Here is a 144,179-nt window from a genome sequence, read left to right as displayed (position 1 = left end):
TCTCTAAAAGTCAATAAAGGTTCTGAAGAAGCATCTCTTCAAAACCCAATCATTCAAAAAGAAAAAAAAAGGATTCAACCCCCACAACTCCTATAGTTGAGCAACCTGAATCTACACCCACACCTCCTTTCCCTGAGAGATTACAAATTGACAAGGGGGTGGAAAAACAAATCTTGTTGGTTGATTATGATTTCCTATATGAATTAAAGAATGTTCTTATCAAGATTCCCTTGCTACAAGCCATTAGAGAGATTCCCATTCTAGCAAAAACAATAAAGGAGCTGAGTATCAAAATACCAGGTAGGAAACCAAAAGGCACAAAAGGAATCCACCTGGTAGGAAAAATAGTAGATATCATGATGGGAAAGATTACCATGTAGAAATATGTGGATCTAGGTAGTCCAATTATCAAGACACACATAAATGGAATAGAAATTCCAAATACATTGATTGACTTAGGGGCTACTATAAACATTATGAGTAGACAGACTATGGAACAACTTAAACTTCCTAACCTTGTTTTTACACCTACCTTACTGCAACTTGGAGATAGGTCAGTAATGAAGCTAGATGGTGTACTGGAAGATATTTTGGTCTCCTTAGATTCTTGGGAATATCAAGTGGATTTCATGATTTTAACCCCCCAGAATAATCTAGGAGGAAACCCACTCATTTTAGGAAGACCTTGGCTAGCCACAGCTGATGCTTTTATTAGTTGTAGATTTGCTGACATGTACATTTTTTATGGTAGTTCAACAAAGAAATTTACTTTGTATCCCCCAACAAAAGCAATTATAGAAGTAGGAGACAATGAATGGGTCAATGATGAAGATACTATACAACCCATCTTTACTCTCTCTGAAGTTAGTGAAGACAATCAAATCCTGAACACATTAGAAAACTTTGAAACATCTTCAAAATATGACCACACACAATTTCAGTTAGATTCTGATATTGATACTTATCATCAACGCAAATGTCTCTCTACTCTATGGAAGAGTTTGGCAGTTCTGCAGTTGAATTTTTTCCAGGTAAAACATTGAATATCAACAAAAATTTGGAAAAGTTACAACAGGAAGAGCTGACCAAAATCTTACAAAAAAATTATGTTGCATTTGCATGGGAGTCTATTGATATGAAAGGAATTGGCCCTAAGACTTGCATCCATCATATCTATATTGAGGAAAACAGTAGACCAATTAGACAACCTCAGAGAAGGATGAATCCAAATCTTAGGGAGATTGTGAAAGAAGAGCTCGAAAAACTACTCAACGTAAACTTTATTTACCCAATCTCAAATACCCGATGGGTTTCCCCCTTGGTGATAGTACCAAAAAAGAATGGTAAATGGAGGGTGTGCATTGATTACAGGGAATTGAATAAATCAACCTTAAAGGATCAGTTTCCTTTGCCCTTTATCGATCAAGTATTAGATACATTAGCAGGCAAAAAGTACTTTTCATTTCTGGATGGTTTTAGTGGTTATAATCAAATTCAGGTAGCACCTGAAGATCAGGATAAAATCACATTTACTTGTCCATGGGGAACTTTTTCCTATCGAGTGCTTCCTTTTGGATTATGCAATGCACCAGCAACATTCCAAAGAACATTACTAGGAATTTTTTCTGATCTAATCCATGATTTTGTAGAGGTATATATGGATGATTTTACAGTATATGGTAATACATTTGAAGAAGCATTGGAAAATTTGGAAAGAGTCCTTATAATATATAAAGAACCAAACCTTTTATTAAGCCATGAAAAATGCTTTATGATGTTTATTGAAGGTATTGTCTTGGGACATCACATTTCAGAGGATGGGATTAAAGTAGACAAATCAAAAGTTGAAGTCATCTCCAAGTTACCAATTCCAAATTGTCAAAAGGATGTTAGGCGTTTTATGGGATTTACTGGATATTATAGAAGATTTGTAGAAAACTTTACCAAAATAACATCTCCACTCTTCAAACTACTTACAAAAGACTGTGAATTCAAGTGGAGTCCTGATTGCCAATCAGCATTTGAAGCTTTGAAAACAAGAATATCTGAAGCACCTATCTTGAGAGGACCAAATTGGAAACTTTCTTTCCATATTTCTACATATGCTTTAGATACAGCTCTAGGAGCTATACTGGGACAAAAATACTTGGTTCCTTACGCCATTTAATATACCAATAAAAATTTGACTTCCACAGAGTTGAATTATACTGTGACTGAAAAAGAATTCTTAGTTGTTGTTCATGCAATTAATAAGTTCAGACATTATATAACAGGCTATGAAACTTCCATTCATACTGATCATTTTTCAATTAGATATCTGATGAAAAAACCTATTATTATTGGCAGAGTTACAATATGGCTCCTACTTTTACAGGAATTCAATATTACTATGTTAGATAGACCAGGGAAACAAAACACGGTTGCTGATTTCTTATCTAGAATTTAAAATATCAAAGAAGATTTTCCTGTAGAGGATAAGTTTCTTGATGCATACTTGTTTGCAATAACTACTACAACTCCTTGGTTTGTAGATATGGCTAACTATTTGGTTACAGGGAAACTACCTCCACATTTATTTCCTAGTGAAAGAAGAAATATTATTCAGGAAAGTTCAAGATATTCGTGGATTTCTAACGAATTGTTTAAAACAGGGCCAGACTTTGTGATCAGAAGATGTGTCAGGGAAGATGAAATGCTTGATATTCTCAAAGCATGTCATGATGAACCATGTGGTGGACACTTTGCTGACAAGAGGACAGCCTATAAAATCCTTTCTTTGGGATATTATTGGCCATCCCTCTTCAAAGATGCAAAACAATACGTCAAAAGGTGTGACAGCTACCAAAGGGTAGGGAAACCTACACCCTCAAATGAGATGCCATTACAACCCCAGGTACTCATCGAACCCTTAGAAAAATGGCTTTAGACTTTATTGGACCTATTAATTCTCCATCCAAACAGAAAAAGTATATATTGGTATATATTGATTATGTCACTAAATGGGTAGAAGCTAAGGCATTATTTTCTGCTACTGAAAATACAGTAGTTAATTTTCTTTATAAGGATATTTTCACTCGCTTTGGTGTTCCAAGAGAAATTGTAATAGATCAGGGAAGTCAATTCACATCCAGAATGATGGAGAAGCTGATGGAAGAGTACAAGCTCAAGCATAAAAAATCTACTCCTTATCATCCGCAAGCAAATGGTCAAGTAGAGTCCACAAACAAAGTAATTGAAGGCATCATTACCAAGACTGTGCATCTACACAGAAGAGATTGGGCAGAAAGGCTTCTTGAAGCCTTATGGGCCTACAAAACTACAAGGAGGAACACAAAAGGACACACTCCCTATGAACTTGTTCATGGGAAGGAAGTTCTACTACCCACTGAGTTCCAAGTCAAGACCTTCAAGATGGCAGTCGAATTGGGAATGGATCTATCAAAAGCCCAAAAGCACAGATTAGAGCAGTTGAATGAACTAGATGAGATCAGACAAGAAGCAATTCAAAGAACTGATCTAGTTCAACATCAAAGAGCTAAATGGCATGACAAATACATCAAGGACAAAAAGTTTCAAGAAGGAGATTGGGCATTGCTATTTGATTCAAAGTTCAAGGATTTTCATGGTAAATTTAAGAATCATTGGCTTGGGCCACATGAGATTGAATTTTTTTTTAGCAATGGAGCAGTAAAAATCAAGACAATTGATGAGCATCAAACTCCTCTCATTATGAATGGTCACAGATTGAAGATCTATCATAAGCCACTTTCAAAGGATGATTTTATCAAAATCTTTCAAGATAGTTCTATAATGAGGCTGGTGAAGAAGAATCATTCTTCTCCACGAGTCTAGTCTTTGTTCTTTTCATCATCATCTAGAAAAAAAAATGTATAAGCCTGAAAACCAATCACCGATTGGCAGTCTTATACATAAAATTCAAGGCGAAAATCAGAAGCTTCTGACGCCCTATATTTTCCAAAAAAAAATCTCTCATTTCACTCATAGTTGTTTTCATTTCATTTCACTCCATATCGCCACCACATTCCATCAATAAAATTTCTCTCAGTTCATCTTCATATTCACCTTTCCATATATCATTCATATAGTCACTTTTAATTTCCATTCATTTCCATTCATTCGCCAAGTCATATGTGATTCACTATGTCAGTTTCCGCAGCTGATTGCTGATTCCGTAGCTAATCCTCTATTACTCTGTAGTGATAGTCAAGTGAGTAGCCAAATAATAATAAAAGCAAGATGTAGGTATGGAAGAAGATTTTTGAAGACATCAGCACCTGAAAAGCACCTACAGAGGCAACCAATTAAAAGTTAGAAAAATGAAAGAGGTATGATTCCAAGGTATGAACAAAACCATTTTCAAATAGCATTTCAAACGCATGATTTGTATAGTTTGTAGATCACAGGCTCCATAATTTGTAATGATTTGACTTGATGGCTGCCTTAACTCCACCATCCTCCACATCAATCCTAATGGTCTCATAATCTACTCCTGAGTTTAACTCATACTTAGTCATACATCCGCATTACACTTGTTAAAATGGCTAATCATGTAGATGTGAGCTGATTGAATATGGCTCTCTTCCACTGATGTTCCACTCTGCAGCCTTTTTATGAACCCTCTGACATCCACTCTACAACCTTTATGAACTCAAATTTTGTTTAGTTCCACAAGTTTTATGAGTAATCCTATGTCTCCACACTTTCACATCAGATTTTACAATTTACGGTTCAGGGTTTGTTTACACAGACCTCTGCTTCAAGAACCCACTCTCATTTCATGCTTAGTATTCTTCCCCTTTCCTAATCAGTGATTTTCTTCACAGCCCTCTTCCACTGTCCACTCACATAACCATTTTTCTCCCATAAAACTATCATATACAGAGGTATTTTCGTAGTAAGAAGGAGGAATGGGTCTTATAGTGAGAACAGAGCCTAAAGGAGCTAAATTTATGGAGGGATATTCACAGCTAAAGAGCACGTTGAAGAAGGAAAGATGGTTGCAGTTTATCAAGAAGTTCAAGGGTCATAACAAGGAAGTTACAAAAACATTTGCAAGATCTTTCAATGGTGTAGAAGTCGAAATTGGGGACATCAAATTTTCAGTAACAGAGTCATCCATTGTAGGAGTAACAGAGCTTCCACAAGAAGGAGAACAATGGTTTAAGAATAAGGACTTTGATGAAAAGGTTTGGAGGGTTATTCTTCGTAATCCAAGTATGGATGTATAAATTTTTAAACGAGGAATTCCTGTTTTAGCCTTAAAGGAAAAATGGACTAGTCTGTTGTTGATCATTCAAAAATTCATTACATGCGAGGGTAGGTATGGCTCCATGCACATGTATCATATAAGATTATTAATGAATTTCTTGGAGAATGAAACCATCAATCTTCCTTATTTCTTGTTGAGTAGTTTGGAAAAAATGTCTATTACTGTGCAAAAGAATATAGATGATGTGGAGCCTCATCTCTATCATCATGGCCTTATTAAGATCTTGTTTGAGAATCAATTGAAAAAGGGGAAGGATACATGGGAAAAATTCCTAGTTAGGAATTTCTTCCAAGACCCTCCTGAAGTGCCTGAAGGAAGTTCAACAAAGAAAATTAGGAGAAGAAGAACAAATTTAATAATCGAAGATACTCCTACTAGTGTGACCAAGGAAACCAGTAGAGAAGAAATGCTTTCTGAAAATTTGACTGAAATTAGAAAACAAGTAAAACAGAAAGGGTAGAGGAATATTGAAGATATTTGCCAGAATCTTGAGCCTTCCTCAGAAGAAGAGCAAGTCCTTACTGAGAGATTAATTCATCTTAAAGAATAGTCAAATAAGGCAAAAGAAAAAGGAAAGGAGAAACAAAGCATAGAAAAGGGAGATACAAGCTCAAAAGGGTTAAGAAGAAGCTCTAGATTAAAGGGCAAATTGAATAAAACACAAATCAAAGGAGCTCACTTCATAGACCTAGAAGGTGAAACTCCAGATCAGTCACCATAAAACACTCCTCCTGATCAAAGTCCACAGTATTCTCCTTCTCCTCAATTAGATTTTAAGACCAATCCAAGGAAGACAACACCAGAAATTGATCAAACTCAGCAACAGATGTATGATTTCATTGAAACATTGGAAAAGACTGCAACAGAACAAGGAACTTCATCTAATCAGCCAGGTACAGATCTGGAAGCTTTGATCCAGTCACTAAAACAAGAAATTTATGAGCTGGAAGTCTTGAACAGACATATTCAAAGGGAAAATGAGACATTGAAAGAGCAAAACAAATTGGACAAAGTTATCCATGACAACACCATGCTGCATTTAGGATTATGGCACAAGAAGAATAGAAAACTGAAGAAGAATAGGAGGTTGAGTAGAGCCCTCATCAATCTCAAATACAGGTGCCTTATGATGAAGCCCAGGATGACAGTGACAGCAAGGAAGAAGAAGAAAAGGTTAGATGTCTTAGTAGAAGTCTCAGAATAGATGAATTGAAGGAAGGATAGTTACAGTTTTGGTTGCATGAGGACATGCAACATCTTCACAGTGGGGGTATGTTGAGCCCCAGAACTACCTCTTTTCTACACATTTTCCTAAACCTTTTCTCTTCTATTTTCCCATATCAGTGCCTCATAAGCTATCAAAATTTGTTACATGTTGACTTTTGGAGTACATTTGAGTGATTTTCAAATTATATTATTGTGTGTGCTATTTGATCTAGGTTTTGTTTATCAGCGACGGAATGTAGCCACTTTCCGTAGCTAACTCGCAATTCCGTAGTCGTTTCCATTGTTCTATAGGTTACAGGTGTCGGTAGGAGAAATGAGACACATGGACAGCTCAGGAATGATCCACACATGGGCGAGGTCCTATCTGCTTAGCCAAATTCGTGAAGAAAGGTACCGGTAAAAGGGTGGTCAACAGAGAGTGCTATGTCAACTAGGACTCTGCTCCTACACGTAAAAGAAACTCGATGCCATTCCTGAACTCGTGGATTCATTTTTTCCACTTGCAATCCATCTCCATAACGCAATCCAACATCCATTTTGCGTAGATTTACTGCTCATGGAAACCGAGAGGCTGAATCTTCAGATTTTGACCTGTTCACGTGTCCATTGTTGAAGAATTTCCTCTAGAATGCAGTTATCTATTTTCCTCTATCAATATAAGCATTTGCAATGCAAATACAGAGTTTGTAGTTTTTGATACTGTTGTTTTAGCATTACTTTGTTGTTGTGTAACCGAGAGACATATCCTCTGTTTCATAATACAAAAACTCTGTTTTCACATGATTGCTTAAGCGTAGTTTAAAGTGACAACGTGTTAATCCAAAGTTGTGAAGAGGGCCCCTGCGTGGCTGAGGTTCTTCTTTCATTTTGTATAGTTTCTTTCATGTATATTTTCTCTTATTGGAGCTGTACATTTCTCATGTTTTGTTTGTGGTTTTAATCATTCTAAATCCTGTACATGTTTTTGCAGCTTGTTATATTTGCTACTAACACTAATCAGTGCATTTTAGAATAGGTTATGCTCGAACTTTTTAATGTAGTTTTTGCATCAAGTGGTGATCTGAGACTTGCTTCCTCTACTAAACTTTAGTTTTCAATTTCAGTTGTTTATGCTTTTATTTAGTGAGATTTGTTTACTGCAAGTAGATAGTTTAAATATCAATTCTTCATGCTATATGATGATATCTCTGGAGCCTTTAGCTTAACCCTGTTTTAGAAGTTAATTGGTGAGCTATTGTGATTATAGGTGAAGTAATTGATTTTGCTTTCATTAGTTTGCAAGTAGATAGTTTAGATGTTAGTTCTTTCATGCTATATGATGATATTTCTGGAGTCTTTAGCTTAACCCCGTTTTAGAAGTTAATTGATGAAATATTGTGATTATAGGTGTACTAATTGACTTTTCTTTCATTAGAGTGCAAATTAGATAATTTAAATGTCATTCTTTCATGACATATGATGATATTTCCAGAGTCTTTAGCTTAACCCCATTTTAGAAGTTAATTGACGAAATATTGTGATTATGGGTGAAATCATTGACTAGTTTCCAGCTTCTTTACTTTTTGGTTTTGAGTGTAGTAGTTTATTAGATTTCAATTCTGCAATTAGAATGGACAGCAGAGATAGTAACCTCATTTTTAGTATTTCATTTTTCTCTTCATTTATATAGTTGCATGTTTTTACTCTTGTTCAAGTTCTGATTTTGTAGACAACATGTTTTGAAATTTTATGAGAAAATTATTCGGCATAAATCACATGATCTTACATTTTTCGATGCGTTTCGAACCAACCAGTGTGGTTCATCGCCAGGACAAGTTGAAGAATCATATCTAGGATGCAAGTTAAATAGTTAGAGCAGGACCTTCAACAGCTATATTTGACCAGGCACTGGCTAAATTGACCCACTAACAGCTATTCTTGACTTGGAAACGGCTAGCAGGATAGGAACACCTTAATTAAAAATTAAAATAGGTTAAAGTTAAATTCAGATTTGAAGTTCTAAGTTTTGAAATTAGCATAAGAAGTATAAACCTTGTCTTCAATTCTACATCCACACTTGATCTGTAAAAGTATTCTTAAAACTTTAGACTAGAATTTCCATTTGCATTAAACACTTTAGGAGACCAACAAGAACAAAACCCTAAAAAAGGATTAAAAACTAAAAACAGTCAGGTAAGAAAAGGGTTGTCTAGCACATACAGTGCACTACACTTCATCAATTTACGACTCCCGGATTGATAATTTATGTAGAAATTTAGGACACACTAAATTGACTAAACAATGATACCCATAGAATCTATCAGTGAATGAATACGCTTCTTGGTCACCAACATTAGCGAGGACTTCATTGGTGAACAGGGTTAGGAAGGGATCATGCATGCAGGGATCATTCAACTTCCTGAGATCTATGCATATCCTTATTTCTTCCTTATTCTTCTTTTCCTGAACCACTATAGGGATTACCCAATCTGATTCTTCCACCAGTTCAATAATACTTGCCGTGAGCATCTTATCTTAGAACTCAACGTAGACCATTTCCTTATACTTGGATTGAGGTGGTAAGGTCTTTGTTTCACAGGTTTTGCATCCGGTTTTAGGGTGATTTTCATGACACCCATGTCTCTTATTATCCCTTTTAGATCGGAAAAATTTATGGGGAACAAGTCTTGATATTCGTGGAGCAATCTGACAACCTTATCTACTATCACGTCATCCCAATAATCCCCAATCTTTGCAAACTTCAATTATACCTTCGTGCCAATGTTCACCTATCTTGTCTTGAGTGGCTCAGTTATGTATGGGTTCTCTACCTGTGGTCCTTCAACTCCACAGTGACCTTCAGTCTCCGGGATATTAATCTTTCTCAGCTCTTCATCTTCTTCTTCCATTGTTACATTGTAAAACTCCAGCACATGGCTCAGCTTGGTAGTCCAATCAAGTTGAATCTGGTCTAGAGGATCCTGGGGTATCCTAAAGATAGTTGTCTTCACATCCTACAACACTTCATCAATAGATTCAAATCCATCCTCAAATTTGAATGTCACCAGGAATCCTTGGCCTAAAACATCTCATTCCTCAGTGCCATGATAGAGTTCTATCTCCAAGTACCAATTCATTGGTATAACATCCAAGGTATGAAAAAATAGATAGACCCACTATGGCTAAGGCTTCGCTCCATATACATCAATCCATTTGGCCAAATGATCATGCTGATCATTCTACCTGTCATACTTTTCTGTTAGTCATCCCTTCGGGTGGCAAAAGTGTATCCTCATCATCCTTCTATATTCATGCCAATCCTCAAAACTATCCTTGTGTGTACCCCACCATCTTGCAGGTGTAGTGCGCAACACCCAACCTAATTCCTAGAAGCGATGCTTCTCCGGCACTTCCCTTTTAAATGCATCCAAAAAATGATCAACGTCAGTTAACCGATCATAGTGAGGAAGCTTTCTTACCTCTGATGGTATTCAGCACAACTTGGTCATCATATTACAGCATACCGTAGATACTTCATGCAGTCGGTTCTGCCAGTGCTCTAGTTCTTTGTCTGAATCTGATGTGTAGGAGCTCTCATGGTCCCATGAAATACATCTGTCTGCTGTCAGATTCACCCAATCTTGGTCTCGCACTGTTATATTGTAAATCTGGTCCAAATCGTCATCTTTCATAATCGTGGACCAGTTCTGTATAGTGCAATCCTTCTGTAGGATCCAATATCACAACTACACAAAGCGATCTCTTCTCAAATATCATCTTTCGCTTGTTCAAGTTGGTTACCCCATTCATGTTAGTGGTCCAATCGATCCCAAGGAGTGCGAGGTAGGGATTGTTGTCATCCACAATCTCTATTACTTCAAAATCCACCAGTTCACTCGTGCCTTCGATGTCAACTGTTACCTCGTACAACCTTCCCATTGGGATGATTTTCTATTGATTCGCCATCCTTAGCTGGATTCAAGACCACTCGAACGCAAGTCTCCACATTCTTTCCCATGTTTTTTTTGGAAACACATTCACGTCGAACCCTATATCTAAGATAACCTAGCCCATTTCTTATTCCCCTATCTGCGCGGTGAGTCTCATCTCACATCTAGTCCTTGCCTTATTCATACCAAGCTTTCTGTCTAAACACAATTCACCAATAGCTCTGTCCTTCCCAGCACATTGATTGATTAGTTCCTGCAGTCCCTTACCAGCACACCAATTGATTAGTTCCTGCAGTCCCTTCCCAGCATTACTATCATCGAGTAGTTTCATGCAAGTCTCTAAGAATGTAGTAATCATGGATGGATCCATCTCGTCAACCAGTTTATCATACTTCCTGAGGTAGAGGCCTCAATGAAATTTTTCTTTGCTTCCATAAATGTTTCTTCTATGCATTCTAGATCAAACCTGGTATCCTTTTCCGATGCTTTGAGGACCCACTCACCCTCTGTAGGCTGCTTCCCCTTATCCTTACTAGTCTCCATTCCACTCTGTAGCATAATGTTTACCTTAGGGTCTTCCTCACGAGACTCAACCCTCATCATGTGTAGGTTCTAAGTCAGCTACGGAGGCTGTACCCCCTTTGCATGAATCTTAGCCAACAATATAGGGCAATCCTCAGTGGCATGGTCAAACTGAGTACAATAGCGCATGATAGTCACGTTGAATTCAGGTAGTCTCTTGCATAGTGTCCTAGTCCTCGACAATTGTAACAAATAAGTTTCCCTTGGCCACTACCTGGCCCTCCTCCACCTTGGCCTTGGTTGCACCCCTGATACTCACCCCGGACTCCCCCAGCGCCTTGGTTCGGAGGCTGCATTTCTGCCTACACCCTATATGTAGGTGTCCTATCCATAATTAAATTGTAACTATAATAATTGCACTCATCATCACCTACTAATTGAAATAAATTGCAGAAAATATGTTTTGGCATCCATACGAATTTCTGCAGCAAATGGAAATTGTCGGTCACATGTTTCCCAGCTACCTGGCATATAGCACACCATAGCACGGGGCATGTACTTGGCCCTGCTGTAGCATTTGGCCTTAGAGGCATTGACCCCCCACTGCAACATAATTCGCCAAGACTGGACAGTGATCCTTGTCATGCCCCTGACCTTTGAATTTTAAGCACCAGACTTCTTCACGCACCTCTAGCCGAGCTGTTCTGTCTTTCTTCAAGCTTTGCATTTCAAGGCAAAGTTTCTACAACTGCATGTGAATCTTCTAAACCCCTAGATCAGCATCCTACATTGGTGTCTCATGTAGTCTCATCGCAATTTCGAGACCTTCTGCCTAGGTCCCAATCTTTTGTTGTGATAGTGCAACTCTTAGGTGGGGCAGGAGTGAGGTCACAAACCATTCACGGTGCTACTCATTAGTTAGGTTCATGTTGGCTTCACTGATCGTACACTTCAATCTTTGATCCAAATCTAAGAGTGTCTCCCCAGTCTTCATCATGATCTCCTTGAATCGCATAATGGATTGCGCTTGAGACTTAGGTCTAATAAATTCCCTATTCATTGCAGTCTGGATATCTACCAATGCAGACGTCGAGTTATCGGTATTGTACTTAATGTACCATGTTAGTGCACGGTCCTGTAAAGAACTAACCAACGCTTCTTTGTTCATTTGATCGTCTGTGATACCCTGAGCTTCCCATACAACCTTTGCAATGAACCAAAACTAGTCTAGGTCCTCATTTCCTATGCCTTTGAACACAGGTAGCTTTACGGAGTTCGCCATGTTGAATAGTGGTGGAGGTGGCGGAGGTGTGGGTGGTGGGGTAAGTGGTGGAGGTGAGGACAGAGGCAATGTGGATGGATGGGATGAGGATGGAGGTGGTGTAGGTATTTGTGGGAACCCTTGTCTTATCAACTCAATAACACTCAGTGGAGAAGCCGACGCTACTCCTTCGTCGTCACTCAAAGGAGGCTCAATTAGTGTGCTATACTTAGGACCTCTTCTTCCTCCGTCTGTGAAATACCTTCCACTTCCCATAGCTTGAAACATCAACGTAACTACATGACCCGCTTTACTCACAAGAGCATCTTAATCCAAGTATTTAATGACTTCAAGTACTTACCTTGCGACCCCTTGAATAAGCGGCACTATGCTTCGATGTAGCTTACTAAAGTATCAACCGCGAACTATGTCACAAACCCTCCTATGATACGGTCGAGCCAATGATTGACGACATGCACGACCTTATATTCTGAAGCTTCCAATCTCCACACTAACTCCAGGTTCTAGACAATCAGTTTGTCAAGCCTCCATCTTCCTTGGTAGTCTGCCAACTTCTCGATCCACTCATATAATTCAACCAAGAAAGAACAAAAGAAGGTTTCGTGAATTTCTGTGTACAAATAAATGTCACAACTGTTCCTTTGTCAATCGCAGATTCCTGTTTTCTTGTGCTGCGAATTCATGGAACTTTCTATCCAACTAGTCTTCAATCTCCTTCTTAGTTGCATTCCAATGATGCGACATCACACATATCATTATGCAAATCCCAGTCCTAGCAACTGAACCATTTTTTGGCTTAGTGGACCATGACCCAGGTTCAATGTTAGTAAGCCAATCAAATCCCTACACTAATGGTCATTTCGGTATCATTCCACAGACCTATTCCCAAAATTTACCCCAAGGGACCTGTTCCCAACAGGGGTACACTCCAGTTTTAATCAAGAGGATAGGATACGGATTATTTCCCTTGATATTGAGGTTATAGGTTATGAATTGCTTTTGTATCATCTCAATATTTCTCCATGAGTCACTAGATATACTGCACCCTCAAACTTCACATTTGTATAAGATAATAGGGATGACGAGAGTTTCAAAGAGTAACCTTTGTTTTACTCCAAATGTAAAGATCAACTAACTTACAATTGTTTTCAAGATCATAATGAGCTTTCCAACTATCTCTATATATTTCCTAACTAAATTACATTTCTTAATTTGTCACAAGAAATTTTGGGAACCTCCTAGATTTCGTATTATAAAGCTTCTTCTTATACATCAGATATCTAATATTTCTCCACGACCCTCTCGATATACTGCACCCTCCTGGTTTTTACTCCAAATGTAAAGATAGGTTGACTTACAATTCTTTTCAAGCTCATAATAGTCTTTCCAACTATCTCTATATAACCCCAATATGTAACTAAATTAGATTTGTTAATTTGTCACAAGCAATTTTGGGAGCCTCTTGGATTTTGAGATTTGGAAATACTTTTGACAATTATATTTTATAATAGGAGGATAAATTATTTGTTCACTGGATTGGTGTTCCCGAAAACTTGTACGTTTAATATAAAGGAGATTTTAAAATAATATTCTTTCTTGAAATATTTATGATGGATGGTCTTTTTGTTTTTAAATGTAGAAATAATTTTATCTGTAATGGATGGTATTTTCATTTTAAATTTTGATAATTAATTAGAAAAGATTATAAATTAAATAATCATTTGTATTTGTTAATGTTAGTTACAAGTCTGGTTATAAGTTAATTATATATGTGTTTTTTATTTCCCCCCTTTTAAAATTATTTTTTTTTTAAACTATATATTTGTGTATACATCAAACATTTTTATATGTTTGTGGTAGTACATAAATGTCTAGAGGTTGATCTGTAGCTTTTTTCTTCGTATAAATTAAATATTAATGAAATTCAAAATATATTCATTGGCAATTCTTATTAATTCACTTTTTTGTCTTCACATTCCTTTTTCCTTTCATATTAAATATTAAAGATAAATAAATTTAATATATTTTTGTTTAAAAATTAAAAATTAAACATTACTTTTCATTTTTAATGCATCAAGTAAATAATTCTTTAATAAAAATAATAAATTGAATCTCTTTATTGATATATTCTTAGTATTTTACTTATTTGTAAATTTGTATTTATAAAATTGTCTATTTAAAAAATTATAATTGGATGCATATTTTTATTTTTATTTTAATATTTATGTTATATATATTGAATTTTTTAATAAAAATTTTGGAAATATGAGTTTATTTAACTTTCGAAATTTTATGTGAATGGAATTATTTTCAAGGATTAATTATAAGTTTAGGTTATTTTTAGGGATTAATTATAAGTTTAGTGTTTGAATCTATAATTTCTAATCATACTTTTTTCAAGTTTTAAGTTGTTTTTCTTATATTGATTTGTAAAATAAAGAATACGATTTTAGATAAGTAAACTTTGGAAAAATTTTATGAAGTGGAATTCTCTAAAAAATTTAATATATGTTTAATGTTTGAATATAAAATATATGATGTCATTTTCTTTAGGTTTTAAGTTGTTTCTATTTACATTGAATTACAAAATAAAACTTGTAAGAATATGATTTTTTATAAAAAAAACTAGAAAAATTATATGAAGTGGAATTCCTTTAAGGATTTATTGTAACCCCCTTATAGTACCTTAGCTTCCTTTTACACTGGAGCTCCTTAGCATATGACATCTTCTCCTTAAAAATGGAGGTAATAGAATCTTTGATATTGTCCTTGCTTCCCATGATGATCTCCTCCTTAATCCCCCAAAGGTTAAGTTAATCCCCCAAAGGTTGAGCAAAGACTGAGCATCGTGATGCTGCCCATGCTTGTAGCGAAGGTGGAGGTTTTGACTAAAGATAGCAGAAAATTTTGGTAGTCTCTTGGATTTCGTATTGTAAAACTTCTTCTTATACATCAGATATCTAAACATAGTCATACTTTCAATGGGAGCGGTCCATATTCGATCAAGAGTATATGATAGAGAGTATTTCCCTTGATCTTGAGGTTATAGCTTATGGATTTCTTTTGGATCATCTCAATCTTATATCTAAACATAGTCATACTTTCAAGGGGGGACAGTCCATATTATATCAATAGGATAGGATAGGGTGTATTTCCTTTGATCTTGAGGTTATAGGTTATGAATTGCTTTTGGATCATCTCAATCTTTCTCCATGACTCGCTAGATATATTGCACCCCAAACTTCACATCCGTATAAGATAATAGGGGTGACCAAAGTTTCAAAGAGGAACCTTTTTTTACTCCAAATGTAAAGATCGTCTGACTTACAATTGTTTTCAAGCTCATAATAAGCTTTCCAACTATCTCTATATATTCCTATTATGTAACTAAATTACATTTCTTAATTTGTCGCAAGCAATTTTTGGGAGCTTCTTGGATTTCGTATTGTAAAGATTCTTCTTATACATCAGATATCTAAGCATAGTCATGCTTCCAATGGGGGATAGGCCAGGTTCAATCAAGAGGATAGGATAGGGAGTATTTCCCTTGATCTTAAGGCTATATTTTATGAATTTCCGTTGGATCATCTCAATATTTCTCCACAACTCGCTAGATATACTGCACCCCCAAACTTCACATTTCTATAAGATAAGAGGGGTGACCAGAGTTTCAAAGAGGAACCTTTTTTTACTCCAAATGTAAAGATTTACTCACTTACAATTGTTTGCAACTTCCTTCCCAATTTCTCAATCTACGAGTTTATTTTCATTGACAATTCTATGAGTTTGATTTTATTGATAATTGCATCCCAGATACATCAGATATCTAAGCATAGTCATACTTTCAATTGGGGATAGACCAAGTTCAATCAAGAAGATAGGATAGGGAGTATTTCCCTTGATCTTGAGGTTATAGTTTATGAATTTCTTTTGGATCCTCTCAATATTTCTCCATGACTCGCTAGATATACTACACCCCCAAACTTCACAGTAGTATAAGATAAGAGGGGTGACCAAAGTTTCAAAGAGGAACCTTCTTTTTACTCCAGACGTAAAGATGGACTCACTTACAATTGTTTGCAACTTCCTTCCCAATTTCTCAATCTAAGAGTTTATTTTCATTGACAACTCGAAGAGTTTGATTTTATTGATAATTTCATCTCAGACGAGACCTCCTTTATCTTTCATAGTCTTATCCAAATTAAACCCTTAACCCTCATATGATACCTTTGTCTTTCATTGCCTCAGCCAAACTGAACCCTTTATCTCATATGGTAATTGTCCCAGATCAAATTTATTTGTGAGTAATCTCTGGAGGCATTTCCATTTATACACATTGTGCCTAAAACATGGACCAATCTCCAAGAAAAGAAGCCAAATATGTGTGTTGAAAGTGAATGGAACAAGTTAATCCTTCTTTCTTCTTTACAGCCTCAATGTGGTCTATCGGACCTCAAGAAAGGAGAGTCTAATTTCCATTCTTCAGAATCTTGATTCTGTTATCAAAGTGTAGGGAAAGAAACATTCCAAGATCGCTATAGTTGGGTTGGATTAATGAGTCAAGAAGATTAGAGGTGTGGCTAATGATAGGGAATCGAGAGCGGATGTAGGAAAGAGTCTTGTAGTCTAAAAGGAAGTGTTTTTCATCTTCCACATTCTTAGTATCACAAATCTGACAAATTCTATCGTCCCAGGGAGTCTAGGGAGTAGACCACCACCCACTGTCACTCTGAAACTCATGACAGTTAGTTCTAATCCAAGCAATGTTGATTTTCTTCTTAGTGCTAGTCAACATAAAAAGATAATTCTTGTTATCGAGTGTGGGGTTGATCACATCCTTATAGTACTTTAGCTTCCTTTTAGCCCGAGCTCCTTCGCATCCAACATCTTCCCCTTAAAAATGGTGGTAATAGTATCTATGATAGTGTCCTTGCTTCCCATGATAATTTGCTCCTTAATCCCCCAAATATTGAGCTGAGATTAAGCATGTTGATGCCACCAACACTTGAGACACAGGTGGTGGTTTTGGCTAAAGTTAGAAGCAATTTTTGGGAGACTCTTGGATTTCGTATTGTAAAGCTTCTTCTTATACATCAGATATCTAAACATAGTCATACTTTCAATGGGGGATAGTCCAAATTCAATGAAGAGGACAGGATATCGATTATTTCCCTTGATCTTGAGGTTATAGGTTATGAATTCCTTATGGATCATCTCAATGTTTCTCTATGACTCTCTAGATATAATGCACCGCAAAACTTCACATCCATATAAGATAACAGGGGTCACCATACTTTCAAAGAGGAACGTTTTTTTTACTCCAAATATAAAGATCGGCTGACTTACAATTGTTTTCAAGCTCATAATAAGCTTTCAAACTATCTCTATATATTCGCAATATGTAACCAAATTACATTTCTTAATTTGTCACAAGAAATTTTGGGAGCCTCTTGTATTTTGTATTGTAAAGCTTCTACTTATACATCATATATCTAATATTTCTCCATGACTCTCTAGATATACTGCACCCCCAAACTTCACATCTGTATAAGATAATCGACGTGACCAGAGTTTCAAAGAGGAACCTTTTTTTACTCCAAATGTAAAGATCAGTTGACTTACAATTGTTTTCAAGCTCATAATAAGATTCCCAACTATCTCTATATATATTCCCAATTTGTAACTAAATTACATTTCTTAATTTGTCACAAAATAATATACTTACTCTATATTAACATCCTTTGTCTTCATTTCTTTTTATTTTTTCTCTATTTCCTCTAAAATTAAATATAAATATCATTGGTGATTTATTTTGACAAAACATAGGTTATTCGCAACTTTTATATTTACATCGTAACTAGTTACCTCACAGAAGAAGTGCCTTCCATTCCACCTGTACCATTGTGGAACTTGATTGTTCTATTAGATGATTAAAATAATGACTACCATTTGATTCAAGACCGGTATTGTGAGTTATAGTTTTGTACGACTTCCGAGAGGATGATATGCTAATCTGAATTGTTTTTCTCCATCCTATTTTGTCAACTTATTTTGGTTTTCTAAAGGTTGAAGGTCCTACAAGGCTAACTTCACTTAGGAATTCCAGAATGATTCCTTTTATCCTCTGCAACTCCATTATTCAAGGTTAGCTTATTCATTTTAACACTCTTCAATTTCACATTTATTATGTTTTGCTTAAAATCAGATGAAGGGCCAGAATTTTCAACCATCTATGGAAATCCATTATAATTATTTTCTTCATGGTGTGCATTTTATTCTATTCACACCGTTTCATTATTAAGGAGTCTGATTATATCGAATGAATCTATTATCACTGTTATTATTATTTTATTTTAAATCAATTTTCAAGTAATTAATTTCGTAATTTTCAGCCATGCATTCATGGGTTTGGTTGTGCATGTCATCCTATGTTGCATGGGAAGGAGGAGATATGCCTCAACTCCAAGTCTTAAGTATAATTGGTTGCAAGTTATTGAATAGATTTCCAACTAGAATATAGAGGATTTCAAATTCGAGAGATATAAAATTTGAGAAAGATTGGAGGGAAAAAACAAATTGTGAGATGGATAATGTACAAAATTTGTTAAAAGAAAAATTAGTCATTTATTAAAGATAATTATAGATAAGGTATATTTTTTGTTAAAAGGAAAATTAGTCTATTTAATAAAGATAATTATAGATGATTTATAATTTTTATGACCAACACTGTGTATTTTTAGTTTTTTGAAATTACTCTACTACTCATTATAAATTGTTATTGGAGTATAGTAATGTCATAATTATATTAGTAAAATTGAAAAGATAAATGTGTTACATGTATATATATGGTATTGTTTGTTACTTGATCATTTGAATGGTAATTTCATAATTGTTGTCATCCGTCTCTTTTGGGTTGTTTAGGTTAGAATATAGACATAGGAGAAGATCTATGTAAACAATGGAAGAATGATGAGTATCATGTTAGATGCCCAATTGCGTAATGTAGATAATTTATAGCATCTCTATTTTCAAATTGGCAGAAATATTACATTGGTCCATTTCATAAATATAAGCCCTATGAGGCACCCTTTCATGAAGAGTTTCCTAGGCTACCTATACCCAATTTTTCTACACTCTCAAGGATATTGTATTTGAGGCTGCAAATAAGAAAGAAGGATTAACTTGCTCCATTCACTTTCGACACGCATATTTGCCTTCTCTGCTCGGAGATTGGTGAATGTTTTAGGCACACTGTGTAAATGGAGGCGTGTATAAATGGAAATGCCTCTAGAGATTACTCAAAATGAAATTTGATCTGAAACCATTACGATATGAGGGTGAAGGGTTTAGTTTGGCTGAGATGATGAAATACAAAGATACCATATGAGGGTGAAGGGTTTAGTCTGATCGATACTATGAAATACAAAGGAGGTCTGGTCTAGGATGTAATTATCAATAATAAAAAAACTCTTACAATTGTCAATGAAAATAAACTCTTAGATTGAGCACAGGGAAAAAACAAATTGTGAGATGGATAATGTACAAAATTTGTTAAAAGAAAAATTAGTCATTTATTAAAGATAATTATAGATAATGTATATTTGTTTTTAAAAGAAAAATTAGTCTATTTATTAAAGCTAATTATAGATAATGTATATTTGTTTACAAAAAACACTAAGTGTATTTTTATTTTTATGAAATTACTTTACTACTCATTATCAATTGTTATTTGAGTATAGTAATGTCATAATTATATTAGGTAAAATTGAAAAGATAAACTTATTACATGTATATATATGATATCATTTGTTATTTGATAATTTGAATGGTAATTTCATAATTGATTTCACCCATATCTTTTGGGTTTTTTAGGTTAGTAGAGAGACATAGGAACAGAACTATGTAAACAATGGAAGAATGTTGAGTAATGTGTTAGATGCCCTCCTGCCTAATGTAAAGAATTTATAGCATATATGTCTTCAGACTGGGGGAAATATTACATTTTTCCATTTCATAAATATTAGCCCCATGAGACACCCTTTCATGAAGAGCTTCCTAGGCTACCTGTGCCCAATTTTTACTACACTCTCAAGGATATTATATTTGAGGCTATAGAGAAGAAAGAAGGATTAAATTCCTCCATTCACTTTCGACACATTGTGTATAAATGGCGACGTGTATAAATGGAAACGCCTTTAGAGATTACTCATAAAGAAATATGATCTAGAACCATTACCATATGGGGTGAAGGGTTCAATTTGGTTGAGGCAATGAAAGACAAAGGTACCATATGAGGGTGAAGGGTTTAGTCTGGGTGAGACTATGAAATACAAAGGAGGTCTGGTTTGGGATGCAATTATCAATAAAAATAAACTCTTAGATTGAGAAATTGGGAAGGAAGTTGCACATGCCTCTTTTTTGAGTAGATTGTTTGATTGTATTACATTTAGCATTATTTATTTTTCACTCAAATTGTGCTATAGTTAGATCATGTAACAGATCACATCTTTTTTCATCTATGCTCTTCTTCCATACACACTACCGACTTATGACGTTTCCTTTGCAACATTTAGTCCAAATGTTATTTTATAATAATTTTATATTTATTTATGGAGAATTGGTTTTTAAATGAATTTGTTAAATTCTTATTTTGTTTTATTAGTTTTATATGTCTTTAGTTTTAACATGCGATTTGGTTGGCTGAGTTTGACTTTTAATACAAATTTTTTATTTTTTTATTTATTTTATTTTATTTTGAATCAATTTTATTTATTAATTAATACATTTTTGAACGCTAGTCGAAATAATATTTGAATATTTATTAATAATAATTTGTATTCATGGTATGATCATTTTATTCCATTTTTGAATTTTTTCTGCATCATTTTTATTATTTAAACTCTTGCTAAGATCATTATCTTCATCTTAGTTTTGATGATGAGCCACATTAGATGGTTCAAAACGTGTAGATAAGATAATTCTAATATGATTTTTACCAAAAGAAATAGATGAAATATGTATCACAGAAACTTGAATTCAGAAATCAATACACTAGAAAACATTATTTGAGAATGTGACAAAATAAAGAATATGAGAAGTGATGTGTTTCTAGAAGTGATGCAAATGTTTCAAGATTTGGATGGCTCTTGAATTGATTACAAAAGATATGCTTAAATTTTAATTGGAAAACATAAAACACTCAATGGAATGGAAAAATAATTCAATGATATAACTAATTTTACTTCAGAAGAAATTAGTGAATGGTTAGTTGGCTTTATTAATATTAATGATGAGAAATCTACGTTAACTACATAGTTATAATAAGAGGTGATGGAGATCTAGTTAGTCAATCAACATGTGATGCTAGAGCTTACAATGGGACCAATGAAAGCATTCATTCAAGCTAAGTTGAAGATATTTGTTCAACATGCCATGTATCTGCAAGACAGTTGATAGTGAAACAATTAACATATATGCATTTACATATTGTAACTGTCCTTAAATATTTGCATATTTGTTTTCTATTTACTAGTATTTAATCATTGTGATTTATTAATTTTATTAATGTCACATAATCTAGTTTCTTCCTTGTTTTCTTTTGAAGTTCCCTCTATCTATATTATGATTGATGCATTTACTTTTCCTAAATGCAAAAGCAAGTAGTTAAAGATAAGATACCAGAACAACATAGTGAATGAGCCAATGAACTGGGCCATTGAGAATTTTTATTGCTGATATAAGTGATTCTCACTGAGAATTAGTGTTCTTAATGCTTTGTATATGACCTTTTATGCACTTTTATTATTTTTATTTATTTTAATCATAGTTATGGTGATTGAAATTCGAAACTTATATATTTCTTGTTAAACAAACTTATGCTCTGAGCACCTATATTATGTCATCAATACATATATGGTCAAAGTGGGTGAATTTAATGCAATCTCATCAAACATTTTGCGCTTCACAATGAATTTCAACCAAAAGATAGCAGTTTTGTCCTTGCGCGTGGTTATCTTTTACTCAAACTATGGCATGAAAATGAAAAGGATTATTGTAGATCATTGGATTTGTTAGTTTTGTTTACGTGTTGGTTGAGATTTAGAAATACTTTTTATAATTAAATCACACTCAAAATTATATTTTATAATAAGAAGATAAACTATTTGTTCACTGGATTGGTGTTCTCGAAAATTTGTATTTTTTTAATATAAAGGTGATTTTAAAATAATATTCTTTCTTGAAATATTTATGATGGATGGTCCTTTTGTTTTTAAATGTAGAAATAATTTTATTTGTAATGGATGGTATTTTCATTTTAAATTTTGGTAATTAATTAGAAAAGATTGTAAATTTAATAATAATTTTTGTTTGTTAATGTTAGTTACAAGAACATTTTTATATGTTTGTGGTAGCACATAAATGTGTACAGGTTAATCGGTAGATTTTTGTTTGGTATAAATTAAATATTAATGAAATTTAAAATATATTCATTTCCAATGCTTATTAATTGATTTTTTTGGCTTCAGATTCCTTTTTCCTTTCATATTAAATATTAAAGATAAATAAATTTATTATACTTTTGTTTAAAAATTAAAAATTAAACATTATTTTTTGTTTTTATATGCATCAAGTAAATAATTCTTTAATAAAAATAATAAATCGAATCTCTTTATTGATATCTTCTTAGTATTTTACTTATTTGTAAATTTGTATTTATCAAATTGTCTATTAAAAAAAGTATAATTGGATGCATATGAATATTTTTATTTTAATATTTATGTTATATATATTGAATTTTTTAATAAATTGTTTGAAAATATGAGTTTATGTAACTTTGGAAATTTTATGTGAATGGAATTCTTTTTAAGGATTAATTATAAGTTTAGATTCTTCTTTTTAAGGATTAATTATAAGTTTAGTGTTTGAATCTATAATGTATAATCATACTTTTTTCAAGTTTTAAGTTGTTTTTCTTATATTGAATTGTAAAATAAAGAATACGATTTTAGATAAAGAAACTTTGGAAATTTTTTATGAAGTGGAATTCCCTTAAAAATTTAATATATGTTTAATGTTTGAATCTAAAATATATGATGTCACTTTCTTTAGGTTTTAAGTTGTTTTTATTTATATTGAATTATAAAATAAAACATGTAAGAATGTGAATTTATATAAAAAAAACTTTGGAAAATTTATATGAAGTGGAATTCCTTTAAGGATTTAGTGTAACCTCATTATAGTGCCTTAGTTGTACCTTAGCTTCCTTTTACCCTCCAGCTCCTTAGCATCCCACATCTTCTCCTTAAAAATGGAGGTAATATTATCTTTAATACTGTCCTTGCTTACCATGATGATCTCCTCCTTAATCTCCCAAAGGTTGAGTTAATCCCCCAAAGGTTGAGCCAAGAATAAGCATCATGATGCCACCCGCACTTGAGTCGCCGGTGGGGGGTTTGACTAGATTTAGAAGAAATTTTTGGGAGCCCATTGGATTTGATATTGTAAATCTTCTTCTTATACATCAAATATCTAAACATAGTCATACTGTTAATGAGGGAAAGTCCATATTCAATTAAGAGGATAGGATAGGGAGTATTTCCCTTGATATTGAGGTTATATGTTACGAATTTATTTTGGATCATCTCAATCTTATATCTAAACATAGTCATACTTTCAATGGGGGACAGTCTATATTTGATCAAGAGGATCAGATAGGGAGTATTTCCCTTGATCTTGAGAGTATAGGTTATGAATTTCTTTTGGATCATCTCAATCTTTCTCCATGACTCGCTAAATATATTGTACCCCCAAATCTCACATCTGTATAAGATAACAGGGGTGACTAGAGTTTCAAAGAGGAACAATTTTTTTACTCCAAATGTAAAGATCCACTTACAATTTCTTTCAGTCTCATAATAATATTTCCAACTATCTCTATATATTCCCAATATGTAACTAAATTACATTTCTTAATTTCTCACATGTAATTTTTGGGAGCGTCTTGGATTTCAGATAACTAAACATAGTCGTACTTTCAATGGGGGACAGGCGAGATTCAATCAAGAGGATAGGATAGGGATTATTTCCCTTGATCTTAAGGTTATATTTTATGAATTTCTTTTGGATCATCTCAATATTTCTCCATGACTCGCTAGATATATTGCACCCCCAAACTTCACTTTCTTATAAGATAAAAAAGGTTACCATAGTTTCAAAGTGGAACCTTTTTTTTACTCCAAATGTAAAGATCGACTCACTTACAATTGTTTGCAACTTCGTTCCCAATTTCTCAATCTAAGAGTTTATTTTCATTGACAATTCTAAGAGTTTATTTTTATTGATAATTGCATCCTAGACCAAACCTCCTTTGTCTTTCATAGTCTCAGCCAGACTAAACCCTTCACTCTCATATGTTACCCCCGTCTTTCATCACCTCAGCCAAACTGAACCATTCACCCCATATGGTAATGGTTCCAGATAAAACTTCTTTGTGAGTAATCTCTAGAGGTGTTTCCATTTATACACGTCTCCATTTATACATAGTGTGCCTAAAACATTCACCAATCTCCAAAAAGAGAAGCGAAATATGTTTTTCGAAAGTGAATCGAGGAAGTTAATCCTTCTTTCTTCTTTGCAACCTCAATGTGCTTTATCGGGCCTTAAGAAAAGATAGTGTAATTGTCGTTCTTCAAAATCTTGTTTCTGTGATCAATGAGTGGGGAAAGAAACATTCCAAGATCACTATAGTTGGGTTGGCTTAAAAATTCAAGAAGATTGGAGGTGTGGATGATGATAGGGAATTGAGAAAGGATATGAGTGAGAGTTGGGTAGTCTAAAAGGAAGTGTTTTTCATCTTCCACCTTCTTAGTATCACAAATCTGATAAATTCTATCATCCCAGGGAGTCTTGGGAGTAGATCATCGTCCAATATCACTCTAAAACTCATGATAGTTAGCTCTAATCCAAATGGTGTTCATTTTCTTATTAGTGCTAGTCAACATAAACAGATAAATTTGGTTATCGAGGGTGGTGTTGATAACCTCCCTATAGTATGTTAGCTTCTTTTTACCCTCAAGCTCCTTAGCATCCAACATTTTCTCCTTAACTATGGAGGTAATAGTATCTTTGATACTATCTTTGCCTCCCATGATGTTCTCCTCCTTAAACCCTCAAAGGTTGAGTCGAGACTGAGCATCTTAATAGCCTCTTGGATTTCGTATTGTAAAGCTTGTTCTTATACATTCGATATCTAAACATAGTCATATCTTCAATGGGGGTAAGTCCAAATTTGATCAAGAGGATAGGATAGGGAGTATTTCCCTTGATCTTGAGGTTATAGGTTATGAATTGCTTTTGGATCATCTCAATATTTCTACATGACTCGCTAGATATACTGCACCCCAAAACTTCACATCCGTATATGATAACAGGGGTGACTAGAGTTTCAAAAAGGAACCTATTTTTACTCCAAATGTAAAGATCAATTGACTTACAATTGTTTTGAAGATCATAATAAGATTTCCTATTATCTCTATATATTCCCAATATGTAACTAAATTACCTTTCTTAATTTGTCACAATCAATTTTGGGATCCTCTTGGATTTCGTGTTGTAAAGCTTCTTCTTGTACATCAGATATCTAATATTTCTCCAAGAATCTCTAGATATACTACACCCCCAAACTTCACATCCGTATAAGATAACATGGGTGACCAAAGTTTCAAAGAGAAGCCTTATTTTTACTCCAAATGTAAAGATCGGCTGACTTACAATTATTTTCAAGCTCATAATAAGGTTTCCAACTATCTCTATATATTTCAAATATGTAACTGAATTACATTTCTTAATTTGTCACAAGAAATTTTGGAAGCCTCTTGGATTTTGAGATTTGGAAATACATTTGATAATTAATTTACAATGATACTTATATTTTATAATAGGAGGATAAATTATTTGTTCACTGGATTTGTGTTCCCGAAAACTTGTATTTTTAATATAAAGGAGATTTTAAAATAATATTCTTTCTTGAAATCTTTATGATGTATGATCTTTTTGTTTTTAAATGTAGAAATAATTTTGTTTGTAATCGATGGTATTTTCATTTTAAATTTTGATAATTAATTAGAAAAGATTATAAATTTAATAATATTTTTTGTTTTTTAATGTTAGTTACAAGTTTGGTTATAAGTTAATTATATATGTGTTTTTTATTTCCCCCTTTTTAAAATTATATGTTTTTAAAACTATATATTTTTGTATACATGGAACATTTTTATATGTTTGTAGTAGAACATAAATGTCTAGAGGTTAATCTGTAGCTTTTTTCTTCGTATAAATTAAATATTAATGGAATCTAACATATATATTCATTGGCAATTCTTATTAATTGATATTTTTGGCTTCAGATTCCTTTTTCCTTTCATATTAAATATTAAATACAAATAAATTTATTATATTTAAAAATTAAATATTAAACATTATTTTTTATTTTTATATGAATCAAGCAAATAATTCTTTAATAAAAATAATAAATTGAATCTCTTTGTTGATATATTCTTAATATTTTACTTATTTGTAAATTTGTATTTATAAAACTGTGTATTAAAAAATTATAATTAGATGCATATTTTATTTTTATTTTAATATTTATGTTACAAATATAGATTTTTTTAATAAATTTTTTGAAAGCATGAGTTTATGTAACTTTGGAAATTTTAGGTGAATGGAATTCTTTTTAAGGATTAATTACAAGTTTAGTGTTTGAATCTATAATGTATAATCATACTTTTTTCAATTTTTATGTTGTTTTTCTTATATTTAATTGTAATGTAAAGAATACAATTTTAGATAAAGAAACTTTGGAAATTTTTTATGAAATGGAATTCCCTTAAAAATTCAATATATGTTTAATGCTTGAATCTAAAATATATGATGTCACTTTCTTTAGATTTGAAGTTGTTTTGATTTATATTGAATTATAAAATGAAACTTGTAAGAATATGAATTTATATTAAAAAAAGCTTTGGAAAATTTATATGAAGTGGAATTCCTTTAAGGATTTATTGTAACCTCCTTATAATACCTTAGTCTCCTTTTACCCTAGAGCTCCACATCCACATCTTCTCCTTCAAAATCTAGGTAATGATATCTTTTATAATGTCCTTGCTTCCCATGATGATATCCTCCTTAATCCCCCAAAGGTTGAGCCAAGACTGAGGATCGTGATGCCACCCACACTTGAGGTGCAGGTGGGGGTTTTGACTAAAGTTAGAAGAAATTTTTGTGAGCCTCTTGGATTTCGTATTGTAAAGCTTCTTCTTATACATCAGATATCTAAACATAGTCATACTTCCAATGGGGGGCAGTCCATATTCAATCAAGACAATAGGATAGGGAGTATTTCCCATGATCTTGAGGTTATAGGTTAAGCATTTCTTTTGGATCATCTCAAACTTTCTCCATGACTCGCTAGATATAATGCACCCCAAAACTTCACATCCGTATAAGATAACAGTAGTGACCAGAGTTTCAAAGAGGAACATTTTTTGTACTCCAAATGTAAAGATCGACTGACTTACAATTGTTTTCAAGCTCATAATGAGCTTTCCAACTATCTCTATATATTCCCAATATGTAATTCAATTACATTTTTTAATTTGTCACAAGCAATTTTTGGGATCCTCTTGGATTTCCTATTGTAAATCTTTTTCTCATACATCATATATCTAAACATAGTCATACTTTCAATGGGGGATAGGCCAGATTCAATCAAGAGGATAGGATAGGGATTATTTCCCTTGATCTTGAGGTTATAGTTTATGAATTTCTTTTGGCCCATCTCAATATTTCTCCATGAATCACTAGATATATTGCACCCCCAAAATTCACATTCGTATAAGATAACAGGGTTGACCAAATTTCCAAAGAGGAACCCTTTTCTTACTCCAAATGTAAAGATCGACTCACTTAAAATTGTATGCAACTACTTTCCCAATTTCTCAATCTAAGAGTTTCTTTTCATTGACAATTCTAAGAGTTTAATTTTATTGATAATCGCATCCTTGACTAGACCTCCTTTATCTTTCATAGTCTCAGCCAAACTAAACCCTTCACCCTCATATGGTACCTTTCTATTTCATCGCCTCAGCCAAACTGAACCCTTCACCCAATATGGTGATGGTTCCAGATCAAATTTCTTTGTGAGTAATCTCTAGAGGCATTTCCATTTATACATGTCTCCATTTATACACAGTGTGCCTAAAAAATTCAGCAATCTCCAAGTACAAAAGCCAAATATGTATGTTGAAAGTGAATGGAGCAAGTTAATCCTTCTTTCTTCTTTGCAGCCTCAAAGTGGTATATCGGACTTCAAGAAAAGAGAGTCTAATTATCATTCTTCAAAATCTTATTTCTGTTATCAAAAAGCGGAGAATGAAACATTCCAAGATCGCTATAGTTTGGTTGGCTTAATAAGTCAACAAGATTGGAGGTGTGGCTGATGATAGGGTATTGAGAGTGGATGTGGGCAAGAGTTGTGTAGTCTAAAAGGAAGTTTTTTTCATCTTCCACATTCTTAGTATCACAAATCTGACAAATTCTATCATCCTAGGGAATCTTGGGAGTAGACCACCACCCAATCTCACTCGGAAACTCATGAGAGTTAGGTCTAATCCTAACGATGTTTATTTTCTTCTTAGTGCTAGTCGACATAAAGAGATAATTTTGGTTATCGATTGTGGGGTTGATCACCTCCTTATGGTACCTTAGCTTCCTTTTACCCTCGAGCTCCTTAGCATCCAACATATTCTTCTTAAAAATGGAGGTAATAGTATCTTTGATACCATCCTTGCTTCCCATGATGATCTCCTCCTTAATCCCCCAAAGGTTGAGCCAAGACTGAGCATCCTAATGCCACCCACACTTGAGGCACAAATGGGGGTTTTAACTAAAGTTAGAAGCAATTTTTGGGAGCCTCTTGGATTTCGTATTATAAAAATTCTTCTTATACATCACATATCTAAACATAATCATACCTACAATGGGGTACAGCCCATATTCGATCAAGAGGATAGGATAGGGAGTATCTTCCTTGATCTTGAGGTTATAGGTAATGAATTGTTTTTGGATCATCTCAAACTTTCTCAACAACTCGCTAGATATACTGCACCACCAAACTTCACATCTGTATAAGATAACAGGGGTGACGAGAGTTTCAAAGAGGAACCTTTTTTTTACTCCAAATGTAAAGATTGGTTGACTTAAAATTATTTTCAAGCTCATAATAAGCTTTCCAACTATCTCTATATATTCCAAATATGTAATTAAATTACATTTCTTAATTTGTCACGAGCAATTTTGGGAGCCTCTTGTATTTTTTTATTGTAAATCTTCTTCTTATACATAAGATATCTAATATTTCTCCACGACTCTCTAGATATACTGCACCCCCAAACTTCACTTCCATATAAGATAATATGAGTGACCAAAGTTTCAAAGAGGAACCTTTTTTTCACTCCAAATGTAAAGATCAGCTAACTTACAATTGTTTTGGAGCTCATATTAAGCTTTCCAACTATATCTATATATTCTCAATATGTAACTAAATTACATTTCTTAATTTGTCACACAATAATGTACTTACTCTATATTAACATGCTTTGTCTTCATTTATTTTTATTTTTTCTCTATTTCCTCTAAAATTTATTATAAATATCGTTGGTAATTTGTTTTGACAAAACATAGGTTATTAAAAACTTTTATATTTACGTGGTAAGGCATTACCCCGTGAGAAGAATTCCCTTCCATGCCACCCGTATCATTGTGGGACTTTTATTGTGGTGTTAGATGATTAAAATAATGACTACCATCTTATTCAAGACCAATATTGTGAGTTACAATTTTGTACCAATGCTGAGAGGATGATATGCTAGTCTCAATTGTTTTACTCTTGTCATATTTCATCTCCTTGTTTTGGTAGTCTAAAGGTTGAAGCTCCTGCAAGGCCGACTTCACTTAGGAATTCCAGGACAACTCTTTATATCCACTGCAGCTCAATTATTCAAGGTTATATTATTCATTTTAACACTCTTCAAATTCATATTTATTGTGTTTTGCTTAAAATCAAATGGAAGGGCCAGAATTTTGAGTTGTCTATGGAAATCCATTATAATTATTTTGTTCATGGTGCATGTTTTATTCAATTCTCATCGTTTCATTATTAAGGAGTCTGGTTATAGCCAATGAATCTATTATCACTATTATTATTAGTTTATTTTAAAATCAATTTTCAAGTTATTAATTTCGTAAGTTTCAGCCATGCATTCATGGGTTTGGTTATGCATGTCATACTATCTTGTGTGAGAAGGAGGAGTTATGCCTCAACTCAAGGTATTAAGTATAATTGGTTGCAAGTTATTGAATAGATTGCCCATCGGAATATAGAGGATCTGAAATTTGAGACATATAAAATTTGAGAAATATTGGAGGAAAAAAAAAATTTGTGAGATGGATAATGTACAAAATTTGCTAAAGTAAAAATTAGTCATTTATTAGAGATAATTATAGATAAGGTATATTTGTGGTTAAAAGAAAAGTTATTCTATTTTATTAAAGTTAATTATAGATGATGTATATTTATTTACGGCAAACACTATGTGTATTTTTATTCTTTTGAAATTACTATACTACTCATAATCAATTGTTATTTGAGTATAGTAATGCCATCATTATATTAGTAAAATTGAAAAGATAAACTTGTTACATGTATATATATGATATCGTCTATTATTTGATAATTTGAATGGTAATTTCATAGTTGATGTCATCCATCTCTTTTGGGTTGTTTAGGTTGGCAGATAGACATAGGTGCAGAACTATGTAAACAATGGAATAATGTTGAGTAATGTGTTAGATGCCCTCCTCCCTAGTGTAGAGAATTTATAGAATATCTATCTTCAGGCTAGGGGAAATATTGCAATGGTCCATTTCATAAATATCAGCCCCATGAGGCACCCTTTCATGAAGAGCTTCCTAGGCTACCTGTGCCCAATTTTTACTACACTCTAAAGGATATTGTATTTGAGGCTGCAAAGAAGAAAGAGGGATTAAATTGATCCATTCACTTTCAACACACATATTTGGCTTCTCTGCTTGGAGATTGTGAATTTTTTATTCACATTGTGTATTAATGGAGACGTGTATAAATGGAAATGCCTCTAGACATTACTCACAAAGAAATTTGATCTGGAACCATTACCATATTGGGTGAAGGGTTCAGTTTGGCTGAGGCGATGAAAGACAAAGGTACCATATGAGGGTGAAGGGCTCAATCTGGCTGAGACTATGAAATGCAAAGGAGATCTGGTCTAGGATGCAATTATCAATAAAAATAAACTATTATAATTGTCAATGAAAATAAACTCTTAGATTGAGAAACTGGGAAGGAAGTTGCACATGCCTCTTTTTTAAGTAGATTGTTTGATTGTATTACATTTAAATTTTTTTTATTTCACTCAAATTGGGCTATAGTTAGATCATGTAACATATCACATATTTTTTCATCTATACTCTTCTTCCATATGCGCTACTGACCTACAACGTTTCCTTTGTAACATCTGGTGCAACTGCTAGTTTATAATAATTTTATATTTATTTATGGAGAATTGGTTTTTAAATTTTCAAAACGAGTAGATACGATAATTCTAATATGATTTTTACAAAAATAAATAGATAAAATGTGTATCACAGAAGCCTGAATTTAGAAATCAATACACTATAAAACATTATTTCTGAATGTGAGAGCATAAAGAATAGGAGAACTGATGTGTTTCTAGAGGTGATGGAAATTATTCAAGATTTGGATGGTCCGTTTGGTCATCATAACAATATCAAAAACTCAATAAATTAAACCACCTATATGTTTCTATGTTGAGATCCTGTAAAAGATCTAACTATCATATTTATTCTTGGAGAGTCTTTTTGATTCCTTAGACATCATGAATGATGTTGTTGTTGTCTTGAACCTTCCCTTTGATATCAATGACACCTTGTCATCATCAATGAAAACACTATGTGAAAAAAATGACATTTAACATGCAATCATATGCACAAAATTTAATTAGATTATTTCCTTAAGTCTATAGCAACCTTGAAATTTCAAAATATTTCTAATTAGTTCAAGAGGAACCCTCCCACTTGCATTCTTATTCAAATATTTTACCTTAGCTATGTGTAATTAGTTATTAAATCTTATAAACCTATCATAGAACTTTCATTAAGTTCTTAATTATATTGTTGAGCATTTAGGGATCCTCCCTCATTTCTCTTATCCTCATCACCAAAAGCAGGTAACTAATCCTTCTTAATTTCTCTAGGCACAATGAACTCCTAGCAAGCTCTACTACCACTATTAGGGGTTCTTCCTCCTAATTTTCCATTGTTGTACCAACCTCTAACACACTTATGTATGTTTTGTTCATTGAGGTATTCTCTTGGACATCAAAGATTTTCGTGCCCTCATGTTATTTATAAGGGAAATAACAAAGAAGGTTTTCCCTTTTGTAGCCCCAACATTTCAAGGTTTATTTATTTCTATATTGTTGGTAGCTAGCCTGCGTATCTCGAGTTTAAATGATTTATGTTTATTTTTTGTGGGTGAGGGCATTCGTGGAGTAGGTGTTATCCTCCACAATCCCAACATTGCAATGACATTTACTTTTTCCAAACCTTATAGGGTTTTACCTCAATTTCTAACTATTTATAGCAATTTTTACTTTTGAATGATGTCATCAAGTGTCTTGGCCTCCTCATACTTTATGTTGTCCCGAAATGACCTTTCTAATCCATTGAGAAAATACTATATTTTCAACTCTTCATCTTAGAGAAATGACACATATTCCAACGGTGCTATGAACTCATTAGCATAGTCAACCTACTGAGTTGTTGCATTTTTATTTCATATAATTCTTGGATCTTATCATTGTGATACCCCTCTATATATCCAACTGTTGGTCCATGTTACGACAACCTTAGCATGTATGACATGTTTAGATTGCTCTACTCTTCTTGTTCTCTAATGAGTCTTCGATTATCTACTTTGCAACTCCAAATGTCTTCCTCCAAACCGTTCTCCCCCATTTTTCTCCAAGGAGACCATTTCAATACTGAGTTGTGTCCTTCTGATGGACATCCTTCTCTTTCTTTTCACTATTGGAAAATATTATTTGCTAAACTAACACACAACTATTAATCAAGCCCATCCAGGTCCAGTGTTGAACCATGTTTTGTTACCAGTTTGCAATATATTATCAGAGCTCCCATTTCATCTGTCCTTTAGCCCATGTAGGTCTAATGTTGAACAATGCTTTGATAGAACTTTGTAACATACCCAATTCTTCAACGCTCGATTAAATATTTGTGTTATCAATTTGTTTTCTTCTTCACTAGCTTAACTATCAACTCTGGTACAAATTTGTAACACACTCATCCCCATTCCTTCAGTAGGGTTGTGGGGCATCACATTTTCCTTAAGACATTATATCAAATAGTTCCCACACATTAATAAATATCCATAAAAAGACATTTTGTTGGAACATTTCCTCAAATAGTTTGTAAGAACTATTTATTTTGGAAGGAAGCTAAGCATGTTCTATGGTACTTGAGAGGCACTACCCAGTTTGGACTGTGGTACAAACAGACAAATGGACTGAAGTTGTATGGTTTCACAGATGCATATTGGGCAAGGAGTCCATCAAACCAAAACAGTACATCAGATGGAATTTTTATTGTTGGTTTTATAGTTGTTTACTAGTACAACAAGAAGAAAAGATTTGTGGCGCTCATCTCAGGAAAATAAAAATGCATGCTTGCAAGTCAACCAGCATGTGACATGATCTGGATGACAAAGATAGTTATTGGATTATTTGGTCATATAATGGATCCAAGTGTGATCTATTGTGTTAATCATAGTTGCATCAAGATCTCTAAGAATATTTTTTTTCACAATAGATCCAATCATATAGATATCCAGTATCACCATTTATGAGACTATGTGGAGAGGTGGATAATGTTGCTACAATACATTCCTACAAAAGAACAAGATGCTGACATTTTGATAAATTCATTTTCAAGAGGGAATTTTGATTTCCATGGGTAAAGGATATGGGTGATCGATAATCCCATTCTTGGTCTCTACCTCTGCCTTGCATTTAGCAATTAGTTCTTGCTACTCAAAAATGATTTGTATGGATGTCCATACTTCCATTATAAAGTGTTTAATATCTAACCAGATGTCTTCTTTGGCTTGGGACAAAGTGTCTACCATTAGAGTCTTTTCTTCTAACTGTTTAACCTTGAGCTCTAATCTATGTGACTTTTGCATTTCCTCTACATACAGGGTATCATTTTTTACCTTCTGTGACTCCAGGGTATGGAACTTTTGGAGTAACTTCTCATTTTGTTCTTTTTGTGCTTGTAGCTCCTGTGATAACCTTGTTGTTTCACTTGTTGCTAAAGATGAATCAATGTTAGTAGGAGATGAGCTTAAATATGCACCTGTCATTGGAATTATTGTCACTCAGGTCACAGCAAGTTCTGTTGTCTCTTTTTCCTTGAGCAGTTGTTCTATTTGCTCCTCCATTTTTCTTGATTTGTATTTTTTTCTCAATCATGATTTTTAACATTTCCTCCCTATTTTGTTCATTTTCTGCCATTTCCTTGGACTGTGGATCCTTAGTTGAAGGTAGTTTCAACTATTTCTTCAAGGTTGTAATCTCTACATTCTTCTTTTGCATAATTTCTTCAATGGCTTCGTAGTCCTGGGGATCATATCCAATCTTGGTAATGATACCTTCTAAAGACTTTATTTTGGTATCTTTAGAAAAGGATGATAACTTTTCAATCTTAAGTTGTGACTGTACATTTGACAAAGTAGTTTTGAGCTTGGAAAGAGACATGGTAGTTGTAGTCATTGTTGAAAATAACATCTCACCTGATTGCCTATGCAAATCCATTTATCAATGGGATGTATCTAGTTCACATCAAATGAGAATATGGTCTTCTTGTAGTCTGTTGTGGATTTGGGAAATGGAATTTAAGCTTGCAAAAATTCCATTTGCATTCTTCCTCTTTCACTGTCAAAGGCAGAGAGAAGTCTATGCTGAGAGGTGGATGTGTGTTTCCAAAACTGACTATAAACCTGTGATTTAAGACTTTCATTATTTTGTTTGATTACTAAAAATTTCAAGAAGATATTAATATCTCCTGCTAAGCTAGTCTCAGTTGATTGGATAATCTCCATAGGTTCAGTTGAAAAAGGAGTTGAAGAAGTAGAGTGTCAGGTCCCTATAATACTAGTGATTACCCCATTACTATTGTAGTTGTATCCCTTATTAATATTGTTGTGCCCCTATTGTCCCCATATTGTTATTATTGTGCCCCATAGAATTCCTCTATTGTTATTTTTGTGTCGTTATATTATTATTGTTAGGTCGGTTGGGTTATATTATGACTCCTTAGACTCCTATATATAGAAAGGAGGTTTTTCATTTGAATCATCAAAGAATCATTCATTTGTGTAATGTAAAGGAGGTTTCCCCCTCGAAGAGGCTGAATTCTAAGGTGTTGATCTATCTTTTCTATCTTTTTGTGAGCTAGTTTTCTAACATTTGGTATCAGAGCTTTGGATTCTAGGGTTTTGCTGCTCCAAATAGGTAATCGTGGAATTTTCGCTATAACTTTTTTTCTGTAACATTTCAGAAGCGAAAAAAAAACCATTTGAGATGAAATCGCACTGAACCTCAAGTCTAAATTTCAGACCTTTTCGCGCTATATTTACGGAGATATGATCTAAGGAAGTTGGTCTTTTTGCAGACTCTTGAATTACATTCCAAATAGGTGACCTAAGGAAAATTGTCATAACTTTCTCTTTGAGCATTGGATTGAAATTTCATAAGAAGGTATAGAAAGAGGATGGATTGTAGTTTCTTGTATATATCTTTCAGAGCCAAAGGTTGTAACAGGGACACGTGGCACATCGTACAAGTTCGCTCTACTAAACTAGTCTATAATCAGGTCACTGTGAGAGATTTGGCATAACTCTTCTTTGAGAATCCAATTGGGATCATACTGGTGGAATTGGAAAGAGGACATATAGGGCTACTATAGGTTGCAATTTTAGAACTGGATGATCTAAAATTACAGAGATACATCAGAGGCAATATCAAGCTCCTACAAAGTGAAAAAAGGTGTGTAGATTTTTTTAAATTTTTTCTTAAGCTTGGTGTGAAAAAATTATTTTGAAGGAATTCAAAGGGCATAGTAGAGCATTATTATCGGTAACTCGTGCCCTGAGAAAAGAAAATGCAAACACCTAGTAAGCAACCTGAAAACTTTAGCATGACTCATGAAGAAGAGGAAGAAATGCTACATGATATATCAAAATTACAAGACCAAGTGCAACAAATTTCATTCTCACAAAAGCTAACATAAGCTAAGATAAATGGCGTGGAATCTAAGATAAAGGACATGGAAGCTAAGATTGACGATTTGAAGATAGATTTGAAGATAGATTTGACAAAATTTCTACAAGAAATACTTACTAATTGTGAAAGGGTAGTAAAGGAAACTCATGATGCGAACAAAAGAAATGCTAATCATGATTTCATAGACTCTAATGTTGAATCGAAGACCCACCATATTCCAAAAATTGATATGAGGAAGTTTGATGGCAAGGATCCCGCAACATGGATATTAGAGATGGAGCAATTTTTCAATCTCAATAATGTGCAAAACACACAAAAGGTATGTATTGCAACTTTATATTTGGAACCAGATTATTTTAATATGATATCAATGGCTTTTCTCTCGTAAACAAATTATCACTTGGGCAATTTTTATGAAAGAATTGACAGCACATTATGAGGATACAAAAAACAACACTTTTTTTAGCCAATTGATAAGTCCCAAACAAAAGGGTTCAGTAATGGGGCACATTTAGGAGTTCCAAAAATTGAACATAAGGGTAAAAAATATTCCATAGGAGCATAGGATTGATGTGTTCATAGGGACTTTAAAGGATAATATCCAACATGATGTTCGCCTTTGGGAACTTGATTCATTAGAGAAGGCATTCAGGTTAGCAAGAAAAATGGAAAGCAAAATTATGGCAACCACGAAGCATACCACTCACAACTATAAAGATGTAAGTGTTGTTTGCCCTAGTCTTCCACAACCTATAAGGTTGACACTAAAACAATTGGAAGAAAAAGGAGTAAAAGGGCTTTGTTACAGTTTTGATAGCAAATACACTAAAGATCATAAGTGTGCTGAGAAGAAATTATTCTACATAGATTGTGAAGAGGAAGAAGAAAAGGAGCAAGAAAGGTCAAAAGAAGAGGATATACTCCAGGAACAAAGCCTAGATAAAGAATAAATGAATCCAACCATATCTTGTAATGCATTGGCTGGAATTATCACTCCTCAAACCATCAAGAAAGAAGGACAAATCAAGAAGAAAAAGGTAATAGTGTTGATTGATTCAGGAAGTACCCACAATTTTATTCATTGTAAGGTAGCAAAATAATTGAATTGCTACCTATATCTAGCACCAGAGTGTCAAGTGATGGTTGCAAATGGAGGAACAATAAATTGCTCTAGAAAGTTCCATAATATCAAGCTATCCATGGGAGAATATGTATTGACTAGCCCAATGCTTTCCATTCCAATGGGAGGTGCTAATGTTGTACTAGGAGTCCAATGGCTACAATCCTTGGGTATAATAGCTTTTAATTTTCAAGAACTTTTCATTAAATTTTTTATGAAAGAAAAGGAAACTAAATTAAGGGGTATTGCAAGGAAACCGGGAAAGATAATCAGCTCTAACGGCATGACAAAGCTTCTAAAAAAGGAACAAAGAGGTGTAATTGCACAATTATGTTCGCTAGATGTTTCCGCATTGAAATCATCTATTTCTCCATATCTCCAAAAATCCTTGGACAATCATTCCAAGGTATTTGAGACTCCCAAAGGTCCCCCACCTATTCGTGATCATGATCATGCTATTCATCTGATTCCAGGAAGTGTTCCTCCAAACAATTGGTCGTACAGAAATCCCTATGCCCAAAAGAGTGAAATTGAATGTATGGTTGCAGAAATGCTAGAGGCTAGTATAATTCAACCTAGTCAAAGTTCTTTCTCTGCTCCAGTAGTATTGGTGCAAAAGAAGGATGGATCATGGCGCATGTGTCCAGATTATAGGGAACTCAACAAGCTCACTATTAAAGATAAGTTTCCCATTCCTGTCATTGATGAATTACTGAATGAATTGCATGGATCAATTTACTTCACCAAGTTTGATCTTCGTTCAGGATATCATCAAATTAGAATGAAGACTAAAGACATTCCAGAAATAGCATTTAGAACTCATGAGGGTCATTATGAATTTTTGGTCATGCCTTTTGGCCTTACCAATGCACCTTCTACATTTCAAGGTTTGATGAATTCCATTTTCAAACCCTTCCTTAGAAAATTTGTGTTGGTATTTTTTGATGATATACTAATCTACAGAAAGTGTTGGAAGGATCATGTTGAACATGTTGACAGGGTGCTACAACTATTGGAGGAGAAACAATTATATGCAAAAGGATCCAAATGTTTCTTTGGAGTACAAGAGGTGGAATATCTAGGTCATATTATATCTCATGAAGGAGTTAAGGTAGACCCCAACAAAATTAAAGCCATTAAGGAATGGAAAATCCCCACATCCATAAAGCATCTGTGAGGATTTCTTGGGTTGACAGGGTATTATCACAAGTTTGTTAAGAATTATGGGAGAATAGCAGCACCTCTAACAACATTATTGAAGAAAGATGCATTTTCATGGACCCCAGAAGCAACAAAGGCCTTCAAACATCTTAAAGAGGCAATGTGCCAAGCACCGGTCTTAGCTACAACGGACTTCACAAAAACCTTTATTTTGGAATGTGATGCTTCAGGAAATGGAATTGGTGCTATTTTAATGCAAGATGAAAGACCCATTGCTTTTGAAAGTTGTCCAATCAAGGGAAAGTTTTTACACAAAGCTATTTATGAGAAGGAAATGTTGGCAATACTACATGCACTTAAGAAATGGCGACCCTACCTAATGGGAAGACACTTCAAGGTAAAAACGGATCATGATAGCCTTAAATACTTTTTAAAACAAATACTATCCTCTGAATAGCAACAAAAGTGGGTCACAAAGATGTTGGGTTATGACTTTGAAATCATCTACAAAAAAGGGAAGCAAAATGTGGTGCCAGATGCACTCTCAAGAAAGGATGAGGATGTGGAAGCATTGTTGTGTGCTATTTCTATTATCCAACCAGATTAGATAAAAGAAGCAATGGAGGAATGGAAGAATGATGAAGAAATTTGGGCACTTATTTGAAAGTTACAACAAGATCCCAGTACATCTGATACATTTAGATGGAAAAATGATTCATTATGGTATAAATATCGCTTATACCTCTATAAGAATTCCCAACTCAAACAAAAGATTCTTATGGAATTGCACACTTTTCCCTTAGGAGGGCACTCAAGATTTTTAAAAACTTACCACAGGGTTAAGAAGGAATTTTTTTGTGATGGCCTTAAATCAGATATTCAAAAGTTTGTGGCAGAATGTTTGGTTTTCCAACAAATAAATTTGAAACAATTAAGACCCCAGGTCTATTACAACTTTTATCCATTCCAAGCCAACATTGGGAGGAGGTTTCAATGGATTTTATCACAGGTTTACCCAAGTCTGAGGGAAATAGTGTCATCATGGTGGTAGTTGACAGACTTACCAAGTATGCACACTTTTATGCATTATCACATCCATTTAAAGCCAGTACAGTTTCTACTGAATTTATGGAAACAATTCAAAAGCTACATGGAAGCCCAAAGATTATTTTAAGTGACAGAGATCCCATTTTCACTAGAAATTTTTGGACAGAATTATTTTCGTGTCTCAGTACTTAGTTAGATCATAGCTCATCTTATCATCCTCAATCTGATGGGCAAACTGAGATAGTAAACAAATGTTTGGAAGGATATCTTCGTTGCTTTGTATCTGATAAACAAACACAATGGGTCAAATGGTTGCCTCTGGCTAAATGGTGGTATAACACTTCCTTCCATATAGCAACAAAAATGAACCCATTTATGGCACTTTATGGATATCAGCCACCATCCATCACATCATATTTAAGAGAAAATTCTAAGGTTCAAGCAGTGGAACATCACATCAAGCATCAACAACAAGTCCTCCTACTCTTAAAGGATAACATCATGTTGGCGCAGAATTGAATGAAACAACAGGCATATCAACATCGCAGCGAAAGAAGTTTTGATGTATGTGATTGGGTATTCCTACAGCTACAACCATCTAAACAAATGTTCCTGAAGCAAGCTAAGAAGGATAATAAATTATCACCAAAGTGTTATGGTCCGTACAAGGTGTTGCAAAAGATTGGTACTATGGCATACAAATTGGAGCTTCCTACAGCTTCTCGAGTGCACCCAGTTTTCCATGTTTCATGTTTAAAGAAGGTTATAGGAAACAAGCTCCCAGTTCAAACAATATTTCCAAAACTTGATGAGGAAGGAAAAATTATATTGGAACCGGAAGCATTCACAGAAACAAGAACTCGACAGCTACGAAAATGATCAATTTCAGAGTATCTCATCAAGTGGAAGAACTTATGCACTGAAGATTCCACATAGGAAGACAAGAATTTTATACAGAAGCATCCAAAACTACTCAAGCGTTGAGGACAACACTTTTCTGAAGGAGAGGAGCATGTTAGGTCCCTATAATACTAGTGATTACCACATTACTATTGTAGTTGTATCCCTTATTTATATTGTTGTGCCCCTACTGTCCCCATATTGTTATTACTGTGCCCCATAGAATCCCTCTATTGTTATTTTTATGCCTTTATATTATTATTGTTAGGTCGGCTGGGTTATATTGTGACTCCTTAGAGTCCTATATATAGAAAGGAGGTTTTGTCATTTGAATCATCAAAGAATCATTCATTTGTGTAATGTAAAGGAGTGTCTAGTCAATTTAACGTCTTAAATTGCTCTACATAAATTATCAATCTGGGTATCATAAACTAATGAAGTGTGGTGCACCATATGTGCTTAGTTAACCTTTTTTCTTACTTCGTTGTTTTATAGATTTTATTTTTTTTGGGGGTTTTGTTTTTGTTGGTTTCCTAAAGTGTCTAATGCAAATGGAAATCCTATTCTAATGTCTTAAGAATACTTTTAAAGGACAAGTATGGATGTAGATTTCAAGACAAAGTCTATGTCCCTAATGGTAATTTCCAAAACTTAGCACTTCAAAAGATCTTAAAACATGTTATTGATGGAGTTAGTACTTAAACAAAAGTGTAAATATGCAGCTACTTCAATCAAAATAGAATGCAACAACCAAACAATGAGCTAGTGACTATGAAACCTAGTATCCTTGCTGCTGTATAAAAAAAAAAAAACTGAACTTAAAGCAATTCAAAAACTATAAGCAAAGTAAACTAAATCATATTACATCAACTCATATTCTGACCCCTCACCATTCCACTCACTCTGGCTATAGGAGGTAATAATAAACAAATTGAGCAATCTGATATCTAATTTGCATAAAATGAAACTAATATTAAAGTACACATTCATACTTCAATCCCTCACCATTCGACTCGCTCTGGCTATAGGAGGTAACTGAAAATGACATGAGCAATTCAATAACTAACTTGCAGAAAAATAAACTAATATCAAACTACACATTCATACTTCAATCCCTCACCATTTGAGTCACTCTGGCTATAGGAGGTAACTGAAAATGACATGAGCAGTCTAATATCTATCTTGCAGAAAAGTAAATGAACAAAACAAAACTGAAAGAAATAAACAATGCTGGAATTAGAACTCATAAAATAAATCAGCAGAAGGACAAGATGATTCCATCATGTCATTAGTCATTAAAAAACTATGTGCATTACTAATCTACAATCAACCAGTTGAACACACTTGCATGAATTAAAATTGCATGAATGAAAAATCTAATCTATCAAACTTGAAAGCAATCAAATGACATAATGAAATCAAAGCAAAATTTACAAAATGAAATCTACTCTACCTTACATTCTAATATGCTCCATGACATCTACTTCACATCTCCTTCCATGTTGAGAACATCAAAGCTTTATTCAAATTCTTCAAAATTACAAAGTACAACAAAGCTCTCCAAAGCTTTCAAAAGCCATCAAGGAAGAACTACAAACTCCAAGCTAAAGACTCACAAGCTAAAAGACTCAAGAACTAAAAACTAACAAATGAAGGAGAGAGATCTCCTATTTATACAAAAAGATGAGAGCCATCTCATTAATGAGAGTCCATGAATCTCTCCCTCTACCTCTAGAGTCCTAATCAAAATAGGAAGTGATAAGACACATGTCTTCTTAGAGTTATAATACAATTAGGAGATGTGACACATATCCTCATGATGCCATGATTCTTTTCACTCAAATTCGAATTTGGCCTTAGAGTGCCACATAAGGGTCTTCTAGAAGTCTCCTTTCAACCTACACATGTCAACAATCTCAACCCACTTGTTAAGTATAAGCATATGCACATTATTTTCTAATTTTTAACCACAAATTCACTTAAAAGGCTTAGAATTAATAAAGATTGGAAAAACATAAATGTGGCCCAATGATAATGAAAGTGGGATGAATTTGGTGACATAGTAGTGAAATAGAGGTGAAATGGAGGTGATATAATGGACATAATAGTGAAAGTGTAATGGAAATGAATGACATTTTCAATACTCAACAAGGAGGCTGCCCCCTCAAAGAGGCTGAATTCTAAGGCGCTGATCTATCTTTTCTATGTTTTTGTGAGCTAGTTTCCTAACATAGAGGGAGGCTTGGGATCAGTGGTCCCTACTGATGAAACATCTTCCAATTCTCCAAGATCAATTATCTCTGGTGGCTTGCTTCCTGATGACATTGACAGCCCAGTTTTCAACTTCTTTTGTAAGATATAGTACTCTTTACCTGGTTCTGTAGCTGACTGAGTTTCCTCTCTGGCTCTTTTATGCTGAGTACTCTGTGTAGCTAGAGTCTTTTTCTGAGGAGTTGATATAACCTGTTCATTAGCTTCTATGAGAGTACCTTCAGACCATTGCTCCTGGTTCATGAACTTCTCCAATTCTAGCTTAGGAGTATGGTTGTAAGGCATTGCCTTCAACTGCACTCTAAGAGCTGAAATAAGCCCAGAAGGATCATAAGACCAAGTGAAGCTTGGCTGGAGGTTCATGTTCTTTAGCAATCTGTCTATTTCTGTACCTACAAACCTAGCGTTACAGATGAAACTCCCTACTTTGTCTTTGAGTTTAAACTGTGATTTCTTCTTGCTTGAGACAAAATGGACTTCATCCATAGTTATCATCTACCCAATGTATTCAAGTGAGAATATTCTCATAGGAACATACTTAGGTAGTTTGTATGGAGCCAACTCACTGCCATAGATCCTAATCTCAGTGTAATTCTGGTATAATTACTAGCCACCAGTCTCGGTTTGCTCTGATAGGGGCAATGTCTTTTTAATTTCTTCTCCAATTTTAGGCTCTACCTGGCGGTTGAGTAATTGGAGAACTAGATGTATGAAGGAATCAATGAACTGAGAGAATGTAAAATTTAATGATCCTGCTCTTACTAGCTTTGTCTAGTGAATCACTGACTGATTCACTCCTTGCTCATCTTTTCTATTCAACTGAATGGGCAATAGATCTCCCTGTTAAAACAAAATTATATCAATTATAACTGAACTGTACCTGAAAACTCCTTTTGTGGTCAAATTCATAAATTGTTCATGTATATTATCAGCCAGAAAGTGTTTATAATTATACATGAAGGCAAGTTGACATTATCTACTAAAAATAGAAAAGAATCCAAGGATGGATTTATCAACAGTGTGGTCATTTTCATAACCTAGGAGGTATGATAATAGAGAGATAATGCATCTAGTAGCTTCAGGGAACATGGAAGATGAATATGGTGGATTTCTCTTAGGTAATTCGACATCATTTGATAGGAAAAGTTAAGAAATGAGGCCTATTTGTGGGAAGGTAAGTTTGTTGTAGAGGTCCATGAGAGTTGTAGGTGAGAAATGGCTAAGGGAATTAGATGGAGGTATCATTAGAATCTGGTTTATTCTCTAAGCAGTGATGGTAATCAGGATTTTTCCATCCTAAATCATTATTGTTCTTTGCACAGGGTCATACTTGGCTTGACACCAAGAGATTAGATTAGGGAATTGATGAGTCTTAGGAAAGGAAAATACTTGCAGAAGTGTCTCCCAGAAGTGAATGGAATTCTCCTTATTGGTATATTTCAGTTTTAACCATGTATGTAATTCATAAAAATCAAATTCACATTCACAGTCACTGATCTTGAAAAGGGAGTCTACAAGTGGCATATGATCCAGATCAAGGGAGACTGTGGAGGGATTCCCTTCTTCAGCATTCCTCTGTATCTTTTCTTTAGGAGCCATCACTGCTTCAGGGGAAATTCAAAAGTTTTTGTAATCTAAAATTGATGACAGTGACGAAAATACACAGAGCGAAAAATGGTGCTTTTGGTTTATCGATGGAAGCAAAAAGTGGCAAAGATTGGAGCCATGGAGGATTTATAAGTTCAATTGGGCTCAATTGACTGTTTAGATCTAGCCGTAGGCATTCAATTTTTAGGGGAAATTCCAATTAATGCTTAACAGATGTTTAAACAAATAATCAGGCACAACAACAGCTTTGGAGCATATGGGCAACGATATTATAACATGGCGGGCGATGAATGGGTAAGTGAAAACATATGGATGATGTGGAGGTTCATTATTGGATGGAAGATAATAGATGCACAAGGCGCAGGAGAAGTCAACGGTTGGATGGGAGAAAAACCAGAAGTGGATTTCGGGGGAAGGGGCATAATGGTTTGTGGTTTTGGGCCTTGGTGATCCAAAACAATTTGGAGGTGCCACGTTGCAAAAATTGGCAGCCATGAAAACTACTTTTCGGATCCCCACCTCACGTTAATGGGAAAAGTACGCATTAGTTATTAGCACCTGATGTGTCATTTTGTCATTTCCACCAATATGACAAAAGTGTCATTTATCACTTATTTTATAAGGTCATCAAGCTTTATTACAACAATTAAATCGAAATTAGAGAGCTTAAGCATGATTGATCAAAAAGGACATTTTTCAAAGGTGCATTTGAACTAGCAACCTTAATTTATTTTCTAAAGAAAATATTTTTCTTTTGTTTCTTATCTATCATTTTCATTTTGCCATACTTTTTTAGACAAACTACCCTATCATTTTATTTGATATGGACCTACAATAATAATCACTCCTAAAATTTTTATTTTCCATCTTCTTTTTGGTCCATATCCTAACTTATCATTTTTTGTATGGCATTTTGATTTTTTAATCTAATAGCTAACTTATCAAAAACAAGAATGTTACAACATATTGAAAACCTAGAAATTTGAACAATTCCTTATGGATGTGCTTAAATCTAAATCAACCAGTCAGAACACTAATTTATTTGGCACTAGAAAAAACTACTGCAACAATAGAACTCCACAAAATAAACAACTTAAACTTATAATTCTTAAACTCTCTACAAAATTTCAGGTAAAAAAACTGTTTCCTCCTACAACAATTAAACCTAGCATTGAATCATTCGAAGCATTCATTTCCCTATACTAGCTAGCAAGAGAGAATAGTAGAGTGCAATGAATGTGCCATTATTTGTTCAGTTTATATCTAAGGAAAATTATCATGACTTGTCATAATTAAATATTGATTACCAACCAATCCTCAACCCGATGTTAACTACTTCCTTCACTTGGCATCCCTGAGTAAGATTTTTATCCATGGCACATTCAAAAAATGGCTCACTATATTATTCTTATTACCGAGGCCACACGAATATCTTTACATGCAGAGAAAGAGGACCCACAAGTCAATTTTGTTGTTTCTTGTTCAATCTGTGAGTATGACACCCTCAAATCTAAAACACTTTAAACCCCAACCATGGATTTGTTGTCATAATATTCTTATCCATCCACCCATGTTACAAACAAAAACTTGTAGGTTCAACGAACTAAATCCAATGGAGATGGTAGTTTCCAGCTTTTGAAAGAAAACAACATACATCTACATTAATACATAATACATAGATGTTTTTTAAAGATATGGTAGTCTCCAGCTTCCAAAAGAAAACAATATTCATTTATCTAAATATATAGATAGTTTTTAAAGAAAATGAATAGCTAATTGTGTATATCTAACTCGAGTGGTTTGGTGAACAATCCATTTTCCAACATTATAGATTCAAGTATCCAGAAACCCTTTCCCCAACTCCAGAGGTTCAATCTCCAAAAACATGTGATATTAGATATTTGACATGTGATATTATCATCACAATTGTCATCTAAAAGATGTTAGAGATGATGTCTGAAACTAAATTTAAAGAGTCAATTTTTATGGGTGTCTACTATAATTTAGTTGTAGGAATGTGCCTATGTGTCCTTTTTAGAGGATTAAAAATTTGGGACTGAACCATGCCAAGGTACTTGGATTTCAGATCTTTTTCCAATGATTCATGCAGTAAAAAATGAGTCAAAATTGTTCATTTTGATTTTACAGATGGATTCACAAATAATAAATCTATAGAGTATACAAATCATGTTGTTTCAATCCTTGAAATTCTCACTAGATTCCAATCAAAAATATGTCAATAAGCCCTTCCATAGAAAAAAACCAGTGTGATGTGGGCATTAATTATGGGTAAATTTTAGGTATACCACTGGAAAGTCATAATATTACAGGGATTTATGGTTTTTTGTAAATGCATAAAACCATAGGCTTGTGAAATTTAGAGTGTCTGCACTGCAGTACAAGAATGCACAGGATTTTACATGACATGATTTGGGGTCTAGTCCTATGGAGCTTTCTTACATTGCATTGCCTATTTTGTATTTGAACACTTGGCTACACCACCTCTATGAAAAATATCTACATTCCTTCTATTGGAACTCAAAAGAATTTAATTTCAATGAAATCCTTTTCTGGAATACTTTCTGACACATTTGTCTCAAGGTTTATCCATTTTTCTACTGGTGTGTGAATAGACATAGAGAGGATGGATGAGGCTGAGCAGTGCATGGAAAACATCCTAGTCCTAATTATTCTAGATAGGAAGGTGAGTCACTTGAAAAAGAAGCAGAGTTAAGATGAAAACTTGACCCAAAACGAAATCCAATAAATGGGTATGATTTACTAGTGGCATTTGAAAAGGAAATAATAGGATCTGAACATAATGATGTCGACCCTTTATATGTATATCAACACTGAAAAATTAGGACTAGGTAATGAACTCTAATTAGACTGATATGCATATGCAATTGTAGTGATAACTTGATGATATGTCTTGTCATTAAAATGCAAAGGTATTGTAAATGGTTGAAAGGCATCTCTAGCAGAAAAACAAGATGATGTATTGAATAAATCGACCTTCATTCTCAGGTCAGCTATAGGCTGGGAAGATGAGATGAAATTATAAAGTATAAATTCATCTTCACCATAATCAAAAGTGGGCCCATCATTCAATTCAAAATATCTCAAAACACATGAAGCTCCAAGGGACGATGCACTGGTGTCAGTCTTCAATGTCAATAAAAAAAATTCAGCATTGATACCAAGAGGCATTTTGATAAGTTCATTCTCCCCACTATCATCAATTTGATTCAATTCTAAATATTTCAAAGAAATACAAGGCCTGGAAAGAGAAAAAGTTTCAACGATTGAAGATATAAAATCATTTCTGCTCATATCTATGCATCCAAATCTTGTTGATGGTTCACATATTTGAGAAGATAAATGTGCTATTATTACCCCATCTTTAGATTTTTTCTCATAAGCTACAAAGAGACCAATAACTAATGAATCTCTATTTCCTTTTCCAATTGAATTAAATGAATTAGGATATGAAATTGGTATTTTGGAGACAGGATGTTGCAGACCAATTATTTCTCTAGGTTCTACTAGTTGAAAAACTCTTGTTGCTCCAAATCCTTTCTAGCCTAGTTCTCCTATGCTTTGCACTGGATTTATTGAAGGAATGAAAGGTAACTTTGACCTAGAAATCACTACAATTGGTGTTGCTAAGTCATTTCATGATACAATAAATGGAACATGAGCACTTGTGTAAGGCACAATTGATAGGCGAGATGCTCAAGTGGATAGTGTTGCGTCATAATGACCTGATTCATCTAATTCAATAGATTCATTTAAGTCAAAAGTAGGTATTTATGATGAATCATCCTTCCATCATACTTTGATAGAGGAATGGTCATTTCCATAGTTTGGTCAAAAGAATGTAGTTCATCTCAGCACACACCCTATACTATTGTTTTCAAACATAATTCTTGATGTTCTACAAATGTTGAAGATAAAATTGTAATGCTTTGTGGCCCTTCATAACCAATATTAGAAGATACCTTTGAAAGCTCATTATGTTTGATTTGAACTTCCTTTTCAGTGTCAAAAATATCAATAACAATACAATATCCCATCTCTGTAGTAACATTTTTCTTGTCATAACTGGTAGTCACATTGATTCCTTCATTTTCTACTTCTCCAGATGCCACAGTCTGCTTTGGTTCCATGGGCTCTCTTTTTTCAATCATATTTTCTCCATGGGCTCTCTTTTTTCAATCATATTTTCCTAACTATTATCTTTATATGTGATACTCCTGGCAACAGGAAGATGTTCATTACCTCTATATTCACCCTTCCCTTGGTCTTCATGTTCAAGTCCATAGGTAGAATGATGTTCCTTGGCACCAATCATGTTAGTACTTTTATTTTGTTCATAAGACGAACTTATATCCTCTACATCTTTATCAGACAATGTATTATAGTTAGACTGCTTGTCATGGCCCTCTTCATTTGCCAACCTTGTTTTCCACTTGATGTGTAATTTGCACAAACTCATTGTTAAAAAGGCATAAATGATAATTATTTGGCTCCCTAACATCATAATCGAAGGCCCCTATGCATGGAACATATCCTTCACTTGGATTTTCTTGGTTTTCATTTCCAACCTCTTTTTCCTTTTCCAAGCAGTGTTCACTACTTCCTTGGTTGTCTCCTTGTACACTAATGCCCCTGACATGTACCTTTTCTTGTTGTAAATTAACTGCATCCTATATTTGGTGTCCACCAAGTCCCTCTTGTTAGTCTCTTCTCTCTAGTTCAGATTGTTTTTCACAGTCTGAATCCAATCCATCTTTTCCTCTGATGTACAATTCTTCAACATCATAACATAACTCATCCCTTGGTTGTTCCCCACCCCTATTTGAACATGAGTGCTCTTGTATTATGTCTTCAATAAGGCCCTTTATACCATCCCCTACCATAGCAACATTTCCAGTTACCAAATCCCTCATAGAGGAATTCAAAGCATCCTCCTTTCTACCATTCCACATTTTAAAATGTATCCAAGTTGGTCCTAAAAGCATCTCGATGATCCATGGAATAGTGATAATTCTTTCCTTTCTTCACATTCAACACATTTTGACCTACTACATCATCACTCTGAGGTGAATTAAGTTTGGATCCATAACATGATAAACCAACCTGGCCTAAATTCTCTCATGTTCTCTTGAAAGTTATTACGGAATTGCCTACGACATTTGCATTCTCATCTTTTGATATTCAATCACAATTATGCTTTCCAGTAAATTCATCCCATGTTCATCTATGCCACTATTTTTTCTTGATAATGGATAGAGTAGCCTTCAATGGTACCTTGTGAGTTCTCACTAGGTTCACAATATTTCCTTCTTTCTATCTCAATGGTCCCCTCTCCCAAGTCTTTCTTTTGCTCTTCCCTTTCACCAAGGTTTGAAGATAAAATTTGAGTTTTATTGCACATTTCCAACATTTTTTCACTATTTTCCACATTAATGTTGCACTCCTCAATAGGTATATCACTTACAGATTTGGTTTTATTTCTCTATCAATCTTATATAGTAACCTTTGGACAGGAATAACCATAAAAAAGAACATTTTGTTCTTTTATCTTCCCATAGTGCACATCATGTTTTTCTTTCTATCGAGGAGAAATCCTATGGTTCCCGGGAATTGCTTTATCTACATTTAATCCATAATTTACACTTCTAGAAGGTCTTCAAGATGGATTAGGAAGTCTTACTATCAAGTATCAACCTCTGAATGTCATCCGCTCAAGCAATATTGATTCGATTGTCAGATAATTTTCCAGAGTGTGAGTCTTTCTCACCTAATGTATTTCACTACATAACTATGCTTTCCCAACCATGGATTCTTCGTGGCTCCCTGATAGAAGTGAACTCTAGACACCTTTGATTGAAATATTCCATGGTGAACTATTCAAGAGGACTTCTTACTAACTAAACATAACATATAACCTTGAGTATCTTCTTTTTTGAACTGGACTAGAAACATTTTCAAATATATAATGAATCAAATACAAACTTTCCTCGTAATTGTTCAAGTAGCTAATTTACTTTCTTATTTATCAAAAAATCATTGTTGGAACATGAACAATTTGATATATTCATTTAAAACATTCAAGGGACCTAGGATCAACTATATCATTAAAACAATAGCATAAGAAAAAAAGAGCAAAAAAGAATGACAAGATGTGGTGAAGTTTCAGTGTATTTTCCATATTGTTGTATTGCAATCATATCAACTAAGGTAATCAGTAGCAACCATACACAGTGGCACAATATTTTCCCATGAAATCTTGTTTTCCCCATGCAAAATGAAAAAATAGATATTCCCTTAGTCCACCATAACATGAATTTTCATTCTTCACCCATCTTTCTTTCTAATATTTTTTCAACAACACCTTTAATGTCATTTTCAAATCAAGAACTAAGTACAATTACAATTATATTAAAGTTTGACTTGTTTAGGATGTAGAGGTACTCAAATATAGAGTAACTAAGTACAAACTGAAAACAAATTTATAATAATAAGGTGCACGAGGCTTCATTACACTTTTAAACTTGAAGAATATAGAGATAATAAATCAAAAGTTCCTAAATTCACAAACCATGCCAGTTTAATATGAACTATCAACTCAATTAGAAAATTGGAAATTTCTGGAGAGGGAATGAGAGCAATTTAATGCCACATGACAATAGCCATCCAACACTTCCCTCTGATTTGATTAGAGGAAAATCGATGCATAACAAATTCTAAAGAGACACACAATTTATTTATCTATAAATAATGGAATGCCACTAATGAAATTTGAAATAAACTCATAGTATTACAATCTCCTTGCAAAATGAAATGACAATGTAATCCTTGATAATTGATTTCAAATCCATTAGATGAACTTGCAAAAAAATTAGGAAAATGCATTTAGCATACCAGGATCCATATGTTGAGAATGCCAAGCCTTTCTTTTGTGCCAGCAAAATAATTCATAGAAGCAGCAAGTAGGTACAACATCTTGTTTGGTAAACATAGACACCTAGTTGTTGTCTTTGCATTTCCAAACATGTCTTCTTCTTTTTTTCTGAATGCGACTAATTCTATTATCATACAAAACAAAGATACATATAGAGTACAGTGGGCAAGGCTATGAAGTTTTGCCAATAAGCCCTTGCCTTGCCCTGATTACAGTTCCAAAATTGAGCAGATTCAAAATTGGAATTTGTTGCTTGACCACTGGAGATACATTGACATAACACAAATAAACTAAACAGACACCAGGGCCATAAAATGACCCGGACAAAGACAGATAGACACCTGAACAGGTACAACCGACACATGAACAATTACATCCGACACAGTTGACAAAGCTGTAGAAGCCGCTTGGCAAAATCATCCACAGAAAACCCAAAAACCTGCTGAAGTTACCGGGAGTGAGTTCATTCATCATCAGTGGTCTGGGGCGCTTCTTCGATTCGGCACCCGAAACAAGGAGAATCTTCAGAATCAGAGAGCTGTATGACCGCGTCAGGGCTCCCATCCTGTGCAGGCTTACCTGGACCTGCGAGCGCTGAAGGGCCGGCTGCATAGACGCTATTTGTGGCTGGGCTCACGAAGTCAGAAGCGAGCTCTCGACCAGGGGCCAAACAGCTGGTGCCTACCCCAACCGGAAGGCACGCAATGGGGGATTCCTCTCTGCTGGAGCGTTGCCCCTCCGGTAAAGGCTCTGCCTCCGCGTCTTGAGCAATGCCCTGCTCAATCGTAATAGAAACAACCAGAGTAGAATTAGCTTGAGGGCAGGGGAGCCGATACCTGAGAGTGGGGAGCTCCATCTGACCCTCCTCTGAACTTGGGCGTCCGCTGTCATGACCACCATCCTCCTCATTGCTGCCCTGATATCTCTGAGGCATTGACGTTACTTCTATGGAGGAGGAAGGCGAATTGTAATCTTGTCGCTACGTAAAGGCCCTGCCTCTGCCTCCTCCTCTTCTGCTGCCCATACGCGGCCTTTCCCTCGGCATTTCCAAATTAACCAGTTGCAGCCTCACACAATCACTCGGAGCTCCTCCCGCTATGAAAACAAACTCTATCTCAGTATAGTGGCTGGCTCCTTGCCCTGAAACCGGCGGAGCGCTCTTCAGAACCTCACTCTCATTCCCCTCTGAGCGGAGCAGGGGTTCAAGACATAGCTCTCCCATATTCTGCTGCAGACCAAGCCCTCCTCCATTTAATCGCTCCACTGCGTCGGTCGCCATGCCCCTCGCGCGAGCTAAGAAGACAGGCATTAATGCCTTGTGCTGCCGAACCTCATGCGGTTTAATATCCCGCTTTGCATGAAGCCCCTTGACCACGCGGGCCTGCCATCTGCCCACGTGATGGCCAGTGCCATCAACACGTTTCCGCCACACCCGCATCTGGGAGGGTGAGATCCTTCTGTGCTAGAGAGATGCAGTCATGGTTAAGCTTGTCATCTTCTGAGGTATCCAGGGATCCTGCGAAGTACTGAATGCACTGAGAAGCACCTTGGTTGGCTAGTATGTCTGCCACTTTGTTCGTTGTCCTTCTTACGTGCTTGAAGGTTAAACTATGGGGAGTTTGTAGCTTTTCCTCCAGAGATTCCAGCATGCTAAGTAGCCTCCAGCTCGTGGCTACCTTGACGGCTGGCGTGCCTGCCTGAATTCTTTGAGCCGCATTGATAAGAATAAAGGAATCTCCCTCTACTTCCAAAGGGAAGTATCTGTTCTGTTCTGCAAGGCATAAGCCCCTCCATAATCCTTCTATTTCAGCTACATTGTTGGTATCTTTGCCTAGCGAGCCATAGAAGATCTGTATTATTTCCCCTGAGTGATTTCTGATAAGTCCTCCATAGCCCGCAAGCCCAAGATTGCCTTTGGCTGCACCATCGAAGTTTAACTTGTAGGTAGCATAGGCTGGAGGGGACCAGCTGGTAGGAGAGGCGCTGCTGATAGAGGTTCGGGTACTTTCCTTCAGTATTGCTGAGAGGTTTAAGTTCCATGCCTTCAGAATCCGGCATTCTGTTGGGGAGTCTGGCATATCTGCATCTGACCAGGATTTGATGGCAAGTGTTTCTTGTAGGTGTTTGGTTAAGACTAGCCACAAGGCCTCAATGGACCGGGAAGAGTTGTTGAAAATTCGATTGTTTCTTTCCTTCCAAAGAGTCCAATATATGAATCCTGGTAAGAGGTTCCACAGAGTGTTGAGAAGCTGACTCTTGAAGGGGGTTTTGGCCCAATTCCTTAAATTCTCTGTTATATCTTCTGTCCTAGCTTCTGTTCTCATATTGCAGGTTTCAACTTGCCTCCATAATTGCGCTGCTAGCGGACAGGTTTCCATGAGATGACCGATTGTCTCAGAGTGAGTGTTGCAATTTGGGCATCTTGATGGCCCCACGAATCCACGCTTTACCAGGTTGTCCCATGTGAGAATTCTTCTTTTGCTGAGCAGCCATAGGAAGGTAGAGATTTTAGGCCATAATCCTGGTTGCCAGATCTTTTCCCATATGTGGTCCTTATTGATCTGATTGTCTGTGTATCTGAGCTGGTGGGCCTCTTTGGTGGAGAATGTACCTTTAGGCTTGTGGCCCCATCTGAGTCGATCCTGATGAGTGGAGTGTCTAATTCTTCTGTATGATAATTCTTGATCTATGTCCTCATATGTTTCTCCTAGCCAATCTCTCTGCCAGAGACTGGCCTTCTTCCAGATTCTGAAGTCAGGACTTGCTGAATGTTGCCAAAATTGATGTACATGAGTGAGGTGTGCTTGCTGCATCTGCTCTTGCCAGAGAGGCTTGTGAAATACTGTAGCGAGCTTGGGGAGTTGCTGCCACGAGTCCTCCCAAAATCTTGCCATATTGCCGGAATGTATTTCCCAGAAACTATGTTCTTGGATGAACTTGCTGTGGGGTTTGGCTGCGTTCCATATAGGTGATCCTGGAGTAGTAGAGTTGATTCTGATTAAATCATTCCATTGACTGCCTGGTGCATATTTGGCCTGCCATAGTTTGGCCCAAGGTGAATTGGGCTTGGTGATCCAGTTCCACCACATACGAGCACCCATAATATTGTTGCTCTGTATAGGGTCCCTCAGGCCCAAGCCCCCTTCTGATTTTGGTTTGCAGACTTCCTGCCAATTTACAAGCGCCCATTCCCTATTCAAGCCAGATGACCCCCAAAGGAAATTACACTGAAGATTGCGAATATATTTTAGAACCCATTTAGGGGCCGCCAAAAGAGAAAAGAGGTACAAAGGCATGGCTTGAAGGACCGATTTTATCAGAACCAGCCTGCTGGCAATGTTAAGAGCTCGGAAAGTCCAAAGGGAAAGTTTGGATTCTAGCTTATCAAGAAGAGTCTGCCAGGAGGAATGCTTTATGGCGGCAGCAGCCAGGGGAGCCCCTAAGTAGGTTGAAGGAAGCTTGGAAATAGTGAACTGCAAAATTCGGGCAATGTTCCTTTGAGTGGAGGGTGGAGTGTTAAAGAAGTAGAGCTGGGATTTCGTGGCATTGATGGATGTACCTGAAGCTTTGGAAAGAATGGAGAGCAGAGATTTAAAGACAGAGGCTTCTTGCGAGGATGGGTGCCCAAATAGCATAGTATCGTCCACAAACTGCTGGTGGGATTGAGGTGGAAGGCCATGAACATATATGCCTTTGAGCATTTGAGAGGAGACAGCTGCCTTTAGCAGTCTACCCAACCCTTCTGCCATGAGGACAAAGAGGAAAGGCGACAAAGGGTCCCCTTGTCTTATGCCCCTCGAAGGCCGAAAAGGATAGGAAGGAGAACCATTTAACAGAACTGAAAAGCTTGGAGAGGAGATAAGATTGGTGATCCATCTTGTCCAAGTGTGACTGAAGCCAAAAGCTATAAGCATTTTTTGTATATAGTTCCAATTGAGCTTGTCAAATGCTTTAGATAAATCTAATTTTAGAAGCATACCTGGCTTTTTTAGAATTTTGAGAGAGTGAATCACCTCATTTGATAAGATGATGCCATCCATGATCTGCCGCCCTTCGACATAACCTGTTTGTTTCGGCGAAATGAGTAATGGCAAGAGAGGTTTGAGCCAATTTGCGATGACCTTGGTGATGAGTTTATATATGACATTGCATAAAGCGATGGGTCTGTAGCTTTCAGGCTTACTTGGTTCAGCGCATTTGGGGACCAATGCTATAAAGGTAGTATTGAGGGCTGGAAGAATCCAATGCATGCTTCTTGATTCTTCCACCAGTTCCCAAACCTCTTCTTTGATTAGTTCCCAAAATTCATGGTAAAAATTGGCAGTGAATCCGTCTGGTCCAGGGGCTTTGCCGTCCTTGAGCTGGTTCCTTGCCTCTTCAATTTCTTTTAGAGATGTGGGCTGAAGCAATTTGTTGTTGTGCTCTTCAGTTATTATTTGAGGAATATGCTGAGTGATGGCTCTAATTTCTGCGTCCCTGTTTCCTTCCGGCTCTTTAAGGATGTCTTGAAAGTAATTTGTTAATTCCTTCTCCATGTCCTCGTGGGCTTCCACTCGCTCTCCTTGCTGATTGTTGATGAAGGTGATGTTATTGTGCATGCGCCTTTGTATAGCTGTCCTATGAAAAAATTTTGTGTTCTATTCTCCATCTTTTAGCCAGCTGATTCGTGATTTTTGCCGCCAGAGTGTTTCTTCTTGTTTCCTCCGTTCTTCTATTTGATGCCAGAGGATTTGCTCTTGTTGGGACTGTTCCTCTGTTCGGCCTTCTCTGATGATGTCTTGCTGTAGTGCTTCCATTTGCTTTTCCAACCTTTGTTGATTCTCCTGTATGTTGCCAAATTGTGTTCTATTCCAATTCTTGAGGACTTGCTTTAAGTTTTTTAACTTTTGCTGGAATTGATACATTTTGGCTCCTTCTGGTGGCTTATAGGACTTCCATGCCTCTTCCACTATTTGCCTGAAATTTGGGTTTGTGAACCAGAAGGCTTCAAAGCGGAAAGGCCTGTTGCATCGTGTACCTGGCCTGGACCATTGAAGCATTATGGGCCAGTGGTCCGAACCTCCATGTGGTAAGATAGAGGCATTGAAATCTCCTCCTAGATGGATTGCATTATCGGAGAGAATGAACCTGTCTAGCCTAGAGGCGATATGATTGATGCCGCTGCGCTTGTTAGTCCACGTATAGATCCCATTGGTGGTGGGAATGTCCATTAAGTGGTTGTCCTGTATAAAGTCTCTGAGTCCTTTGCTATCATTTTCTAATCTTGTTCTTCCACCTGTCTTCTCCTCTAGCGATTGTATGATGTTGTAGTCTCCTCCACAGATCCAGAGCGGGAACTGTCTGTGCTCATTTAAACTGGAGAGTGTGTTCAACAGATCCAATTTCTACTGTATGCTTTGCGGAAAGTATACATTTGAAAGATGCCCGTAGATATTTGTTCCTATTAGATGAAAGGATGCTTGAATGAGGAAATGGGTGGCATGGAAGTGGTAGAGAGTAAGAATCTGTGGATTCCATAATATGGCTAATCCACCCGAAGCCCCTGAGGCATCTACTGACATTGAGCTGCTGCCAGCCCAAATCTTGTTTCGTGCTTTATCCATGGCGATGGTGTTGCTTTTTGTTTCTTGAAGAAAAACTATAGAAGGTTTTTCTTGCTGAATCAAGTTCTTGATCATCCTGATTTTTGAGGGGCTGTTGAGTCCTCTCACATTCCAGGAGATAAGTTTCATGGTAACTGTGTTGTAGGTTTGTAAAACTTGGTCAGATTAGGGAATCTCCCTGATTCCATAAGCAATTCTCCCACTGCAATGGTTCGCTGCAGATCCGTTTTGCGTCCCCTCTTCTTGTTTTCTTTGAGATTCTTTTTTACATCCCATGGACTTCCTCCCTGTATGCCTAGATTTTTGTTGTGCTGTACCCTGGCTAGGACTCCTTCTAGCCGATCTATTTGCCAGGGAGGAATGGTATTGTATTCCTTTTGCTTACAGGTTGTTTCAAGTTTTAGGATATCAATTCCTTCTAGGATAATATTCTCCGGATCCTGTTCCATGTTGCTAGGGGTATTTTGCTCCTGTTCCTCCGGGGTATTCTGAAGGCTTAGCGCTAATGCTGCATCTACATCCATGTCAGAGGTAGGTTGTTTGGATGCTAATACTGATTTCCCTTTGCCATCAAATGGGTCGTTGGGATCTGAAGCTGCTTTTGAGATGTCTTCAAAAGGTGGGAGCGGAGATTGCAAGGAGCTTAGATTAACCGTATGCTCGTGGGTTTGGGGATTGAAAGATGATGAGGGCTGAGAGTCAGAAGCCAAAGGCTCCCCACTGGGAGGATCTTGATTGGCCAGGGGAGAAAATTTGTTCCTGGAGTCTGATCTGGTAGTAATTTCTGGGGCTGCCTGACTCTTCTTGGTGTGCCTGCGGCAGTTGGGGATGATGGTGAAGCCTTCCGAATCTGTCAGGGTTTCAGAGGGAGAGGCTTTGGAATGCAGATTGAGAGGGCAATCCCTGAACAGGTGCCCATGCGCATGGCATTTGCGGCACCGAAAAGGGATGTGTTCATAATCAAGAGTTTGGTTCCATTCAAAATCATCGTGAAAGAGACTTACCGAGTCTTCCAGAGTCTTGGTGAGGTGCATCTTGACGCAGATCCGAGCATAGGATGTGTATTTGCGCTTCTTTGTTTCCTCAGCGACTTTAATGAAGGTCCCCAGTCTGTTGCCAATATCTGCAAGTGTTTCTTCCTTCCAATATTCCACAGGGAGGGAGTACATTCTGATCCATACTCGAGCCCAACTGAAATCTTCTTTATCAGGGTTAAATTGTGGCTTCCATTCTGTGAGGTACAGTCCTGATGAGTTGAAGAAGTAAGGGCCACCCTCGAATACCTTAGATTTGTCCTCTAGACAGTTAAATATGGTTGTGAAGAAGCCTTTTGGACCCAGTTGCAGTGTAACTTGTCCCTTAGGTTTCCACTTTGAGGCGATCCATCCGTTCAGGGCTTTTTCTGTCGGCCAGAAGCCCAGAAATTTTCCGATCAAGGCATGGTCCTGCATGTACTGTATTTCTCCATTGATTCGATGACTGGGCAGTTCTATCTTGATGCGTTCTACCGCCTTTGGAATGCAAGTAGCTGAAGTCGCCTTTGGCTGTGACGTAGAGGCGTTTTGGCGCGTTTCAGTTTCTGAGTCGGTGGCTGCAGGCTGATCTGCATGGATCTTGTTGTCATTGGTCCTTCGGCCTTCTTGCTCTTTTTCGAGATTTGTACCAGGAGGAGTCAGAGGGGTTTTGATTGTCTTCTCGCCGGCCTTGTGGTCATTCAAAGGAGGGGGGGCAGCGCCCACCCCTCCCCCTGGCTGCGTCATGGAAGACCTTCAGCAGAGGTCTGGCTGCGAAGCGTGATTCGTCAGGTGCGATTAGAGTTGCAGGGTGCAGAGAATGGCTACAGGCGCGCAGGCATCCGTAGTAGGTCAGAGCTCCAGTAAAAATCCAACCAGAGTCTGTGAAACTGCCATCTTCCAAACATGTCTTGAAGTAAAGCATATTTTCGCAAAGTCTTTTGTTCCCCGTTAAGAGATCCTTTTCAAAGAACACTGGAAAGCTCTCCCGCATCAAGCCTCTTAACCATGTCCCTCACTTCACTTATTTCACTATAAGACTGCCTTTGTGTAACAACCATAGCCTCAACCTTTGCCATGGAGTCCTCCCTATTTTCTAGAATGTCAATGCTTTAGACATCTTCTTAAATACCACTCATCAATGCACCACTAATAATATCTAGATGCTCTTTACATGTTTCCTCCCAAGCAAAGAATAGACAATTTTCTACATGCCTACCCAAAACATTTTAGTCCTCTCGAGAAGCAACAAAGACAACATAAGAATACTCACCCCTACTAAATTGGTCACCACCTCAATTTGTAGCAAGAGATGGAATGGGGTCTGGTATAGTAGTTTATCCAAACAACGTTTGGAGGATTATGACTGCATGTTTAACATGATCAGGGGTTTATAAACCCTAGCCATTTATTGCAACCTTTCCAACTACAAAAGTAATCAAAATTGGTGCCCCAACTATTTTCTTCATATTCAAAAACATAAAACATCAACCTCATAACTCTATGCTCTCAGTAGTTGCCACAAAATAATCCAAACTCTCATCCAAAAAGACCTTCGGTAATCCCATAACTACCTTGTTCAAGACACCAAATTCAAGTTGTTGAATGGAAGCTAATTTCCAATCTGGAAGAGCTAGTGAAAACTCTACTGTATTTTATTTCAAGTAGCTAAGGGATATAGTTATTAGAACTACCTTACCAACAACTCCTTATTATTCTCAGTGAAAACTTGGACATCTCTCTCGATTCCACCTTTTGACTTTTGGTCCTTGGTAGAGTATGAAATCTCTACTACAACATGACCTAGACGAATATTAAGACCTTCAGTTAATGCTTCCATAATAGTGTTATAACCTCCTTTAATCATACAATGAGCTCCTCCAAAACCTCCGTAAGTATCATCCTGATTCTAGTAAGGGAGTGAAACCAAACTAAGTTTTTTTTCACAACCATACTACAAATTAGCAAAATGCCAATCCATAACTCAACTCTCAAGTGGATTGAGTCTCTATTATTCCATGCTAGAATTGTCAGATAAATTTAGTTTATCAGGTTGAGATTCCATGTTAATTCCATTTTCCATACCTGCAACCATATTAAAATGTTACTTTTAGAAACTGCCTTTATGCTAGAATCAATCGTTGCACTCAATGCCTCTAAGTCTCTTGCCAAGGAATCCGAAATTGTTCTTTGAAAGTCATAATTGTTAAGAAGACCTTTACTGCTTGCCAACTCTGAACCAATTGAGCTTGATTGAGCAATGCAACACTTTCTTTACATAATATTCTAACCCCTCATCCAGAGAAATGTGCGTTGCTACATCTCCACTCTGAGCAATAAGAATCACCATATCATCAAGTGGGATGTTATACTCTGCTTCAAGTGCCTCATCTAAGGTGGTAGGAACTTTTGACCAGTCACAGAATCATATAGAGGGAAGTAACTATTTAGCAGTGTCAACTCCAGGCCAAGCTTTCTACGAAGAAATGCAGATGGATCTATTTTTCTTTCTATTTCCACATCTGCCTCAACATTGGTAATAATGATAACACCTAGATCCATTGGCACTGAAAGTGCTGAACAATCTATATAAACTCTTCCACCTACCCTATCTCATGCTTCTAAAACAGTTACATGACAATTTAGCCACTTCAAATTCCTAGCAACTGCTAGCTCAGAAGGCCATGCACCAATAATAATTATCCTTTTCTAACTTTTTGAAATAGAATTTCTATCAGTGGCCTCTAGTGTTGGATTTCACTTGGATTCTTGTTTATCAATTTGTTAGTCCACTTGCAAATAATTCTTATGAAGGTTATGCAAAACTTTTCTTTGTTAATATCACTAAACTCATCTTCACCATAAGAATTTTTTATCTATTCAAAATCATAATGAACTTTGAGTAATGGATCCACTTCAATTTTTACTCCATGATCCTTTCCTATAAACACTTCATTTTCAGTCCTAGTCATAAATGTCTCTTGTTCCTAGCTTATCATCTTTGTGAGCAATAACAGATTCAATTTCCACCTTAGTTTTCACAACAAAGCTTCTTATATCCTCCACAATTAAATTCCCTATTGTATTGGTTACAACCACTGGGGATTAGTCTATTTTCATATGAGAAATACCACATTCTTCATAGTCCATTTTATCTGATTTTGTTGACCCAGAGCAGTTTTCTGCAAGTTTGTTTCTCTTCACATATTCCACATTAAGCAACATTGTTTGGATTTTACCTTCTACCTAAATTTTATTCTTCCCGGGTGAAAGTTTTTCCTCACAATCCTAAATCTGACCAAGAATGAAAGAAACCTTCTCTTCTTCATCAATCACTTTGTCACCAAAATTTTCTGTCTACATACTCTCTTTTGAAAGCTTCAACTTTGGCTCAAAATCATCTTTCATTTTTGGTTTTTTCACTGCAATGCCAACATTTATATACCACTGCAGTAATAATCATGCACATTGTAAGCAAAAAATTCTCTTCTAATTAGATTTTTTTAAGGTTATAACGGATGCATGGAAATACATTAATGACTACCAAAGATGTAACTCTTTTGAAACAAGACAAATGTAGTAAGTTTATCAATAATTTTATCATAAATCAAATAAGAAAATAATTTTTCAAATAACTAATAAGATGACACCAAAAAATTGTAATAACAAGAAATATAGTATATTCATATGCTAACCTCTCACAAGTCATTTTTTCAATTGGATGTCTAGCTCAGGTGGTTATTTGGGTAACACCCACTTAGGTTATTACACATCTACAAGAGACTAAGACTAAGGACATTTCATACTCCATCATCCCATTCATTATGTGATCAAAAGGGGGCTCTACTATCTATTAAAGGATCACAAAACTCAGTTTTGACCTTCTTCCAATATTTAAATTAGATATGCCTATCTTTGTTCATGCGGGAGACCCTTAGGAAAATCACATATTTTTTCTCGATGCTCCCATCTACTGGAGGCACCATGTGGAAAGCCAAGTGCAACACCTTCTTTGATTCTAGATCCATGAGACCTCATTGGATCATATGCTCTTCATCAATGAGTTTCCCCACCCTCTTAAGGGGCCCCGTAGAAATTTCATCTCAGAGCCTAAGATAGTTCATGTCATACCAACAAGAATTCAATTTCCTCTAGACACCATTAGTGAGATGCCTCTTCCAGGAAACAACACATTTCACAAGTTCATCTAGTCAGCTACCTATACAAGATTTCTTCTGTAAAACCTTAGATGTTAGTAGAGATGTATATACAATTATTGTTGACTTGGAGGAGGAATATCCTTCTCAGTATTCCTCCAAAATCCCAGATAATAGCTCCAAGAATTCATGATCTTCTCTTCCTTGTACCCCTGTACATGAAATTTCTCCTAAGGTTTTAGCTCTTAATAGTATGTATGCAATAGTATTTGTTTTCGACACCCCCTCTTTGGGTGGTTTTCTCTATAACTATACTATTCTAGATGATGTTTCCTCTATGATTTCTTTGAATCATTGTCTTCTTGACAAATAAGAGAAATGAAACTTCAATTTTAAATTTGTGATCTCTTTCCATTATCTCGTGATTTATTTATGCAAACTCTTATTGTAGGCAAGAAAGAATTTAAGAGTTCAAACGTATAATAGAACTTTCAGAAAGCATGGAGTTATGGGCTGGACAAAAGTCGAACACCTTGAGAAGGTGGAGTCCTATGTGTGGAAAGCTTCACTTGGAAGCAATTGTAGGCAAAGGAGACAAAGTCTGTGAAGGAAGCAAAGCATGGTCAGTGAAGGTAGCATAATCCAGTAGCTTAATGATGGTAGATTGTCAAGTTAAAGGCATGGTCAATTTTCCAAAATAAAATTTGAGTCCCCACTCTAACACATGTTAAAAGCAAACTAAAAAGGTGGACTCATTTAATGCATGTGATTAGAATGTGCAAGAGATCAATATTGCAGATGTGAAAGAGCATTCAAATGGAAACACAAAGTAGTACATGTATACTTAGCAAAGACCATGAGAAGTCTCAATGCCAGGATGTTAAAGGCTCAAGAAGCATAGAGCCATAGTCACTGGGTTCAAGAGGAGTTGTGAGAATTGTTTTCTTTGGATTTTTCACCAAAGCCTCTTGTCTCAACATACTCCACCTAATAACGACCAAGATCAAGCAAAGAAATGAAAATGTACTCCCTATTGCTATGCCCCATACAACACCTTTGCTCAAGAAGGATCCTGAGGGACACACTATACTAGTTGGTTGCCCACATAGTCCCGGATTAGCAAGCAATGACAAATTAAAATTCTCACATCTCTCAGGAATTTCTCCTAGTAATGCATTTTCTGAGAATTTTATGAACTCGAGACCAAATATTTTACACAAATTTGGAGGAATGTTAACTTCAAGATGATTGGAGGAAAGTTCCAAGTACATCACTGAGGCTAGGTTATCTAGTAATATTATTATTCTGAACAACAGAAAACACTTGTGAAGATAAATTTCCTATAGTAAATCTATTATTTCTCAAATCCAAAAACAATAGAGGATTTTCTAGATTTGGAAAGGATGAGCGTAAGAGACTGTCGATGAGATTGTTGTTATTCAAACCTAAATGAATGAGACTTTTTGGATTTCCAAGCACTTAAGGAAGGGTGCTCGTCAGTTTATTATTTGTTAAATTAAGCTTCACAAGGCCTGAAATCGTTCTTAACCACATAGAAATACTACCAGAAAACTGGTTATGAGAAAAAATCAGACCATGAAGGTTTTGGAGTCTCTCAAAATTAGGTAAAATAGGCCCACTAAGAAAATTGAAGGACAAATCCAATAAAGTCATATTTGCAAGCCAAGAAATTTTTCGAGGAACATGACCAGTAAGTAGGTTTCCTTGTAAATTTAACTCAACTATCACGCTACAATTCTCAATTTGCTTAGGAATGTTACGAGTCAAATTGTTCCATGAAAGGTCCAACAGTCCATGGTGCTGTGTAAACTTAGAATCAAGTAATGGGAAAATCTCCTTCTATCCATCACAAATTTCATCTGGAATGGAACCAAAAAGCTTGTTATGAGAAATGACAAGGTTATCCAACATTGCTAGCTACCAAATCTTTCTTGGATTGTGCCAGACAAATCATTACTTCCCAAATCAACAACCACAAGATTGACATAGTCAAAAAATTGCGGAGGAATTTTTCCTTAGCCTGCTTCAATGAAGTGATAAATTTGTTAAATTCTTCTTTTCCCAAGCACTTTAGGAATAAATCCTTGTAAATCATTCTTATCAAGGTGCAGCCTCTGGAGATTGTTGGTAGTAGACATGGATGGAGACAACCCAACCACAAGGTATTTATTGTTGAGTGATATTCTAAGAAAATTCTATGAAATCCAAATCTCATCTTGTAATTTTCCAGAGAAATTATTGTGTGCCATGTCTAAGGTGACCAAAGTCAGACTTCAAAGATAGCTGAGGATTCCACTAGAAAAATTGTTCCCATCCACTAGAAATTATGTCAAATTCATGAACTCGCATAAAGTGTTCTCTATGCTAGCTTCAAATTGATTTATTGGAAAAGATAGAGAATCTAGGATCTTGGCATGACAAAGCTTTGATGTTATTGATCCATAGATCCTATTAGCATCAATTCCCAATGTTTTGAGAGATAAAAAATTGCCTTGTGCCTTAGGTAAATGACCTTAAAACCGGTTTTTGGATAACCTTATAGAAGTTACGCTTCTCCATCCACCAAGTTAGGATGGAAGGGATCCTGTCAGAATATTTTCCTGAACAATAAAACTCTGAATTGACTCTAGATTTACGAAATCATCATGGAGCAGCCTAGTCAACACATTAAATGACAAATATATTACCTACAATTTTCTACAACTGGAAATTGTGTTTGGAATCCACCAACTTAGTCCATTAATCGTAGTAATTAGATACAGAAGGTTGTGCAAACTGCCAATGTTGTTTGGTAATGATCCTTCAAGGTTATTCTCTGAGAGGTCAAGTTTCGTCAAAGATTTAAGGTTTCCAATTTCTGAGGGAATGTGCCCACTAAACTTACAACCCCAAAAATATAATATATTAAGCTTAACAAGTTTTCCAATTTCAATTGGTATTTCATCACTAAATGAGTTTGATCCTATCCATAGACAGATCAAATTTTCCATGCCCCCAATTTCCTTTGCCAAAAATCTAGATAGTGCATTATAACTAAGATACAGAGTGACTAAATTAGTAAGATGGCCGAATTCAGTAAGGAAAAATTGAGAGGAGGAATTTTCACTGGCATCTAGATATAACAATTTTAACAAATTCCCATCTGGGGTGGGGGGAATGCTACCAGAAAATATATTGGAACTGAGATCAAGATACTTCAAATTTTCAATATTTTTGAGCTCGGTAGGAGGGCTACTAGAGAATGAATTAAAATTTAAAATAAATAGACAAGATTGGTAATCTCAGGGGCAAACACACCATATAGATCATTACTTCTTAAGTCTAGATATTCTAGTTTTGGAAGGCCCCAGAGTTGTGAAGGTGGTTTCCTTATCAGTGCAATATTGCTCAAATTCAAACTCTACAAAAATTTCAGGTTTCCTATTGCAGGGGATATGGTTCCCTATAGAGCTATGAAGGATAAATCTAGGGAGAAAACCCCTTCCTATATACATTGTATGCATGTACATGCACAAGGAGAGGAGTTTGTTTCTAGCCAGTTAGTGAGGATAGTTCCATTTGTGAAGCATTTTTCAAGCTTGTCAAAATTTGAATGTATTGAGAATAACCCGTGATAATGGAAAATCTCCACAACAATATAATAAATAAAATCCCTACAAATTCTCGAGGGTTAGTTGTGAGGAAAATATTAGGCATTATGCATGCAACATAACCCATGCCATTTGAACGAAATTGCAGTACGACCTGTGTAAATGTACACCAACTTTAAAATATAGATGGAGCATTACTGCAATGATGTAAGCTTTTCCAGACTGCTATGAATCACAATTAGACTTTCATAAGAGCCCAAATTGAGTTCTTGGAGACAAATAAAGTAATAGAGAAAGAGAAAGGAAACTAGAAGGCCATAGGAGGTAGAGTCTATAGAGGTGTTGCTTAAGTTGAGAGTGGGAGATAGCTTAACCTCTAGGTGGAGGTTGAAGTGAACTATTGTGCACCCAACCATCATTTATAGAGACTCCATAATTGAGGCCATTTTCAACTAGTTCCCTCTAAAAATGGTCATGGAAGCTCGAGGTCCAGCCTCCCATTCCCTCAAATTAAAATTATGATTCAATGATTTTGGCATGATTTATATAATTGGCCTTGGGATTTTGTTCCTTCAAACCCTTCTTTCATCTTACCCAATGTAGGTTTGAATAAGCCACATTGCAGTGGGCCTTTGTTGCATCTTTCCACATTGTAGAAGTCCCTTTGAATAGCACAATTAGCTTGTAGAAAAAACTGTTGATCTAAGGATGATCTGAGGTTGTCATTGATGTCAACCCAAGCAACACTAGAGGCTACCCTGATATTGCAAGGGAATTTTGACTTGACAACTTACTCTATTTTGAGTCAAGGATATTCTAGATGGATTCTACTTGTTGATATGTTTATGTTGATATATGGCACGCCAAGTAATTCTTCACGGTTAGAGAAATATTCATGTTCGAAGTTAGTAACCCGAATTAGTGGGATAAAACCCTATGGAATTGTGGCATGACACTCATAATTGGTTTTTTTCATTGAAAAGTTATTAATTAATCATTTTCTAAGCTCCTAAAATCCCTCCAACATTCTCTATAGAAGCCCCTCTCAACTCTATAAAAAGAAATCTCATATATCCTCCAAAGGTAGTGATCATGGCATTTTCACTATAACTTCATTTCTACAAAGTCTTAGATTCAGAAATGAAAACCCATTTGACTCAAAATACTGATGAATGTCGTGACCAAATTTCAGATCTTGGTTTGCTATATTTTAGGAGATATGATATATGGAAGTTAGGGTTTTGGCAGGCTCCCGAATTTCATCTCAAAGAAGTGACCTTGGGAAAATAATCATAACTCTCTCTCTAAGAAGAGGATTGGAATTTTGTAAATAGTGGAAGATAGTGCACAAGTTTTAGTTTTTTATGTATCAATTTTAGAGCTGAAGGAGGAAACAGTGACACGTGGCACACCGTACAAGTTCGCTCTACTGAACTAGTCCATAATTAGGTCATTGTGAGAGATTGGGCATAACTTTGTCTTGAAGAGTCCAAATCAAGTCAAACATGTGGCATTGGAAAGAAGACTCAGAGGGATACTACAAAATGGAGGATCACATATTGGGGATATTAAATCAGAGAGATACATCAGATTAAATAACATGCTCTTAGAAGGCGAGAAAAATTAGATCAAGTATTGTCAAGGGGTGTAAAGGACCAGAATTTCTAGGGCAACAAAGAGCAAGGTTGTTGGGCATGGAATCCCCCCAAGGTAGGTTTTCGGGCTTAAAGTCCATGTTTTGACTGAATATTTTTGTAAAAGCTTCACGAATTGCGGGCACGGGGCATGAAATCATAATAGAGTCAGAGGGTTGTCCGCACTAGTTTTTGTAATGTAATGTCGGCTAGATAGACCTACCCATGGTCCAGGTACCATGGGATTGTATAAATAGAGCGAGGCTCTAAGTGTATAAGATAGCCAATAGAGAAGAATAGAAGAGGATGAGAAGTATAAGTGATTGATTGAAAATTTAAAGTGTGTCTTTGGGTCGTAGAGTAGGGAAAGGCTTTGCAGCTGAGTGCGCAGAGGCCTAGTAGTCCGCAGCTAAGTGCCCAGACCCCTGCAGCTAAGTGTGCAAGGCTGGTCGAGTCTGTAACCATTAGAAGAATTAATAAAGAGAAAGCTTACCATATTTATGTGCGTATTTTTCGGTTTTAATATATTATTGGGTATAATTTGCAAGTATATTGTTTATATGCTACGCGAACTTATTTGAATGTTTTACTAATTATAACATAAGACATCCAAGTACATGAAGGTAATTAATTGGTGTAGGAAGATAAGTAAGATCTTGGGTAATAGCGCTGACTGTGGCTCTAGCAGCACGAAAGCTCTACAATCCCTAGTTAGGGTTGCGGGAAGGCAATGTATCAGGGCATGAGGAACAGGGAAGTGCGCGAAGTGACCTGTGCATAGGGACAAATAGTGAGACCAATAAACCTCTCGTACATATCAAGGGTTCGAAAACTTGGTTCTAGCACCCTCCCATACTACTCCAGGTGAGACCTTAGTTCGCGCTCCACGAACTGTTGCCGAAATGGCTAGTAGTATAAGGATTTTTTTGGATAATTAACTCTGAACTTGGGTCAGGCCCCAACAAGGCCAAAAATGGTTCCATTATAGGGACTGGGATCTGCATAGATATTTCTGATGTCATATCACTGGAATCTGACAAAGAATGGAATTGATGATTGGTTGGATAGGAAGATTCATGACTTTGTGGCACAGGAAAATAGGAATCCATGACTATCAAAGGAAGAGTGTTTAGACATCTACTTATATACAAAGATCCACAAAATTTTCTTTGCATCCTTCCCCACTGAAGTGTATGAGTGGATCATGAAGTTAGCAGATATCCAAGGAAGGTGTAAACTCGACAAGCCTATTGTGTGGACTCTAGAATTGGTGCATAGACTGGAAGCATCGAAAGATAATATCACGTGCACTGTCGATCACTGGCTCAATAGAATCATAGGAGGATTGATCACTGAATTCACGGTAGATACTTCGGTTACTTATAGCGAGGTAGAATGATGCTTCCTCAAGGCACCATGAGGTAAGTATGTTAAATCTTTGAACACTTGGATTAAAATGCTACTGTGTGAAAAGAAATTTATGTGAGTAAATTGATGTTTGGGGCTACGCAAAGTGGGAGAATATAGAAAAACGTAGGTAGCACAGAACTAGAGACTAGCCCCTTGATTTCACCTCCACAAGGGGGCAAGGAAGAGCTCGTGAAGGTATCGCCAAGAAGTGCGATTAAACTGATAAGGCAAATAATTCCACACATACCACCTCCACCCACACCACCACTAGTTTCACCGTCTTCACCCCCGCCTTCACCCATACCACCTCCGCCACCATTGTGAAATAGTATTGCAAGCACGATAAAGCTACCAGTGTTCAAGGGAGTAGGTAATGAAGATTCAGATCAGTTCTTTTTCATGATAAAAGTGGTATGGGAAGCACAAGGAGTCACAGATGACAATATAAAGAAGCCAACTCTGGTCAGCGCTCTACAGGATCGTGCGTTGACCTGGTATATTAAGCATTCAAATGACAATCTGAATGCGGGGATCGCGGATATCCAAATGGCATTAAACAAAGAATTTAGCAGGCCAAACTTGGAGGCATAGTTGATCATTGGGTTCAAGGAAATCACAATGCTACCAGGTGAGACCCCATGGGAGTTGGATCAAACACTAAAGTGCACCATTTTCGAAGCGAACATGATGTTGAAAGATGGGCGACATCGCGAATGGTTTGTAGCATCGTTAACACTGCGTCTACAGAATGCATTTTCGCAATAGAGGCTAAGAATTTAGGTTGAGGTCTTGGAGGTCGCGATGAGATTGCATGAGACCTCGATACAAGATCCCAACTTGGGAGTTCAACAGATTCAGACGTAGTTGAAAAAATTGTGCCTAGAGATGTAGAGTTTGAAACAAGAGAGGATAACCCGCCTAGAGATACGCAATGAGGTATGGCGCATAAAATGCAAGGGCCAAGGGCACGACAAGGACCACTGCCCGATGTTCGCGAATTAACTTGCAAGAGGAGGGCCAGTGCCACTAAGACCGGAGGCACAAGTAGGACCAAGCGCAGCGCGTGCACTGTGGTGCATGATTTGTTAGATAGGAGGAAAGCATGCTATAGATATCTGCCATCTATTATAGAAGTATACATAGAATTCATAGCAGTTGTTTCGTAATTTCTGTAGGTCAGTAGGACATGATGAGTGCACCTGTAGAAGTTATGAGCTGATGATGGATCGAACTCCTACATACAGAGTTCAAGTTGAAACATGGCCCCTCAATCAAAACATAGGAATGGCATGGACCGGATTTCAGGGGCGCGGATGAGGCTGAGGTGGAGGGGGGACTAGGAAGAGGTCGCGAACAGCTGATATGTTACAATTACGGAGGGCCAGGGAATTATGCCTGCAATTTTACGAATCCAAAGCGACCATCATGCTTTTATTGTATGATGTTTGATCATGAGATGGAGGACTGTCCCATACCGATAGCGAGGTTGCATGATAAAGGAGAACTCCAAACTCCCCTGACTCAGAACCTATAAATGATGAGGTCTGAGCCGCATGAGGAATACCCTAACGTAAAAATTGTGCTTTGAAGTTGAATTACGACAAGACATGACAAAGGAAGGCAACCTAAAGAAAGTACCTAGGTTTGCAAGGCTCCAACAAAGGAACCAAAATTTGATTTGGAGCACACTAAGGAGACTTTCATGGAAGCTAAGAGGAGCTTCGATGATGCCTCCACATCAGGAAGTAAAGAGAGACTAGAGCTAGAAATGGACCCATCGATGCTCACTACATTTTTGGAGACATGCATGAAGCTACTGTGTGACAACAAGGTTGTAAAGTGGTTGCAAGAACTCATAACTAGATGCGCTGGGACTATGCTGGGAGAACTGCACGTAGCCTGGAAGCTTGGGAAGCACACGACATTAACAGGAACAGGGATGAGATTGACCAGGCAGATCGGGGAATATGAGATGGACCAAATGCTTTTGGATCTAGGATCAGACATGAACATCTTGCCAAAGTAGACATGGGAGTGCATGGGCAAGCCTGCGTTGCAATGGTCGCCTATCCAACTGTGAATGGTGAACTAGCAAAAGATCCTACCTATGCAGAGATTGTAGGGAATCACAGTAGATATCGAAGGAGCAACCACGCTAGAATATTTTGAAGTGATAGAGATTGTTGATGAGAGAAAACCCTACCCTGCACTATTGGGAATAGATTGGGCCACTGACATGAATGTAGTGATAAATCTAAAGAAGAACAAGATGATCTTTGAGAAAAAGTCTCTGCGCATAGTGGTACCTTTGGACCCTACAGAAGGATCGTGCTACATGGAGCTTGTGCGTGACTATGACAATGACAACGATCTGGACTGCATCTACAAGATAACCGCGTGGGAGCAAGACTAGGTAAATATAACCATGGATAATCAAATATCATGGGAGCGTGAAAGCTCCTGCACATCAAATTCTAACGAGGAGATAAAACGATGGTAGAACTGGTTACACGAGGTAACCATGCTCAACTATAACATGATGATGAGGTTGCTATGCTGCACAGCAACAGAGGTAAGAGATCTGCCTACGTATGACGAGTTATGTGAGGTGGATGACTTCCTGAACAAATTTGAAATAGAAGTGCCAGAACAACACTGTTTTGATGCTTTGAAATGGGTAATGTGAGTTATGCCTGCAAGATGGTGGGGTATGCACCAAAGAAGTTTTTAAGACTGGAAAAACTGTAGAAGAATGATGCGCACACGATTTGGGAAGCCTCCGATGTGATTAACAGATAATATGGTCAGATTAAATGGCCCACAGACCCACCTATCTGGGTGGATACATGCATATGGTGCAAAACTTGCATGAATTCTCACAGTCCTCATGATAGGAGACATGATCAGTAAGCAGGTGCGGGTAAGACAATGGCGCAAACAATCCCTCTGGTTGGGAGCACGAAGTATGGAAAGACCAAGTGCATAGAAGGATATCCACGCAGAAGCCTTTAACAAAGTATGTGAAGCACTAAACAAGGTCCACAATGCAAAGAGAACTGACTAGGACCTACTGTACTAGTGGTTCTATGGGCTTATAGAACCATGTGCAAAAAGCTGACCATGCAAGCATCGCCAAGGCTGGAGTATAAAGCAACCACTGTAAGCCCTATAGTACATGAAAAGCTTACACCATGCATGATAGCACCAATAGATATGACGATTTGCGAAACCTTGGAAAATGAAATCCAATAGGGAAACTCTAGGCTCCAAGAACTTGAAGAAGAAAGGGTACGATTAAGGAAGAAAAGTGCTCTAGCAGACAGGGAAGTCAAGAAGTTGGAGGATGAGATAAAGGAATATTTTCTCAGTAAAAGGACCGAGGTGATAAGGCAGGACGCGCGCGATCATGAGGAAAAATTTAAGGCATATCGCTGCAAATTGATTAGTCTGATGCCTTGGCTTGGATCACACATTACTAAGCGAGTCGACCAGGGTAGCGCATTGCCAATGATAAAGTGCACGATGCCACCCGTAACAATAAAAGGTGGGTATTTCCCAAGAAATGTGATGGATGACAGGATGAACTTTTACACAAGTGGTGCAACCACCTAACTAGCAAAGGGAAGTACAGTCTTAGCGCTCCAGGCAGTTGAAAGGAAGCGCAGGACTATAAATTATTATGCCAGGGAGTTGTGCAATGTTGGATATACGCATAGAAGCCAAGAGTCACAAGGTCCGAGACTATGCACGGGGGGCTGCGCTACCGCATGGGTTGGCCAAAAAGTGACCATTGAAGTCACTATTCACAATGGGATGCTCAACTTGAGACCAAATGGAGCGGGTGGCAGGCATTCAAGATGTGATTTATGGGCAAGATTTGGGAAAATCTATCGCCAAGGAAGCATTAATGTACCAAATTTGGGGGGAATGTTCGAATTCAAATTTAAAAATCGTTATAAATTACAAGGGGCTACCCAACAAACAACACTTGGTCATTTGTGAATTGAGTATTTGAGCAGAGCCCTTTTTGTTTTGTGCCAAGCATCAATTGAGCCCCTAAGTTTTCCAGTGATATATTTCTAGATAGACCCGATGGTAGCAGCTGAGGAAGTTATCGAAATAACCGAATTGACCGACCGTTGAAGAGGCCACAAAGGCCCTGACTGTGGGGGATGCTCCGAAAGGTACCGGGATTGTGGCAGAAATCCTGAAATCACCGTGCACGCCAAGACCCAAGAAGGACAGACAAGTGATGGTTCCGTACGTGTGTCCCCGCGGAACCCGCTGCGCACCAAGCTACCAATGGAGGACAAGGGGAAAGTCGTCACCATAGAGACCGGTGAAGACGAAGAAGACCTTGAGGATCTAATTATTGAAGAGGATGAGGATGAAGGCATGGAGGAGGGAACTGAGCGTGCGCACCCCCCGACGAATCTACTTGCTTATGTGCCCTCATGGAAATGGAAGGCTAACGTTCCTAGGGACCTTGAAGAGACCAAGAGCTCGCTACAGACCCCGCTCCTCCTAGACAACATTATTCTTTAGGGCACGCACCTGGGATGGGTGCCGAGCTTAAAATTTGAAGATTAGGAGCTCGCTAACCATGAGAAGTTCCCTCACCTTGAGACCTCACACCTCATGAAGCCCAAGTAGAAGCCCGCGGTGGGGGTTATAGAATTAAAGCCATGAAAGTGGTTCTGCAGAGTAGAAAAGGCTGGGCTACTTAACCTACTATGGGTACCACATTTTCCACCGTGCACCAACAACCATTTTCATCATCAGGCAGTTGCTCTTCCTAGTGTATGATGGTTGTTTGTGGCTAGAGGAGCCCATCCCCATTACGGCGGAATTGATCCACCGCATTTCCCGGCTTCCATGCAAAGGAGAGGACCCCGTGGACATCTCAAAAGGGAAGCACAGTGACTTGGCCATCGCGGAGGCCATGAAGAAATACAAGCTGGAAAAGAAGAAAAGGGGTTGCGCCATATCTAGCATCAATGATAAAGCAGTGAAAGTGGCGACCCAAATATTGGCTGGTAAGGTTATGTTCAAGTTTCGGGTGAACGAGGTACCCTCACCGGTGGTGGCACTATCTAAGCAGTGCATGGAGGGGGTCCAATTTAACTGGTGTAAGTTCCTCTGCAAGGAGTTCCTGAAAAATTTATGCGAGGCCCAGGAACAAGGAAAAACATTCCACTATGCATGGTTTCTGCTATCCATAGTGCTCGTGGCCGAGAAACTACTGGACAATAGTCAATTCCCCATAATTGACAGGGATCTTCTGTAAGCCATGAAGTATGCTTCGCTCTGGACCACAAAGGATGCAAATAGGATCCATGACAATAAAATATTCTGGGTGTTCATGGAGATGAACCTCAGAATGGGGATCAACCACAAGTCATGGTTATCTCCCACTGTCTACAACAACCTGCAGAGTTTTTCAGAATTTAAAGCGGACATCGATAGCATATACATCAGAGCATGCAGGGACCCAGCCAAACAATGGAGGAAGCTACCCTTTGTAGCCACAAACGATGTCATATTTAACGTCCTGGAGACATGGCCACTGGAGTGGCACGCCCCAGACATCGCAGAGATAAAGAAGTCGATGGCACAGAGAAAGAAAGAAGAGGCCAAACTGCACATCACACAGTTGGTAGAAAAGAGAGGGAAGGAGGCAACAGTAGTATAAGCACGGGTAGCGCGGGACACTGTACAGATAACAACTAAACAGGAAAAGGCCACAGTAACAGCAACAGCATAGGAGGTAGCCACGAAGGCATGCAAGGGCCAAACGTCACCTTCAAATGGGTAGGAAGTAGAGGAAGAAGAGGGAGGCACGGACCCACAAACCGCGTCAACATAGTTGAAGCGCCAGTACCCAACCAAGCAGACAGGGCCATGCAAGAAGGTCAAGGAATCGAAGTTATCTATTGACCTAATCACCCTAACCGAGGGTGATCTGCATGACATTGGCGAGACAGTGCGAGATGTCACCTTTGAGGCCCTCCAAAATTTCATGTAGGAGAACCAGGTTATGTTGGAGGCCCTCAAAGCGCAGTTTTAGGAATTGTAGATGCGCCCTCCTCAGGCTAGTACCCTTTCGACCAGCCTCATAGTCGGAACAATGGTAGGAGAACAAATGTTGCGTGCTCAAGTGACGAATACCATAGTGCTGCCAGAAGGGGCACTAGTAACAACAAATGAGGTCGACAGGCATATGGTTAGCACGCTGAAGCATCTTAATATCAATATGGTTTCACTTCCGCAGGAGTCCTTATACATTCTGCAGGATGGGATAACTATAGAGCTGCGAGCTAGGGAGAGCCGTGCCCTACCAGTCCTCAACGAGCAGAAAATCAATATGAAATGGTGTCACAAAATCAATAGTTGGTACAGGTAATAGATGAAGCTTGTCAAAGCATCCTGGAGTTGGCCATCCTAGCAGACACTCCAGCAGAGGCGCACATCCACAAGTTAGCAACAAGGGTGCGTGAGGCGCGGGAGGAAATGGCAAAGGTTCAATTGGAGCTAAACCTTCAGATCACTGAGCTGCAGTTAAAGGCATAGCCGTCCACCCCTCTGGAAGTTAGAGAACAACATGTTAGTGCTATTACAGTAGGACTGGATGAGATTGGCAGTGTAGTGTGAGATTGCACCAGCATGTTGGAAAAATCATTTGAGGTCCTCACAAATCTGCAGGAGGACCCCAACATCCAACGCCTAGAAACAGAGGTGCGAGAACTCCAATAGCAGTATGACAACATCAAATCAACTATGTAGATGGTGGCCTTCACTTAGAGGTTTGTGCAGATGCAACAAGCAAAATCACTGAAAGAATAGGTGGATGCAACATGTCACAAGGAAGCAGTGCTAAAGGTGCGCGTTCATCCTTGGATCGATGAGGCCTTCACAATCATAACAGAAATCGAAGGCAAGCTTGTACACATGTAGGGGATATATGCATAGATGCAGAGAAGCACTTCTGACACTATGGTCTTGGAACAACGCATGCAACAGATCCAGCAGGCAGTAGCTCAATGCATTGCCAACATTGCCACAGTTCGAGTAGAGTTGGAAGGACACTGCGCAAAGAACTCTGCACCAATAGAGTGACTCAAGGGCGAGTCACGATGTTTGTGTTGGGGGCCTGTTGGGCATGGAATCCCCCCAAGACAGGTTTTGGGGATTAAAGCCCAAGTTTTGATCGAATCTTTTTGTAAAGGCTCCTCAAATTGCAGGCGTAGGGTGTGAAATCATAGTAGAGTCATAAGATTTTCCACCCTAGTTTTTGTAATGTAATGTCAACTAGATATAGAGCAAGGCTCTAAGTGTATAAGATGCCCAATACCAGAGAATAGAAGATGATGAGAAGTCTAAGTGATTAAGTGAAAGTGTAAAGTGTGTCTTTGGGTCGTAGAGTAGGGAAAGGCTCTATTACTGAGTGCACAGAGGCCTAGTAGTCTGCAGCTAAGTGCGTAGACCCCTGTAGTTGGGTGCACATGGCAGGTTGATTCTATAACCATTGGAAGAATCAATAAAGAGAAAGTTTACCATATTTCTGTGGATCTTTTCCTGTTTTAATATATGATTGGGTATAATTTGCAAGTATACTGTTTATATGTTACGTGAACCTATTTGAATGTTTTACTAATTATAACATAAGACATCCAAGTACGTGGAGGTAATTAACTGGTGTAGGAAGATAAGTAATATCTCAGGTAGTAGCGCAGAGCATGGCTCTAGTAGTGCAGAAGCTCTACAATCCCTAATTAGGGCCGCATGAAGGTAGTGTATCAGGGCATGAGGAACAGGGAAGTGCACGAAGAAACCTGCATGCAGGGATAAATATTGAGACCAATCGAACCTCTTAGACATCTCAAGGGTGCGAAAACTTGGTTCTAGCACCCTCCCATACTACCTCGGGTGAGACCTCAATCTACGCTCTTCGAACTGTTGTTGAAAGGGCCAGTAGTACAGGGATTTGTTTGGCTACTTAACTCCGAACCTGGGTCAAGCCCCAAAGGAATGATACAGGTAAGTATCTTCTATATATGCATGTTCATTTCTTAATTACATTAGGTTCTTTGTATTTTAATTTGATGTTTTTATTTAGCACTGACATATGCTCTGCAGGATGAGGTAAGTTTTTCTATTATCATGTCATGCATATTTCCTTGAAGACATTTTGCAGGTATTATATATTCATCAAGAGAAGACTCAATGCATAATCTAATGTTCTAAAGAGTGAGAAAGGGTAGCATGGCAATAACAACAATCAAGGTGTAGAACAGGAGCAAGAATTTCACCATATGAAGTCTTCAAGTGGGAAGCACTGCATACAATCATTGTAAAAGTATCATTGTACAGATTCATTGTAAAAGTTGTATAAGTGTCTATCTACCAAGAGTTGAAGAGGCAGTGTTGGGAGGTCTAGGATCAACAATAGGTGGTTGTGTCATAGTTGGGGGTATGGTCTAGTGTGTCTTCTTCTTCTACATCATTCTATACCATTGTAAAGTTCACCATTTTCCCTCGTATAGGAGTCCATTCTTCTTTTATTCTTCTATAGGGTTGTAAGGTGGTGCTAGGCTGGTGCATGAAGTGACCAACAAGTTCAAGTCTATGAAAACTTCAGGGTGGTAGGGTGGTGCTAGGGTGAGTTGTAGCTCATTGGGTGTTGGGGCATCCATTCAGTTGGCTACTAAAGAATATTGGGCATTGGAGCATCCATCCAGTGGGAGCTAGAGAAGAATTCTTTTCTAGAATTCTAGGAATTTGTTGCTTTTATTTTAGTTGGGGCTAAAGATTAAAGAATTTATTAGAAAAGCGTTCAGTGGTTTTTGACTTGGAGGGGGTTTCCCACCTAAAATCTTTGTGCCTCTTGGGTTCTTTTATTTACTGTTATTACTGCATAAACTTTAATAATAATTGAAGATTAACTAATGCTTTGAAAATATTTAAAAGTGCTAATTACTAAGTAATACTGATTCACTCCCCCAGTATTTTCCAATAATTGGTATCAGAGCTTGGTTCCTTCAGTAATAGCTTAACCGCTGGAAGTCAGTTTTTAGAGCATGGAGATGGGAAAGTCAAAGAAGCAGGTTACAAGGATGTCAAAGGAAGGTACAGGTACAACAAAATCTCAAGAAAGTGAGTATTTTGTACCAACCCCTGATTTTGATGCAGATAATTATTGGATATGGGAATCTAGGATGGAACTATCTTTGCAGGCACATGGAGTATGGGAATTAATTGTTTCTAGAGACACATCTACTGACACCACCTCCATAAGAAGAATGGAGTATTCATATATGAGGCCCACACTTATATGAATATTGAACATTGTTAAATATAGCTAGACACATACTGATAAGCTAAGGGATCGACAGTTATTAGGTTAGTAGTGTGGAATTGGGTCATAACACAGATTGTGCCTCGAGCAGGGCTGCGTGAAAGCATCATTGCAGGCTGTGAAGTACTGATAGATGCATGTAGCAACGTGCGTAGGGAAAATCTACAGACCACTGAAAATCATCAGACATCTCTAGGGTGTGGCAACCTAGTTCTAGCACCCTCCCATACTACTTTGGGTAAGACCTCAGTCCGCGCTCCGCAGACTGTTGCCGAAAGGGCAAGTAGTACTAGGATTTGTTTGGCTAATCACCTTTGAACCTAGGTTAGGCCCCTATAAGCACTTCGGATTCAGACGAAGAAATAGAGCGATGGCAGAATCGGATACACGAAGTAACAATGCTTAATTGCAACATGATGGCTAGATCACTGCGTTGCATGACAATAGAGGTAAGGGATCTACCTATGTATGATGGGTTGACAGCAGTGGATAAATTCCTGACCAAATTTGAAAGCGCAGTACAAGAATAGTAGCAGTTTGATGCTCTGAAATTGGCACTGTGCGCAACTCCTGCAAGGTGGTGGGGTACACATCAGGGAAGTTTTGAGGACTGGCATGAATGGAAAAGAATGATGCACCTGTGATTTGGAAAACCCCATCTCAAGATGAGAGTTGGTTATTAGGGGAAAAACAAATTGCACACCCACCTTTCCCGATGGGTACAAACATATGACATGCAGCCCGCACAAGCACACACAACCCCGAGAATAGAGAATTGGAACAAAACGCAGCACCAGGAAAGGCGAAGTGTGCCAAGTATTATACATGGAGAAGCATTCGATAGGGTGTGCGAGGTGCTGAATGGGGTTCCCTAGGTGAGACACACTGACTGGGACCTACATGTACCAGCGGTTCGATGGGCCTATAGGACCATGTGCAAAACCCTGACCACGAAAATAATTCTAAGGTTGAGGAACAGGGTAGGGACCATAATTTCTGAGGGGCATGCAATGACCAATCCACACATAATAGCACCCACAGGTGTGACAGTGCGCGAAGCCCAAGATGAAGAAATCACACAGCTACACGAGGTAGAACACATAAGGCTTCAGGAAGCCATTCAGCAAGGGAACCTTAGACTTCGTGAACTCGAAAAGGACTGGGTACAACTAAGGAAGAAAAGAATTTTGATGGATGCAGAGGTTAAGAAGCTGGAAAACGAGATCAAACAAGCATGTCTCATCGATAAACCAAGGATGGCAAGGCAAGGTGCAGATGATCATACCAATGAATTACAAGACTATTGCCAATAATTGATTATTTTGTTGCCATGGCTAAGACCGCATATCACCAAATGCAATAACTAGGGGAATGCACTACATACAGTAGAGCGCACGGTGTCGATTGTCATGAGGGCAATTAAGTATTTTCCGCAGACTATACTGGAAGGCGAAATGGAGCCTCATACAAGTGGTGCGACCACCTGACTTGCTATAGAAAGAACAGTCTTAGCACTCTAGGGAGCTAGAAGAGAGTGTGGGACTATAAAGGATTCTTCCTGGAAAATGCGCATAGGAGCAGCCGGTCACAAGGTCCGTGCCCGTGCAGGGGGGGTGTGCTATCACGTGGGTAGCTAGGAAGTGACCATTGGCATCATTGTTCATGAAGGGATGTCCAATTTAAGTCCAAATGGAGCGAGAGGTGGGCATTTAAGATGGGAGTTATGGGGAAGATTGTGGAAAATATTCCGCCAAGAAAGCATTGATGGCCTGCAATTGGGGGGAATGGTCAAATTCAAATTCAAAAGGCACTATAAAACTCCAAGGGCTATCCAGCAAAAAACACTTTGGGCAATTAAGATTTGAGCATTTGAAGAGAGCGCAGAGTGTTGAGAGCCGAGCGATAATAGATCATTTAAGTTCGCAAAAACCCCACACAGTGTAGAAAGGATGACGACCACCAATTATGGGTTGGGCATTGAAGAAGGAACCACTATCGAGGTCGTGCGGATCCAGAATGTTCCCACAGGCACTGGGGCTGTGCTGAAAATCCATAAATCACCCTAGACGCTAAGACCAAAAAAAGATAAGCAGGCAATTGGACCACTACACATGTCCCTGAGGAATTTGCGGCATAAGTTATCAATGGAAGAAAAAGGCAAGGCAGACACCATTGAAATAGATGAAGAGGAAGAGGACATTTACGATTTGATTACCATAGTAGAGGAAGAAGAAGACTCAGAGGAAGACATCCAACCAATGTGCTCCGCAAAAAAAATTCCGGAGTATGTCCCCCCACGGAAATGGAAAGCCAAAGTCCCAAAGGATCTGGATGCAACAAAGAGTGCACTCCAGACCTCGCTCCTCCTCGGTGGAATTTGTTAGGTTCCTATACCAATAGGTTTCATTTTTCATGATTGACCTGGGAAGTGCCTAATATGTTCATCTTTTCATGCTGCAAAGGTTCCATATTTTTAAAAATAATTAGAGAAAGTTAAAAAATGTAAAAAGGGTATGCCCTAAAAGAATTATCAAAGGGCAAAAAGAGTAAATTGGTCATAAAGAAAAACAAAAATGAACCCCAAAGAAAGACCAAGAAAGTGGCTAGCCCAAATGCCACTGATAGCTAGATGGGTGGCCCCACAGTTCAATCTGGACCATGCCATATTTTAAATTTCTTGTTCTAGACTAGAGAATGAATATCTGTCCAAACAGTTAAAGCTTGGCAGATCCCTAGCTAAGTAGAGAAATTAAGGAGCCCAACTGCTCAATCTGGGCCCTTGGAAGAGATAAGGGTAGATTTAGATAGGAGGGCAGTCAAAAGAAAAGAGGATAATCAGGGTCTGCAAGTCTAAGTGCACCCATGCAAAAGGAAGAAAAAATGTTAGGTGTATTAGGCTGGGTAGGTAGTTTGAGGCTACAGAAGCAAGCTTTGGATCACCTGGTACATTATCAATCAGAGCTTATCTCATCAATGAAAGGAATATCAAAGCAGTTGTTTGGTGGCAGAACTATGGAAGCATGTCTAACTCCCTCCTTCCCCCCATAAATCACTCACTAACATAGCCTGAAGGACCTTGGGATCTGCCCAACAAGTCTTGTTTTCACTTCATTTTTGTAAAAATACTAAGTCAAGCTTTGACTTTCTTCAATCAAAATAAGCCACATTTCTTATGTAAAAATCATTCTATAACCCTTTCATCTTCTTATGTCTAAGTTTTCATACTATGGACTTAGCATTCATTCATTCAGTTTCAATCCATAAACTCATATTAACCCCTAATTCTATTATATAGCTCCCTAAAAACTACTTCCCCGTCCCTACTTCTACAAAAAGCATATTAAAAACCCAAAAATAATAAATATTCCCACCCCTTGGCACTATAGCCATATAACATAAGTCTTGGGAAATAATAGTCCATTTGGGACTACTATTAGCCCTTCCGAGTCTAAACCTGGGGTTAATTTAAAATTCGGTCAAATTAAACCCCCCCCCTCTCACACATAAACCTTATAGCAATATCTTCCGCGCATACATTTTATTTGGGATTAATTTGATATTCGATCAAATTAATAACCATTGGCGCCCACTTACAAACCCATATAAAAACCCACATAACCTAAGTTTCCCCCCGCGGTATATTTTATAATAGTTAAAATACAAGTGGGTCCCCACGCCATATCACCCCACCATGTCTGCGTCCCATCAACCGTTGATCTGTGCCCTGCAGATCCGACGGCCCAGGTGAATTTCGGAGCACCCCCGATGTTCGACAGTTAGCTTTCGATAGCATAGCGGTTTCTCCGCTGTACAAAAGACGCGTGTCTCCATGTGATTGTATCGGAGCCCCTCTGACACTTACTATCTCTGTATCAAAGGCGGTCTGATAAAACCACAAACTGCCTTCTGCCTTCCCACCCCTAACGTCAGCGCCACGTCGCCGCACACGTCACTTTCACGTCAACCTGTCGCCGCGCAGTTTCATTGCCAGCTCATCTGCCTATGTCCCCACCTTGCCACCGTGTCCTGTGCCATGTCGTCGGCCCCGTCACCTGCCACATCACCCTTCCGTACCTGGGACCCGCCGATGAAATCATGCTGACGTCATCACAAAAAAGCACCAAAAGTGCCAAATATGCCAAAATTGCATAAAAACGTATGTTTTCGACTGATTTGTTAATTTCTATTGGACAAGTTGGAAGCACCAGCATGCCGTTTTACGTCGTTTGTCCGCCCAAATGCAAATTTGACTATCCCAGCTGCTGCCACCTACAACTTCGACTCAATTGCTTGCCATTGAACCAGCTAGACACCCTCGGCTCTATAAAACCAAGTATTTGCCCAAAATTCTACCTGTTTACCCCTGTTTTCGCCAATTTCTCTAGTTTTCTTGCTTAAAGCTCTGCAACTATCCAAACCAAGCACATTTCCGCACCTTAACGCTACTTGAATTCACTCAGTAACCCTCTGTCCACCAAGAACCCTCTGAACCCGCAACAACTTGCAAATTCGCCATTAAAAAACGTTTTTAAGCTCGGGTTGTCGGCAAAACTCCATACAGCCCAACATTGTTCCCTTTTTACCACATTCCACTGTAAAAACTTCAGTAATTGGGCTGAGAACTATCCCCATTTCCCTCTGCAGTTTGCCCACAGTCCTTCTAAATCCCTATGTATTCATCAAAGAAAAGAAAAGTTTTTCAAAAACTCTGCAAAGTGACCTCTTTTATAATAGCCACAGACCTTGAAAGGTTATTGCCTCATTTGAACTCATTGTGTAGCTATTTTGCAAATCCTCAGAAGCTCTTTCATCAACCTGTTGTTACACTAATCCTGTTTCCAAGGATAAGCACATATAAACCTCAAAATGGCCACTCCCACAGCATTAAATATTGCTCCTTTGAATGCACCACATAGGAACCTGGAATGGCTGGCCCTTGCTGACAGAGATTACCAAATGAAGGAAACAGTGGAACTCACCAACAAATATCATATTGAAACCTTTTGTGAGTTAAGAAAGAAATACAGGAGCAATGTTGATATCCTTGGTATCTGGGAGTCCAATCTGCCAATTTACTATCTCCCACAAGTTAATGTATTCCCTGACCTTATCCATCAATGTTGTGAGAATTATGAGCCCACTCAAAGAGAAGTTTTGGCTCCATCTGGGACTGTTTTGTTTCAAATCACCCCTCAAGCCATAAACAAGATGCTCAATTTTGAGCCAACAAAGCCTCTAGTTCCTCTCTCCATGAAACTTTTGCTGGACCAAGGTGCCAAGCTGCCCAGCTCAGAGATCACATGAATTGCCCAGCTGTTCATGCAACCAGATTGCCAATTCCGGCAGCCTCCTCCTTATCTGCATGTATGGTTTAATGAAACAGGAAGAATGCTGGTAGATATCATATCCTGCATCTTGGGATTCAATACCAGTGAATATGTGGATGAGACAGTTTTAGTAATGTTGTCTATGTTTGCTCCAAGACATCCCCCTGCTGTCCAATATGATTATGCCACCTTTATTGATGATAAGATTCATGAGAAATTCATGAACCTGGAGAGAGAAAGGGTGTTCAAACATACCTCCTATATATATCACTTGCTAATGTACTATCAGCCTGATAGTTTCCCTATTTTCCTCATAAAATTAGATGCAAAGGGGGAGCGAAGGTCTGTAATATTCTGGTCACCAGTCTGCCACCATGTTTATTACTCGCCATATACATATTGTGAGTTCATTGACCTTTTTGTCTATCCAAATACCTGCTTATTATCAACAAATCCTCCTCCCAGACTTACTGATGAGATGCAAAAGATCCTGCAACTTTCCAAAAGCTACAACATTGGTGACTGGTATTTTTACCAAAACCACAGGGTAATCAGGGTTTATGGCTATGAATTGGCCCCTTATAGACTACCTAAATATGTCCCAATGAGACTATTTGCCTTGGAATACTTCCGCAATTTGGTAATGCAGATCTGATCCATTTCTATGGCAAAAGCAAAAAGGCACAGCTGAAAATCAGACACCAATTGGGCCCATTCATTTTCAATAAAAGAGAAGAAGCCTGGGTGGAGGCAGACAAAATGTTGAAAAATTTTCTATTACTAAAAACAAGCTTTTATTGGGCACCATATGACCCCAATCACTTTATAAGCCTTAGAAGAATCAAATACAGGCTTGCAGCATATGAACACTGCACTATCCCTCAAATTGAGCAATTTGCTAATCAACAAGAGTGGGTAAAGGGCACTCTAGTTGAAGAATTTTCAGAGGAAGAAATAGCAGAAAAATCAACCAAATATCTTGAAAAAGCAGTTGACTTGGAATCTTTTGGACAGGTGTTTTTCACAGCCCCTCGACATCTTGGAGAAGGCACCTCATCTGCCACTACCTCCCAGCAACCTGCCCAAGTAAGTGCCCCACATGCAGCAACAGATAAAGGAAAGGCAATGCAGCATTCAGAAGAGCAAGTGAAAAATTTAGAGCAGCAAGAAGCAATGACAGACCGGCCTACTTCTACAGATGGACAAATTCAAGGGCAAGACCGTGTAACTGAAGCAAAAGTGACTGAAATTCCTGTGCTACAAACACCTCTAACTAAGGAAAGGGAAAAGAAGAGGGATAGGCAGGAAGAGACCCCCTTAGGGACATCCACAGAGCAGCAAGGAGAAAAGAGGAAAAGGTTAAAACCTTTTTCAGAGGAAGAAATGCCAGAGGGGCCCATAGAACAGCAAATTCCCCCAGGCATGGAGACATCGGCCAGCTCTTTTCAGCAGGAGAAAGAGAGACAGCAGAGGGTGGAAGTAACATCCACAAGGCAACAGGGCAGACAGGCCTCTAATATTAAAAAAGCATTCACTGATATCAAAGCCAGGAATGTGCTAGTGAGACTACAGCTGTACAACCAGCTAATAAGGATGGCCCCTACCAATCAGCAAAGGCTAATGGCAGCCTATGACATCCAGGAAGGAAGAATGACCCTCGGTCACTTCAGACCCACAACTCAGAAACCCCAATCAATTGCTGATTACATTAGAACCAATATGGAAGTGTTTGCCAAGGATATCCATCCAATGGACCAGATTGAATTACACAAGCAGACTGGGGAGATGGTATATTCTACTCTAGCAGATAAGACATTGTTAGCCCACAGATTGCAAAACTCTTTGCACAATATTGCTGCCCAACTAGAGTTAGAGAAAGCTTCATCACAGGCCAAGGACAATAGGATCAAGTCCTTGGAGAAGATCATCATAGAGCTGGGACATGACCCCACTGATCCCAAGGGTGTGCAAGCTTTGATAAAAAAGAAGGATGAAGACATAGCTGCCCTAAGAAGACAAATCAAGCTGTCACCCACATTGCATCCTCAAGCTACAGAGGTGGCCCAACAAAAACAGGAGCAAGACGTAGTAGCTTTGCTTACAACCTTACATAAAAGGTTGGTAGAAACAGAAAGTGCCTTGGAGGCATCATTACAGGGAAGACATGGAGAGTTGGCCTCTCAGCCAATTCAAACAGCTCAGATTCTTACAGTTGCTCCTCCCACTGCCACCACAACATTCCCTCCCACTGGTACAACATCAGAAGCAGGTGCCTCAAGCTCAGCACCAATTTCAGCAACTACCTCAGCACCTACAGAGCAAGGCACCAGCTTGAAAATGGACAACATGATGAAAGAAATAGAAGCCTTGTAACTGCAAATGGAAGAATTGAAAGAAACCAAGGAAAAGCTGGCGAAGATTGAGGAAAAATATGATAAATCAAAACAAGAAGTGGCTGAGAAGACAAGGGAAGTCAAAGCCTTAGAAAGAAGAATAAAGGAGCTGGAGAAAGAGCCCACTTTTGATAGGACTCTAGTAGACATCAAGAAAATCTTGTGGGCCAAGATTGGCCAATCCATTACAGACCAATGGCAATCCATTGAAACTATTCATGAGAAAATGGATTTAATAAGCTTGGCTCAGTTTGAAAACCAAAAGGCTAGAACATCTCTAGGAAACATGCCCGAGCAAGCTAACTGAATGATCCAATTTTTGAATACTCGCACCAAAGGGCAGTTGGCCAAATTGGGAATCAGGAACAGAACTGAAACTATTTTGCTAATAAAAAGGGTGTTAACCCTTAGGAATTTTGTTCAAACATTGGAGAGAAAATGCCAAGAGATGCAAGTAGAGGTGGATGACTTCAGAATAAAGATCACAGCATTACAGAGCAGAGGGCTACCTAGCCTAGTAACCAGTGCTGGAAAACTACTGTCACATGAGCATTATGCCAACAGAGTGAACAATTATGCTGCCAATCAAATCACAGCTTCCTCAAGCACTTCAGAAGATACAGGGCCTCCAACTGGACAGGTTGTCTTTGATTAATTAGAAAATCTATTCTATATTGCACATGAGATAAATCATCTCTTTGAAGACCAGCCAAACTTTTACAGATACACAGAAGCTGATGAAGCACTAATAAAAATTCAAAGGAATCAGCTACCTACAGAAGATTAGTGGAGAGGAATGATGGAGACATTGCTCAAGTGATTTTGGGTATTAATTCTTTTTTGTAAACTACAATTCAGCATATACAGATGGCACAGACCAGCAAAGCAACATAAAGCAGAATTGGAAGGTTAATTACAGCTCATCAAAAGTAAAGTAGCCCAGCACCAAGGATGAAGACCAAGACAACAACAGGCAGCATAACAACATCAGAAAAGCACACACAGAATAAATGCGCAGCAGGCAGCCGACTCATTCAGCCGAGAAAGTCAAAAATTCTCTGACATAATAGACAGCTAGCAAGCCAATATTAACTACAGTATTTAATTCTTCATTTACTTCCTTGGAAGAGTTGGTGATGTAATTTATTACATGAAGACTCATCATCTAGATATTTTGTATCATATTTCTGTATATATACCTCCCCATAGAACGTATTTGGGGTTGGTTGATGATTTTCACTCTAAGAGCTGCGCTGTAACTTTCAGATTTCCTAATACAAAGAGCTGATGGAGTTTATGATTTCTGCACTGTCTGGATGTGAATGTGATGAGCTGCGTTCTGCTACAGGATTCCTGTGTTGTTTAATGAAACAATAAGTTTTTCTAAACCATGTTTTGTCCTTTCTATGTTTGCCAAATTCACATGTATGTTTCATGATCTCAACGACAGAGAAAAAGAATAGCTCAGGACTTGTTTAAATACACCCTTTGCTCAATCTCTGTTTCTAATTATGTTTTCTGCAGAACTGGTCATGAATATGAATTCTTAATTGCTCATATTTGCACTGATTCTTTCATTGTGAATGCTGTTTAGGAATTCTTAACTTCTCCTAGATAATATTCTCACCTTTCCCTCTATCAGCATAGTGAAAGATTCTTGACTGCCTTTCATTCCCTGATTCCATGCCATCGATTCCTAAATTTGAAGATTTGTTTCATGGATACCTATCTGGCTCTGTAGTATTACTTCTTTCCCAACAAGCACTTTCAGCAATACACAGTTATTGACTCCATTTCCCAATGGTTTAAGTTATTCTGAGAGCTGCATATCCGATCTATTTGAAACCATCATCCAACCAAACTCAAAACAAAATCCTGCACATTATAACTAGCCTAAAATTACACCAAAACAAATTTAAATCATAAAGAGAGAGCCCTCTCTGGTTGCAGGTAGGCTAGGACCTATAGCTAAAATATTGGTTAGTGGTTACCTCAGCCGTATTCCCTTGGGAGTCAAAGGGAACAACCTGAGTGATAACATCATTGGCGACTCCGCTGGGGACGAACCAATTTTTCAACTGCTGTCTATTCCTTAAAACTACAGATGAAGCTTGAATGTCAGCGAGGAAGCCTTTGAAACTGTTCTTGCTTTGCATTTACAGGATTAAATAAAAGCTGCTTTAGTCAATCTTCATTCTAGTTTTAAGCTTCAAACAACTGTTCCAAAAACTTTGATCAGTTCCTTCCTAAAATCGGAAATTCTCCGAGAAAAATACCAAAAACAAATTTTGAAGTTGGCTCCAAAGAAGAAAACTCGTTATACCAGGTCAAATCCTAACCCAGATCCTCCAGCTGTTTTTGACAATCCTAATTTAATCCCAAAGATTCTTAGGAAACAAGAGGAACAAGAAGATCTTGTTGATTCTAGCCCTGAAGCAGTTCAACAAAGTTATATTCCAACCCCTGCTAAACCTTCAGTCCGTCCTCACATAACTCCTTCTTCTCCTTCTTCCTCATCCACTTCTCAAAGCGCCTTCTCTACACCACCATCTACTACCCATATTTCTACCACCATTACTGTTGTTCCAGCTGTCCCATTTCTTCCTGTTGTTCCATTTGTTCCTGTAAATATGGCAAATAGATATGCCCCTTTGTAGCTACCTAGAAATCTCGGGGTTATGCCTCAGGATTATCAAAGTAAGATCACTTATTTTGATGGTACAGGTACATATACTTCCCTACAACATACAAAGAAAATGCAAGACTACTTTGAGAATTATGAGATAGATGATGATGATGTGAGAATGAAAATTTTTGTCCAAAGTCTAACAGGGGAAGTAAGAACTTGGTTCAGAGCACTTGCTGTAAATTCAATAGCCAATCCGGATGCTCTTTACCATACATTTCTCAACAGATGGGAAAAGAAAAAATATCCACTGCACATTTTATCTGAGTATGACACTATAAAAAGAGGCCCACAAGAAACTGTCCTAGATTATTGTGCAAGATTCAACAATGTTTACAATGCCATCCCTCAAAAGCTTAGAGCTCCACCTAACTTAGCCTTAATCAAATTCCCTGATGGATTTGACTCTGATATGGCATATCAACTGAGGGAAAGAGCCCTTCCTACCTTAGTAGACATGTTATAGCTGTTAGTGTAGAGGCAAATCTTATTGCTAAAAGAAATCGGGCAAGAGCTGAGAGAAGAACTACTTTTAAAGAAGAACCTTCAGCATTCGAACAAAAATTGGATGCAATCATCAAAGGTATGGACAGACTTTGGGATAGAGTGGAAACCATCGAGATAAAATCATCATGGGAAGGTCAACCAAGTACTGCTAGGAACCCAAATTTTAGAAAAAATCAAAATCCAAATGTTGGGAGGGTTGGCTCTGATCATAACATCAGACCTCCATTTCAAGAGAACTACGCCAAAGCCTCAACATCTAGTGAACCAACAGAGGACCCTCACATCAACTTAATGGGCTTAGACAGTGAACAACAAGTCTTTCTAACACAAGAAGATCAAGAAGCCCATAATTTCAACCAATTTCAAACCAAATCAGGAGAGTCATTTGATTTTAGGGAAGGCTATGATGCAGCAGTTTATGAGGTACATAAACAATATAAACTAAGGAGTAGAACCACAGATGTGCTTGAACCTATCAAACCAAAGGATAATAAACAGCCAAAAAGGACAAAAGACAAGGTTGTTCTCCCATAATCCTATGATAAAACAGACCCAAACCCATTAGAAGTCATTTTGGAGGATATATCAGATGTACATCCCTCTAAAAATCAGCCATCCTCATCCCTCCCCTCAAAAGCAAGTTCAAACAGCATTCCTGAAAATAAATTCAAAACATATTCAATTCAAAATCATACCCATGATGAAGAAAAGGTCACTGAAAATTCAGCTGAAAAGGAAAAATCTGCTGCCCATAATACAAAGACTCAGATAGAAAAACCCTTCAACTTGGAAACAAAAATAGGTAAGCTGAAGATAGCTATTCCTCTCTCTGAGCTCGCCAAACATGAAGTATATAGACAGCAAATCAATAGGTCACTCCAAATATCAGACAATAGGGATGCTGTAAATGTTCTAGATGATCAACCTGAACTACTTTTTGGCCCTGAAGTTAATGGAAAGACAACAAATGGAGGAGTTCCACCTTTTTATGTCAGTTTAAACATTCATGACAAGGTGTTACACAATGCAATGTTTGATTCGGGAGCTTCACACAACCTAATGCCTAAATATGTGATGGAAAAGCTAGACCTAGATATCACAAGACCATACAAAGATTTGTTCTCATTTGATTCCAGCCAAGTTAGGTGTCTAGGCCTATTTAAAGATTTGTGTGTCTCCCTGGTCCAATACCCAACCAAAACAATTCTGATGGATGTGGTGGTAGCTGATATTCCACACAAATATGGCATGCTTTTATCCAGATCTTGGGGGGCCAAACTCCAAGGATCCTTGCAGTTGGACATGTCCTATGCCACTATTCCAGTCTTTGGACAGCCAAAGAGATTGTACTATGAAACACTAATGAAATATGTGGTGAGTAGTCAAGAAAAGCCCCAAAACTTCCCCATTTATTCAATACACTCCGACATGGATTCATTCATTTTGTATAATGCCGACATGTGCACCAAAACTGATGCCAAACTCCTAATAACAGCACAACCAGAGAGTATGAATGAATAATCTATTGATCCAGATCAAAAAACTATCAATATGGCTAATGCAATAAAGAAAAATGACACATCAAATGACTTACAAGAACCCAATCTGCCCATGGTGCAACTTTCTAAAACTCTCAATGCAAAACTTGACCATGAAATCTTATGGTATTTAGAGTTTGATGGCTCAGTCAACAAATTAGGAGCAGGGGCAGGGGTCTAGGTACACAACATGCAAAATGACCAGGCTGAAGTTCATGCATACAGATTAAACTTTAGATGCACAAACAATATTGCCGAGTATGAAGCCCTTTTGTTAGGTCTCAAACTCATCAAAAACATAGGTGCAACCAAAGTCTCAATTTTAGGGGATTCAGATCTGATCATACAGCAGATGAAGGGAAATTTTGTCACAAATGATCTTAGGTTGAGGGCTTATAGAGGTGCAGCCATTGAAATACTTAACACTTTCCTAGAATTTCAGCTCACCAAAATCTCAAGAAAGCATAATTTACATGCACATAGCTTGGCAACTTTTGCCAACACATGTAAGCTACCCTTTGAACCCAACCACCATTTCACAGCTGGAATCAAACATAGGCCTGCTGTCCCAGATATTGTCAAAAATTGGCAAGTCTTTGAAAGTGACATACAGATAAATAATTCCCTGACTTTGAAGGAGGAGTTTTCCAGTATGAACATTGACACTTGCACTATGGATGATCAACAATAGACAGACAAAATTAAGCAGAATATATCAGCTGAAACAACAAATCTGATTTTGCATCCAACTACTTTTAATGACAAGAATGTAAAATAGCTGAAGCAAACAGATTTTGATGAAATAGCTGAGGCGGAAGCTGAAGTAATTGATCTAAAAGACAAGTTTCTGCCCACAGGCTTGACTCCTTTGGAGGATCTATTCGATTCAAATGATATTTCTAGGAAGCCAAAGATGCAACCACTAAATGCTGAAATTGAGGACTGCAACATTGGAACCACACAAAATCCCAAAATGGTAAAACTCTCCAAAGCTTTGCCTGCTGATCAAAAACTGAAATATATTGACTTGCTTAAGGAATTCCAAGATGTATTTGCTTGGAGTTATGAAGACCTCAAATGTTATGATACCTCAGTTATCCAACACACTATATCCTTGAAAGAGAATCAAAAGCATTTTAAACAGAAGCTTAGAAGGGTCAATCCATTTCTCCTTCCCCTAATTGAAAAAGAAGTTAAACAAATGTACGAGGCTAGAATCATTGCTCCAATCAGGTTTTCAGAGTGAATTTCAAATCTAGTGCCTACCAGGAAGAAAACGGGGGAGATTAGATTGTGTGTGGACCTAAGAAACTTGAAAAAAGTCTCTCTCAAAGACCATTATCCCTTACCAAAAATGGACCATATCCTACAAAGGGTAGTGGGAGCCTCTAGGATCTCATTGTTAGATGGATTCTCAGGATTCAATCAGATTTTAGTACACCCGGATGATCAAGACAAAACTACCTTTACAACACCTTAGGGAACCTTTAAATATTTCAAAATGCGTTTTGGACTTAAAAATGCAGGGGTCACTTTTCAAAGAGCAATGGACATAGCCTTTGCCAAAGAGATCCATGATTTTCTAGTAGTCTACCTTGATGATCTCACTGCCTTTTCAAAATTTGACCAAGAACACTTAGAACATTTAAGACAAGTGTTCCTAATTTGCAGAAAGTGTGGCATATCTTTAAACCCAAAGGAATCACTGTTCGGCCTACAAGAGGGCAAGCTCCTAGGTCACATCATTTCAAAGGATGGCATTAGGATCGACCCAAACAGAATTCAAGCTATCCTACAAGTGCCTCATCCAAGAAACATCAAAGAACTACAAACCTTTTTAGGGAAGATTAACTTCTTGAGAACATTCATTCCTAATTTGGCCGAGCTCATAAGACTACTAAACAATATGCTGAAGAAAGACTCTAAAGTCAAGTGGACCATGGAAGCCAACAAGCCTTTGAGGACATCAAAAGAGCTTTGACAAATACACCAGTCCTCACAAGTCCCAGGTTTGATAGAGATTTCATCAATTTTTCCTTTGCCTCTGAGCACACAATTGTTGTTGTCCTATTGCAAAAAGATGACCAAGGGTGTGAGAAGCCCATTGCATTTTTCAGCAAAACCCTTAGAGATGCTCCCTTAAAATATCAGATTATGGATAAGCAATCTTATGCCCTGGTAAAGGCCATCAAAGATTTTAGAATCTACATTTTATACTCTCATGTGATTGCCTATGTCCCAAATGTTGTGGTTAAGGACATTTTAACACAAGAAGGAATTGAAGGCAAAAGGGGAAAATGGATTGCCAATATCCTAGAATATGACATTGAAATCAAGCCTACAAAACTAATAAAAGGACAAGGGTTAGCCAAACTAATGACTGAAACCAATTTCCAAGCCCTTGACATCAATGAACTGGACAACGAACAGGAGATGGCGACTCCACAGATCAATCAAGCCTTTTTGCAATCTCCCTGGTATGCTGATATATGTTTTGTATTGTTAAACCTACAAGCTCCTCCAGGGTTGTCCGGAACTAAGAAAATATTCTTGAAAATGAAAGCATCAAAGTTTTGTATCATATACAATTCTTTGTTTTGGAAAAATCATGAAGGAATTTTACTTAATTGTCTAACATTGGATGAAACTGACAATGTCCTTAAAGAATTTCATGCAGGTGACTGTGGAGGACACTTACACTGGAAGTCTACATCTGATAAAATCCTAAGGGCTGGATTGTACTGGCCCTCCTTGTTTGCTGATGTGAAAAAAATTGTAATGTGTTGCCACAAGTGCCAAATCTTTGAAGGCAAGAGAAAACTGTTACCTCTACCACTCAAACCTATCTCAACTGAAAGACCATTTCAGCAGTGGGGTTTAGACTTCATTGGTGAAATCCACCCTTCATCCTCTGGCCAAAATAGATGGATTTTAACTGCTACAGACTACTTTACCAAATGGATAGAAGCCATCCCTTGTAGGCAAGCCAATGACTCAATCATTATGCAATTTTTAGAAACCAACATCTTGTCCAGGTTTGGCTGTCCAGATAAAATTATTACAGACAATGCTGCTGCTTTCAAATCCAAAAAAATGGTCAACTTTTTCCATAAATACCATATGACCTTGGGCCATTCCATAGCCTATTACCCTCAAGGCAATGGCCTAGCTGAGTCTTCAAACAAAAGCCTTATCAACATCATCAAAAAGGTCTTGGAGGAGAACAAAAAGAATTGGCATAAGAAGTTGGTGAATGCACTATGGGCAGACAGATTGACCACTAAGAGATCCATTGGTACAAGTCCATATGAACTAGTTTATGGAATGGAGGCAAGATTCCCTTCATCTTTGGGAATCCCTGTGATCAAGCTACTACAAGAAATACATGCAGAGCCCAATGATATTCAAAGAAGGATCAACCAGACTATACATTTGTAGCAAACAAGAGAAGAAGTATATCAGAGAACCCAGATTCTACAGGATAAACTCAAGAAGATCTTTGACAAGAGAATAAAGGTTGAAGACTTCTTCATAGGAAACAAAGTGTTGAGATGGAATTCTAGGAGAGAAGACAAAGGGAAACATGGCAAATTTTATTTTCTTTGGAAAGGACCCTATGTCATACATGCTCTACAAGGTAACAATACCTATTTCTTGAGTAGTTTGGATGGCTCAAATACTGAAGAAGGCCCAGTCAATGGGCGAATGCTCAAACATTATTTTGATTCCAGCCAATCAGCATAACACCACTATGTATTGTACATAAATATTTGTAATTCTAGCATTTGTATTTACAGCAGTTAGATAAAGAAACAAGTGAAGTAAATTTTGAGGAAAATCAGGGAACTGCACCAATTTTTGATATATGTTTTGAGCCTATCATTAGAAATCAAGAGCAAGACTTGGAAACTATGAAGATGATGATAAATATTCAGAGAAACCAGTAAAGACAGATCAGCTCATAAGGACTGTATACAGGATACAGAGGTTCAGATCATTAATATTCAAGAGAAGGAAATTTCAGGCTACAGCAATAGTTAAAAAACAAGGCAATCTGACCTGCTGTTCTTGGCCTTTCACAAGGAAAGGCCATCCCCAAGTGGAGCCACTGTTAGGTTCCTATACCAATAGGTTTCATTTTTCATGATTGACCTGGGAAGTGCCAAATATGTTCATCTTTTCATGCTACAAAGGTTTCATATTTTGTAAAAGAATTAGAGAAAGTTAAAAAATGTAAAGAGGGTATGCCCTAAAAGAATTATCAAAGGGAAAAAAGAGTAAATTGGTCATAAAGAAAAAACAAAAATGAACCCCAAAGAAAGACCAAGAAAGTGGCTAGCCCAATTGCCACTGTCAGCTGGATGGGTGGCCCCACAGTTCAATCTGGACCATGCCATATTTTAAATTTCTTGTTCTAGCCTAGAGGATGAATATCTATCCAAACAGTTAAAGCTAGGTAGATCCCTAGCTAAGTAGAGAAATTAAGGAGCCCAACTACTTAATCTAGGCCCTTGGAAGAGATAAGGGTAGATTTAGATAGGAGGGAAGTCAAAAGAAAAGAGGATAATCAGGGTCTGCAAGTCTAAGTGCACCCATGCAAAAGGAAGAAAAAATGTTAGGTGTATTAGGCTGGGTAGGTAGTTTGAGGCTGCAGAAGCAAGGTTTGGATCACCTGGTACATTATCAATCAGAGCTTATCTCATCAATGAAAGGAATATCAAAGCAGTTTTTTGGTGGCAGAACTATGGAAGCATGTCTAATTCCCCTCTTTCCCCCATAAATCACTCACTAACATCCCCTGAAGGACCTTGGGATCTGCCCAACAAGTCCTATTTTCACTTCATTTTTGTAAAAATACTAAATCAAGCTTTGACTTTCTTCAATAAAAAGAAGCCACATTTCTTGTGTAAAAATCATTCTATACCCCTTTCATCTTCTTATGTCTAAGTTTTCATACTATGGACTTAGCATTCATTCATTCAATTTCAATCCATAAACTCATATTAACCCCTAATTCTATTATATAGCTCCCTAAAAACTACTTCCTCGTCCCTATTTCTACAAAAATCATATTAAAAACCCAAAAATAATAAATATTCCCACCCCTTGGCACTATAGCCATATAACATAAGTCTTGGGAAATAATAGTCCATTTGGGACTACTATTAGCCCTTCTGAGTCTAAAACTGGGGTTAATTTAAAATTCGGTCAAATTAAAACCCCCCTCTCACACATAAACCTTATAGCAATATCTTCCACGCATACATTTTATTTTGGATTAATTTGATATTCAATCAAATTAATAACCACTGGCGCCCACTTACAAACCCATATAAAAACCCACATCACCTAAGTTCCCCCCACGGTATATTTTATAATAGTTAAAATACGGGTGGATCCTCGCGCTGTATCACCCCACCATGTCCACGTCCCGTCAACCATTGATCTGTGCCGTGCAGATCCGACGACCCAAGTGAATTTCGGAGCGCCCCCGACGTTTAACAGTTAGCTTCCGATAGCATAGCGGTTTCTCCGCCGTACAGAATATGCGTGTCTCCATGTGATTGTATCGGATCCCCTCTGACACTTACCGCCTCCGTATCAAAGGCAGTCCGATAAAACCACAAACCACCTTCTGCCTTCCCGCCCCTCACGTCAGCGCCACGTCGCCGCACACGTCACTTTCGCGTCAACCTGCCGCCGCGCCGTATCATCGCCAACTCATCTGCCTATGTCCCCACCTTGCCACCGTGTCCTGTGCCACGTCGTCGGTCCCGTCACCTGCCACATCACCCTGCCGTACCTAGGACCCGCCGATGATGTCATGCTGACATCAATACAGAAAAGCGCCAAATATGCCAAAATTGCATAAAAACGTATGTTTTCGACTGATTTGTTCATTTCTATTGGACAAGTTGGAAGCACCAGTGCATGCCGTTTTACGTCATTTGTCAGCCCAAATGCAAATTTGTCTATCCTAGCCATTGCCGCCTGCAACTTCGACTCAATTGCTCGCCATTGAACCAGCGCGACACCCTCGACTCTATAAAACCAGGTATTTGCCCAAAATTCTACCTGTTTACCCCTGTTTTCGCCAATTTCTCTATTTTTCTTGCTTAAAAACTCTGCAACTATCCAAACCAAGCACATTTTTGCACCTAAACGCTGCTTGAATTCACTCAGTAACCCTCTGTTCACCAGGAACCCTCTGAACCCGCGACAACTTGCAAATTCGCCATTAAAAAATGTTTTTAAGCTCGGGTTGTCGACAAAACTCCATACAACACAGAATTGTCCCCTTTTTACCACATTCCACTATAAAAAATTCAGTAATTGGGCTGAGAACTATCCCCATTTCCCTCTGCAGTTTGCCCACAGTCCTTTTAAATCCCAGTGTATTCATCAAAGAAAAGAAAAGTTTTTCAAAAACTCTGCAAAGTGACCTCTTTTATAATAGCCACGGGCCTTGAAAGGCTATTGCCTCATTTGAACTCATTGTGTAGCTATTTTGCAAATCCTCAGAAGCTCTTTCATCAGCCTGTTGTTACACTAATCTTGTTTCCAAGGATAAGCACATATAAACCTCAAAATGGCCACTCCCACAACATTAAATATTGCTCCTTTGAATGCACCACATAGGAACCTGGAATGGCTGGCCCTTGCTGACAGAGATTACCAAATGAAAGAAACAGTGGAACTCACCAACAAATATCATATTGAAACCTTTTGTGAGTTAAGAAAGAAATACAGGAGCAATGCTGATATCCTTGGTATCTGGGAGTCCAATCTGCCAATTCACTATCTCCCACAAGTTAATGTATTCCTTGACCTTATCCATCAATGCTGTGAGAATTATGAGCCCACTCAAAGAGCAAGTTTGGCTCCATCTGAGACTGTTTTGTTTCACATCACCCCTCAAGCCATAAACAAGATGCTCAATTTTGAGCCAACAAAGCCTCTAGTTCCTCTCTCCATGAAACTTTTGCTGGACCAAGGTGCCAAGCTGCCCAGCTCAGAGATCACAAGAATTGCCCAGCTGTTCATGCAACCAGATTGCCAATTCCAGCAGCCTCCTCCTTATCTGCATGTATGGTTTAATGAAACAGGAAGAATGCTGGTAGATATCATATCCTGCATCTTGGGATTCAATACCAGTGAGTATGTGGATGAGACAGTTTTAGTAATGTTGTCTATGTTTGCTCCAGGACAGCCCCCTGCTGTCCAATATGATTATGCCACCTTTATTGCTGATAAGATTCATGAGCAATTCATGAACCTGGAGAGAGAAAGGGTGTTCAAACATACCTCCTATATATATCACTTGCTAATGTACTATCAGCCTGATAGTTTCCCTGTTTTCCTCAGAAAATTAGATGCCAAGGGGGAGCGAAGGTCTGTAATATTCTGGTCACCAGTCTGCCACCATGTTTATTACTCGCCATATACATATTGTGAGTTCATTGACCTTTTTGTCTATCCAGCTACCTACTTATTATCAACAAATCCTCCTCCCAGAATTACTGATGAGATGCAAAAGATCCTGCAACTTTCCAAAAGCTACAGCATTGGTGATTGGTATTTTGACCAAAACCACATGGTAATCAGGGTTTATGGCTGTGAATTGGCCCCTTACAGACTACCTAAATATGTCCCAATGAGACTATTTGCCTTGGAATACTTCCGGCAATTTGGTAATGCAGATCTGATCCATTTCTATGGCAAAAGCAAAAAGGCATAGCTGAAAATCAGACACCAATTGGGTCCATTCATTTTCAATAAAAGAGAAGAAGCTTGGGTGGAGGTACACAAAATGTTGAAAATTTTTCTATTACTAAAAACAAGCTTTTATTGGGCACCATATGACCCCAATCACTTTATAAGCCTTAAAAGAATCAAATACAGGCTTGTAGCATATGAACACTGCACTATCCCTCAAATTGAGCAATTTGCTAATCAACAAGAGTGGGTAAAGGGCACTCTAGTTGAAGAATTTTCAGAGGAAGAAATAGCAGAAAAATCAATCAAAGATCTTGAAAAAGCAGTTGACTTGGAATCTTTTGGACAGGTGTTTTTCACAGCCCCTCGGCATCTTGGAGAAGGCACCTCATCTGCCACTACCTCCCAACAACCTGCCCAAGTAAGCACCCCACCTGCAGCAATAGATAAAGGAAAGGCAGTGCAGCATTCAGAAGAGCAAGTGAAAAATTTAGAATAGCAAGAAGTAATGACAGACCGGCCTACTTCTACAGATGGACAGAGTCAAGGGCAAGACCCTGTAACTGAAGCAAAAGTGACTGAAATTCTTGTGCTACAAACACCTCTAACTGAGGAAAGGGCAAAGAAGAGGGATAGGCAGGAAGATAGCCCCCCAGGGACATCCACAGAGCAACAAGGAGAAAAGAGGCAAAGGTTAAATCCTTTTTCAGAGGAAGAAATGCCAGAGGGGTCCATAGAACAACAAATTCCCCCAGGCATGGAGACATTGGCCAGCTCTTTTCAGCAGGAGCAAGAGAGATAGCAGGGGGTGGAAGTAACATCCACAAGGCAACAGGGCAGACATGCCTCTGATATTAAAAAAGAATTCACTGATATCAAAGCCAGGAATGAGCCAGTGAGACTACAACTATACAACCAGCTAATAAGGATGGCCCCTACCAATCAACAAAGGTTAATGGCAGCCTATGACATCCAGGAAGGAAGAATGACCCTCGGTCACTTCAGACCCACAACTCAGAAACCCCAACCAGCTATTAATTACATTAGAACCAATCTGGAAATGTTTGCCAAGGATATCCATCCGATGGACCAGATTGAATTGCACAAGCAGACTGGGGAGATGGTATATTCTACTCTAGCAGATAAGACATTGTTAGCCCACAGATTGCAAAACTCTTTGCACAATACTGCTGCCCAACTAGAGTTAGAGAAAGCTTCATCACAGGCCAAGGACAATAGAATCAAGTCCTTGGAGGAGATTATCATAGAGCTGGGACATGACCCCACTGATCCCAAGGGTGTGCAAGCTTTGATAAAAAAGAAGGATGAAGACATAGCTGCCCTAAGAAGACAAATCAAGCTATCACCCACATTGCATCCTCAAGCTACAGAGGTGGCCCAACAAAAAGAGGAGCAGGACGTAGTAGCTTTGCTTACAACCTTACATAAAAGGTTGGTAGAAACAGAAAGTGCCTTGGAGGCATCATTACAGGGAAGACAGGGAGAGTTGGCCTCTCAGCCAATTCAAACAGCTCAGATTCTTATAGCTGCTCCTCCCACTGCCACCACAACAGTCCCTCCCACTGGTACAACATCAGAAGCAGGTGCCTCAAGCTCAGCACCAATTTCAGCAACTACCTCAGCACCTACAGAGCAAGGCACCAGCTTGAAAATGGACAACATGATGAAAGAAATAGAAGCCTTGGAACTGAAAATGGCAGAATTGAAAGAAACCAAGGAAAATCTGGCTAAGATTGAGGAAAAATATGATAAATCAAAACAAGAAGTGGTTGAGAAGACAAGGGAAGTCAAAGCCTTAGAAAGAAGAATAAAGGAGCTGGAGAAAGAGCTCACTTTTGATAGGACTCTAGCAGACATCAAGAAAATCTTGTGGGCCAAGATTGGCCAATCCATTACAGACCAATGGCAATCCATTGAAACTATTCATGAGCAAATGGATTTAATAAGATTGGCTCAGTTTGAAAACCAAAAGGCTAGAACATCTCTAGGAAACATACCCGAGCAAGCTAACAGAATGATCCAATTTTTGAATACTCGCACCAAAGGGCAGTTGGCCGAATTGGGAATCAGGAACAAAACTGAAACTATTTTGCTAATAAAAAGGGTGTTAACCCTTAGGAATTTTGTGCAAACATTGGAGAGAAAATGCCAAGAGATTCAAGCAGAGGTGGATGAATTCAGAATAAAGATCACAGCATTACAGAGCAGAGGGCTACCTAGCCTAGTAACCAGTGTTGGAAAACTGCTGTCATATGAGCATTATGCCAACAGAGTGAACAATTATGCTACCAATCAAATCACAGCTTCCTCAAGCACTTCAGAAGATACAGGGCCTCCAACTAGATAGGCTGTCTTTGATAAATTAGAAAATCTATTCTATATTGCACATGAGATAAATCATCTCTTTGAAGACCAGCCAAACTTTTACAGATACATAGAAGCTGATGAAACATTGATAAAAATTCAAAGGCATCAGCTACCTACAGAAGATTGGTGGAGAGGAATGATGGAGACATTGCTCAAGTGATTTTGGGTATTAATTCTTTTTTGTAAACTACAGTTCAGCATATATAGATGGCACAGTCCAGCAAAGTAGCATAAAGCAGAATTGGAATGTTAATTATAGCTCATCAAAAGTAAAGTAGCCCAGCACCAAGGATGAAGACCAAGACAACAACAGGAAGCATAACAACATCAGAAAAGCACACGCAGAATAAATGTGTGGCAGGCAGCCGACTAATTCAGCCCAGAAAGTAAAAAATTCTCTGACATAATAGACAGCTAGCAAGCCAATATTAACTACAGTATTTAATTCTTCATTTACTTCCTTGGAAGAGTTGGTGATGTAATTTATTACATGAAGACTCATCATCTAGATATTTTGTATCATATTTCTATATATATACCTCCCCATAGAACGTATTTGGGGTTGGTTGATGATTTTCGCTCTAAGAGCTGCGCTGTAACTTTCAGATTTCCTAATACAAAGAACTGATGGAGTTTATGATTTCTGCACTGTCTGGATGTGAATGTGATGAGCTGCGTTCTGCTACAGGATTCCTGTGTTGTTTAATGAAACAATAAGTTTTTCTAAACCATGTTTTGTCCTTTCTATGTTTGCCAAATTCACATGTATGTTTCATGATCTTAGCGACAGAGAAAAAGAATAGCTCAAGACTTGTTTAAATACACCCTTTGCTCAATCTCTGTTTCTAATTATGTTTTCTGCAGAACTGGTCATGAATATGAATTCTTAATTGCTCATATTTGCACTGATTCTTTCATTGTGAATGTTGTTTAGGAATTCTTAACTGTTCCTAGATAATATTCTCACCTTTCCCTCTATCAACATAGTGAAAGATCCTTGACTGCCTTTCATTCCCTTATTCCATGCCATCGATTCCTAAATTTGAAGATTTGTTTCATGGATACCTATCTGGCTCTGTAGTATTACTTCTTTCCCAACAAGCACTTTCAACAATACACAGTCATTGACTCCATTGCCCAATGGTTTAAGTTATTCTGAGAGCTACATATCAGATCTATTTGAAACCATCATCCAACCAAACTCAAAACAAAATCCTGCACATTATAACTAGCCTAAAATTACACCAAAACAAAGTTTAATCTTAAAGAGAGAGCCCTCTCTGGTTGCAGGTAGGCTTGGACCTGTAGCTAAAAGATTGGTTAGTGGTTACCTCGGCCGTATTCCCTTGGGAGTCAAAGGGAACAACCTGAGTGATAACAGAATTAATTTTGAGGGTCCGCTCCTAGGCCGTGTGCCCACTGTGAAATTTGAAGACTAGGACCTTGTGGGTAGCGAGAAGTTCCTGCACTTAGAGATGGTGAGCCTAATGAAATAAAATAAAGAGGGTCTAATGATAACATTGGAGCCACGAAAATGGTTGCGCGGTGTGGAAAAGGCCAGTTTTCTTCATTTGCTATGGATACCAAATTTTCACTGCGCGCTGATCACCATTTTTTTCATAAGGCAGCTGCTTTGCCTGGTCCATGATTGGTACTTATGGCTGGAGGAGCCTATTCCCATCAGTGCAGATCTCATCTGCCAAATTTCTCAGCTTCCCTATAAGGGAAAGGACCCCGTGATGATAGCAGGAAAAAGCAGCAACTTGGCTCTCACGGAAGCCATGAAGAAAAAATATAAGCTTGAGAAGAAAAATAGGGGTTACGCTATCACCAGTATCAAGAATAAGGGGGTGCATGTAGCCACCCAACTCCTAGATGGTAATATAATGAGAAAATGTCATGGTGATGAAGTACTAACGTCGGTAGTTGCATTGGCCAAACAGTGTGCGAAAGGGGTCTAGTTCAACTGGGCTGAGTTCCTCGGTGAAATTTTTTTTCTCAATTGCCAGGAGGCCCAGGAATAGGGTATGACCTCCCACTACACGTGGTTGCTCTTATCCATCTTATTGGTAGTGGGGGAACTATCGAAGGATAGCCAGTTCCCGAGCATCAACCGAGACTTACAAGAGGTCGCAAAGTATGCTTCGTTCTGGGCTACCAAGGACACAAAATGGATTCGCGATAACAAGACTTTCTGGGTGCTCATGGAGGTGAGCATCTGAATGTGGATTAATAGGAGGCCGCGACTGTCCCCCACGATGCACAACAGTCTGTAGAGTTTTGTAGACTTCAAGGCAGACATGCACAACATCTACATCTGGGCATGAAAAGATTCGATGCAGCGGTGGACAAAGATCCCATTCATAGCCACTGACGATGTGATGTTTATAGTGTTAGAGACATGGCCTCTCGAGTGGCGTGCCCCAGATTTGGTAGAGTTGGATAAGACAGCAACACAGAAAAGGAAGGATGAGGCCAAGCAGCGCGTCACCCAACTAGCTAAGCAAAGGAGGAACGAAAAAGTGGTAGCTGAGGTTAGGGTAGTCCGCGAAGTAGCACAGGTAGTTGCAGAGCAAAAGAAGGCCGTCGGAGTAGCAGACAGTAGAGGCTGCCACAGTGTAGGTAGAGGAAGGCCAAGCAGTTCCTGCAGGGCAGGAGGCAAAGTACATAGAGCTTGCAAAAGAGATCGTAGACCGAGGGACCACCTCTGCACAACTCAAGCGGTCATGTATTGTAGAAAGATCGAGCCCAAGAAATAAGGTCAAGGCCTCAAAGCTGGCTATCAATCCGATCACCTTAACTGAAGGTGATCTCCATGACATCGGCAAGAGAGTTCGTGATGTCACTAGTGAAGCACTCAAAGACTTTATGATAGAGCGGCAGACTGTGTTAGGAGTTACAGATGCACCCCCCGTAGGAGGGTACCTTGTCTACCCATGTTGCAGCATTCACGTTGGCAGCAGAACAGATGCTACGCGCAAAAATGGCCAATACGATAACATTTCTAGATGGAGCGCTAGTCTCGGAAAACACAATGGAGCGGGTGATGCTTAATAAAATGAAAGTCGTCGGCCTTAACTTGGTTTCCCTTCCCCATGACACACTTTATCAGCTGCAGGATGGGATAATAGCTGACCTCATGCCAAAGAGAGTCGCATAATCCGAGTTCTGAGCGAGCAGAAGATTAATATAAAACAACTTAGCTTGTAGCGTGATGCATTGGTATTGTAGAACAAACAGTTGGTACAGACAATCGATGATGCCTGCTATCACATCCCATAGTTGTCCATTACAGCGGACCTACCAACAGAAGTGCGGATCCACTATTTGGCAAGTGGATTTTGTGACGTGCATGAGGAAATAACAAGAGTACAACTGGAGCTGAATCTCTAGGTTGTCGAGTTGCAGCTGAAGGCATAGCCTTCCACTCCCCCAGAGGTTAGAGAATAGTGCACCAGCTCTATTGTAGTATGGATGGAAGAGATTGGAGGTGCAGTCTGCGATTGTACCAACATGTTGGAGCAGGCACTGGAGGTCCTCACTATGTTGCAGGAGGACCCCAACATTTAGCGGCTGGGGAATGAGGCACGCGAACTCCATCAACGATATGACAACATTAGAGGGACTATGCAAACAACAATCCTTATTCAGCGGCTTGCAAGGATGTAGCAGGCCAAGGCCTTAAAAGAACAGGTGAATGCATCATGCCACAAAGAAGTAGTTATAGAAGTGCGTGTCTAACCATGGATTGATGAAGCCTTCACAATCACGGCGGATACTGGAGGAAAGCTTATGCAGACTCAAGGGCTACATGTACAAATGCAGCACAACACACCGCAAATAGAGGGGTCAGAAGTAAGAATGCAGTAGGTTCAGCAGGCAGCAGCACAGTGCGTTATACAGATTCAAGCTGTTCGAGACCAGTTGGAGGGACTCTACGCCAAGATCTCCGCGCTGAGAGAGTGACTCGAGGGCGAGTCATGATGTTTGTGTTGGGGGCCTGTTGGGCATAGAATCCACCCACAACATGTTTTGGGGCTCAAAGCCCAATTTTTTGTCAAATAATGTTGTAAGACTCCACAAATTGAGGTCCCGGAGCGTGAAATGTATGTTGAGTCGTAGGGTTGTCCACCCTAACTTTTGTAATGTAATGTAGGCCTACCCATGGTCCGCGGACCATTGAATTATATAAATAGAGTGAGGCTCTAATTTGTAAATGAAGAGGTAGATGAAAAAATGAATGGAGTCTAGAAGATAGCAAGCATAGAGAAAAGGTCTAAGTATCTTGGGTCGTAGTCGTAGGAAGAGGCTCTACAGCTAAGTGTGCAGAGGCCTAGTAGAGTCCGCAGCTGAGTGCGCAGACCCCTGCAACTGAGTGTGTAGGGCAAAGTTGAGTCTGTAATAAGGAAAGAGGAATAATAAAGAGAAGTTTGATTCCAAATCTTGTGTATTTGTTCTTGTGCTACTACCTATTTAAATATATTGTTTTCTTTATCGTGTGCACTTATATGAATACTGAACATTGTTAAATATAACTAGACACACACTAACAAGCTAAGGGATTGACAGCTATTAGGTTAGTAGTAAGGAATTGGGTCATAACACAGATTGCACCTCGAGCAGGGCTGCCCAAAGGCAGCATTTCAGGCTGCGAGGTACTGATAGATGCACTTAGCGACGTGCACAGGGAAAATCTGCGGACCCCTGAAAATCATCAGACATCTCTAGGGTGTGGAAAACTGGTTCTAGCACCCTCCCATACTAGTTCCAATGAGACCTCAATCCACGCTCTATGGACTGTTGCCGAAAGGGCCAGTAGTATCAGGATTTGTTTGGCTAATCACCTCTAAACTTGGGCCAGGCCCCTATAAGCCAACATGGGGAGAAAAACAGTTGAAGGATTACAGGTTACCAGGAACAAGACAAGATTAGTCTGCAAAGGATATGCACAAGTGGAAGGAATTGATTTGGACAAAAAAATTTCAGCAGTTGCTAGAATGGAAGCCATCCAGATATTTCTCCCCTATGCATGTTCAAGAAAAATAAAAGTCTACCAAATGGATGTTAAGTCAACATTTCTGAATGGTGAATTAGAAGAAGAAGTTTACATCAAACAACCTGAAGGTTTTCTACTATCAAAATGAGAAGACTATGTTTGCAGGTTAAAGAAGGCTCTGTATGGTCTCAATCAGGCTCCCAGAGCATGGTATGCTCATCTTGACGGATATCTACATCAACAAGGGTTCAAGAAAGGTATTTCTGATAGAAATATTTACGTCAAAATAGATAAAGACAATTTAACAATCGTTGAGGTATATGTGGATGATATAATCTTTGGTAGCAATGATGATCTACTAAGTACGAAATTTGCCACAAAGATGTAAAGTGAGTTTGAGATGTCTTTACTTGGTAAGTTGACATACTTCTTAGAGCTTCAAATATCTCGGCAAGAGAAAGGATTATTTATATGTCAAGCCAAGTACATCAAGGAAATGCTCAAGAAATTCAAAATGGAAGATTGCAAACCCATCCTTACTCTGATGGTAATAGGTTGCAAATTGAGCATAGATGATGCATCTAAGGATGTGGATCAAAGGTTGTACATATCTATGATTGGTAGTCTTCTATATGTAACAGCCTCCCGGCCAGATGTTATGCAATCAGTTGGACAAGTAGCAAGATTCCAAGCAGCACCAAAAGAATCACATATTATTGTCATCAAAAGAATTCTTCGATATCTAAAGGGCACAATAGAATATGGCTTATGGTATCCCAAGGGCAACAATCTCATTATTCAAGCCTTTACAAATGTAGATTTGGCGGGAAGCATTGATGATCGTAAGAGTACTAGTGGAGCAACATTCTATCTAGGTGGTTGTCTCATATCATGGTTGAGGAAAAAGGAAACCTCAATCTCGTTATCCATAGTAGAAGTAGAAGATATCATAGCAGCATCCTGTTATACTCATGTTCTCTAGATGAAGAAAACTTTTCAAGATCTTCAGGTCAAGATTGATGAGCCTATTCCCATATTTTAAGATAACACCAGTGCCATCAGTATCTCCAAGAATCATATGACACATTCCAAAACAAAGCACATTCCGATTAAATATCATTTCATTAGAGAGAAGGTTGTCGAGAACAATATCAAGCTTGAATATGTTGGTACAAAAGAAAAAAAATTATTGATACCTTCCCTAAACTTTTGAATTAGAAGCCGGAGAACCCACAGTATTAACCATTTCTTCTATCAACATTTCGAATCCCAATCGGGATCCATCATCAGGACAAACTTGAATGAAGAAAGAAGAAGAGCTCTAATTAGGGTTTAAATAGTTTTTAATAGAGATATGTCTGCTAGAATTTGTTGACTGTTTGCTTGATTAAATCTTTCTTTCTTTCTTTCTTTCTTTTTTTTATTTATTATTATTGATTTATTTATATTTTATTTATTTATTTTTTATTTATTTATTTATTTATTTATTTTTAATGATTTTAATTAATTAATTATTCAAAATTATATTAACATGTTTATTGCTTGAGTTAATATTCAGAATATAAATATTAATAATAATAATAAGTGAGTAATTTTAATTATTTTTTTTTTTTTTTTAATATTAAAAATAACATTTAGTGTATTAATATATTACATATTTAAATATTAAATGTTAACCTTAATAATAATATTAATGTATTAATAATGATTAATAATTAATAACTAATAAATAATAGTAATAATAAATAGTGATAATGATAATTAATAACTAATAATTAATAATTAATAATAAATAACTAATAATGAATAATAATAATAGTAATGTTTAATGCATTAATAGTAATAATTGATGATTAATAAGTAATAATAGATAATTAATAACTAATAGTTAATAATATTAATGAATTAATAATAATTGATAATTAATACAAATAATTAATAATAATAAAAGTAAGCCAATGAATTAATAATAATTATTAATAATTAATACCTATTAATTATTAATTATTAATTATTAACCAATAAGTATTAATAATTAATTAATAACTAATATTTATTAATAATATTAATTTTAGCGAGTTAATAATAACTAGTAATCTTACAATATTAAATTAATGTATTAATAATAATTAATAATTAATAATAAATAAAGTTAATGAATTAATAATAATTAATACTTAATAGCTAATAATTATCAATAATATTAACAATCTAGTTAAAACCTAATAGAGAAGCAAGTAACCACTGATTGCTAGAAGGGGAAAGAGAAATTTACCTGTTAAGCTCTACCTGAGATGTACTGTCGTTCTTAATCTTTCTGATTAAGGGAAGCCAGCTACCACTAATCTCAATACCATTGTCCCTGTTGAGATTATGTGGATGTTTGATGATTTCAAGAGCTTCTCTGATCTTCCGCCTGTGATGTTTATCTTCTCGAGCGATAATTGAAGCAATGAGTGGTTACTTCCTTCTCTATTAGGTTTTCACTAGATTGTTAATATTATTGATAATTATTAGCTATTAAGTATTAATTATTATTAATTCATTAACTTTATTTATTATTAATTATTAATTATTATTAATACATTAATTTAATATTGTAAGATTACTAGTTATTATTAACTCGCTAAAATTAATATTATTGATAAATATTAGTTATTAATTAATTATTAATACTTATTGGTTAATAATTAATAATTAATAATTATCTATTAATTAATAATTAATAGGTATTAATTATTAATAATTTGTTATTAATTCATTGGCTTACTTTTATTATTATTAATTATTTGTATTAATTATCAATTATTATTAATTCATTAATATTATTAACTATTAGTTATTAATTATCTATTATTAGTTATTAATCATCAATTATTATTATTAATGCATTAAACATCACTATTATTATTATTCATTATTAGTTATTTATTATTAATTATTAATTATTAGTTATTAATTATCATTTATTATTAAAACATAAATATTATCATTAATTATTAATTATCATTATTATTAATACATATTAATTATCATTATCACTATTTATTATTACTATTATTTATTAGTTATTAATTATTAATCATTATTAATACATTAATATTATTATTAAGGTTAATATTTAATATTTAAATATGTAATATATTAATACACTAAATGTTATTTTTAATATTAAAAAAAAAAATTAAAATTAATTAAAATTACTCACTTATTATTATTAATATTTATATTCTGATATTAACTCAAGCAATAAACATGTTAATATAATTTTGAATAAATAATTAATTAATTAGTAAATATCATTAAAAATAATAATAATAATAATAATAAATAAATAAATAATAAAAAAAGAAAGAAAGAAAGATTTAATCAAGCAAACAGCCGACAAATTCTAGCAGAGATATCTCTATTAAAAACTATTTAAACCCTATTTAGAGCTCTTCTTCTTTCTTCATTCAAGTTTGTCGTGATGATGGATCTCGATTGGGATTCGAAATGTTGATAGAAGAAATGGTTAATACTGTGGGTTCTCCGGCTTCTAATTCAAAAGATATAAACCACAGAGGTCTTAAATCCAGGACCTTCCCTAAACCTTTACCTCGTGAAGCATTTGCATATCCTCGCCAGAAGATTGGGATTCTCCCAAGTTCTCATTAGATTTTCCTTATTCAGAAAATAAAGGGGGAGTGGAAGTGTGTACAGGTCCACAGGATGGTTATGCATCAGGGGGAGTTACCTTTTTCCATTTATGTCAAAGGGGGAGAGAAGGCAATAGGAAGAGGTGCCATGATCGCAAGGGGAGTACTTGTGTTGCCATCAAATCCAAAGGGGAAGATTGTTGATCTAAATATGTTTTGAGGTTGTCATTGATGTCAACCCAAGTGGAACCAGGGGCTACCATGTTCTTGCAAGGGAATTTTGACTTGAAAAATTACTCTATTTTGAGTCAAGGATATTCTAGATGGATTCTGCTCATCGGTATGTTTCTATTGGTATATGGCACGCCAAGCAATTCTTCACGGTTTGAGAGATATTCATGTTTGAAGTTAGTAACCCCAGTTAGTGGGCTAAAACCCTATGGGGTTGTGGCATGGCACTCATGATTGTTTTTGGTCATTGAATAGTCATTAATTAATAATTTTTTAAGCTCCTAAAATCCCTCCAACATTTTCCATAGAATCCCCTCTCAACTCTATAAATAGAAATCTCATATATCCTCCAAAGGTAGTGATCGTGACATTTTCGCTATAACTTCATTTCTTCGAAGTCTTAGATTCTAAAATGAAAACCCATTTGATTCAAAATACTGATGAACATCATGACTAAATTTCAGATCTTGGTTCACTATATTCTCGTAGATATGATCTGTGGAAGTTAGTGTTTTTGCAGGCTCCTGAATTTCATCTCAAAGAAGTGACCTTGGGAAAATCGTCATAACCCTCTCTCTGAGAAGAGGATTGGAATTGTGTAAAAAGTGGCAGATAGTGCATGGAATATAGTTTTCTATGTATCAATTTTAGAGTCGAAGGAGGAAACAGTGACATGTGGCATGTCGTACACGTGTGCTCTACTGAACTAGTCCATAATTAGGTCATTGTGAGAGATTGGGCATAACTTTGTCTTGAAGAGTCCAAATCGGGTTAGACCTATGGCATTGGAAAGAAGACTCAGAGGGATACTACATGACCGAAGATCACATATTGGGGATTTGAAATAATAGATATACATCAGATTAAATATCATGCTCCTAGAAGGTGAGAAAAACTAGATCAAGTGCTGTCAAGGGGTGCAAAGAACTAGACATTCTAGGGCAACAAAGAGCAAGGTGCAACAAAATGATGCGGCAGAGGTTAAGTTACAGGTATGTATCTTCTATATATGCATGTCCATTTCTTAATTGCATTAGGTTCTTTGTATTCTAATTTGTTGTTTTTGTTTAGCACTGACATATGCTCTGCAGGATGCGGTAAGTTTTGTTATTATCATGTCATGGGCATTTCCTTGAAAAAATTTTGCAGGTATTATACATTCATCAAGAGAAGATTCAATGCATAATCTAATGTTCTAAAGAGTGATAAAGGGTAGCATGACAATAGCAGCAATCAAGGTGTAGAGCAACAGTAAGAAGTTCACCATATGAAGTCTTCAAGTGGGAAGCACTGCATACAATCATTGTAAAAGTATTATTGTACAGAGTCATTGTAAAAGCATCACTGTAAAAGTTGTACAAGTGTCTATCTGACAAGAGTTGAAGAGGCAATGTTGGGAGGTCTAGGATCATTATTAGGCGGTTGTGTCATAGTTGGGGTTATGGTCTAATGTGTCTTCTTCTTCTACATCATTCTATATCATTGTAAAATGTACCATTTTCCCTGGTACGAGAGTCCATTCTTCTTTTATTCTTCTATAGGGTGGTAGGGTGGTGCTAGGCTGGTGCACGAAGTCACCAATAGTTTCAAGCCTATGAAAACTTCAGGGTGATAGGGTGGTGCTACGGAGATTTGTATCTCATTGGGTGTTGGGGCATCCATTCAGTTGACTATTGAATAATCTCAGGCGTTGGAGCGTCCATCCAGTGGAAGCTGGAGAAGAATGCTTTTCTATAATTCTAGGAAGTTGTTGCTTTCATTTCAGTTGGGGTTGAAGATTAAAGAATTTATTAGAAAAGTGTTTTGTGGTTTTTGACTTGGAGGGGGTTTTCCACCTGAAATCTTTATGCCTCCTGGGTTCTTTTATTTAGTGTTATTACTACGGAAATGTTAATAATAATTGAAAATTAACCAATGCTCTGAAAAAATTTAAAAGTTCTAATTGCTAAGGAATACTGATTCACCACCCCCCCTTAGTATTTTCCAACAAACACACCATTTGTTACATAAATGGTAGTGATCCTTTACAATTCCCAATATATCAGTGATAAACTAGGCAGCTCCAGGGGACTTGTAGGAGAAAGAGAAACTCATAGCAGTTGAGAGGGATGAAAATGAATAATTCACATGGAGACTTGTTGAACCCTTATCCCTCTCACCAAGGCTTTCTATGATGTCACATAAGGCCAACATTCACTCTTATATGGACCAATTAATCCCTCATGTAGGATCCATTTCCACCAAAATAAATTTCTTTAAAGAATAATTTAGATAGACATGAAAAAAATTAGGAGCTGAGGTCGTTTGTGCCTTGTCCTTCACATGACCCTCACGATATGATAAGTTTATTGAAAGGAGTTCATGTCTTAATTCTTTTCTACTTCATGCATGATCTAGGTGGCTCCAAAGACGCACACAGGACAAAGAGGTATTATGAAAGCCCGCAAATCAAAGTGATCAGAATGCTTTCAAACCAAGACCAGAGCATAGATCTCATCGTCCTGATCACGGCAGTGTGAATGGTTTGTCAATACGAGCTGATATGAGGGTGAACGAGCCAGTTAAAGTTTTGGTCAAAGTTGGACTCTTGGCCAGGTTCAAGTGTCCTACAATTTGACCGACCCCTGGGCATGAAAGCTAGCTCCTGAAAGTGGTCGAAATTGTGGCCTCATTAATTTGCCTAATATCCCTTATTTTCTACAGATTTGAAAAACACCTCTATTTTAAAAATTAAAAATATATATTTATATTAAAATGGGTGGCGAGCCATGACCCCCACCATCCCCACCGGGACCCAAAACAAAATTTTAAATAATTTTAGGTCAATGGGCCATCACTACCACTGACCCCAAACCAACCATAACCAAAATTTTATGTTATTTTGGGTCGACGACCATTACCCCGGCGAACCCTCCCTCACCACTCGAGCAACCATATAACATTAAATTGTATTATGTGTGGGGTGGGCAGGCCACCTACGGTGGACCTGGCCCACACCCCCGTCCACCATACGTAATATGCATCAATCATAGTGGGTGAGGATCGAACCTGCCCAGCCCATGTGGGTCGACCCCCACCAAGTGGCCCCATGGATTAAACAACGAATCCCTATAAATACGCAACCACAAAAAAAAAATGCCCATTAAATGCACCAAAAAAACAAACAACACCCATTCGAGGAGTCACAAAGGGTTAACGGGTGAGCCATCCAATGCAGACCTAACCCAAAAATTAGTAATTCAATTTAAATGGCATATTAAAATGGAGTGGTCGGGGTTTGACCACTCGACCTCCTCCTTCTTGCTCGAATTCCTAACTAATTTTCCAAACAAATTCATTGGTTCATCTGCCCTCTAATGTATATAAACATTTATTTTTCCCAATGCACCAAAGCATGGAGGAACCAGGAGAGGGCATAAAATCGAGACACAGATTTTTAATTAATCTATTTGTAGGTGGAACCATGATTGAGAAAAATTTCTAGGAGGGTGAAATTTTTGCAATGTCCAAATTGGAAAAATTTTATGTCGATCTTACACCTCTTAGTGGCACGAAACCAATGGCGCATTCAATTTCCTAATCTGAGAAGCCGATTTGCAAAGGACCCAGAGGAGGGAATATTTTAGGAATCTAGTAGGAATCTAAAAGATTCATTAAGCCCCAGATTTTCACTTTCTCAGAATTCAAAAATTTGACAATCGATTTTTCACTATTTGATGCCACAAATTTGATGGTGCATTTATATTTTCCATTTGCTCATTTCATTTTTAGGACATTTTTCAAAGTGGAGTGAAAGTGTGAGCATTCATGAGTGAGCAGTCATTTCCATGCAATTTGATGCTGTGAGATCGATGGTACGAACAACTTCAATAGTTTGACATCCTTTTCTTCAGATGGCCCCTGGATGTGAGGTATATGCAGTATGTTCATGTACTTCTTTTTTTTATGCATTGTGCTACATAGATCCTTGTTTGATGTGTGATGTGGGATCTTGTTTTCATACTTGCTTCATGATTCTTGCTTGATGTGACGCAGAATCATTTGTGGGATGTAATTGTTGTCATGATTCGTCATGTTTCATTTGAGATCTCTTTGTCATTATGTTGATGGGATACTCATGTGTCGCCATGTATGTTTGAATTGAGGTCCCTTTTATGCCATGTTGGTGGGATGCTTAGTATCATCATGCATGAGTTTGTGTCATACTAATAGGAGTCCTTTTTTACTGACAGTTCTTGTAGCGGAACATCTCTTGGCGCCACTCCTGCATGAGTGCATTTTCCTTGTATGATAGCGACATCACATCTTATGTACATCATCACTATTGACAACACTTAATGCAGCGGCCTACATCATCTTGACACCAGGGCCCAAAGACGTAGTCTCTCTTGGACAAACTCTGTTATCAACGGCTTATGTTCTCATGTGTTGATGATTGTCATGTTCCTCTACTTTATAGCATGCATATGTATTCATTTATCATGTTATTTTAAAAATGCAATTTAACACATCATGAAAGTAAAAGATATTGGAAGGGTCCTTTGTCACACCTGGACTTAGATCAAGTGGTATCAGAGAAATCTTTGCATGGATGTGAATTGCAAGCATGAACGATGAAACGTGCAGCGACAGAGGATGAAAAAGTGATGTATGAGACCATGCTCAAAAATTTCCAAAAGGGTGGAAATGATGTATGGAACTCTACAAAAAGAGACAGAGGAAAAGGAGAAATTGCAGCTTCAGTTGCAAGCCACGGAAGAGGCCTAGGAAGAATTGAAGCATAACAAACATAGTCTTCAAACAGATAACGTTGAATTGAAGATGCTTCTACGTGAAGAGAAAGAGGAGAAATGTAGTTTTCTACGACAGCTGCAAGCTAAGGACGAGGCCCTGGAAAAGATGTAACATGACCCATGTGAGGTAAAAATTAATTCTTTGAATTCATGTATGTTTCCTGATGATGATTTCGCTGTTTTCGAAAAGCATACCACAGGAATTGGCTCCAAACTATTGAAGAAAATGGGGTATGAAGGGCTTGGGCGTTAATGGCCAAGGCATTGTCAACCCCATCAAAGTAGAATAATTACCCCATCAAGAAGGACTTGGGTATGTCATAAAGGAAGTTGGGGAATGCACCGAGACAGCCAGCGAACCACCAACAACAAATGATGAAAAGTGCTCAGCAGTTCTTTCCAAATCGACAAAGGAGGTAAAAGATGTTTATTTCCTTTCAGTTTCATCTTCACGTAGTATGATTTCTGTTCGATATTTTGAGATCCCAACTATAGGGAAAAACATGAGGCTCCTTAACAGGACGAGACATGAGGAGGAAGAAAAAATTGGTGTTAATAACCAAAGCATAACTCAACCATTGGAGGTTGTGTAGAGACCTCAATTTCTAGGCTTGAGATACACTGAGGGAGAATGAGCAAAGGTGTTAGATTCTTCCAAGACATCACCGAAATCGTTGAGGAAAGAGAATGATGGGAACACATCCCCATCATCCCATGGCAGTGCCCATGGTAGGGAAGGAGCTGAGGCAAACTCTCATCGCCATAATGACATCAGATACAACAAGGGAAGGTATAACCAGTTTTGATTTTCGAATGTTCATTTCGATTATAATCATGCTTTTAATGATGAGCATAAAACATGGCATCGAAAAACATGTACCTTTTGTGGATTACATAACCATACATTTTCTAAGTGTTGGAAAAGAATGGAAGCACAAAAAAGGATGAGGTATGAAAGACCCTCTCGACAGCAGGGAAAGAAACATGTTAAGCAAATCTGGAGGAAGAAAAACTATTATAGTTGTTGTGACAAAAGTGGCCATCAGAGAGCCACTTGTTGGAGGTTCCATCCAAAGCAATGCCTTAAATACAATGTGTCAGTGTGTGAACCAGTTGAAACAATTGTTCAACAAGAAAAATAGCCACAAGGAGGTGACCCATTCACAACAATAAGTGAAAGATGGTTTCTGGATATGTTATCTTGTCATGGTCGTGCTTTTGTAAATCATTTGCTGCATTTTAAAATGTAAAATTGATGATGTGTTTTCCATCACTTGTTAAGCAACAATGATGTCTGGTCTTACTTTGTGTTGCATTTTACACTCTGAAAGTGATGTTGTATTTCCATCAATTGTCAAGGGAACAATAGTGTTTGGCCTTACTTTTGTAAATCATGTGTTGCAGTGATGATAAGTTTTCCATCACTTGTTGAAGAAACAATGATATGTTGGCCTTGTTTTCTTAGCTGGGGTATTTTATCCATCTTGATGTAAACTTGACCACCAAGTATGTGTGATAAACTCGCGGCAAGTATGGGATGCTTGGGTCATTAGTTGGTCATGAAAGTCAAGCATGTAATTTGCGAAAATTGTTAGGATATTCCGACACATAGGAAATAGTTAAGTACAACTTGGTCTAGTATAGAGTTAGGTATAGAGTTAGGTAAAGTGTGTTTCTTTACCTTGTACATTTTGTAACTTACAGTCCGACGGTCACAATATGTAGTGATCTGACGGTTCATTCTCTCCTCGGTATTACCGACACTTGATCCGTGGCTTGACACTCGATTGGTCCATGATTTCTATTTAAAGCGCATGGAGGGTCATTTGTAGGGTAATCCGTGCATGAGAGAAACATATGTAAATTTTCATTCTTTTATTAATAAATTGCCTGAAGTGGCCGCGTTGGCTCAGGCCGTGGACTGTTTCCCTCTTTGAGGGTTTTAACCACGTCAAAAATACTGGTGTATTGATCTGCGATCTAGTTGTGAGCAGTGTCCTTTGGTGTTCTGTCTGAGGAACTTACCCTGTAAATTCCTACATGGTATCAAAGCTATTTTAGGGCCGCGTCCGTTGGTGATCCAAATCTGAAGCCGGTAGAACTGCATCCGACTATCGTTTCCTAGATCTGTTGTTTCTGACTACTTTCGGGCCGAGAGGATTGCTCTGTTGTGTTGGGAGCATCTGTTCCAGTGACGAACCCCTTTCGTTTCACGCGAAAAGGTTTCCGGTAGCCCTAGCTGCGTCATTTTTAAGATCTGGAGGTATACATTGTTTATTTGTAGTTTACAGTTATTTTCTCTCTGTTTATTTTGGTTTTGGTTTATTTAGCCTTTTTTATTACCGGATCTATACCTTTCATTTCTGCGTATGCTATTTTCCCTACGACTTTGTGCAATTTGGGCAAATCAGAAACAGAAAGGAAGAATTTTTCTCATGCGTATGCTCTTTTCCCTGCGCCTTAGGGTGATCTCGGAAAATCAGAAACATTGAGAAAAATATTTAGTTTCCGGCTAAAGCTAACTTTGAGCCGCAAGGTTCATTTTTGAAAATATTTAGTTTTTCGGCTAAAGCTAACTTCGAGCCGTAAGGTTCGTTTTCTTTGCATGTCCGTGTTGGGTTTTGTGTTTTTGTTTTGTAGGGAAAAAGAGCTTTCTCAAAGCAAGCATGCAACCCAAAGCACCCCCCCCTCTCTCTCTCTCTCTCTCTCTCTCTCTCTCTCTCTCAAATTTTTTGTATAGCTCAATTGGTTCAAAGCTATTTTAAGAGAGTAGAGGTCTTGGGTTCAAGTCTCCATTTTGTGGGGACAGACTTTTTCATTTCCGCACATTCCCGCACTTCGTCGGCAACTTCAACAACTTTTTTTCAAAAAGCCATAACTTCTTCATCCGGAAGCCGTTTTCAGAGCTGTTTTTTTTAAACCAGCCTAATTTTTTGAGATCTATCCATTGGAACACTTAGTTTCAGCATCTTCGGCTTCAGTTTCCATTGAAATGGAAAGTCAATACCAAGTTACCCTTGACAGCACCAACTACTTCCAATGGTTGTCCTACATTGAGGATTTACTTAGAAGTAAAGGTCTCTACAGAATAGCCTCAGGCCAAGAAAAGAAACCGAAGGATGAAGATAAGGCTACTAAATGGGAAAATAGGCAAGATCAAGCACGTGGATTGATAGGGATGTCTATTTCTCCAGATCTTAGATTCCATATTGCAGAACTTGATACTCCTGATGAAGCAATGAAACAAATCAATAAAGTTTTTGGGATTAAAAATGAACTTAGAGCCCATCAACTTGAAAATGAATTGCTTACATTGGACCCTAATAATTTTTCTTGCATTGAAGATTTCTTGTCCAAGTTCAAGACCCTTAGATATCTCTTGGAAGGTGTTAAAGTTAAGAAAGAAGATAGTAACCTTATCTATTCCATTCTTACTAAGTTGGGACCAGCGTACTCCGTGTTTGTTTCCACCTTCCATTCTACAAGAGAAGCCTTAATTTCTCAAGGAACAGACGACAAGTCCCCTTCCTTTGATTCTTTTTGTGATTCTTTAATAAGAGAACAAGAAAAACTCTTACACCTTGGTCTTCTTAATCTTGGAAACTCTTCCAAGAAAGCGTTAGCCGCCCAACAGCAACCAAATTCAAAGAATCCTAAGAAGTCATATCCTAAAAAGAATGGTCCTAAACCAAACAAGGGTCCTAAGCAATTTCAGCCCCAAAATGAAAAATCTTTTCAACAAAATGATAAGACAAATAAAAACAAAGGGAAGAAGACTAATAGACATTGCAATTTTTGTAATCGAGATGGCCACTTAGAATCAAAATGCTTTAAGAAGATGGAAGCCTTGGAAGCAGCAATGAAGAAGCATAACATCCATTTGGGGCAATCTTCAACTTCAACTTCATCTTCAGGAATGGCACTTTCTGCATGTGGTTTTCAAGCATCTCGGTCTGGCTATGCATTAAATGTATCTTCTTCTTCTCATTCTCATGAGTGGCTCATTGATTCTGGAGCTTCTTATCACATGGCCAAAAACAAAGCCATGTTTTCTTCTTTAAATGATTGTAACACCAAAAATACATATGTTGGTGATGATAGATCTCTTAGTGTTGTAGGGACTGGAACTATTCATTTAGACAATGGTCAGTTTAATGATGTATTATGTGTTCCAACCTTATCCTGCAACCTTCTATCTGTATATCAGATAACTCATTCAGGTGAAGGTAAAATTGTTGAATTTTCACCTCATGATGTTGTAATCAAGGACCTAAGAGATCCTAAAAAGATTTTAGCTACTGGCATTGCTGATGATTCTACAAAGTTGTATAAGTTTCACAACTTTGGGTCATTAAATCTTCCCTCAGTATTTGTTGCTCATAATGATGAAGTGAGCAAACTTTGGCATGAGCGATTTGGTCACTTAAACTATCGCTCCCTTCAGCATCTATGTAAAGAAAATATGGTGACAGGTCTTCCTATGGTATCTTGCAGAGATGGTGTTTGTTCCGGATGTGTACTCAGAAAACATCATTGGGATAGTTTTGAAAAACGTGCCTCTTGGCATGCCTCAGCCCCTTTACAGCTTGTGCACAGTGATTTATGTGGTCCACTTCCAGTTGTGTCATTCTCTCACTGCAAGTATTTCTTAACTTTCATTGATGATTTCTCCAGACACACTTGGGTATACTTCTTAAAACTCAAGAGTGAAGTATTTAACACATTTTTGGCCTTCAAGGCCTTTGTTGAAAAACAATCTAGACATCAAATTCTTAAGCTAAGATCTGATAATGCCGGAGAATATGTTAAAAACACATTCATCAACTTTTGCACTGAGAATGGAATTCAAATGCAACATATTGTTCCATATACTCCACAACAAAATGGTGTAGCTGAAAGGAAGAATCGCACCTTAAAGGAAATGGCTAATTGTATGCTACAATCTAAAGGACTTGGTCTTAGTTTTTGGGCAGAAGCAATTAACTGTGCAAATTACATAATAAATCACACTCCTACTAAGGCTTTAAAGAATATCACTCCAGAAGAAGCATGGAGCTCAATCAAACCAGATGTTAGTCACTTTCGTGTTTTTGGAAGTGAAGCGTAGGCCCATATTCCAGATGAAAAGCATAAAGCTTTAGAACCTAAGAGTGAAAAATGTACTTTTGTTGGATATTCTGAAGATGTCAAAGGCTATAGACTTATTCCATTTAAGTCCAAAAATGTTATCATTAGAAGAGATGTAAAATTTGATGAAAATATATCGGCCTGCGAGCCTAGTCCGGCAGATGTGCCACCTCTCCCTATCTCTTCTACTTTTGAAAACATTTCTTCTTCAGATGATGAAAGTGGGGATGATAATCCTCCCCCACCATCTCAGGATCGTCCTTCAGCTCCTCAGCTTCCAAAATGGGTTCGTGCTACTCGAGATGCAGCAGGTGATCTTGCCGGTGATCCTACAGATCAGCGACACACACGTTCTCAGTTTCATAGAGCCTCTTCTTTACTGGCTCAAGCTCCAGTAAATTATGATCCTGACACTTTTGCAGAAGCTTCAGGCCATCCAGATTGGGAAGCAGCTATGAATGAAGAATATCATTCATTATTGGCAAATGATACATGGGATCTTGTTCCTCTACCAAAGGGACGAAAACTTGTTAGATGCAAATGGGTTTACAGAACCAAGTATGGACCAGATGGGAAAGTTGATAAACATAAAGCTCGTCTTGTTGCTAAAGGTTTTTCACAGGTTGAAGGCATTGACTACACTGAAACCTTCTCCCCTGTTGCCAAAATGAACTCTATCCACCTTGTTCTTTCCCTTGCTGCCTCGTTCAAATGGGAAGTCCATCAGATGGATGTTAAATCTGCCTTCTTGCATGGGGACTTGCATGAAGAAATCTACATGGAACAACCCATTGGCTTCATAAAAACAGACTCCAGCCTTGTATGTCAGCTTAAGAAATCCCTTTATGGTCTCAAGCAAGCTCCTCGAGCTTGGTATGCCAAAATGGATAGCTTTCTTTTAGAATCTGGCTTTTCTAGGTGTCATTCTGACAATACTGTCTACACCAAGAAAGTGGGCAAGTCTCTTATCATTCTTGTTCTTTATGTTGATGATCTTATCCTTACCGGAAGTGATCCCAACCTTATAAACCATTTGAAGTCCAGCCTTAAAAAGAAATTTGAAATGACAGACTTAGGACACTTACATTATTTTCTCGATCTTCAAGTCTTACAATCCAAGGAGGGTATTTACCTTTCCCAGTCCAAGTATGCCTGTGATATTCTACGCCATTTTCACATAGAAGACTGTAAGCCATCCCCTTCTCCCTTCCAGTCTGGAGTCAAACTTTCAGTCACTTGTACTTCTCTTGAAGTTGATGCTACCTTATACCGTCAACTTGTAGGAAAACTTCTGTATCTAACCCATACTCATCCTGACCTTTCCTTTGATGTTGGCCTTGTTGCTTGGTTTATGCAAAACCCACGTGAAAGTCATTGGAAAGCAGCTAAAAGAATACTTCATTATGTTCAAGGTACAGTTCAGTTTGGGATTCATTACAGTGCTGAAGCAGCTCCTCTATTGGTTGGTTTCACTAACTCCGATTGGGCTGGTGACCCTGATGATCGGAAGTCTACTGCCGGTTATGTGTTCACTCTTGGTTCAGGACCTATTACATGGGCTTGCAAGAAAGAAGGTGCCGTTTCTCTTTCATCAGCAGAAGCAGAGTATCGTGGTGCCATAGAAGCTAGTAAGGAAGCCTTGTGGCTTCGTCAAATCCTGTCAGAGTTTGGCTTTGAGCAGCAGCATCCGACTACACTTTGGTGTGATAATCAAAGTGCCATTCAACTATGCAAAGATCCAGTCCAACATCAGCACAGCAAACACATTGAACTGCACATGCACTTCATCAGAAAGCTCATTCACAACCATGTTCTTGAAGTGCAATATTGTTCAATAGATGATCAAGTTGCAGACATCTTCACAAAGGCTCTCACAAAGGCGAAGTTCACTAAACTTCGATTTATGGTTGGAGTTCAGGAAGTTGTCACTAAGGGGGGATAGGCTCTAGTGCCTCCTTCCTTCTCCTGTTGTGTCATATTTGTAAATCCTTCAATCCTATCCCAAGTTTTTCTTAAGGGGGGATGTTAGGATATTCCGACACATAGGAAATAGTTAAGTACAACTTGGTCTAGTATAGATTTAGGTATAGAGTTAGGTAAAGTGTGTTTCTTTACCTTGTACATTTTGTAACTTACAATCTGACGGTCACGATATGTAGTGATTCGACGGTTCATTCTCTCCTCGACATTACCGACACTTGATCCGTGGCTTGACACCCGATTGGTCCATGATTTCTATTTAAAGCGCATGGAGGGTCATTTGTAGGGTAATCCGTGCATGAGAGAAACATATGTAAATTTTCATTCTTTTATTAATAAATTGCCTGAAGTGGCCGCGTTGGCTCAGGCCGTGGACTGTTTCCCTCTTTGAGGGTTTTAACCACGTCAAAAATACTGTTGTATTGATCTGCGATCTGGTTGTGAGCGGTGTCCTTTGGTGTTCTGTCTGAGGAACTTACCCTGTAAATTCCTACAAAAATAATGTACTACAGGTTGTAGAGGTTGTGGGTGTCGGTTCATTTCTTAAGGCTCCGAAGAACAAAGGTGAAGGAGATGGAAGCGAGACCTTTCAGGATGCTTGTGATGCAGATAAGGTACAAAGAAGTTGCAGATTAATTTTCATGCTTTTGGACGATGAAAAGCTCCTCAGTGGGGAGGATTGATCTAGGTGGCTCCAGAGACACACACAGGACAAAGAGGGCTTATGAAAGCCTGAAAATCAAAGTGATCAAAATGCTTTCAAACCAAGACCAGAGAGTAGATATTGTCATCTTGATTGCAACAGTGCAAACGGTTTGTCAATCTGAGCTCGTATGAGGGAGAACGTGCCAGTCAAAGTTTTGGTCAAACTTGGACTATGGGCTAGGTTTAAGTGTCCTACAATTTTACCGACCACGTGGCATGAAACCTAGCTCCAGAAAGTTGTCGAAATTGTGGCCTTGTTAATTTTCCCAATATCCCTTATTTTCTAAAGATTTGAAAAACACCTCTATTTTAAAAATTCAAAATATATATATCTATATATATATATATATATATATATATATATATATATATATATATATATATATATATATATATATATATATATATATATATATGAAAATGGGTGGCAGGCCATGACCCTCGCCGACCCCCAACCAACCATAACCAAAATTTTATTTTATTTTGGGTTGGTGGCCATTACCCCGCCGAACCCTTCCTCACCATTGGAGCAACCATATAACATTAAACTGTATTATGTGTGGGTTGGGTGTGCCACCTCCAGTGGACCTGGCCCCGGCCCACAGCCCCATCCACCATACATAATATTCAATAGTCATAGCAGGGCTGGCAGGGATCGAACCCGCCCGGCCCATGTGGGTCGGCCCCCACCCGGTGACCCCATGGATTAAACAACGAACCCCCCATAAATATGAAACCACCAAACAAAAAAAAAAGTGCCCATTAAATGCACTAACAAAACAAACATCGCCCATTCAAGGAGTTACGAAGGGTTAAGGGGCGGCCCGAACCGGCCCCCACAGGACGACCCCATGGATTAAACAACAAACCCCCCATAAATACGCAACCACCAAACAAACAAAAAAACAACACCCATAAAATGAGTCAATAAAAAAAACAGCACCCATTCAAGGAGTTACGAAGGGTTAAGCAATGGGCTGGCTAATGCAGACCTGACCCCAAAATTAGTAATTCGATTTAAATGGTGTATTAAAATGGAGGGGTCGGGGTTTGACCTCCCGACCTCCTCCTTCTTATTTGAATTCCTAACCAATTTTCCAAACAACTTCATTGGTTTATACACCCTCAAATGTATATAATCCTTCATTTTTCCCAATGCACCCAGGCATGGAGGAACCAGGAATGGGCACGGAAACCGAGACACATTTTTTTAATTAATTTATTTGCAGGTGGAACCATGATGGGGCAAAATTTCTAGGAGGGTGAAATTTTTACAGTGTCCAAATTGGACAAATTTTATGTCGATCTTACACCTCCCAGTGACACGAACCCGATGGTGCGGTTAGTTTCCTAATCTGAGCGGCCGATTTGTAGAGGACCCAGAGGAGGGAATCTTTGAGGAATCTAGGGGGAATCTAAAAGATTCCTTAAGCCCTAGATTTTCACTTTCTTGGAATTCAGAAATTTGACAGTGGATTTTGCACTATTCGATGCTAAGAGTCTAATGGTGCATTCATATTTTCCATTTTCTCATTTCATTTTTCGGCCACTTTTCAAACTGGAGTGCAGGTGACAACATTCATGAGAGAGTAGTCATTTCCATGTGATTCGATGACGTGAGATCGATGGTATGAACAGCTTCAACAGTTTGACATCCTTTTCTTCAAATGGCCCCTGGATGTGAGGTATATGTAGTATGTTCATGTACTTATTTTTTATATGCATTGTGCTACACAAATCCTTGTTTTATTTGTGATGTGGGATCTTGTTTTCATACTTTCTTTGTGATTCCTGCTTGATGTGGTGCGGAATCATTTGTGGGATGTACTTTTTGTCATGATTCGTCATGTTTTATTTGAGATCCCTTTGTCATTATGTTGATGGGATACTCATGTCTCGCCATGTATGTTTTCATTGAGGTCCCTTTTCTGCCATGTTTGTGGGATGCTTAGTATCATCATGCATGAGTTTATGTCATACTGATAAGAGTCCTTTTTGACTGAGAGTTCCTGTAGCGGAACATCTCTTGGCGCCACTCCTGCGTGAGGGAATTTTCCTTGTATGATAGCAACATCACCTCCTATGTACATCATCACTATTGACAACACTTAGTGCAGTGGCTTACATCATCTTGACGTCGAGGCCCAGAGACGTAGTCCCTCCTGGACGAACTCTATTATCAATAGCTTATGTTTTCATGTGTTGATGATTTTCATGTTCCTCTTCTTTACAACATGCAGATTTATTCATTTATGTTCTTTTAAAAATGCAATTTAAGACATCACAAAAGTAAAAGGTCTTGGAAGGGTCCTTTGTCACACTCAGACTTGGATCAATGTAAGTGGGCACCTAGAGCTTGAGTCTCACAATCCCTCCTTTACGCACTAAACACCTTGTATTTGAACCCTTGAATTGGCCTTTTAGTTTGCTTCAGTGCTTATACCTTCACATATTTTGGCAAGATGTAGGTTTGTAAGTAAGGGGAGTTTGAAGGAGGGATCACATAACCACCATTGAGTTGTTGATCATTGTCACCTCTCAAATACCTTTGTCTTTGAGTACATCGAGGATAGTTAGAGAAAATCTTTGAAAAGTGACATTTTACCTACTATCTAATATAGATATCTATATGTCCTGGAGCACATTACTCAACTCTACAAATATTTTTGATATATAGATGTGTTTATTTATGCATAGGATATTTTTAGTAACTTGGACAATATAGTAGTGTAGAACACTATATATTTCGTTCTTTGCTAGATTGTTGCATTCAACAATTATTTGTTGAGTTTATTTTTGGAGCTAATCTCAAGAGAAATTTGTAGAGTATACGGTATTGTTTAACAAATATTTTGTAGAATGGACAGTGGATTTCATGCAAATAGGGGAAAGAAAATATTAGGAGTTGAATTGAAAAGAAAAATGTGAAGACAGAGTAACATAGAAGACTATTTATTTCCCACCTTTCTAGGTTGGTGCATTCAACAAATATGTTCCACAGTTTGTAGAAGATTTCAACTCTTATTTATTTTTTAGAGAAGAGAGAAAGTCTATTAGAATAGGGAACCAACTTGAAATAGTGTCCTTCAACCTTAAGATATAAGGGTAAGACCTTGCAAGTGAATCGTCATTGGATTCAAGTGGCACATTTGAATTTGGGCTGCAATGAAAGACAATAATGTGAGGCGTTGCACCAAACGTGAACTTTGAGGTGTGCCATTATAAGTTGTGAAATTTTTTGCAAAATATGAAATGAATTTTGGGTCAGCATGCATTTCTCTATTATTCTAATTTTGTTCTATCACAGTCCTTTGTATCTTGCATGTTTAGGATCATTTTTTCTAACCATTGGTCCTTGGACTATTTGAGCTCATGCCTTGACCTATGAATGCCTTTGTTTCACTTTAACTAATAATGTATGTCAGAAGTGTCATCATGTTTCCTTTGGCCCATGGCCATGTTTATTAATGGGAATAAAAATACCTGGCCTATGGTGATATGACTCTTTGACCTGTGTTTGTTTATCCTTTGGTTTGTAGCCTCCCAATTTTATTCCAAATGTTCTCATTTCTTCTCAGTGCCAAAAATATGAAACTTTGTTGATCCTACCTAAATTGTTGCATTCTATAACTCTCAATCTCATTTCTCACTCTCTTCACCTGATACTTTCCCATCTTTTCCATTCTTTTAGAATCACAATCCATGCTATGAACAGGGAAAACTTCCTAATCTCTACTTGTCCATCCATTTGCACTTTGTGATCAATGCCTCATTTTTAAAACCCAACTTCCACAAATATGCACACACAAAGGAAAATAAAAAAGGATGGAAAGTTAAAAACTATCACTATCATATATTTGTTTGGGTGGTTGAGACAAGATTTCTTAAAATCCTGCTTGTGACAGGTTCGCTCTTTGTGTGTCTATTGATTTAGTTCTTTATAAGTTGATAGTTGAGTGAGGTGGAAAGGTACCAGCAACGTCATCCTCACTTTTAGGCTTGAGGGTAGGACTATTTGTATTCCAAGGAAAAAAATAGCACAATTGATCCTCTTTAATCAACATTGTCGCATTCTAAAAAAATATAAAATAATATATTTCGCCATAATCTCTCCCATTCATAGATGGAACTAATTAGCATTCAAATAAAATATATATACAAGAAAGAACTAATTTGGAGTTAATAAATATAAGGTTGTGGATCAGATATGAGAACTACCATGGTTAAAACAGAGTTCAATGATTCAAAAGTAAGTAATTAGATTATGTAGTGAGGATTACATCTCTACACAAGTTATTTGACATTTGATTTGCAAGGATAACTGCTGGATAGATGAAAAAGTTTTATAAAATTCAGAGTAGGACTATGCAGGGAAAATTTTTATGCTTTTATATAATTCCATACCTTGGTAGGGGTAGGATATAACTATATACAGAGGGATCTAGTTTTCTTTCTATTTCCACATCTGCCTCAACACTGGTAATAATGATAACACCTAGATCCACTGGTACTAAAAGTGTTGAACAATCTATATAAACTCTTCCACCTACCCTATCTCATGCTTGTAAAATAGTTACATGACAATTTAACCACTGTAAATTCTTAGCAACTGCTAGCTCAGAAGGCCATGCACCAATAATAATTATCCTTTTTTGACTTTTTGAAATAGAATTTCTATCAGTGGCCTTTGGTGTTGGATTTCACTTGGATTCTTATTTATCAATTTGTTAGTCCACTTGCAAATAATTCTTATGAAGGTTATGCAAAACTTTTCTTTGTTAATATCACTAAACTCATCTTCACCATAAGAATTTTTTATCTAGTCGAAATCATAATGAACTTTGAGTAATGGATCCACTTCAATTTTTACTCCATGATCCTTTCCTGAAAACACTTCATTTTTAGTCCTAGTCATAAATGTCTCTTGTTCCTAGCTTATCATCTTTGTGGGCAACAATAGATTCAATTTCCACCTTAGTTTTCACAATAGAGCTTCTTATAGCCTCCACAGTTAAATTCCCTGCTGTATTGGGTACAACCACTGGGGATTTGTCTATTTCCATATGAGAAATACCACATTCTTCATAGTCCATTTTATCTGATTTTGTTGACCCAGAGCAGTTTTCTGCAAGTTTGTTTCTCTTCACATATTCCACATTAAGCAACATTGTTTGGTTTTTACCTTCTACCTAAATTTTATTCTTCCCGGGTGGAAGATTTTCCTCATAATCCTAAATCTGACCAAGAATGAAAGAAACCTCCTGTTCTTCATCAATCACTTTGTCACCAAAATTTTCTCTCTACATACTCTCTTTTGAAAGCTTCAACTTTGGCTCAAAATCATCTTTCATTTTTTGTTTTTTCACTGCAATGCCAACATTTATATACCACTGCAGTAATAATCATGCACATTGTAAGCAAAAAATTCTCTTCTAATTAGATTTTTTTAAGGTTATAACGGATGCATGGAAATACATTAATGATTACCAAAGATGTAACTCTTTTGAAACAAGAAAAATGTAGTAAGTTTATCAATAATTTTATCATAAATCAAATAAGAAAATATTTTTTCAAATAACTAATAAGATGACACCAAAAAATTGTAACAACAAAAAATATAGTATGTTCATAGGCTAACCTCTCACAAGTCATTTTTTCAATTGGATGTCTAGCTCAGGTGGTTATTTGGGTAACACCCACTTAGGTTATTACATATCTGCAAGAGACTAAGGATAATGACATTTCATACTCCATCATCCCATTCATTATGTGATCAAAAGGAGTCTCTACTATCTATTAAAGGATCACAAAACTCAGTTTTGAACTTTTTCCAATATTTAAATTAGATATGCCTATCTTTGTTCATGTGGGAGACCCTTAGGAAAATCACATATTTTTTCTCGATGCTCCCATCTACTGGAGGCACCATGTGGCAAACCAAGTGCAACACCTTCTTTGATTCTAGATTCATGAGACCTTAGTGGATCATATGCTTTTCATGAATGAGTTTCCCCAACCTCTTAAGCTGCCTCGTAGAAATTTCATATCAGAGCCTAAGATAGTTCATGTCATACCAACAAGAATTCATTTTCCTATAGACACCATTGGTGAGATGCCTCTTCCAGGAAACAACACATTTCACAAGTTCATCTAGTCAGCTACCTATACAAGATTTATTCTCTAAAACCTTGGATGTTAGTAGAGATATATATACAATTATTATTGACTTGGAGGAGGAATATCATTCTCAATATTCCTCCAAAATCCCAGATAATATCTCCAAGAATTCATGATCTTCTCTTACTTGTACCCCTATACATGGAATTTCTCCTAGGGTTTTAGCTCTTAATAGTATGTATGCAGTAGTATTTGTTTTAGACACCCCCTCTTTGGGTGGTTTTCTCCATAAATATACTATTCTAGATGAGGTTTCCTCTATGATTTCTTTGAATCATTGTCTTCTTGAAAAATAAGAGAAATGAAACATCAATTTTAAATTTGTGATCTCTTTCCATTATCTCGTGATTTATTTATGCGAACCCTTATTGTAGGCAAGAAAGAATTTAATATTTCAAATGTATAATAGAATTTTCAGAAAGCATGGAGTTATGGGCTAGACAAAAGTTTAATAGCTTGAGAAGGTGGAGTCCTATGTGTGGAAAGCTTCACTTGGAAGCAATTGTAGGAAAAGGAAACAAATTCTGTGAAGGAAGCAAAGCATGGTCAGTGAAGGTAGCATAATCCAGTAGCTTAATGATGGCAGATTGTCAAGTTAAAGGCATGGTTGATTTTCAAAAATAAAATATGAGTCCCCACACTGACACATGTTAAAAATGGACTAAAAAGGTGGACTCATTTAATGCATGTGATTAAAATGTGCAAGAGATCAATACTGCAGATGTGAAAGGGAATTCAAATGGAAACACAAAGTAGCACATGTCTACTTAGTAGAGACCATGAGAAGTCTCAATGCTAAGATGTTAGAGGCTGAAGAAGCATAAAGCCATAGTCACTGGGTTCAAGAGGAGTTGTGAGAATTTTTTTCTTTGTATTTTTCACCAAAGCCTCTTGTGTCAACATAAGCCACCTAATGATGACCAAGATCAAGCAAAGAAATGAAAATGTATTCCGTATTCCTATGCCCCATACAATACCTTTGCTCAAGAAGGATCTTGAGGGACACACTATACTAGTTGGCTGCCCACATAGTCCTAGATTGGCAAGCAATGACAAATTAAAATTCTCACATCTCTCGGGAATTTCTCCCAGTAATGAATTTTCTGAGAATTTTATGAACATGGGACAAAATATTTTACACAAATTGGGAGGAATGTTAACTTCAAGATGATTGGAGGAAAGTTCCAAGTACATCAATGAGGCTAGGTTATCTAGTAATATTATTATTCTGAACAACAAAAAACTCTAGTGAAGATAAATTTCCTATAGTAAATCTGTTATTGCTCAAATCCAAAAACAATAAAGGATTTCCTAGATTTGGAAAGGACGAGCGTAAGAGATTGTCAGTGAGATTGTTGTTGTTCAAATATAAATGAGTGAGACTTTTTGGATTTCCAAGCACTTAAGGAAGGGTGCTTGTCAGTTTATTATTTGTTAAATTAAGCTTCACAAGGCTTGAAATCATTCCTAACCCCATAGGAATACTACCAGAAAACTGGTTATGAGAAAAAATCAGACCTTGAAGGTTTTGGAGTCTCTCAAAATTAGGTAAAATAGGCCCACTAAGAAAATTGAAGGACAAATCTAGCAAAGTTAGATTTGCAAGCCAAGAAAGTTTTTGAGGAACATGACCAGTAAGTAGGTTTCCCTGTAAATTTAACTCAACTATCACGCTGCAATTCTTGATCTGCTTAGGGATGTTACGAGTCAAATTGTTCCATGAAAGGTCCAACAATCCATGGTGCCGTGTAAACTCAGAATCAAGTAATGGGAAAATCTCCTTCTATCCATCACAAATTTCATCTGGAATGGAACCAGAAAGCTTGTTATAAGAAATGACAAGGTTATCCAACATTTCTAGCTGCCCAATCTTTCTTGGATTGTGCCAGACAAATCATTACTTCCCAAATCAACAACCATAAGATTGACATAGTCAAAAAGTTGAGGAGGAATTTTGCTTGAGCTTGCTTCAATGAAGTGATAAACTTGTTAAATTCTTCTTTTCCCAACCACTTTAGGAATAAATCCTTGTAAATCATTCTTATCAAGGTGCAACCTCTGGAGATTGTTGGTAGTATACATGGATGGAGACAACCCATCCATAAGGTATTTATTGTTGAGTGATATTCCAAGAAAATTTTATGAAATCCAAATCTCATCTGGTAATTTTCCAGAGAAATTATTGTGTGCCATGTCTAAGGTGACCAAAGTTAGACGTCAAAGATAGCCTGGGATTCCACTAGAAAAATTGTTCCCATCCAATAAAAATTCTGTCAAATTCATGAACTCTCGAAAAGTGTTCTCTATGCTAGCCAGAAATTGATTTATTGGAAAAGATAGAGAGTCTAGGATCTTGGTATAACAAAGCTCTGATGTTATTGATCCATAGATCCTATTAGCATCAATTCCCAATGTTCTGAGAGATAAACAATTGCCTAGTTCCTTAGGTAAATGACCTTCAAACTGGTTTTTGGATAACCTTGTAGAAGTTACTCTTCTCCATCCACCAAGTCTCGATGGAAGGGATCCTGTTAGAATATTTTCCTCAACAATAAAACTCTGAATTGACTCTAGATTTGCGAAATCATCATGGAGTAGCCTAGTCAATGCGTTAAATAACAAATATAGTACCTACAATTTTTTACAATTGGAAATTGTGTTTGGAATCCACCAACTTAGTCCATTAATTGTAGTAATTAGATAGAGAAGGTCGTGCAAAATGCCAATGTTGTTTGGTAATGATCCCTCAAGGTTATTCTCTGAGAGGTTAAGTTTCGTCAAAGATTTAATATTTCCAATTTATGAGGGAATGTGCCCACTAAACTTACATCCCCAAAAATATAATATATTAATCTCAACAAGTTTTCCAATTTCAAATGGCATTTCATCACTAAATGAGTTTGATCCTATCCATATACATATCAAATTTTCCATGCCCCCAATTTCCTTTGCCAAAAATCTAGATAGTGCATTATAACTATGACACAAAGTGACTAAATTAGTAAGATGGCCGAATTTAGTAAGGAAAAATCGAGAGAAGGAATTTTCACTGGCATCCAGAAATAACAATTTTAACAAATTCCCATATGGGGTGGGGGGGGAATGCTACCAGAAAATACATTAGAACTGAGATCAAGATACTTCAAATTTTCAATATTTTTGAGCTCGGTAGGAGGGCTACTATAGAATGAATTAAAATTTAAAATAAACAGACAAGATTAGTAATCTCAGGGGGAAACACACCATATAGATCATTACTGCTTAAGTCTAGATATTCTAGTTTTGGAATGCCCCAGAGTTGTGAAGGTGGTTTCCTTATCAATGCAGTATTGCTCAAATTCAAACTCTACAAAAATGTCAGGTTTCCTATTGTAGTAGATATGGTTCCCTGTAGAGCTATGAAGGATAAATTGAGGGAGAAAACCCCTTCCTATATACATTGTATGCACGTACATGCACAAGGAGAGGAGTCTGTTTCTAGCCAGTCAGTGAGGACAGTTTAGTTTGTGAAGCATTTTTCAAGATTGTTAAAGTTTGAATGTATTGAGAATAACCTGTGATAATGAAACATCTCTACAACAATATAATAAATAAAATCCCTATGAATTCTCGAGGGTTCCTTGTGAGGAAAATATTAGGCATTGTGCATGCAACACTAACCCATGCCATTTGAACGAAATTGCAGTATGACCTGTGTAAATATACACCAACTTTAAAATATAGATGGAGAGTTACTGCAATGATGCAAGATTTTCTAGACTGCTAGGAATCACAATTAGACTTTCACAAGAGCCCAAATTGAGTTCTTGGAGACAATTCAAGTAACAGAGAAAGAGAAAGGAAACTAGAAGGCCATAGGAGGTAGAGTCTACAAAGGTGTTGCTTAAGTTGAGAGTGGGAGATAGCTTAACCTCTAGGTGGAGGTTGAAGTGAACTATTGTGCACCCAACCATCATTTATAGAGACTCCATAGTTGAGGCCATTTTCAACTGGTTCCCTCTAAAAATGGTCATGGAGGCCCAAGGTCCAGCCTCCCATTCCCTCAAATTAAAATTATGATTCAATGGTTTTGGTATGATTTATATAATTGGCCTTGGGATTTTGTTCCTTCAACCCCTTCTTTCATCTTACCCAATGTAGGTTTGAATAAGCCACATTGTAGTGGGCCTCTGCTGCATTTTTCCACATTGTAGAAGTCCCTTTGAATAGCACAATTAGCTTGTAGAAAACACTGTTGATCTAAGGATGATCTGAGGTTGTCATTGATGTCAACCCAAGCAACACCAGAGGCTACCTTAATATTGCAAGGGAATTTTGACTTGACAACTTACTCTATTTTGAGTCAATGATATTCTAGATGGATTCTACTTGTCGAGATGTTTATGTTGATATATGGCACGCCAAGTAATTTTTCACGGTTAGAGACATCTTCATGTTTGAAGTTAGTAACCCCAATTAGTGGGCTAAAACCATATGGCGTTGTGGCATGACACCCATAATTGGTTTTGTTCATTGAATAGTCATTAATTAATCATTTTTTAAGCTCCTAAAATCCCTCCAACATTCTCTATAGAAGTCCCTCTCAACTCTATAAAAAGAAATCTCATATATCCTCCAAAGGTAGTGATCATGGCATTTTCGCTATAACTTCATTTCTACGATGTCTTAGATTCAGAAATGAAAACCCATTTGACTCAAAATACTGATGAACGTCGTGACCAAATTTCAGATCTTGGTTTGCTATATTTTCGGAGATATGATCTATGGAAGTTAGGGTTTTGGTAGGCTCCCGAATTTCATCTCAAAGAAGTGACCTTGGGAAAATAATCATAACTCTCTCTCTAAGAAGAGGACTAAAATTCTTTAAATAGTGGCAGATAGTGTAGAGATTGTACTTTTCTGTGTATCAATTTCAGAGCTGAAGGAGGAAATAGTGACACGTGGCACATCGTACAAGTTCGCTCTACTGAACTAGTCCATAATTAGGTCATTGTGAGAGATTGGGCATAACTTTGTCTTGAAGAGTCCAAATCAAGTCAGACATGTGGCATTGGAAAGAAGACTCAGAGGGATACTACAGGACTGAGGATCACATATTGGGGATCTGAAATCACAGAGATACATCAGATTAAATAACATGCTCCTAGAAGGTGAGAAAAATTAGATCAAGTATTGTCAAGGGGCATAAAGGAGCAGAATTTCTAGGGCAACAAAGAGCAAGGTTGTTGGGCATGGAATCCCCCCAAGGTAGGTTTTAGGGCTTAAAGCCCATGTTTTGACTGAATATTTTTGTAAAATCTCCGCGAATTGCAGGCGTGGGACATGAAATCATAATAGAGTCAGAGGGTTGTCCGCCCTAGTTTTTGTAATGTAATGTCAGTTGGATAGACCTACCCATGGTCCATGTACCATGGGATTGTATAAATAGAGCGAGGCTATAAGTGTATAAGATAGCCAATAGAGAATAATATAAGAGGATGAGAAGTATAAGTGATTGAGTGAAAGTGTAAAGTGTGTCTTTGGGTCATAGAGTAGGGAAAGGCTCTACAGTTGAGTGCATAGAGGCCTAGTAGTCCGCGGCTGAGTGCACAGACCCCTGCAGCAAAGTGCGCAAGGCTAGTCGAGTCTATAACCATTAGAAGAATTAATAAAGAGAAAGTTTACCATATTTCTGTGCATCTTTTTCTGTTTTAATATATTATTAGGTATAATTAGCAAGTATATTGTTTATATGCTGCGTGAACTTATTTGAATGTTTTACTAATTATAACATAAGACATCCAAGTACACGAAGGTAATTAATTGGTGCAGGAAGATAAGTAAGATCAATAGATTGTTGCCGAAATGGCTATTAGTACAGGGATATGTTTGGATAATTAACTCTGAACCTAGGTCAGGCCCCAACAAGGCCAAAAATGGTTCCATTGTAGCGACTGGGATCTGCATAGATATTTCTGATGTCGTATCACTAGAATCTGACAAATAATGGAATTGAGGATTCGTTGGACAGGAAGATTCACGAGTTTGCGGCATAGGAAAACAGGAATCCGCGACTATCAAAGGAAGAATGTTTAGACTGCTACTTATATACAAAGATCCACAAAATTTTCTTTGCATCCTTCCCCACTGAATTGTACGAGTGGATCACAAAGCTAGCAGATAGCCAAGGAAGGTGTAAACTCAACAAACCTATTGTGTGGACTCCAGAATTGGCGCACAGACTGGAAGCATCGAAAGATAAGATCGTACGCACTGTCAATCACTGGCTCGATAGAATCATAGGAGGATTGATCACCAAATTCATAGTAGATACTTTGGTTAGTTATAGCGAGGTAGAATGATGCTTCCTCAGGGAACCATGAGGTAAGTATGTTAAATCTTTGAACACTTGGATTAAAATGCTACTATGTGAAAAGCAAGTTATGTGAGTAAATTGATGTTTGGGGCTACGCAAAGTGGGAGAATATACAGAAATGAAGGTAGCACAGAACTAGAGACTAGCCCCTTGATTTCACCTCCACGAGGGGGAAAGGAAGAGCTCGCGAAGGTATCGCCAAGAAGTTCGATTAAACTGATAAGGCAAAGAATTCCTCTTATACCACCTCCACCCACAACACCACCAGTTTCACCATCTTCACCCCCGCCTTCGCCCATACCACCTCCACCACCGTGAAATAGTATCGCAAGCGTGATAAAGCTAACAGTGTTCAAGGGAGTAGGGAATGAAGATCTAGATCAGTTCTTGTTCATGATAAAAGCGATATGAGAAGCACAAGGAGTCACAGATGACAATATAAAGAAGCCAGCTCTAGTCAGTGCTATGTAGGATCGCGTGCTAACCTGGTACATTAATCATTCAAATGACAATCTAAATGCGGGGATCGTGGATATCCAAATGGCATTAAACAAATAATTTAGCAGGCCAAAGTCAGAGGCACAGTTGATCATTAGGTTCAACGAAATCACAATGCGACCAGGTGAGACCCCATGGGAGTTGGATCAAACACTAAAGTGCACCATTTGTGAAGCAAACATGATGTTGAAAGATGGGCAACCCCGCGAATGGTTTGCAATATCGTTAACACCACATCTATGGAATGTGTTGTCGCAATAGAGGCTAAGAACTTAGGTCGTGGTCTTGGAGGTCGCGATGAGATTGCATGAGGCCCCGATACAAGATCCAAACTTGGGAGTTCAACAGATTAACACGCAGTTGAAAAACTTGTGCCTAGAGATGTAGAGTTTGAAACAAGAGAGGATAACCCGCCCAGAGATGTGCAATGAGGTATGGTGCATAAAATGCAAGGGTCAGGTGCACGACAAGGACCACTACTTGATGTTCGCGAATTACCTTACAGGAGGAGGGCCAATGCCACTAAGACAAGAGGCACAAGCAGGACCAAGCGCGATGCCTGCACTGTGGTGTGTGATTTGTTAGATAGGATGAAAGCATTCTATAGATAACTGCCATCTATTACAGAAGTATATGCAGAATTCACAGCAGTTATTTTGTAATTTCTGTAGGTCAGTAGGACATGATGAGTGCACCTATAGGAGTTATGATCTGATGATGGATCAAACTCCTACCTAAAGAGTTCAGGCTGAAACATGGCCCTTTGATCAAAACGCAGGAATGGCACACACTGGATTTCAAGGGTGCGGATGAGGCCGAGGTGGAGGGGGATGAGGAAGAGGTAGAAAACAGCTGATATGTTACAATTACGGAGGGCCAGGGCATTATGCCTGTGATTTTACAAATCCAACATGACGATCATGCTTGTATTGTACGTTGTTTGATCATGAGATGGAGGATTTTCACACACTGATAGTGAGGTTGCGCGATAAAGGAGAACTCCAAATTCCCCCGACTCAGAACCTACAAATGATGAGGTCTAAGCCGCGCCAGGAATACCCTAACGTAAAAATCATGCTTTGAAGTGGAATTATGATAGGAGATGACAAAGGCAAGAAACCTTAAGGAAGTACCTAGGTTCGCAAGGCTCCAACGAAGGAACCAGAATTTGATTTGGAGCGCACTAAGGAGATTTCATGGAAGCTAAGAGGAGCTTCGATGATGCTTGCACATCAGGAAGTAAAGACAGACTAGAGCCAGAAATGGACCCATTGATGCTCACTACATTTTTGGAGACATGCATGAAGCTGTTGCGTGACAGCAAGGCTGTAAAGGGGTTGCAAGAACTCATAACTAGATGCGCTGGGACCGTGCCGGGAGAACTTGACGTAGCTCGAAAGCTTGGGAAGCACACGACGTGAATAGGAAGAGGGATGATATCGACTGTGCATATTGGGGAATATGAGATGGACCAAATGATTTTGGATCTAGGATCAGACATGAACATCCTGCCAAAGTAGACATGGGAGTGCATGGGCAAGCCTGCTATTACACAAAAATATCGTCACCATGATTATTTGCAGTCAGTATCGGTCTATCATCACTTGTACTGTCCTCCTAAGCAAGTCTCAGACCTCAGCTCTTCAAGTCAAGCTTTGGAAATAAGAGAAAGACATTAAAAATCAATGAAACTCTGGTTCTGCACTTTCTCTCACTGTCACACGTGTCCCGCACCTTCTGTTTACAGAAACTGCAGACCTACCCGCTTTGTCCCTAAAGGTGTGGGTGCGGACCCCTTTGAAAGTCAAAAAGGTGCAAGTTTATTCTTAAAAACTCACTTTGGGTTAATTCTAGATGATTCTAGAAGGAATTTTGACGTGGATTTGCTGCTCTTAGGTGGTTCATGCATCCCAAAAGAGAAGGAGCTAATCCCTTGATGAGAGGAGCTATCCCTTTGAAGGAGGGCTTTATCCCTTTGAAGGAGGACCTAGTAACCTCCCTCCATTGCACTATAAATTTAGGCATTGGGCTGGTTGCTAAGGAGGTTAGAAGCTGAACATTTTTGAGGGTAAATGCTGGTGAAATTAAGACTTCCTAGTTGAGCTTAAGAGGAGAGATCACATACCTTTTTGGCTTCATTGGGGAGTGAGTGAAACTTGTCAAAGTAGAGGAGACTTCTTGCTAGACCCTGGGAGGAGCTTGTACAGCATCAAGGCATAGGTTGTAAAGTTCTTCTTCTTTTGAATTAATACAATCAAACTCATTTTTCTCATCAAGTATCTCATGTTATTTGTTTCATGGACTCCTTAACTTTCATGTTGAGTATGTTTTATGATATTGGCTTTTCAGGTGCTATTTAATTTGTTTACTTGTTTGTGTTTGCAGATTCGCGACAAAGGAGCTAATTTGGATCCAAGGAGCGAGGGCATCCACAAATTTGCGTTGGACCTAAGGTAGGCCCTAAAAACACTTGTTTGCCTTTGTTTATTAAAGCATATTTAGAGAAAGATAGTGTCTAGTTGGTTTTCTTGTCAGTAGGTCTTCTTTAGATTCTAGGAAGGTCTATCTTGTCCGCAAGATCGACTTATTCCGTGTGACAAAATGGCGACTCCACTGGGGAATTGATTGTTTTCCTTGTTTTTACTTTGACCTGAGAAACTGTTTTTTTGTTTCTGTTTTTGGCTTGTTGTGTGTAAAATTGGGTAGAGTTTGTAGATCCAGGGTTATTTTTCGTTTTCATAGCTTTGGGAGAGAACCGCACCCTAACCTTTTGACACAGTGCATACCTATCCACACCTTTGCTTTTAGCACAGAGCGGGACCGCACCTGTGTTAACTGTGGGCCTACGAACCTTGTCAAAATTTTGAAAAACCTAAGATTTCCTCTGTTAGTCAGCTTAGCTTTTGTTTAGAAGTTATTATCCACTGCCCAGACCTGCATATAACTTGTCAGAAGCTTTCCTTAAGTTGATTTCATTAGTGTTAGGGTTTTAGGTGAAATTCCTAGGAGTTTTGCTTGTTGGGCTTGTTTTTCATTTTGGTTGTGTAGTGGCTCTGAGCTTAGAAGATGTAGGGACCTCAGATCACCTTGGTGTCTACTAGCCTTCTTATGAGTCTGACCATTTATGAAATCTCCCCTTGTTGAGGAATCCGCTTTGAGTTTTCTCTTTACAAAACTTCGAAAAGCTTGTGTTTAAAAGTTTGGATTTTCATTTTCAAAAGGAAAACATAATTGGTTATTCTTGACTGATTTGTGATTCTGCATAAATTGGTCCTTAGCTTACATCTAGCTAAGTAAAACATCCTTAAAAAAGACATCTTGTAGGCTTTGACTTCAAATAGGTTTTTATAATTTATAGATCTCAAAGTTAGTCATTTCCATAGTTTTGAGTGTTTTATAACAAATAAAAAATCTCTTTTGGAAAAAAGTTTGTTTTTTGTAGTGGTTGAGTGCTTTGAAACGAAAAAAGGAAATTTTTGTGAAATAACTAGTTGTCTCGTTTTGAGTGCATTGGAAAGGACAAAAGTTTTTCTTTTAATTTGTTTCTTAAGAAGGATTTGTGTTTACAAAGTATTTGCATTCTCAAACTCTTTCTTAGTTTAGAAGTTCATCGAAGAGAAAAAGATTGTTTAAAACATCTTAGGTGCATTTTTAGTGATTTTGAGTCGAGTCTTCATACCACGAGTTTCATCTCCGCACCTTTTGACTTAAACAAAAACCAATAAAAATAATGCTTAAAGTAAAATTCATCTAGTAACATTTTTATTTCTAGGGCTCTGATACACCAACTTAGCTTAGGCTAGTGTCTTGGAGTAGGAGAGTAATTAACTCTCCAAGACAGTAAAAACAAACAAGTAGTTGTATCTTGTGGTAGGGAATAAATCCAATTGTTGCATTTATTCTCTGGGAAAGCTCCTCTTAAAGGAGAAGCACGAAATCGTGTCCGAATCAGTGTGGGAATCAATCCTTCCTCATTGGGAATGACGCCAGATGTTCATGTATTAAAAACGGTAAACCTCGGATTAACCATTGTCGAGGAGCCTGGGGTCACTTGTTCCTTGGATTATGTCAGGGAGCCTTCAAGGGGATTGAGCTTTCTACTCTTCCCTTGCATGCGTATCGGATCGTAGACTGTTACCCCATGTATATTTGTTTCAGTTGGTAACCTTAGTGACCATATTCTTTAGGATTCTTCCTGAGGTGACAGTGGTGGGAAGATCCCACTGTACCTGGAGCAGACGTCGGCTAGACTCACTTGGATTTTCTGGGGGGTTCTCTTCACTCGAGACGGTTAAGTGGATGAACTTGTGCCAATCTATTCATTAAGCAGGTTGCTGGAGTAACTGTTCCAACTGCCATTTCTGTATTGAAATCTGCGATGTTGGATTTCATCACCAACTAGTGTTTTCAGTACGGAAAGTTATTGTTTGTGTGTGTTTGATCTCCTAGATTCTTTAGGCGTGTGATTCAAATTTGTTTGGTTCTTTAGAGGCTTTAGGTGGTTTTCATTGAGATTTTACTTTGTTTGCATGTGAAGTAGTTAAAAGTTTTTAACCGTGGTTGAATTACCGAGGAAGTCCCATAGACTTCGGGGCCAACCTCCTGAGTTTTCACCGAGCCAGCTTGAAGGCTTGAAAGTCCTCGTAACTCCTAGAGACAGTAGAGCTGGGTCACCTGAAGAAGGAGAATCTTCTTTGATAGTACATCCTGATTTTCAAGCGTTAGTAGCAGATTATAATCTACAGTCAGTGTATGTTTCTGAAGTTACTGGTAGATTTTCATCTACTAGTGATATAGGTGAGGAACCTGAAATATCCGAGCCTGAAAGTGAATTTGCTGCTACTCCGACATCGGGGTTTGCTTCTCCAGCTTCTAGTGGTCCTAGTTCACCTAGGGTAGAAAGAGTAATCACCCAAGATCTTCCTTATGGACTTATAGCTATTAAAGAACTTGCTACTCCGGAAGAAGAAGTAGGCATCCCTATCCCTGAAAATCAACCTGCTATTGAACTAAGGGAGCGTGAATCAATTTTTTATAGTCCGCCTAGGAGCAGTACTTGGTATCTTTCTTTGAGTAATTTTTTAGAAAACCCAGGTTAAGTTTTTCACCACCTCGCGTTCCTTATCACCCAACACCTAGAGGTTATTATCCTCCGTTAAATATGTCAAGGTAGTCATCCATGTTTACTCAATCGCCCGAATCCTTATTGTACGGAAATCCTTCTGTTCCCTCTGGGTATCAGTCACTTTCTGGTACTTTTTCGGGAGCATCTCCTCAACCCATTGAGCAAGGGTTATTAACTGGAAGCAATGGTACTAAGACGTTGAGCATAGAAGACATTCTCATGATGTCAGGTTCTATTCCCAATCCTCAACCTCAAGGTGGCCAGTTACCGCCTGGGGGGCAGCCTCAATTATCGCCTGGGGGGCAACCTCAAGGTACCCAATTTTCATCTGGGGGGCAACCTCAAGGACAGTACATACCTACAGGACAGTACGTTCCTCAAGGTCAACCCCAGACTCAATATGTACCCCAAGGTCAACCCGAGTATCAATTTATACCTCAAGGTCAACCCCAGTATCAGTACGTGCCTCAAGGGTATCAACCCCAAGGTCAGTACTCGAACCAAGGTTTCCAACCACCCTCCGGTCAAACGTATGTTCAAGGAACGGGAAATGTACTTTTCAATTATCAATCCTACCCTCAACCCGGTTATGGTCCTCAATATTCTCAACCTGTTATGGGTTAGTACCCCGGAATGAATATAGTGTGGGATCCATCGCAAACTCAACGGGTGTTGCAGCCAAATGTACAGTTGTCATCTCAAACTGGACAACCCTTAGTTTCTGGTACACCCCAGCAACCAGTCCAGTCTAACATTCAAACTTCTGTACCTTCAGTAGTTTCTCAGCCTGGGCCTAGTACGCCTCATACTCCGCCTCAAATGACTGCTACAACTGTCGCAACATCTGTTCAATCTACCCCACCTACTTCTGGAGTATCGACAGCTCCGGTTTCTACTGTTCCTGTATCTACTCCTCAGACATCTTTACCACCGTCTGGATCCACGATTCAAACTTCGGTTCAGATGCCTGTAAGACAACCTGGTTCAAGTACGGTTGTCACAAGTCAACCACAATTTACTTATCAAGCGTACCAGGGACAGTACCAATTCGGTCCTGTTGTGCAGCAGCCAGTCTATCAGTATCAAACATACCCTGGGTACACTTATCAACAACCTCAGCAACCCCAGTACGGTCCGGTTAATCCTGGTTTTCCAGGAGGATACAATATCCCAAATGCAATTCCTATTCCAAGTTATCCCGGATATCCTCCTCTTGGGGCTGGTCTTATGACCCAGAGTTTTAGGGATCCTAATCGTCAGTTACCGTTTATCACAACTTTGGACTTGCCTGACTTGTCGCGCCTAACGAACGATCCCATTAATTATCTTCCGTTTTGGCCGCCAATGCCGAATAAGTTGCCTAGTGACATTCCTAAGTTCGAAGGTAAATCAGGAGAGGACCCCTCGAACCATGTGATGACATACCACCTCTGGTGTGCGTCTAACTCCATTTCAGATGATTCAATACGTCTTAGACTTTTCCAGTGCACTCTAATTGGTCTCGCAGCCAAGTGGTACATTGAGTTACCGCGAGGCACTTTTTATAATTTTAGTCAGTTAGCTACCTCGTTTTTAACTCATTTTCAGTTGCCAGTCTGATATGACAATGGCACGGAATTGTTAACTTTGTTAAAACAATCGATGTCCACTTACATTTCATATCATATTCATGAGTGGAGACGTCGACGGCGTTTAGTGAAGGTTTTTATTCCGGATCAGATTTTGGCTGAGTGGTTTGTAAAATCTTTGTTGCCAAAGATCACTGAAGATGTAGCTAAAGCCAGAGTTGTTACAGAGGAGCAGGTAATTGCTCAAGCACAGTACCTTGACTTGGTCTATACTCAGTCAGGTACGTTACACAAGAAAATCCCCGATCTTCCCAAGCAAAATCAAATCGCTGCAGCTCCTTCGGGATCTCATGTCGTAGATGGTATGATTGGTACGGTTAACACTAAAAGTAAGAAGAAGTCTTCCAAGAATTCTTCTCCTATCATAACCTTGCCTGATTCCCCAACAGGAGATTCTTCTGCAGAGATTTCCACCGATATTCACGTTGTATAGTCATCTACAGCCAAATAAAAATCGGTGGGAAGAAGAAAGGAAAGAAGAAGAATAAAACAGACAAAAGTTCAAAGGAGAAACCTGAAAAATCAGAATCCAATGATGAAAAGTGCAAACCTCATTATCCTTGTCTCATTTGTGATGATGAACATTTGACAAGAGACTGCCCTCATCGTGCAGAGGTTGCGAAGATTGTCAAAGGTTCCCAAACACCTACTGTTTTGAAGGATCCTTTTCCAGCTCAAGACAGTAAGATGATAGGTTCTTCCTTGAGTGCCAATGAAGAACCCATACTGATGATGTCCCATGTTAGGATTGTGACTCGATCGCAAGATTATGGTAGTAAAAGTCCTGTTGATGGTAAAGAAGCAGAATCTTCTCATTCTAATCCATCAACCTCAGCCCCCGGTTCCAATCCACTACAGATCGAGAAACCTAATCCAGACTTGGTAATCAAACCGCCCGCCAAGGGTATAATTCGAAAGTCAGCTTTCAATCCACATGCAAGAGCAGCTCAGAATTATAACATTGTTGAGGATTTAGCTATTTCACCCTCAACAATGTCGGCTTTGGAGGTGCTGCAATCATGTCCACCACAGTGAAAATTAATTTTGTCGGCTATAGGAGTTGTTGACGTTCAGGACTCGAACCTAATAATTTTCGATCTAGAAAATAGTACACCGTGTTCGCCTCATAAAATGACTTTCCAAATTCCAGTGATAGTCAAAAACAGGCCTATTCATCGAACTGTAATTGATGAGGGAGCCTCAACGTGTATTATGTTGATACAGTGTTGGAGATCGCTTGGTTCTCCTTCGCTAAATCAATCCCTGATGATTCTAAAGTCCTTTGATGGCTGTGGGTTTCATCCTTTTGGCATTCTACAGGATTTGCCTATAGGGGTTGAAGGAAAAACCGTTAATCTAGATGTGGAGGTGGTTGATGCCCCTCTAGATTACAACCTTATCTTGGGTCGAAGTTGGTCTTACACTATGACAGCGGTCGTTTCATCGGTCTTTCGGGTTATAAAGTTTCCTCATAATGGAAAGATCGTAACAATAGACCAGATGGCTTACTTTTCATCCGACCCAGCCTCTTCGGAAAGTTTTCAGCATGTCGGTAAAACGACTATCTCATATAAGGATGTTGGAGTAGGACTAGTTAAAGATGCTGGTTTACTGGGAACTTTTCCTTTTCCTCCAATCAACACATCGTCTTCATTTGCAACTATTCATATGATTACATCAAACACCATTGTTTATGATGATCCTTGGATCATTCCTTCTGAATCTGAGATAGACTCATTTGGTGATGTCATGCCTTTGAGTCCATATGAAATTGTGTATGAG

At 37.9% G+C, this 144,179-nt stretch overlaps 1 pseudogene; it reads right to left on the bottom strand.

Annotated features, from left to right (window-relative positions):
- Window positions 1-49,064: 49,064 nt before the first annotated feature.
- Window positions 49,065-97,190, bottom strand: LOC149166799 (lysine-specific histone demethylase 1 homolog 3-like; annotated as a pseudogene).
- Between the last annotated feature and the right edge of the window lie 46,989 nt (window positions 97,191-144,179).

The sequence above is a fragment of the Pinus tabuliformis genome, chromosome 5_1, assembly GCF_031772625.1.
Source record: "Pinus tabuliformis cultivar Carrire ecotype Pingquan chromosome 5_1, CPIR1, whole genome shotgun sequence".
NCBI lineage: Eukaryota > Viridiplantae > Streptophyta > Pinopsida > Pinales > Pinaceae > Pinus > Pinus tabuliformis.
Note: the sequence above shows the minus strand (reverse complement) of the source record. Positions and strands in the feature narration are given on the sequence as shown.